Genomic DNA, 144179 nt, shown 5'->3' on the forward strand with positions numbered 1-144179 from the left:
GAAACACACTTAGACACAGACACCCAAACAGACACTCAGCACTTGTTTACATTGACTTGACAAGTAATGAGGTAAACTACAATTTTGTAAAGAAAGGAGATTTAGAAAACAAAATATGGAGTTATGATTATCTTTTTGTAAAGGAAGATGCCAACTAAATGATGACAACAGCATGCAGTGGCTGAAAGGAAGGGCCCTGAACTGCCTAAACAATAATTTAAAGGTTAAATGGTGGATTGGTGACTTCTGGAAAGGTCTTGTTAGTCTCAAAGTCTTTAGAAAGATGTGAATAATCATTAGTAAGGTCAAAATGACCTAAAAAGGAACAGACAATGGACACACACACACACACACACAAACTTGCACATACACCCAAGGAAACACCGACAGAGACAGCCTCAGAAAACACACAAAGACATACACACACACAGAGACACCCACAGAAAACACACAAAGACATACATGCACACACCCTCAATGAGACATCCACAGAAAACACACAAAGACATACACACGCCCACACAGAGACACCCACAGAAAACACACACCCTCACAGAGACATCCACAGAAAACACAGACATACATACATAGTTACATACATACACACACACACCCTCACAGAGACATCCACGGAAAACACACACAAACACACCCACCCTCACAGAGGCATCCAGAGAAAATACACAAAGACAAACATACACACACCCTCACAGAGACAGCCATAGAAAAAGCTCAAAGACATATGCACACACCCTCACAAACATCCACAGAAAATGCACAAAGACATACACAAAGCCTACCTGATGACAATTCCCTGTCACCACTCAAGGGGGCGCTAGTATACACAGAAATATATATAATGCTAAATCACCAATAAAGTATACACAATTTGCTAAATATACAGCAAAATATATATATAGTACATATACAGTGTAATACTTTATACAAAATGCTGTAACTTATCAGTCCATAGGTTGGTCAATCTCTGCTGATGTAATGTCCACTTGGACTGGCTTCCAATGATCTTTTAATCTTGAATTCACGGCAGCTCCTTCCCAAACAAAAGTGGTCAACTGGAATCTGTGATGGTATAAAACAAACACACAGAAGGGCGCCTCCTAGTGTAATAAAGTATGGATTGTACACAGATATGCAATATCAGATGGTCAGGTACTCACAAGTGTGGCAGCACTCATTCGTGCTTAGTTGCACATATAGATTCCAGTATGTGCAACTAAGCACGAGTGAGTGCTGCCACACTTGTGATTACCTGACCATCTGATATTGCATATCTGTGTACAATCCGTACTTTATTACACTAGGAGGCACCCTTCTGTGTGTTTGTTTTATACCATCACAGATTCCACAAAGACATACACACCCACCCTCACAGAGAGACCCACAGAAAAAAAATACATACACACTCATAGGGACACAAACCAAAGCACAAAGACATAAACACAGACACCCACAGAAACACTCACAGGAGGAAGCATTTATGCACCTTGCATCCCCTAAATCAACAGTGTGTGACATGCATGATAAAAAAATTGCAGAAATTAAGAGATCACTTTTTAAAGAATCATATTTGTAAATCTGCAAACAAAAATAATTCTGTGTATTCAAAATTGTACATTAATGATCTGGTTAGATGGCTAGATGAAGAAAAGTACTTTTAAAAGGTTGACATATGTTTGTTTGTTTTTTCCCTCTTTTCCCCAACCAAGAGCACCACTTCAAATATAGTGCACAAATGTCCCCATCTGTCAGCTGTACTTATGGATTTTAAAAATGCTGTACTCTATATGGTGTTGGTGGAACCATAAGCTGTGGTACTCTGGTTAAATGCAGGATTTAGGCTTGTTGGTATGTATTTCAAAATTAAGTCAGCTGTAGTGTAAACTGAACAGTTTTAAGTTAACCTGTCTCATTTCAAACACTGAGCAATCTTAGTCTGAGAGTATAACATTTTATTCAGAAAAATCTTAGATAAAATGCCTCCTTGCATCTGGAAAGTCCTTGCATAAAGGGGCAGCAAACTGGAATGTTATATATATATATATATATATATATATATATATATATATATATATATATATATATATATATATAAATGCATATCTGCCAAAAGGGCACCTACCATTTGTGTATTGAGGAGGAAACATTTCTGCATGGTTTTAAATATAGAATTTCTACAGCATTGTCAAATAATCATAAATACACTGCTGCTAAAAACATGTGTTTTTATGGACCCCTGGCCCCACCATACAATCGGATTGTAACTGAAGTTACAATCCAAAATTGCACAATAAAAAACATTTGCTAAGTAAGTCCTACCTCCTCTGCAAATGAAAGTGATCTGCCGTCTGACTCAGGAACACACTGTACAAACAAAGTGCCAAGTCTGTCTCACACTGTGCATAGTGGTTTAGTGCACACTCAGAAATCCTCTCAAATGCTAATACTTTACTCTTTGTAATAACATTTCCCATGCTCAGTTAGCACTTTGCTGTATTATCCCCTGGTGGCTGCCAAAAGGCAAGTTCTTGCCTCATGGGGCCCTCTGGCCCATTGGGCCCCTGACAGGAGTCACCCCTGTCACCCCCTGATGGCGGCCCTGGCATATGCTGTCGGTATTTATCGATGTGCAGCAGACATAATACGCTACATCGTATCATGTCCGCTCGCACTTTCATAAATATACCCCTTAAACTTGAAACAAAAAATTTAATTAACCGTAAATAGAATTTCCTTGAAATGAAGGCTTTGTAAAATGACTAATATATATACGCCTAGATTACGAGTTTTGCGCTAAACAGGGTGCAAAGCTAACGCCAAAAATGTTGCGTTATTTCACTATCCATAGCGCTGCCATTACGAGTTACTGAAAAGCCTCCTTGTGCTGTGCATTATGGTGCGTTAAAGGGACAGTACACTGTAAAATTATTTTTCCATTAATGTATTTTAAATGACTTGTTATACCAACTGCAGAGTATAAAATATTTGAGATATTGCATTTTCATGCTTATTTGTGTATATGAAGTATCTGGGTTTGTGCTTTGAAACCACAGCCTATTACAATGGGTTGAACTTAAAGGTGATATCAGATCTCATTATGTTAAGTTTGTGTAAACAGACTTGCTTCCTTATCTTTTATTTGGCTGGAACACCAAAGCTCAATACATAGAGAGAAGAATGGAAAATGATCATTTTATTACTTAACTATCCTGCATCCCACTGAGAGTGTAATCTCTTCTGCTGGCTGTGTATACTTAGGCTATTCAATAGCCTATACTCCAGTATTAATTTGTTCAGTGTAGGTGGCGATACCACAGGCTAAATCAGCTATTTCAAATGCTGAAATAGGAGTAAAGGAGCTACTTGTAACCCATTTAATACACTTAAGCAGGTTAAAAGGATAATTGGGAATAATTTAAAGGGGAGACATTTTTTGGGTGAACTGTCCCTTTAAGCTCCATATCGCACAAAATCCAAGGGCCGATTTGACGTGCCCTGCCCCCCGACATCGCAGAAACTAATACAAATTATTAACCCCTATTCCGCCGCTCCCCGACATCGCAGACACTAATACGTCTGGATTCCCGCAACACACTTAGGGAGATTTCCCTAATTGTCATAATTTGCATAAATAAAAAGAGAGAAGCGCTCAACCTGGGAATGAACAATAGCATAATAGCTTGTTCTATGGCTAGTTACCACCCAAGAAGCAGCCTCTTTTTGCTCAACATGTGCCTTTCACAGAGAAGAACTTTCCTGAAGCATATCAGTCTGATCCTGACTTAAAAGTACAGTCCAGCCCCGAAATACCAGGCAATCTGTCAGGGTTTTTTTCCCTGTTTTGTTTGCCATGTGCTGCTGGCAGCCATTTTACTCACCTCTCTTGCTAACTATGGTGCATTGTGGGGGATGCTGCTCATTTCCTGCACTTCCTTTTATGGCCAAACTGGTGTGCATCATCTGTGTGAGACAGGATGCAGTCTCAGAATTGTGATGTCATCACTTATTATTTAAAGGGCCTCTGTTCAGTATGCTTTGCCTTTGCGTTGCCTCAGACCTGTTTGTGAGAGTTCCTGTGTATTACCTGGCTGTCTGACATCCTTCCTGGTTCCTGATCCCTGGCTTGTTCCTGACTCTGCTGTTTTCCTTGTTCCTGATACCAGCTCGTCTGATTATTCGCTTTGGCTCCTGACTCGGCTCGTCTGACTACCAGCTCTGGTTTTGACTCCTGGCTTGTTATTTGACTTGTGGACTTTTTATTATTTTTTTGTTATTAATAAAGGTGTGATTATTTTTTCACTTCTCGTCTCAGTCTGATTCCTGGCACCCTGACACAATCCCTCTCTGAACGTGGGAAACAGCAAAACACCAGACGTACATTTCGGCCTATTGTGGGCCTCGTTATTGAGGTGCATCCATATCCCTCTAGGCACACTGAGCAACGGGTCCACGTCTGGATACCCGCAGATCTTCCTAAGTGTGATGCGGGAATCCAGAAGTGAACCCATTGCTCAGTGTGCCTAGATGGATATGGCTGCACCCCACTGACAAGGCCCACAATAGGCCGAAACATATGTCTGGGGTTTTTCTGTTTCTCTCGTTCAGAGAGGGATTGCCTGGTATTTCGGGGCTGGACTGTACTATTAAGTCAGGATCAGACTGATATGCTTCAGGAAAGTTCTTCTCTGTGAAAGGCACATGTTGAGCAAAAAGAGGCTGCTTCTTGGGTGGTAACTAGCCATAGAACAAGCTATTATGCTTTTGTTCGTTCCCAGGTTGAGCGCTTCTCTCTTTTTATTTATGCAAATTATGACACTTAGGGAATTCTCCCTAAGTGTGATGCGGGAATCCAGACGTTGCTCAGTGTGCCTAGAGCGATATGGCTGCACTCCACTGAAGAGACCCACAATAGGCCAAAACGTATGTCTGGGGTTTTGCTGTTTCATTCAGAGAGGGATTGCCTGGCATTTCGGGGATGGACTGTACTATTAAGTCAGGATTAGACTGATATGCTTCAGGAAAGTTCTCTGTGAAAGGCACATGTTGAGCAAAACGAGGCTGCTTCTTGGGTGGTAACTAGCCATAGAACAAGCTATTATGGTTTTGTTCGTTCCCAGGTTGAGCGCTTCTCTCTTTTTATTTACTATAATAAAGGTATTAACCCCAAAACCTCCGGCCTCCCACATTTCAGTAGCTCTCATCCTATTTGCTGTTTTGAACAGCCAATAGGATTTCAGTAGCTCTCATCCTATTGGCTGATTTGAATTTGAAGAATCAAATCAGCCAAAAGGAATGCAAGGTACCCCATTTTTAAACGGGTACCTTGCATAGAAGCTTCAGTGTACGGTGGTTACCGTATGAAGAGGACGCTTCGCGCAGGATGGCATTGGCTTCTAGGATAGCTCTGCTACACGCCACCGGGATAAAGATAGAAGACGCCCCAGGGATGGAGGAAGATATCACCGCCTGGATGAAGACTTCTCGCTGCCTGGATGGAGATGGATGTCCGGACTTCAGGAACCATGAGTAGATATTCTGGGGTTAGTGTTAGGTATATTTTTTATTTTTTGGGGGTGTTTTTTTTTCAGATTATGGTTTTGAGCAAATTGTAAAAGAGTTAAATGCCCTTTTAAGGGCAGTGAAAAAGAGCTGAATGCCCTTTTTATGACAATGCCCATACAAATGCCCCTTTAGGGGCAATGGGTAGCTTAGGTTTTTTTTAGAGTTAGGTTTTTTATTTTGGGGGTTAGTTGGGTGGTAGGTTTTACTGTTGGGGGGACATTGTATATTTTTTTTACAGGTGAAAGAGCTGTTTAACTTAGGGCAATGCCATTCAAAAGGCCCTTTTAAATGCTATTGGTAGTTTATTGTAGGCTAGGGGGTGTTTTTATTTTGTTTTATTTTTTTATTTTTATAGGCCTATTAGATTAGGTGTAATTTTTTTTAAAAAAATATTCTTTTATTGAGGTTTTGCGCAAGAAAAGATATACAAATAATGTCATAGCATAAATGACAACATTTTCATGGCATACATTACAATGATGTATACAAAAGACAAAATGAATTCTAAGTTATAAACATCTGAAACCTCAATTTTAAAGTTATAGTTGCTTTTATGGGTGACTAATGAGCCGGCCACTCATGGGCCCCTTTATATTGGGAACACTGGTCAGGAATGTTAGTCAAATTGAAGACCCCATTAGGTCTAATGACACTTATTAAATAGATAAGTAGGGATACATGGTGATAGTAATAATCTGAGATAAAGTAACAGCGGGTAAACACCGCTTGATATTTTAGAATAAGTGAAATTAATAGATACTGTAACGTATCATAGAATGACACTGATGGGGGGGGTCAAATTGAAGTGAAACCTTAGTGCATACAAGTTTCATGTGGTAATGACATAATAGTCCACTATTGGGCCAATTGTTTAGCGATTATAGACTTGCGCTGAACATATCTGCTGATTTCCTCTGCAAAATATATTGTCTAACTATAGACTAGAGACCAGCAGGTTGTGTGAAATTCTTTTAATATTATAGCAGAATGGGGCTCTCATCTGTAACTACAAGTGATCTCCATCCTCAATTATAAAAGCATCCTGCTAAAGAAAGACATTAAGTTGCATTATAACAAATAGTTTATCCATAACTTATGTACAATTCACTCCCATCAAGCCACAATTATATAATGTAGGTTGCTAAAGTGTGTAGGGTGTTAAAACAGGCTGTCTCCATTTAAGTCTTCCACATGTCACCTACCCTCTCCCCCGCAGGAGGAAGAAAATAGGAATTATGATTGTATATATAAATAGGAGGGACTAATGCACTTCAATGTATCTTAATACTAGAAATACCTCCATCTAACTATTGCAGAGTGGTCTGTTAGAGGACTATCATCTGACATTATGTGAGAGGGCAACAGCCTCATAGCCTTAATACAGTATAATAAAACAATCAATGTTGCGCTAAGTTAAATCAGTTACATACAGATAACAACCAAGCTTGGTATAAAAATTTAAAATTGCTATATGGAAACTTTAGTACAAAAGAGGGAGCTGAAATATCTAACTCTCAGCAAGTAGCAGAACATATGTAGGGAAAAAAAAAGGGAGCTGCAAACATAAAAGATCTGGCTAACGTCCCTAATCTGAAGACAAATAAACTGAGCTAGAAACAGGTCCAGCAACCACCAACCGCCTTAAAGGGCCATGATACCCAAATGTTGAAACACTTGAAAGTGATGCAGCATAGCTGTAAAAAGCTGACTAGAAAATATCACCTGAACATCTCTATGTAAAAAAGAAAGATATTTTACCTCAAATGTTCCTCAGTAGCCACGTCCCATTGTAAAGGACTTCTAAGCAACAAATCAGTCCCGGGACAGCTAAAGGAGTGAGCTTTCGTGCACACTCATCTTATTTCCCTATTCAGTTTAAGGAAGTTTACATTTAAATCTCATGAGAGTTAAGTGAAATCTCATGAGATCACAGTAAAAGAGTTCATGACCTCAGCACTGTTGATGCTGATTGGCTGCTGTTCATTTCTTCTTCTTCTTTTTTTTTTTTTTTTACCTACAGATGGGCAGCAGCTGAATTATAAGTTTTTACACAAAACTTACTCTGATGAGCTGAGGAAGTTGTGAGGTAAAATATCTTCCTTTTTTACATAGAGATGCTCAGGTGATATTTTCCTGTCAGCTTTTTACAGTTATACTGCATCAGTTTCAAGTAGATATGTGCGATTCGTTTCGGATCGATTCGGAAATTCGGAAAATTCGGCAAATTCGGCGATTCGAATCGAACCGAATTTCCGAATTAAAATACTGCTGAATTACCGAATAAATCCGAATTACTTCGGATTTATTCGGAAAATTCGGATGGCCATGGATTACACTAGTATTGTACAGTATAAGTCTAATCCCACCTAACACTTACCAAAATACCGAACCAAACCGAATCAAACCGAATCCAGCCAAATTTAGTACATAATACTAGTCTAATCCCACCTAACACTTACCGAAATTCCGAATTTCTGAACCGAACCGAATCCAGCCGAATTTATTCGAATCTGAATTAATCAGAAACAAAACCGAACCGAATTTATTCTAATCCGAATGAATCCGAAACAAATCCGAACTGAAATGATTCAAATTTTTCCAAATTCGAATCGCTCCGAACCGAAATTCAAAAAAATCCAAATCGATCCGAACCGAATTTTTTCGCCATGCACGTGTCTAGTTTCAAGTAATTTAGCATATGAGTATTATGTCCCTTTAAGAAAGCAGGAATCCAGAGGCTACTGAAAGTTATCCTATGCCTTTAAATATAGCAAGATTAGGTTAGGCTTCAGATATAGGGGCCCATTTATCAAATGTCTGTTGGACCTGATCCGACAGTGCGGATCAGGTCCAACAGACATCGCTGAATGCGAAGAGCAATACGCTCTCCGTATTCAGCATTGCACCAGCAGCTCACAAGAGCTGCTGGTGCAACGCCACCCCCTGCAGACTCACGGCCAATCACGGCCCTTCAAGATCCATTCGGAGCTTGATAAATGGGCCCCATACAGTAAACCATTTATGCTTCACTATTCCTAGCCAGTGACATACATTTGCTAAGTTATTGCAATGGTGTATTTGCAAATTTTAGTAACAAAAAAAGTGTATTCCAGCCTCGAAAATTAAAAAAAAGACCTTTATTATTTAACATAGGTTCCAGAGAGCAAAACATACAACGTTTCAGGCCAGCCTTAGGCCCTTAGTCATGACTAAGTATACATGACTAAGGGCCTCAGGCTGGCCTGAAACGTTGTATGTTTTGCTCTCTGGACCCTATGTGAAATAATAAAGGTCTTTTTTAATTTTGGAGGCTGGAATACACCTTTTTTTTTTACTGGATTACTATTGGACGTGGCAAGTCCTACATTCAGTGCCCCTCAACTAAGAGACACGTGTGCTGTTTTCCAAAACCTTTGTGAAGTTACCAGTATTTGCAAATTTTAGCAGGAAAGCTTGAGCACATATATAATTGTCATCTCATAGGGGACATGCAGGATAAACTACTAAGTGGATTATGCAGATCTAACCTCTAAAAAGACGTAGACATCATAATAGTTATGTCAAATTATGAAAATTAACAAGAGTTAACAGAAAACAACAAGGTAAAATGGCATAACGTTCCACTGGTCTTAATTCTGACAGTTCACAACGGTGAAGAGGATCTGTTAGTCTTTACTCTATTTAGCCATGTGCAAGCTAACTTCTATGGAATGATAATGTTCTTCAGCTTACCCTACACCAGAGCGGTAGCTGTTTTGTATGTTGTAGTAAAGATCTGGCTCCTTACAGCTTGATTGCGGTATGTCCAGGGTTATCAAAGGTAAAAGACCTTCTGATACATCAAGGAATACAGCTCCTGGTCGCCGTCTCACTAGCTGTGGTGATGTAAATCTTCCAACTGAAGGGCTACAGCAAAGCCCCTCTGGAGCCCAACCGCGGGAGTTGGCCGCATCTCCCCCGCCAGGGACCCTAGCCAAAAGGACATCAATGGTGATCACAATCTCAGCGAGAGTAGACCCGCAGTCACATACATATTCCTTAGCGTGATTGCCTGCAGGAACTCTGGATTGTATGGACACCTCCAACTGGGGTGCAGAGATCTGGTCTGCGCCAGGTTGGATCCCCAAGGACATAGATGTGTCTAGCCCATGGTACGCTGAATGTCCGGCCTCCTCTTTAGCACCGTCCCCTTTAACTGTAGAGATAAGGTCTCCATAGCTTCTGACTATCTGAGATTCGAGCACTGTCAGTAGAGTAAATAGTGTTGTATGGTACTCCATTTCAAAACAGTAAAAGAATAGGGGTAGCCAGGGGGTTATCGTGAATGATGTCACAAGGCCGCGGCCTAGGTTTACTAGTAGTCTGGTGTAACGTTTTGGTTTATGCGATCTACATAAAATCAGCCGAATTCGAAGCAGCATAGGACCATAGTGTAGCTGTAGTGATCGATGAGTGTCGATGTACCAAAAAAGTGCGTTTTTAAGGCTTTATTCGGCTTTTTCGGCAGGAGCGGAGAGCTAATGCATCTTCTCCCTGCGGTAGTTGGCTCTGCCCCAATTGTTTTTATTTTTGATAATTTAGTTTATTATTTTTTGTAATCTTAGTGGTTTTTATTTTTCGTAATTTAGTGTTTATTATTTTTTGTCATTTTAAAATTTTTAAAAATTTTCGTAGTGTTAGGTTTAATTAAATTTTTTAATTTAGATTTTTGAATTGGTATTTTTTTTTAAATTTTATTAGAATAGTAATGTTAGGTTAATTTATAGTTTAAACTTAGGTTTATTTTTATTTCACAGGTAAGTTTTTATTTATTTAAATATAATTATATTGTAATTTTAATTTAAAGTTAGGGGTTGTTAGGTTTAGGGGTTAATAGTTTAATTTAGTGTTTTGCGATGTGGGGGACTGGTGGTTTAGGGGTTAATAGGTTTATTTAGTGGCAGCGATGTGGGAGGCCGGAGGTTTAGGGGTTAATATGTTTATTTAGTGGCGGCGATGTGGGAGGCCGGAGGTTTAGGGGTTAATAGGTTTATTTAGTGGCGGCGATGTGGGAGGCCGGAGGTTTAGGGGTTATCAGGTTTATTTAGTGTCAGCGATGTCGGGGAGCGGCGGTTTAGGGGTTAATATATTCAAATAGTGTTGGCGATGTGTGTGGGTGGAAGATTAGGGGTTAATACATTTAATATAGTGTTTGCGAAGCGGGAGGGCGGCGGTTTAGGGGTTAATAGGTAGTTTATAGGTGTTAGTGTACTTTAGAACAGTTTAGTTATGAGTTTTGTGAAACATTTTTGTTTCGCAAAATCCATAACTATTGCTTTCAGATGGCGGTATAGATCATGTTGGTATAGGCTGTAACGCAAGCATTTTAGCCTCAACGCACAACCTGTAATACCGGCGCTATGAAAATCCCACTCAAAAAACGTAATTTTTTAAGTGCGGATTGGACGTTGCGTTACAGGATAAAATGCTTGCGGTATAGCTATACCGACACGACTCGTAATATGCGTTCCTGGCCATTACGCTGGAATTTTTTTAGTGTTAAAAGCTGTACCGCACCGTAACACAAAAGAAAAAATTATTTGATATACCAGCGCTAAGAGATATCCTAAGCTGTGAAACACAAAAAGGGGCCTAACCAATCCCCTAAGGGAACAGAATCTCAAAACAATGATAGTGATCACAGCGCCAATCGGCCTAAGGATAAGTGCACACTCACGTAAGGGAGGGTTGAATAGATTTATTTTATACAAAGTAATACTAATAAAATTAGTATTAATATGAACAAGAGTTAAAATAGCAATAGATATTTAAAAATATATTTAATTTAAACACAAGAAAAAATAAAAATAAATATAAATATAAAATGAAAAATAAAAACCGATTATTTAAAATAAGCACAAAATTGGTAATCACAAGATAAATATTAAAAGGTTAGGACAAGTTAAGTCAGTTGTTGGGGGAGACTATTACGTCTGCTCCGTTGAGAACCTAATCTAGAATTGGGTGTATCCTAGTGTATCTGACCGTGGGTGAGCACGGTCTAATACCACTAGTAAGATGAACCCTTAAATGATGGCAGCAAATAGACTTAGATGGCACCGTTTAAGGGCCTAAAACCTGGTAAGTAAAGTGCAAAAAATTTTTGTACGATAGATGCCAGTGGGATTATGGATCCATATCCAAAAAATTTTGGCCGCAGTGAAGATCCTACAATCTGAGTGCTTGACAGTGGCCGCACTCAAATTAAGGTCTAAGGAACTAGCCCCTGTTGGCAGGGGTATCTGGCTAACCAGTAAATGTTAATTTTGCAACATGAAATAAAACAGTGAGCAATAGGTACAGATAAAATATGTGAAGTAGCAGTGGTTGCAATAAAAAAAACTCTGCGATCAGTATATAAATCTAAAAACCCTTCTAGGGTAAACCAAGTGAGAGAGATACAGAAAGAGTGGTATGGACAACACAACTAGTGCTAATTCCACAAATCGTGTTCAGTGTTCTGCACAAAAAAATCGAAATAAAAAATAATAAAAAATAAAAATAAAAAGTGGTCTTTCAACAAAGGATAACAATAAGCCTTACAGTGCTAAAGTGCAGGCAAACAAATTAAATGTGGACAATATCAATACAAATCTGTGCCAAAAAATGATAAAACAGGACAATATTAAAACAAGGTAAGTGAAGTATCGTGTGGTGTCTTGAAAAAATCCAAGTGAACTTCTGTTGGGCCCAAGGAAAAAAAAGGAGAAAAACTGTCGACAAAAAATAAGGAAAAAATGAGGAAAAAATGAAAAATGCAAATGTCAATGTGCCAGTCAAAGTTATGAATAGACCGCAATATATTACAGACTACAGTCTATTAAGGAAGTTCCATTATAGATCTTTATCCATATAAGAAATAGTGGTAGCTGGAAAAAGGATTTATCCGGGAAATCCTCTGTACAATCCGGCTGTGAAAATGTCGTTGATTCCTAGAAGCAGAAGCAGAAAATGTCGTTGATTCCTAGAAGCAGAAATAAAACATAGAGTGGCAACGTTTTCTAAAAGTAGAATAATCAAAAAGATGCTTACCAATGTGTAGTCTACGCGTTTCGGTCCTCACAGGACCTTGAGTCTTGATAAAGGTCCTGTGAGGACCGAAACGCGTAGACTACACATTGGTAAGCATCTTTTTGATTATTCTACTTTTAGAAAACGTTGCCACTCTATGTTTTATTTCTGCTTCTAGGAATCAACGACATTTCCACAGCCGGATTGTACAGAGGATTTCCCGGATAAATCCTTTTTCCAGCTACCACTATTTCTTATATGGATAAAGATCTATAATGGAACTTCCTTAATAGACTGTAGTCTGTAATATATTGCGGTCTATTCATAACTTTGACTGGCACATTGACATTTGCATTTTTCATTTTTTCCTCATTTTTTCCTTATTTTTTGTCGACAGTTTTTCTCCTTTTTTTTCCTTGGGCCCAACAGAAGTTCACTTGGATTTTTTCAAGACACCACACGATACTTCACTTACCTTGTTTTAATATTGTCCTGTTTTATCATTTTTTGGCACAGATTTGTATTGATATTGTCCACATTTAATTTGTTTGCCTGCACTTTAGCACTGTAAGGCTTATTGTTATCCTTTGTTGAAAGACCACTTTTTATTTTTATTTTTTATTATTTTTTATTTCGATTTTTTTGTGCAGAACACTGAACACAATTTGTGGAATTAGCACTAGTTGTGTTGTCCATACCACTCTTTCTGTATCTCTCTCACTTGGTTTACCCTAGAAGGGTTTTTCGATTTATATACTGATCGCAGAGTTTTTTTTATTGCAACCACTGCTACTTCACATATTTTATCTGTACCTATTGCTCACTGTTTTATTTCATGTTGCAAAATTAACATTTACTGGTTAGCCAGATACCCCTGCCAACAGGGGCTAGTTCCTTAGACCTTAATTTGAGTGCGGCCACTGTCAAGCACTCAGATTGTAGGATCTTCACTGCGGCCAAATTTTTTTGGATATGGATCCATAATCCCACTGGCATCTATCATACAAAAATTTTTTGCACTTTACTTACCAGGTTTTAGGCCCTTAAACGGTGCCATCTAAGTCTATTTGCTGCCATCATTTAAGGGTTCATCTTACTAGTGGTATTAGACCGTGCTCACCCACGGTCAGATACACTAGGATACACCCAATTCTAGATTAGGTTCTCAACGGAGCAGACGTAATAGTCTCCCCCAACAACTGACTTAACTTGTCCTAACCTTTTAATATTTATCTTGTGATTACCAATTTTGTGCTTATTTTAAATAATCGGTTTTTATTTTTCATTTTATATTTATATTTATTTTTATTTTTTCTTGTGTTTAAATTAAATATATTTTTAAATATCTATTGCTATTTTAACTCTTGTTCATATTAATACTAATTTTATTAGTATTACTTTGTATAAAATAAATCTATTCAACCCTCCCTTACGTGAGTGCGCACCGTAACACAAAATTCGTAATCTAGCAGGTAGATAATAGATGAACAATAGCTTCTATATTATGTTGTTTCATTACATGCACATGTACATTAGCATGAAACCAACATTTTTATACCATAAGGTTAATCAGTAAGTGTATTGTGTGTGTTAAATTGCAGTTATTATAAATACACAGTTAGGGGCTTAATTATCAACCCCTGTTTCTGCGCGAGCCTTCAGGCTCACCGGTGAAGTGATCCTCCAAGCGGCGCGGAACATCCTTCTTCCCCGATGGACTAACGACGAATGAAGGCTCCTTTAAGGGACGTCATCCAAGATGGCGTCCCTTCAATTCCGATTGGCTGATAGGATTCTATCAGCCAATCGGAATTAAGGTAGGAAAAATCTGATTGGCTGATTGAATCAGCCAATCAGATTGAGCTCACATTCTATTGGCTGATCGGAATCAGATTTTTCCTACCTTAATTCCGATTGGCTGATAGAATCCTATCAGCCAATCGGAATTGAAGGGACGCCATCATGGATGACGTCCCGTAAAGGAGCCTTCATTCGTCGTTAGTCCGTCGGGGAAGAAGGATGTTCTGCGTCGACGGGATGAAGATGGATCCTGAAGAAAGAAGATTGAAGACCCCGCTTGGAAGATGACATCGCCTGGATGGAAGACTTCTTCAGCGCCGCTTGGAGGATCACTTCATCGGATGAAAGACTTCTTCAGCGCCCCTTGGAGGATCACTTCTGCCGCTCCGGATCTTCTCTTCGGTTCCATCGGTGGCTCGGCTGAGTGAAGACGACTCAAGGTAGGATGATCTGCAGGGGGGTAGTGTTAGGTTTATTTAAGGGGGGTTTGGGTTAGATTAGGGGTATGTGGGTGGTGGGTTTTATTTTTCTTTTACAGGCAGAAGAGCTGTTTTCTTTGGCCCGCAAAAGGCCCTTTTAAGGGCTGGTAAGGTAAAAGAGCTTTGAACTTTTTTAATTTAGAATAGGGTAGGGCATTTTTTTATTTTGGGGGGCTTTGTTATTTTATTAGGGGGCTTAGATTAGGTGTAATTAGCTTAAAATTGTTGTAATATTTTTGAAATGTTTGTAACTTTTTTTTTTTTTGTAACTTAGCTTTTTTATTTTTTGTACTTTAGTTAGTTTATGTAATTGTATTGAATTGTAGTTATTTGTAACTAATTTATTTAATTAATTTAATGATAGTGTAGTGTTAGGTTTAATTGTAACTTAGGTTAGGATTTATTTTACAGGTAATTTTTATTTCTTTTAGCTAGGTAGTTATTAAATAGTTAATAACTATTTAATAACTATTCTAACTAGCTAAAATAAATACAAAGTTACCTGTAAAATAAATATAAATCCTAAAATAGCTACAATGTAATTATTAATTACATTGTAGCTATCTTAGGGTTTATTTTACAGGTAAGTATTTAGTTTTAAATAGGAATAATTTATTAAAGTATAGTGTAGTGTTAGGTGTAATTGTAACTTAGGTTAGGATTTATTTTACAGGTAAATTTCTCTTTATTTTAGCTAGGTAGCTATTAAATAGTTAATAACTATTTAATAGCTATTGTACCTAGTTAAAATAAATTGAAAGTTGCCCGTAAAATAAAAATAAATCCTAAGATAGCTACAATATAATTATTATTTATATTGTAGCTATCTTAGGGTTTATTTTATAGGTAAGTATTTAGTTTTAAATAGGATTCATTTAGTTAATAAGATAAATATTATTTAGATGTATTTAATTAATATTTAAGTTAGGGGGGTGTTAGGTTTAGTGTTAGACTTAGGTTTAGGGGTTAATAAATTTATTACAGTGGCGGCGGTGTAGGGGGGGCAGGATAGGGGTTAATAAATTTATTATAGGTGGCGACGGTGTAGGGGGGGCAGGATAGGGGTTAATAAGTTTAATATAGGTTGCGGCGGGGTCCGGGAGCGGCGGTTTAGGGGTTAAACTATTTATTTAGTTGCGGCGGGGTCCGGGATCAGTAGGATAGGGGTTAATAACTTTAGTATAGAGGGCGGTGGTATAGGGGGGGCAGGATAGGGGTTACTTGGTATAATGTAGGTGGCGGCGGTGTCCGGGAGCGGCGGTTTAGGGGTTACTACATTTATAAGCATTGCGGCGGTGTCCGGGAGCGGCGGTTTAGGGGTTAATACATTTATAAGAGTTGCGGCGGAGTCTAGGAGCGGTGGTTTAGGGGTTAGTAACTTTATTTAGTTGCGGGGGGCTCCGGGGGCGCCGGTATAGGGGGTAGAACAGTGTAGTTAGTGTGGGTGCTTAGTGACAGGCTAGCAATAAAGCTGTAAAAAAGCTGAAGAGCAGCGAGATCGGATGAGTGATAACTATCACAGTACGCTGCTCATCGCTCCGTACTTGGTGCGCGGCTTTTTGACAGATTTATTGATAACTTAGGCGAAATTTTTCAGGTCCGCGGCGGCGATGGTAGGCGAGCTTAGGCGGGCGTATTGGTCCGGCGAAGGCAGGAAAGTTGACACGTTGATAACTACCCCCCAATATGCGCTAGAATATTACTATTAAGTGTGCATGCGTGAATGCAGGGCTATTACGTGTTAGCTTAAACCCTGGTTACCCACTGGGATTAGCTAAAGCAAATTAGCCTCACAGTGAGTTTGGAAAAACATCCACTTTTGACAGTAAATATCAGAAGGTATTGGAGCAAATTTTTAATAAATACTAACCTAAGCAATGAACTCAATGAAAGGATTTTGCCCTTCCTATTCCTTTAAGTTGCATTCTGCCTCTTTTGAGCATGGGCAGAAGGTGATTTCCTGTCCCACTAGTTTTCACTGAATAGTGAACAAACTCATGTTACGCTATAAGATTAATGTCATAATGCTAGCTATGCCTTCCTGTAGGGACCCCATCCTCCTTGTGGGGCTGTGACAGGAAATGGACAAATGAAGTAAAAAAACAAAACAATAAAAGGTAAAATCTTTTTAAAATGGCGAATAATACATATTGCAGTGAATTCTATTAATTTAATTAATTGTTTCAAAGAACCTATTTAGCCAAGGTCCTAAAAACAAATTAAACAATGACTCTGGATAAAATACTCACAGAGATGCAATTAAATATGGTAAAACTACTGAAATACCCTCATTAAAATCAGTTGTAACCTAGCTAACATCTAGTTTTTTGTAATTGTTATTCAATAGCCAAACTTTACCCACCTCTTCCCTAATTAGGAGGAGCCAGTATTGACTTGAGTCAACAAGGCTAGCTACAGTCATATTATTAGTTTTAGCTGTACTGTTTTGCAGTTGCTATCAGCTAAAGCCAGCTAGGGAAATATATGTAGCAGGGTCAACCTTGAAAAGTCAGCTGTGTGTGATTTCAGGCTGATTATTATAAAGGGCTAGATTACAAGAGATGTGCAAACGTTTGCACGCAAGCAATATTGGGTTTCCGTGATTGCTTAAGCATAGGTTAATTTGCACTCGTATTCCAAGTTAAAAGTAAACGCGATTGTTTGAGCACAATAGCAGTTTAAGCAAGAATGATTACTGCAACCTCTTGTGAAACTAAAAAGTGTCACAAAACTAATAAAAAATACAATACAAAGTACACTTACACTCATAACAACACCATCTAATAAAAATACAACACAAAGTATACTTACACTCATAACAACACCATCTAATAAAAAATACAATACAATGGCCCCTACTTATCAAGCCGTCAACTGTGCTGCATTCGCCGGCACCAATACGCTGTGACGAATTCTCCAGTTAATACAAGAAGGAATATAAGGTTATGGTGCTCTTTTGTGAACAAACCCCTTAAACACCACTATAGACAGGAGTAAGTCACTGTGAGCATTTATTACACAGTGGTAGAATTAACTGAATGACCGTGAACTTGTATGGAACACAAGATAATTCACTTCTAAGTCAGATTTTGAATGAAAGTCAGTAACTAGTGTTATAATCTAATATTGCTTGGAATTAGTCTTGTAAAAATACAGCCTCCAATGATAAAGTCAATTTCTTTGAAATAAATATCTTCACACACACACTCTAAAATATATACACTCAGTCAGTCTCCAAACACCCCCACAGGTTCTGTGGAATCCTTGTGTATAAGCCTCTTATGCTGATTGCGGTCTGTGTCTTGAAATGACGTTCACACAACTCCTGAATAACAGAGTTTGAGTTTGATACGCTTTCTGCCTGAATGCTTAGTTCTTAGGCGAGATGTTTAACTGAATGACAGTATAAAATTACGGTAATCTGCAGTAAGACTAATTACATTTAGTTGTACCTGTTCGGTTTTGAGAACAGAGATAGTCGTTGCGGCTTCAGAGACAGAGAGAGAGTGTGTGACTCACTTCCGATTTCACAGAGACGGCGTCTCTGATCAGCTGTTGGAACTGACAACGGAGGGTTTAGAGAAATTGTTACAAGTGCTAGTAAGTGATAGACAAATACTCCTCCTAGGAATACTCCAGCAATTGTGTTCTTTGTACGAATAAGATTGGTATCTGCAAAAATACTTAGAAAAGTTTAAGATGATATCCTGTGACCTGAGTTGAGACGTAGCAAGCATCAGCTGGTATACTGAGTCTTGACTTCAATAATCAGGCAAGGAAATGACGTAATTGATCCCCTTTTATAGGGTCAGAGGTAAAGCAGGGATATACCTTAAAGGTATATCACATACGCTCGCCTAAGATCGCCTAACATCGCTGCCGCGGACCTGAATACGCTTTCCAAAGTTACCAAAAAAGCTGACAAAAAGCCGCGCACCAAGTCGGGGCGATGAGCAGCGGACTGTTGTTAACTAACAGTCATCGATCTTGCTGCTCTTCGGCTTTTTCACAGCTTTATGGGTATACTGTCACTAAACACTGCCACTACAGGGAGTGCAGAATTATTAGGCAAATTAGTATTTTGACCACATCATCCTCTTTATGCATGTTGTCTTACTCCAAGCTGTATAGGCTCGAAAGCCTACTACCAATTAAGCATATTAGGTGATGTGCATCTCTGTAATGAGAAGGGGTGTGGTCTAATGACATCAACACCCTATATCAGGTGTGCATAATTATTAGGCAACTTCCTTTCCTTTGGCAAAATGGGTCAAAAGAAGGACTTGACAGGCTCAGAAAAGTCAAAAATAGTGAGATATCTTGCAGAGGGATGCAGCACTCTTAAAATTGCAAAGCTTCTGAAACGTGATCATCAAACAATCAAGCGTTTCATTCAAAATAGTCAACAGGGTTGCAAGAAGTGTGTGGAAAAACCAAGGCGCAAAATAACTGCCCATGAACTGAGAAAAGTCAAGCGTGCAGCTGCCAAGATGCCACTTGCCACCAGTTTGGCCATATTTCAGAGCTGCAACATCACTGGAGTGCCCAAAAGCACAAGGTGTGCAATACTCAGAGACATGGCCAAGGTAAGAAAGGCTGAAAGACGACCACCACTGAACAAGACACACAAGCTGAAACGTCAAGACTGGGCCAAGAAATATCTCAAGACTGATTTTTCTAAGGTTTTATGGACTGATGAAATGAGAGTGAGTCTTGATGGGCCAGATGGATGGGCCCGTGGCTGGATTGGTAAAGGGCAGAGAGCTCCAGTCCGACTCAGACGCCAGCAAGGTGGAGGTGGAGTACTGGTTTGGGCTGGTATCATCAAAGATGAGCTTGTGGGGCCTTTTCGGGTTGAGGGTGGAGTCAAGCTCAACTCCCAGTCCTACTGCCAGTTTCTGGAAGACACCTTCTTCAAGCAGTGGTACAGGAAGAAGTCTGCATCCTTCAAGAAAAACATGATTTTCATGCAGGACAATGCTCCATCACACGCGTCCAAGTACTCCACAGCGTGGCTGGCAAGAAAGGGTATAAAAGAAGAAAATCTAATGACATGTCCTCCTTGTTCACCTGATCTGAACCCCATTGAGAACCTGTGGTCCATCATCAAATGTGAGATTTACAAGGAGGGAAAACAGTACACCTCTCTGAACAGTGTCTGGGAGGCTGTGGTTGCTGCTGCACGCAATGTTGATGGTGAACAGATCAAAACACTGACAGAATCCATGGATGGCAGGCTTTTGAGTGTCCTTGCAAAGAAAGGTGGCTATATTGGTCACTGATTTGTTTTTGTTTTGTTTTTGAATGTCAGAAATGTATATTTGTGAATGTTGAGATGTTATATTGGTTTCACTGGTAAAAATAAATAATTGAAATGGGTATATATTTGTTTTTTGTTAAGTTGCCTAATAATTATGCACAGTAATAGTCACATGCACACACAGATATCCCCCTAAAATAGCTATAACTAAAAACAAACTAAAAACTACTTCCAAAACTATTCAGCTTTGATATTAATGAGTTTTATGGGTTCATTGAGAACATGGTTGTTGTTCAATAATAAAATGAATCCTCAAAAATACAACTTGCCTAATAATTCTGCACTCCCTGTATACTAAACAGTTTACCCCCTAAACCGCCGCTCCCGGAGCCCACCGCAACTAAATAAAGTTATTAACCCCTAAACCGCCGCTCCCGGAGCCCACCGCCACCAAAATTATACTTATTAACCCCTAATCTGCCCCCCCCTACACCGCCGTCACCTACATTATACTTATTAACCCCTAATCTGCCATCCCCAACGTCGCCGCCACTATATTAAATTTATTAACCCATAAAACCTAATTCTAACCCTAACCCTAACCCTAAAACCCCCTAACTTAAATATAATTTAAATAAATCTAAATAAAACCTACTATTAATAACTAAATAATTCCTATTTAAAACTAAATACTTGCCTATAAAATAAACCCTAAGCTTGCTACAATATAACTAATAGTTACATTGTAGCTAGCTTAGGTTTTATTTTTATTTCACAGGCAAGTTTGTATTTATTTTAACTAGGTAGAATAGTTACTAAATAGTTATTAACTATTTAATAACTACCTAGCTAAAATAAATACAAAAGTACCTGTAAAATAAAACCTAACCTAAGTTACACTAACACCTAACACTACACTATAATTAAATAAATTAACTAAATTAAATACAATTAAATAAATTAAATAAAATTACATTAAGTACAAAAAAAACAAACACTAAATTACAGAAAATAAAAAAACAAATTACAGATCTTTAAATTAATTACACCTAATCTAAGAGCCCTATCAAAATAAAAAAATGCCCCCCCCCCCAAATAACCCCCCCCCCTAGCCTAAACTAAACTACCAATAGCCCTTAAAAGGGCCGTTACGGGGCATTGCCCCAAAGTAATCAGCTCTTTTACCTGAAAAAAAAAATACAAACAACCCCCCCAACAGTAAAACCCACCACCCACACAACCAACCCCCCAAATAAAATACTATCTAAAAAAACCTAAGCTCCCCATTGCCCTGAAAAGGGCATTTGGATGGGCATTGCCCTTAAAAGGGCAGTTAGCTCTTTTGGGTCCCAAAGCCCTAACCTAAAAAGAAAACCCACCCAATACACCCTTAAAAAACCCTAACACTAACCCCCTGAAGATCGACTTACTGGGAGAAGTCTTCATCCAAGCCGGGCCGAAGTCCTCAACGAAGCCGAGAGAAGTCTTCATCCAAGCCGGGCGAAGTGGTCCTCCAGACGGGCAGAAGTCTTCATCCATCCGACGTGGAGCCGGTCCATCTTCAAGACATCCGACGCGGAGCATTAATTTAATTATAGTGTAGTGTTAGGTGTTAGTGTAACTTAGGTTAGGTTTTATTTTACAGGTACTTTTGTATTTATTTTAACTAGGGAGTTATTAAATAGTTAATAACTGTTTAATAACTATTCTACCTAGTTAAAATAAATACAAACTTGCCTGTAAAATAAATATAAACCCTAAGCTAGCTACAAATGTAATTATTAGTTATATTGTAGCTAGCTTAGGGTTTATTTTATAGGTAAGTATTTAGTTTTAAATAGGAATTATTTAGGTAATGATTTTATTTAGATTTATTTAAATTAGGGTTAGACTTAGGTATAGGGGTTAATACATTTAATATAGTGCTGGCGACGTTGGGGATGGCAGATTAGGGGTTAATAAGTATAATGTAGGTGGCGGTGGGCTCCGGGAGCGGCGGTTTAGGGGTTAAAGGGACATTATACACTCATTTTTTCTTTGCATAAATGTTTTGTAGATGATCTATTTATATAGCCCATAAATTTGTTTTTTAATTTTTTTTTATAGTTTTGCTTATTTTTAAATAACATTGCTCTGATTTTCAGACTCCTAACCAAGCCCCAAAGTTTTATGAGAATACCGTCAGCTACCTTCTTCAGCTTGCTCCTGCTTGTATAAAGGGTCTTTTCATATGCAAAAGAAGGGGGATGGGGGAGTGTCTTATTTGCCACTTGCAGTGGGCTTTCCAGCTACCTTTTCAGCAGAGGTAAACTGAAAGCTTCTAAGTAAGTTTTTAAACAGAAATGCAAACAGACAGCTCGGGCTGTGCAATTCAATACAAGGATCAAAAGCACAAAATAATGTTAAGTGAGCAGCACATTATATTCGTGTGTGCTAGCTGAGACAATGTATCGCTTTGTCCAATTATGAAACAATTGTAGTAAACCTGTGTTGATTGTTGCAATTGATTACCAAGACCGTTAACCCCTTACATTCGCAAGACTCATCGTTATAAATAAAACATAAGCTAGACAATTCTAGCAATAACAAACTCACTTGATTCTGAGAATGATATCCAATGTCAGATGAGATCCAGGAAAACGGAACTGTTATATTCACTATTAGTAGCGCAATTTGTAGCAACAGTCACAGATACTGCCTGTGTTCATAGCAGCATCACGGCTTGTTCCACAGGTGTTGAGAAGGGCTCCCCTGCTAAGCCCTCATTTGTAATGATAAGTAAACAGAAATTAGTTCAACACCTCTGAGTGAAACAAAAATAGAACCCAATAATCGAAAAAACAGAAAGGCTGATGAAATAAGTGTTAAAACTTCACCTTTTATTGAAATTCCGTGAGTAAAAAACAAAGGCACAGCACACAGACCTGACTACCGCTGACGCGTTTCCTGCCCTATTGGGCACTTCATCAGAGCTACCTAACAGGTGTGTAAGGACTCCTTAAAAACAGGATATAAGCCCTGCACACCTGCTGCATAATTAATTATAACAAAAAATGGAAATTTTATGTGTATTGTGAAATAAACATCCAATCCAACGTGTAAAACAATAATAAACATTATGCATAATAAATAAACTTGAAAATATCGATCATAAACAAAAAAATATATACATTATTATACACTAAGACTATGCTTTCATATAAAATTGTATCATTCAGTAGGCACATTAAAAACGATAGTACAATTCAATGTGTGGGGGATAACGATTCTTACTGTAACTAAATACATGAATATTCGTCAATTAATGAGTTCCCAGTTTACTGAAGTTAATTTAAACATGTTGAAAACATATAATATGGAAATATAAAGAGGGAACTGATATTCTAATAAACCTTGGTAAATGAACAATGTAAAATGTACATTGTATATACATGTATTAGGTGACACACAGAGAGCATAAGCAGTTAAGTGTACCAATGTGTATTACATCATATAAAAGTCAAATGCTATAAAGTATAAACACATTCAAAAGACATAAACTGCCTGCTCTCCGGGTGACCAAACTTGGATAGTTTATCACTAAGATTTTATATATAATCTGGGCGATATCAGAATTTATATCTATTATAAGATCCAGATCCTAGGTCTATGTATTGTCAATAAACAATTTGATGTCACTTATTTTATTAATACCAAAAGGAGCACCGGTTTTTAAAGTGTGAATCCAGTAAACTTCTCGTTTACTCAGTGCTGCATATCTATTACCACCTCTGGGTCCTAGTTTAACTACCTCAATCCCTTGGAATGTAAAACCAGCTGAACTATTTCCATGTAAAGCAAAATGCTTGGCCACAGGGGTTTTGGGAATTTCTGCTTCCAGGGAAAGTAAATGCTCTCTTATGCGATCTTTGAGCATTCTAGACGTTAACCCTGTATATTGATAATTACAAGACTTGCAGGTCAAAAGATATATAACAAAAGTAGAAGTGCAAGTAATATGCTCTTTAATCTTAAATGTTTGACCTGTACAAGTCGAGGTAAAGGTATCGCCACATGTGACATAGCTGCAACTCTTACAAGGTCTGACATTGCATTTATAGAAACCTGGTTTAGATGTTAACCAATTAGTTGACTGTGTGGTGTGTAAGCTCTTCTTGCTAAAATCCTTTCTAACCATATCACCAATGGTTTTAGCTTTCCGAGAGATAAAATTACATTTACTAGAGATGTGTTTTAGATCTGAATCCCTATCTAGGATTGGTAATCTATTCCTAATAATTCTACTGATGTCATCAAATTGTCTGCTGTAAGATGTAATAAAATTCACACCATCTTTTAATCCAATATCTTTAACCTTATCTTTCAGTAGACTATTTCTATCAAAATTACTCACTTGTTCCGATATCTTCAACAAACTTTGTTCATCATAGCCTCTCTCTTTCAGTCTAATAGTTAGATCTTCTGCATGTTTCTTATAACTCTCTATGTTGCTACAATTCCTCCGTAATCTGATATATTGACCTTTTGGTATCCCCTTTTTTAAGTGAAATGGATGGCAAGAATCTGCTCTAAGAATAGTATTACCCGAGATCTCTTTCCTAAAGACCTCAGTAACAATGCCCTCTGCACTGTGACTAAGTTTAACATCTAAATATGGTATGGCATCCTTAGAGTGACTAAATGTAAAACTTAAGTTAGCATCATTCTGATTTAGATATTGCACAAATTCATCTAAGATTTTATCGTCTCCACTCCATAATAAAAGCATATCATCTATAAAACGTGTATAATAGGTGATATGCTTTTTAAATGGATTTGCAACATTGAACAATTTTTTGTCCTCAAATTCAGCTAGATAGAGATTAGCATACGAGGGGGCAAATTTAGCCCCCATCGCAGTGCCTCTCTGCTGTAGAAAATACATGCCATCAAAAATGAAATAATTATGATGTAGCAAGAAGCTGGTTACTTGCAACATAAATTCAATTAGGCCTGAATCATAGTTCGAGTATTTAGACAGCATAGCTTTCATAGCCAATAAACCTTGATCATGTGGTATACAAGAATATAAGGACACAGCATCTATTGTTACAAAGTTACAATCTGTATCACATTTGCATTCATGCAAAGACCTGATCAGGTGTTTGGTGTCACGTAAGAAACCTGGTAAAGATTGGACAACTGGCTGTAATTGTGCATCCAACCATTCCCCCAACCTCTCCCCCAGAGAGCCAATAGCAGATATAATAGGTCTCCCTGGGGGATTGGTTAAGCTTTTATGTACTTTAGGCAAGAACTTGAAAATTGGGATTCTAGGGTGTTCTACATATAATGTATCACATATACTGTTAGTGAAAATGTTTTTTTCTATACCATCATCTAACAAAGAAGAAAGTTCCCTTTGAAATTTGACTGTAGGATTAAAGGTTAATTTTTTATAAGTATCGGTGTCACTCAGCTGTCTCATAGCTTCCTTAAGATATTGTTCTTTATTTAAAACAACAATTGAACCTCCCTTATCAGAATCCACTATCACCAGATCTTTATTATTAGTTATTTTTTTTAGAGCATTCCATTCCCTCTTATTTAAGTTTCTATGTTTGTTTGAACTACTTTTTAAATTCTTCTCAGCTAGTTCTGTTAAATCTTGTTCCACTATGGCATGAAAAACCTCTATGAGGTCTGTACGAGAATTTACTGGATAAAAGGTACTTTTTTTTACACCTATTAAAACAACCTATTAAAACAAAATCGAGATCTGAAGAAGAGATGGGAGCACGGCCAAAAAACGGGGAGGTGATATCACTATCAACAGAAGACAAGAGCAAAGTGCCTATTCCTTCGCAGGCACCAAGGTATCCAAGCCGTCAGAAATTCAAGAAGAACAAAAATTACAAGAACTAAAGATCATTAACCTTTCGGACCATCCATTAAATGGGTTTGAGAAAGTAGTGTTATCTAAAGGTCTGGGCTTTTCACCTACACAAGACTTTAATCTTTTTGACACCATTATGGATTTGAACAAATTTGTCCGTAAGATAACACTAAAGAAACACTTCAGCAAGGACCCAACATTGGGTAATGATGAGAGTCCACTAGATCCTCCTGTAACTATGTCTTTGAATGAAAAATGTAATTTCTCAGAGTTATGTGACATTGCTTCATTATGTGATCTTAATATGGATAATGAGAATGAGACAAATAAAACTAAACAACAGGTAGTTAAAAATTTTAAAAAAAGTACCTTTTATCCAGTAAATTCTCGTACAGACCTCATAGAGGTTTTTCATGCCATAGTGGAACAAGATTTAACAGAACTAGCTGAGAAGAATTTAAAAAGTAGTTCAAACAAACATAGAAACTTAAATAAGAGGGAATGGAATGCTCTAAAAAAAATAACTAATAATAAAGATCTGGTGATAGTGGATTCTGATAAGGGAGGTTCAATTGTTGTTTTAAATAAAGAACAATATCTTAAGGAAGCTATGAGACAGCTGAGTGACACCGATACTTATAAAAAATTAACCTTTAATCCTACAGTCAAATTTCAAAGGGAACTTTCTTCTTTGTTAGATGATGGTAAAGAAAAAAACATTTTTACTAACAGTATATGTGATACATTATATGTAGAACACCCTAGAATCCCAATTTTCAAGTTCTTGCCTAAAGTACATAAAAGCTTAACCAATCCCCCAGGGAGACCTATTATATCTGCTATTGGCTCTCTGGGGGAGAGGTTGGGGGAATGGTTGGATGCACAATTACAGCCAGTTGTCCAATCTTTACCAGGTTTCTTACGTGACACCAAACACCTGATCAGGTCTCTACATGAATGCAAATGTGACACAGATTGTAACTTTGTAACAATAGACGCTGTATCTTTGTATTCATGTATACCACATGATCAAGGTTTATTGGCTATGAAAGCTATGCTGTCTAAATACTCGAACTATGATTCAGGCCTAATTGAATTTATGTTGCAAGTAACCAGCTTCTTGCTACATCATAATTATTTCATTTTTGATGGCATGTATTTTCTACAGCAGAGAGGCACTGCGATGGGGGCTAAATTTGCCCCCTCGTATGCTAATCTCTATCTAGCTGAATTTGAGGACAAAAAATTGTTCAATGTTGCAAATCCATTTAAAAAGCATATCACCTATTATACACGTTTTATAGATGATATGCTTTTATTATGGAGTGGAGACGATAAAATCTTAGATGAATTTGTGCAATATCTAAATCAGAATGATGCTAACTTAAGTTTTACATTTAGTCACTCTAAGGATGCCATACCATATTTAGATGTTAAACTTAGTCACAGTGCAGAGGGCATTGTTACTGAGGTCTTTAGGAAAGAGATCTCGGGTAATACTATTCTTAGAGCAGATTCTTGCCATCCATTTCACTTAAAAAAGGGGATACCAAAAGGTCAATATATCAGATTACGGAGGAATTGTAGCAACATAGAGAGTTATAAGAAACATGCAGAAGATCTAACTATTAGACTGAAAGAGAGAGGCTATGATGAACAAAGTTTGTTGAAGATATCGGAACAAGTGAGTAATTTTGATAGAAATAGTCTACTGAAAGATAAGGTTAAAGATATTGGATTAAAAGATGGTGTGAATTTTATTACATCTTACAGCAGACAATTTGATGACATCAGTAGAATTATTAGGAATAGATTACCAATCCTAGATAGGGATTCAGATCTAAAACACATCTCTAGTAAATGTAATTTTATCTCTCGAAAAGCTAAAACCATTGGTGATATGGTTAGAAAGGATTTTAGCAAGAAGAGCTTACACACCACACAGTCAACGAATTGGTTAACATCTAAACCAGGTTTCTATAAATGCAATGTCAGACCTTGTAAGAGTTGCAGCTATGTCACATGTGGCGATACCTTTACCTCGACTTGTACAGGTCAAACATTTAAGATTAAAGAGCATATTACTTGCACTTCTACTTTTGTTATATATCTTTTGACCTGCAAGTCTTGTAATTATCAATATACAGGGTTAACGTCTAGAATGCTCAAAGATCGCATAAGAGAGCATTTACTTTCCCTGGAAGCAGAAATTCCCAAAACCCCTGTGGCCAAGCACTTTGCTTTACATGGAAATAGTTCAGCTGGTTTTACATTCCAAGGGATTGAGGTAGTTAAACTAGGACCCAGAGGTGGTAATAGATATGCAGCACTGAGTAAACGAGAAGTTTACTGGATTCACACTTTAAAAACTGGTGCTCCTTTTGGTATTAATAAAATAAGTGACATCAAATTGTTTATTGACAATACATAGACCTAGGATCTGGATCTTATAATAGATATAAATTCTGATATCGCCCAGATTATATAAACTCTTAGTGATAAACTATCCAAGGCCTAGATTTGGAGTTTGGCGGTAAAAGGGCTGTTAACGCTCCGCGGGTTTTTTTCTGGCCGCACCATAAATTTAACTCTGGTATCGAGAGTCCAAAAAAATGCTGCGTTAGGCTCCAAAAAAGGAGCGTAGAGCATTTTTACCGCAAATGCAACTCTCGATACCAGAGTTGCTTACGGACGCGGCCAGCCTCAAAAACGTGCTCGTGCACGATTCTCCCATAGGAAACAATGGGGCTGTTTGAGCTGAAAAAAAACCTAACACCTGCAAAAAAGCCGCGTTCAGCTCCTAACGCAGCCCCATTGTTTCCTATGGGGAAACACTTCCTACGTCTGCACCTAACACTCTAACATGTACCCCGAGTCTAAACACCCCTAACCTTACACTTATTAACCCCTAATCTGCCGCCCCCGCTATCGCTGACCCCTGCATTACACTTTTAACCCCTAATCTGCCGCTCCGTAAACCGCCGCCACCTACGTTATCCCTATGTACCCCTAATCTGCTGCCCTAACATCGCCGACCCCTATGTTATATTTATTAACCCCTAATCTGCCCCCCACAACGTCGCCGACACCTACCTACACTTATTAACCCCTAATCTGCCGAGCGGACCTGAGCGCTACTATAATAAATGTATTAACCCCTAATCCGCCTCACTAACCCTATCATAAATAGTATTAACCCCTAATCTGCCCTCCCTAACATCGCCGACACCTACCTTCAATTATTAACCCCTAATCTGCCGACCGGAGCTCACCGCTATTCTAATAAATGGATTAACCCCTAAAGCTAAGTCTAACCCTAACACTAACACCCCCCTAACTTAAATATAATTTACATCTAACGAAATAAATTAACTCTTATTAAATAACTTATTCCTATTTAAAGCTAAATACTTACCTGTAAAATAAATCCTAATATAGCTACAATATAAATTACATTTATATTATAGCTATTTTAGGATTAATATTTATTTTACAGGCAACTTTGTAATTATTTTAACCAGGTACAATAGCTATTAAATAGTTAAGAACTATTTAATAGTTACCTAGTTAAAATAATTACAAATTGACCTGTAAAATAAATCCTAACCTAAGTTATAATTAAACCTAACACTACCCTATCAATAAAATAATTAAATAAACTACCTACAATTACCTACAATTAACCTAACACTACACTATCAATAAATTAAATAAACACAATTGCTACAAATAAATACAATTAAATAAACTATCTAAAGTACAAAAAATAAAAAAGAACTAAGTTACAGAAAATAAAAAAATATTTACAAACATAAGAAAAATATTACAACAATTTTAAACTAATTACACCTACTCTAAGCCCCCTAATAAAATAACAAAGCCCCCCAAAATAAAAAATTCCCTACCCTATTCTAAAATACAAAAATTACAAGCTCTTTTACCTTACCAGCCCTGAACAGGGCCCTTTGCGGGGCATGCCCCAAGAAGTTCAGCTCTTTTGCCTGTAAAAAAAAACATACAATACCCCCCCCCCCAACATTACAACCCACCACCCACATACCCCTAATCTAACCCAAACCCCCCTTAAATAAACCTAACACTAAGCCCCTGAAGATCTTCCTACCTTGTCTTCACCTCACCAGGTATCACCGATCCGTCCTGGCTCCAAGATCTTCATCCAACCCAAGCGGGGGTTGGCGATCCATAATCCGGTGCTCCAAAGTCTTCCTCCTATCCGGCAAGAAGAGGACATCCGGACCGGCAAACATCTTCTCCAAGCGGCATCTTCTATGTTCTTCCATCCGATGACGACCGGCTCCATCTTGAAGACCTCCAGCGCGGATCCATCCTCTTCTTCCGACGACTAGACGACGAATGACGGTTCCTTTAAGGGACGTCATCCAAGATGGCGTCCCTCGAATTCCGATTGGCTGATAGGATTCTATCAGCCAATCAGAATTAAGGTAGGAATTTTCTGATTGGCTGATGGAATCAGCCAATCAGAATCAAGTTCAATCCGATTGGCTGATCCAATCAGCCAATCAGATTGAGCTCGCATTCTATTGGCTGTTCCGATCAGCCAATAGAATGCGAGCTCAATCTGATTGGCTGATGGGATCGGCCAATCGGATTGAACTTGATTCTGATTGGCTGATTCCATCAGCCAATCAGAAAATTCCTACCTTAATTCCGATTGGCTGATAGAATCCTATCAGCCAATCGGAATTCGAGGGACGCCATCTTGGATGACGTCCCTTAAAGGAACCGTCATTCGTCGTCTAGTCGTCGGAAGAAGAGGATGGATCCGCGCTGGAGGTCTTCAAGATGGAGCCGGTCGTCATCGGATGGAAGAACATAGAAGATGCCGCTTGGAGAAGATGTTTGCCGGTCCGGATGTCCTCTTCTTGCCGGATAGGAGGAAGACTTTGGAGCACCGGATTATGGATCGCCAACCCCCGCTTGGGTTGGATGAAGATCTTGGAGCCAGGACGGATCGGTGATACCTGGTGAGGTGAAGACAAGGTAGGAAGATCTTCAGGGGCTTAGTGTTAGGTTTATTTAAGGGGGGTTTGGGTTAGATTAGGGGTATGTGGGTGGTGGGTTGTAATGTTGGGGGGGGGGGGTATTGTATGTTTTTTTTTACAGGCAAAAGAGCTGAACTTCTTGGGGCATGCCCCGCAAAGGGCCCTGTTCAGGGCTGGTAAGGTAAAAGAGCTTGTAATTTTTGTATTTTAGAATAGGTTAGGGAATTTTTTATTTTGGGGGGCTTTGTTATTTTATTAGGGGGCTTAGAGTAGGTGTAATTAGTTTAAAATTGTTGTAATATTTTTCTTATGTTTGTAAATATTTTTTTATTTTCTGTAACTTAGTTCTTTTTTATTTTTTGTACTTTAGATAGTTTATTTAATTGTATTTATTTGTAGCAATTGTGTTTATTTAATTTATTGATAGTGTAGTGTTAGGTTAATTGTAGGTAATTGTAGGTAGTTTATTTAATTATTTTATTGATAGGGTAGTGTTAGGTTTAATTATAACTTAGGTTAGGATTTATTTTACAGGTCAATTTGTAATTATTTTAACTAGGTAACTATTAAATAGTTCTTAACTATTTAATAGCTATTGTACCTGGTTAAAATAATTACAAAGTTGCCTGTAAAATAAATATTAATCCTAAAATAGCTATAATATAAATGTAATTTATATTGTAGCTATATTAGGATTTATTTTACAGGTAAGTATTTAGCTTTAAATAGGAATAAGTTATTTAATAAGAGTTAATTTATTTCGTTAGATGTAAATTATATTTAATTTAGGGGGGTGTTAGTGTTAGGGTTAGACTTAGCTTTAGGGGTTAATCCATTTATTAGAATAGCGGTGAGCTCCGGTCGGCAGATTAGGGGTTAATAATTGAAGGTAGGTGTCGGCGATGTTAGGGAGGGCAGATTAGGGGTTAATACTATTTATGATAGGGTTAGTGAGGCGGATTAGGGGTTAATACATTTATTATAGTAGCGCTCAGGTCCGCTCGGCAGATTAGGGGTTAATAAGTGTAGGTAGGTGTCGGCGACGTTGTGGGGGGCAGATTAGGGGTTAATAAATATAACATAGGGGTCGGCGATGTTAGGGGCAGCAGATTAGGGGTACATAGGGATAACGTAGGTGGCGGCGATTTGCGGTCGGAAGATTAGGGGTTAATTATTTTAAGTAGCTTGCGGCGACGTTGTGGGGGGCAAGTTAGGGGTTAATAAATATAATATAGGGGTCGGCGGTGTTAGGGGCAGCAGATTAGGGGTACATAAGTATAACGTAGGTGGCGGTCGGCAGATTAGGGGTTAAAAATTTTAATCGAGTGGCGGCGATGTGGGGGGAGCTCGGTTTAGGGGTACATAGGTAGTTTATGGGTGTTAGTGTACTTTAGGGTACAGTAGTTAAGAGCTTTATAAACCGGCGTTAGCCAGAAAGCTCTTAACTCCTGCTTTTTTTCTGCGGCTGGAATCTTGTCGTTAGAGCTCTAACGCTCACTGCAGAAACGACTCTAAATACCGGCGTTAGGAAGATCCCATTGAAAAGATAGGATACGCAAATGGCGTAGGGGGATCTGCGGTATGGAAAAGTCGCGGCTGAAAAGTGAGCGTTAGACCCTTACCTACATGACTCTAAATACCGGCGGTAGCCTAAAACCAGCGTTAGGAGCCTCTAACGCTGGTTTTCACGGCTACCGCCGAACTCCAAATCTAGGTCCAAGTTTGGTCACCCGGAGAGCAGGCAGTTTATGTCTTTTGAATGTGTTTATACTTTATAGCATTTGACTTTTATATGATGTAATACACATTGGTACACTTAACTGCTTATGCTCTCTGTGTGTCACCTAATACATGTATATACAATGTACATTTTACATTGTTCATTTACCAAGGTTTATTAGAATATCAGTTCCCTCTTTATATTTCCATATTATATGTTTTCAACATGTTTAAATTAACTTCAGTAAACTGGGAACTCATTAATTGACGAATATTCATGTATTTAGTTACAGTAAGAATCGTTATCCCCCACACATTGAATTGTACTATCGTTTTTAATGTGCCTACTGAATGATACAATTTTATATGAAAGCATAGTCTTAGTGTATAATAATGTATATATTTTTTTGTTTATGATCGATATTTTCAAGTTTATTTATTATGCATAATGTTTATTATTGTTTTACACGTTGGATTGGATGTTTATTTCACAATACACATAAAATTTCCATTTTTTGTTATAATTAATTATGCAGCAGGTGTGCAGGGCTTATATCCTGTTTTTAAGGAGTCCTTACACACCTGTTAGGTAGCTCTGATGAAGTGCCCAATAGGGCAGGAAACGCGTCAGCGGTAGTCAGGTCTGTGTGCTGTGCCTTTGTTTTTTACTCACGGAATTTCAATAAAAGGTGAAGTTTTAACACTTATTTCATCAGCCTTTCTGTTTTTTCGATTATTGGGTTCTATTTTTGTTTCACTCAGAGGTGTTGAACTAATTTCTGTTTAAGTTTTTAAACAGTTTTATACTGGATTTTTAGATCAGTATTTGTGCATTTTATTCTTTATAGTAGTGTCTATTACATGCAGTTATATGAAAATGAGTGTATACTGTCCCTTTAATAACTTCATTTAGTTGCGGTGGGCTCCGGGAGCGGCGGTTTAGGGGTTAATAAGTATAATGTTGGTGGCGGCAGTGTCGGGGGGTGTTTAGACTCAGGGTACATGTTAGGGTGTTAGATGTAACCGTTACCATAGGAATCAATGCGATATCGGGCAGCAGCGAACATAAACTTCCACTGCTTTTAGACTCCCATTGGTTCCTATGGCATCTGCCGCCTCCAGGGCGGCGGATTGAAAAGCAGGTACGCTGGGCCGGAATAGTGCCGAGCGTACCTGGTAGAAATTTGATAACTAGCAAAAGTAGTCAGATAGTGCCGAACTTGCATTCGGAACATCTGTAGTGATGTAAGCATCGATCTGTGTTGGACTGAGACCGGCAGATCGTATGTTACGTCACAAAATTCTACTTTTGCCGGTCTGTAGGCTTTGATAACTAAGGAGAATCAGGCTCGCCAGAAATATGCTGCGGAATTCCAGCGTATTTGCGGTTGACGGCTTGATAAATAGAGGCCAAAGTATACTTACACTCAGTGAGTTAGGAAATGACGTCGCTACTGCCTGGGGGTGTGTGTATGCTGTTATCCAATCACAGCCCCAGAATGTCGGCACAAATGGATGCACTGATGGCGGGGTGCCAGCTAAGGTAGGAATTGAGCCAAATCCGTAGCAAAAAAGGTAAAAGGAAGCAGCACTCTTAATCCATAGTCCAGTAAAATCCAAATTGTATTCCATATAGTTAAAACCAGTACAGACAGCACAGCACAGTACAAGCATGACAAGTGGAGGGGGAGCAAATCCTTACATGTAGGAACTATGATTAAGTGCTGCATAGCACGAAACATGTAAGGATTTGCTCCCCCTCCACTTGTCATGCTTGTACTGTGCTGTGCTGTCTGTACTGGTTTTAACTATATGGAATAAAATTTGGATTTTACTGGACTATGGATTAAGAGTGCTGCTTCCTTTTACCTTTTATACTTAAACTCATAACAACACCATCTAATAAAAATACAATACAACGTACACTTACACTCATAACAACACCATCTAATAAAAAATACAATACAAAGTACACTTACACTTATAACAACACCATCTAATAAAAATACAATACAAAGTACACTTACACTTATAACAACACCATCTAATAAAAATACAATACAAAGTACACTTACACTCATAACAACACTATCTAATAAAAATACAATACAAAGTAAACTTACACTCATAACAACACCATCTAATAAAAATACAATACAAAGTACACTTACACTTATAACAACACCATCTAATAAAAATACAATACAACGTACACTTACACTCATAACAACACCATCTAATAAAAAATACAATACAAAGTACACTTACACTCATAACAACACCATCTAATAAAAATACAATACAAAGTACACTTACACTTATAACAACACCATCTAATAAAAATACAATACAAAGTACACTTACACTCATAACAGCACCATCTTAAAATAAATACAATACAAAGTAAACTTACACTCATAACAACATCATCTAATAAAAAATACAATACAAAGTATACTTACACTTATAACAACACCATCTAATAAAAATACAATACAAAGTACACTTACACTTATAACAACACCATCTAATAAAACTACAATACAAAGTACACTTACACTCATAGCAACACCATCTAATAAAAAATACAATACAAAGTATACTTACACTCATAGCAACACCATCTAATAAAAAATACAATACAAAGTATACTTACACTTATAACAACACCATCTAATAAAAATACAATACAAAGTACACTTACACTTATAACAACACCATCTAATAAAAAATACAATACAAAGTACACTTACACTCATAGCAACACCATCTAATAAAAAATACAATACAAAGTATACTTACACTTATAACAACACCATCTAATAAAAAATACAATACAAAGTACACTTACACTCATAGCAACACCATCTAATAAAAAATACAATACAAAGTATACTTACACTTATAACAACACCATCTAATAAAAAATACAATACAAAGTATACTTACACTTATAACAACACCATCTAATAAAAAATACAATACAAAGTATACTTACACTTATAACAACACCATCTAATAAAAAATACAATACAAAGTATACTTACACTTATAACAACACCATCTAATAAAAAATACAATACAAAGTATACTTACACTCATAACAACACCATCTAATAAAAAATACAATACAAAGTATACTTACACTCATAACAACACCATCTAATAAAAAATACAATACAAAGTACACTTACACTTATAACAACACCATCTAATAAAAATACAATACAAAGTATACTTACACTTATAACAACACCATCTAATAAAAAATACAATACAAAGTATACTTACACTCATAACAACACCATCTAATAAAAAATACAATACAAAGTACATTTACACTAATAACAACACCATCTAATAAAAATACAATACAAAGTACACTTACACTTATAACAACACCATCTAATAAAAATACAATACAAAGTACACTTACACTCATAACAACACCATCTAATAAAAATACAATACAAAGTACACTTACACTTATAACAACACCATCTAATAAAATACAATACAAAGTACACTTACACTAATAACAACACCATCTAATAAAAATACAATACAAAGTACACTTACACTAATAACAACACCATCTAATAAAAATACAATACAAAGTACACTTACACTTATAACAACACCATCTAATAAAAAATACAATACAAAGTACACTTACACTTATAACAACACCATCTAATAAAAATACAATACAAAGTACACTTACACTCATAACAACACCATCTAATAAAAATACAATACAAAGTACACTTACACTAATAACAACACCATCTAATAAAAAATACAATACAAAGTACATTTACACTAATAACAACACCATCTAATAAAAATACAATACAAAGTACAATTACACTTATAACAACACCATCTAATAAAAATACAATACAAAGTACACTTACACTTATAACAACACCATCTAATAAAAATACAATACAAAGTACACTTACACTTATAACAACACCATCTAATAAAAATACAATACAACGTACACTTACACTCATAACAACACCATCTAATAAAAATACAATACAAAGTACACTTACACTTATAACAACACCATCTAATAAAATACAATACAAAGTATACTTACACTTATAACAACACCATCTAATAAAAATACAATACAAAGTACACTTACACTAATAACAACACCATCTAATTAAAATACAATACAAAGTACACTTACACTTATAACAACACCATCTAATAAAAAATACAATACAAAGTACACTTACACTTATAACAACACCATCTAATAAAATACAATACAAAGTACACTTACACTAATAACAACACCATCTAATAAAAATACAATACAAAGTACACTTACACTTATAACAACACCATCTAATAAAAATACAATACAAAGTACACTTACACTCATAGCAACACCATCTAATAAAAAATACAATACAAAGTATACTTACACTCATAGCAACACCATCTAATAAAAAATACAATACAAAGTATACTTACACTTATAACAACACCATCTAATAAAAATACAATACAAAGTACACTTACACTTATAACAACACCATCTAATAAAAAATACAATACAAAGTACACTTACACTCATAGCAACACCATCTAATAAAAAATACAATACAAAGTATACTTACACTTATAACAACACCATCTAATAAAAAATACAATACAAAGTACACTTACACTCATAGCAACACCATCTAATAAAAAATACAATACAAAGTATACTTACACTTATAACAACACCATCTAATAAAAAATACAATACAAAGTATACTTACACTAATAACAACACCATCTAATAAAAAATACAATACAAAGTACACTTACACTCATAGCAACACCATCTAATAAAAAATACAATACAAAGTATACTTACACTTATAACAACACCATCTAATAAAAAATACAATACAAAGTACACTTACACTCATAGCAACACCATCTAATAAAAAATACAATACAAAGTATACTTACACTTATAACAACACCATCTAATAAAAAATACAATACAAAGTATACTTACACTTATAACAACACCATCTAATAAAATGCAATACAAAGTACACTTACACTAATAACAACACCATCTAATAAAAATACAATACAAAGTACACTTACACTTATAACAACACCATCTAATAAAAATACAATACAAAGTACACTTACACTCATAGCAACACCATCTAATAAAAATACAATACAAAGTACACTTACACTTATAACAACACCATCTAATAAAATACAATACAAAGTATACTTACACTTATAACAACACCATCTAATAAAAATACAATACAAAGTACACTTACACTAATAACAACACCATCTAATAAAAATACAATACAAAGTACACTTACACTTATAACAACACCATCTAATAAAAAATACAATACAAAGTACACTTACACTTATAACAACACCATCTAATAAAATACAATACAAAGTACACTTACACTAATAACAACACCATCTAATAAAAATACAATACAAAGTACACTTACACTTATAACAACACCATCTAATAAAAATACAATACAAAGTACACTTACACTCATAGCAACACCATCTAATAAAAAATACAATACAAAGTATACTTACACTCATAGCAACACCATCTAATAAAAAATACAATACAAAGTATACTTACACTTATAACAACACCATCTAATAAAAATACAATACAAAGTACACTTACACTTATAACAACACCATCTAATAAAAAATACAATACAAAGTACACTTACACTCATAGCAACACCATCTAATAAAAAATACAATACAAAGTATACTTACACTTATAACAACACCATCTAATAAAAAATACAATACAAAGTACACTTACACTCATAGCAACACCATCTAATAAAAAATACAATACAAAGTATACTTACACTTATAACAACACCATCTAATAAAAAATACAATACAAAGTATACTTACACTTATAACAACACCATCTAATAAAAAATACAATACAAAGTATACTTACACTTATAACAACACCATCTAATAAAAAATACAATACAAAGTATACTTACACTTATAACAACACCATCTAATAAAAAATACAATACAAAGTATACTTACACTCATAACAACACCATCTAATAAAAAATACAATACAAAGTATACTTACACTCATAACAACACCATCTAATAAAAAATACAATACAAAGTACACTTACACTTATAACAACACCATCTAATAAAAATACAATACAAAGTATACTTACACTTATAACAACACCATCTAATAAAAAATACAATACAAAGTATACTTACACTCATAACAACACCATCTAATAAAAAATACAATACAAAGTACATTTACACTAATAACAACACCATCTAATAAAAATACAATACAAAGTACACTTACACTTATAACAACACCATCTAATAAAAATACAATACAAAGTACACTTACACTCATAACAACACCATCTAATAAAAATACAATACAAAGTACACTTACACTTATAACAACACCATCTAATAAAATACAATACAAAGTACACTTACACTAATAACAACACCATCTAATAAAAATACAATACAAAGTACACTTACACTAATAACAACACCATCTAATAAAAATACAATACAAAGTACACTTACACTTATAACAACACCATCTAATAAAAAATACAATACAAAGTACACTTACACTTATAACAACACCATCTAATAAAAATACAATACAAAGTACACTTACACTCATAACAACACCATCTAATAAAAATACAATACAAAGTACACTTACACTTATAACAACACCATCTAATAAAAAATACAATACAAAGTACACTTACACTTATAACAACACCATCTAATAAAAATACAATACAAAGTACACTTACACTAATAACAACACCATCTAATAAAAAATACAATACAAAGTACATTTACACTAATAACAACACCATCTAATAAAAATACAATACAAAGTACAATTACACTTATAACAACACCATCTAATAAAAATACAATACAAAGTACACTTACACTTATAACAACACCATCTAATAAAAATACAATACAAAGTACACTTACACTTATAACAACACCATCTAATAAAAATACAATACAAAGTACACTTACACTCATAACAACACCATCTAATAAAAATACAATACAAAGTACACTTACACTTATAACAACACCATCTAATAAAATACAATACAAAGTATACTTACACTTATAACAACACCATCTAATAAAAATACAATACAAAGTACACTTACACTAATAACAACACCATCTAATAAAAATACAATACAAAGTACACTTACACTTATAACAACACCATCTAATAAAAAATACAATACAAAGTACACTTACACTTATAACAACACCATCTAATAAAATACAATACAAAGTACACTTACACTAATAACAACACCATCTAATAAAAATACAATACAAAGTACACTTACACTAATAACAACACCATCTAATAAAAATACAATACAAAGTACACTTACACTTATAACAACACCATCTAATAAAAAATACAATACAAAGTACACTTACACTTATAACAACACCATCTAATAAAAATACAATACAAAGTACACTTACACTTATAACAACACCATCTAATAAAAAATACAATACAAAGTACACTTACACTTATAACAACACCATCTAATAAAAAATACAATACAAAGTACACTTACACTTATAACAACACCATCTAATAAAAAATACAATACAAAGTACACTTACACTTATAACAACACCATCTAATAAAAATACATTACAAAGTACACTTACACTTATAACAACACCATCTAATAAAAATACAATACAAAGTACACATAGAGGGGTACTTATCAAGGCGTCTACTTTACCTGCCTTCGCCGGTCCAATACGCCCGCCTAAGCTTGCCTACCATCGCCGCCGCGGACCTGAATACGTTCGCCTAAGTTATCAAAAAAGCTGTCAAAAAGCCGTGCACCAAGTACGGGGCGATGAGCAGCGGACTGTGATAGTTATCACTCATCTGATCTCGCTGCTCTTTGGCTTTTTCACAGCTTTATTGATACCCCTGTCACTAAGCACTCACACTAACTACACTGTTCTACCCCCTATACCGGTGCCCCCCGCAACTAAAGTTACTAACCCCTAAACCGCCGCTCCTAGACCCCGCCGCAACTATAATAAATGTATTAACCTCTAAACCACCGCTCCCGGACACCGCCGCCACCTACATTATACCTACTAACCCCTATCCTGCCCCCCCCTATACCGCTGCCACCTATAATAAATTTATTAACCCCTATCCTGCGGATCCCGGACCCCGCTGCAACTAAATAAATAGTTTAACCTCTAAACCGCCGCTGCCGGACCCCGCCGCAACCTATATTAAACTTATTAACCCCTAATCTGCCCCCCCTACACCGTCGCCACCTATAATAAATTTATTAACCCCTATACTGCCCCCCCTACACCGCCTCCACTGTAATAAAATTATTAACCCCTATCCTGCCCCCCCTACACCGCCGCAACTCTAATAAAATTATTAACCCCTAAACCTAAGTCTAACACTAACCCTAACACCCCCCTAACTTAAATATTAATTAAATACATCTAAATAAATTTAACTCTTATTAACTAAATGAATCCTATTTAAAACTAAATACTTACCTTTAAAATAAACCTTAATATAGCTACAATATAAATAATAATTATATTGTAGCTATCTTAGGATTTATATTTATTTTACAGGCAACTTTCAATTTATTTTAACTAGGTACAATAGCTATTAAATAGTTATTAACTATTTAATAGCTACCTAGCTAAAATAAAGAGAAATTTACCTGTAAAATAAAAACTAACGTAAGTTACAATTACACCTAACACTACACTATACTTTAATAAATTATTCCTATTTAAAACTAAATACTTGCCTGTAAAATAAACCCTAAGATAGCTACAATATAATTAATAATTACATTGTAGCTATTTTAGGATTTATATTTATTTTACAGGTAACTTTGTATTTATTTTAGCTAGTTAGAATAGTTATTAAATAGTTAATAACTATTTAATAACTACCTAGCTAAAAGAAATACAAAATTACCTGTAAAATAAATCCTAACCTAAGTTACAATTAAACCTAAAACTACACTATCATTAAATTAATTAAATTAATTACCTACAAATAACTACAATTAAATACAATTAAATAAACTAACTAAAGTACAAAAAATAAAAAAAGCTAAGTTACAAAAAATAAAAAAAATAAGTTACAAACATTTAAAAAATATTACAACAATTTTAAGCTACTTACACCTAATCTAAGCACCCTAATAAAATAACAAAGCCCCCCAAAATAAAAAAAATTCCCTACCCTATTCTACATTAAAAAGTAAACAGCTCTTTTGCCTTACCAGCCCTTAAAAGGGCCTTTTGCGGGGCATGCCCCAAATAAAACAGCTCTTTTGCCTGTAAAATAAAAATACAACCCCCCCCCCAACATTAAAACCCACCACCCACATACCCCTAATCTAACCCAAACCCCTTTAAATAAACCTAACACTACCCCCCTGAAGATCATCCTACCTTGAGTCGTCTTCACTCAGCTGAGCACCGATGGAACTGAAGAGGAGATCCGGAGCGGCAGAAGTCATCATCCAAGGGGCGCTGAAGAAATCTTCCATCCGATGAAGTCATCATCCAGGCGGCGCTGAAGAGGTCTTCGATCCGATAGACGTCATCATCCAGGGGGCGTCTTCAATCTTCATCCATCCGGAGCGGAGCGGAGCCATCTTCAGAAGAGCCTACGCGGATCCATCCTCTTCTTCCCGACGACTAACGACGAATGACGGTACCTTTAAGTGACGTCATCCAAGATGGCGTCCCTCGAATTCCGATTGGCTGATAGGATTCTATCAGCCAATCGGAATTAAGGTAGAAAAATCTGATTGGCTGATTCAATCAGCAGTTATTATAAAAACACATTTAGGGGCCAAATTATCAAGCTCCAAATGGAGCTTGATGTCCCTGTTTCCGTGTGAGCCTTCAGGCTCGCCAGAAACAGCAGTTATGAAGCAGCAGTCTAAAGATCGCTGCTCCATAACTTGTCTGCTGCCTCTGAGGCTGTGGTCTTCAATCCGCCCGATCCTATACGATTGGGCTGATTTACACCCCCTGATAGCAGCCGATTGGCCGCGAATTTGCAGGGGGCGGCATTGTACAAGCAGTTCTGGTGAACTCTTCAGGTAACAGGAGAGGCCGCTTCCAGCTCACACGCCATACTCCGGATGCAGACTCCTATGGATGACATCACTGACGCTTCTATATCCAGCTTTCGCACAATCTAGCTTGCGGTGATCGGGTGCAATGCCCGTGAGGCAACGGATTTACTTGCCAATAGTATCCAGTGAAGAAAGAAAGTTCTGGCAGCACATAGTAGTGATAAAATAATTCACTTTATTGAGCAATATTTCAAGCACACAGGTACATCATGGACTGAACGACTGACGCGTTTCACGCCCCCTAGTGGCGCTTCATCAGAGACAACAGGTGTTCTAACCACAGCCTTCTTATACACAGGCTGTGGACAGGTACATATTTTAACCCTTCAATGTCACAATCATACACAGTAAACATTAAAAGGATACCAAGTCATAAAATATGCTACAGTTCACAATGCCAAAATCTCTCATGCTACCCTTATCAAGGAAAGAAATATATATATATATGCTTGTAGAATATTCACTCTAAATACTTATTGCATAACTTTGTAATTATGCCCATTAATGTAGGTAACCTCTTAAAGGAATGATTTAAATCATATTATTATAGACAATTGAATCATGTAATAATTGAAAAACCTACAAGAATATGTAAGAATATGTAAATATGCTAGTATTTCAAACCCTCATGTATATATATATATATATATATATATATATATTTTGTCCAAACCATTATTAACCAGTTTAAGTACACACGCATATATATATGAATATACATGTACATTTGTATGTATACATTCACAGCCAACAATTTTTCTGACTATGTTTTATGCTATTTTATTTTATTATTCGGTTCTAACTTGATGGCTGACTTATTATCAACTATGCAAAAAGCAAACAATGATGATAATTGATAGCTATACAAAATAACTAATATCCCATTCCAAATTAAGGCCATTGGGAGTTCTAGTTTTTAACTGATAGATCCAGTATAGTATTTTATCCAAAATCTTATACTTATTACCCCCTCTTAAAGGGACCTTTGTTACATCAATAATTTTCACCTTAAATTTACCTTCATGAGTGAAATGTATAAGATTGAAGTGCCGAGCTACTGTAGATTCTTTGCAATAATTTTTCACATCATTGACATGTTCCCTAACCCTCACATTGACCTCTCTGGTCGTTTTTCCAACATCAAAAATTAGGAAATTGTGGGTAAGGACAAATTCCAAAATTGCACAAATATATATCTTGATGTTATCTTCATATGCAGAAAATTTGTCAAGGAAGTATCTCACAGCCATAATCCCTGATGTATGGGGGATGACAGTATACAATGATACTATGTCTACTACTACCCATGAATGTTTATCCTTCCATTCAAAATCCTTCAAACATTCAAGCAAATGTGCAGAATCTCTCAAATAGCTAAATAGATTTTTCACTATTGGCTGCAATATTTGGTCCAACCATTCCGAGAGGGGCTCAAGCAATGACCCAATGCCCGACACAATGGGCCTGCCCGGTGGTCGCAAAGGATTCTTATGGACCTTGGGCAAATAGTGAAATAGTGGCACTATTGGGAACTCTGGAACAAATAACTCAATATCCTCCTGTCTGAATAATCCTAAATATACACCATCATCAAGCAACGACAACAATTCTCTCTTAAAGATCAATGTTGGATTTCCACTAAGTAACGTATAGGTAGTTGTATCATTTAATTGGCGAAGGGCTTCATCAAAGTAATCTTTTTTTGTTTAAAACAACAATATTACCTCCCTTATCGGAGTTCCTGATTACAATTTCTTGATTACTTTTGAGTGATTCCATCGCCAATTTCTCAGTTTTCTTAACATTACTTCTGACTGATTTTTTATTTAAAGATAAATGTAATATATCTCTTTCTACAGTTTTTTGGTACATATTAATTATCTGCAATGTTGTGGCACGGCAATGGGGGCAAAGTTTGCCCCTTGCTTTGCCAACTTGTATGTTGGCTTCTGGGAAATTAAGTACTTATATAATGATGAATTTAAAGAACATACTGAAAAAATACTGTATTACAAAAGATTAATTGACGATTTGATTATGATCGTGGATGAACATTGGATTTCAAGGTTTTTGTATCTTTTTGAATAACAATGAACTATTTTTGAAATTTGTAGGAGGATATGATCATAGGTGTATTGACTTCTTGGACATAACCTTGGAGGGGAATGTGGAAGAGAAAAGGATTCTGTCTAAAACATTTCGCAAAAGCACTGCAGGTAATACTATCCTACATGCAAGCTCTTGCCATCCCCCCCATTTGGTTCGAGCTATTCCAAGGGGTCAATACATCAGATTAAGGAGAAATACTGAAGATGATGTAATTTATCACCAACAGGCTGACAAATTAACAAAAAGGTTAACAGCAAGGGGGTATGATCCAAAAAAACTGGAGAAGACCAAGTTAGAAATCAGCAAAGTGAAAATAAGAAATAGAGCTAATAAAGCCAATCACTTACAATTCAAAGATGGTACTATTGTATTCACAACAGAGTATACCAACCAATTTTTTTACATAGTCAAAATCTTAGAGAGACATATGCCAATACTTGGTGGGGATCAAATACTGCAGAATTATACGTCTGGTTGCAGATTTGTACCCAAGAAACCGATGACACTGGCGGCTCAGCTAGCTCCCAGTTTGGTTCCAAGTATGAGAACTTACAGAGGAGATAACTGGTTGAAAAAGGCAGGGTGCTTCAAATGTGGCGCTAAAACGTGCCTAACTTGCCCTATGATTGATGCAACAAATATTTTTAAATCCTCAGTTGATAATAATGTATATCCTATAACCTTCTATGCGAACTGTAAGACTACGTTCGCGGTCTATCTATTGGAATGCAGTTTGTGCAAGATCCAATATGTTGGAAAAACGACCAGAGAGGTCAATGTGAGGGTTAGGGAACATGTCAATGATGTGAAAAATTATTGCAAAGAATCTACGGTAGGTCGGCACTTCAATCATGAAGGTAAATTTAAGGTGAAAATTATTGATGTAGCAAAGGTCCCTTTAAGAGGGGGTAATAAGTATAAGATTTTGGATAAAAAAGAGCTATACTGGATCTATCAGTTAAAAACTAGAACTCCCAATGGCCTTAATTTGGAATGGGATATTAGTTATTTTGTATAGCTATCAATTATCATCATTGTTTGCTTTTTGCATAGTTGATAATAAGTCAGCCATCAAGTTAGAACCGAATAATAAAATAAAATAACATAAAACATAGTCAGAAAAGTTGTTGGCTGTGAATGTATACATACAAATGTACATGTATATTCATATATATATATATATGCGTGTGTACTTAAACTGGTTAATAATGGTTTGGACAAAATATATATATATACATGAGGGTTTGAAATACTAGCATATTTACATATTCTTACATATTCTTGTAGGTTTTTCAATTATTTCATGATTCAATTGTCTATAATAATATGATTTAAATCATTCCTTTAAGATAGGTTACCTACATTAATGGGCATAATTACAAAGTTATGCAATAAGTATTTAGAGTGAATATTCTACAAGCAGATATATATATATATATTTCCTTGATAAGGGTAACATGAGAGATTTTGACATTGTGAACTGTAGCATATTTTATGACTTGGTATCCTTTTAATGTTTACTGTGTATGATTGTGACATTGAAGGGTTAAAATATGTACCTGTCCACAGCCTATGTATAAGAAGGCTGTGGTTAGAACACCTGTTGTCTCTGATGAAGCGCCAGTAGGGGTCGTGAAACGCGTCAGACGTTCAGTCCATGATGTACCTGTGTGCTTGAAATATTGCTCAATAAAGTGAATTATTTTATCACTACTATGTGCTGCCAGAACTTTCTTTCTTCATTAGTTCTGGTGAACTGCTTGTGCAATGATAAATGCCGATATTCATTGATGTGCGGCGGATATGATACGCTACATCGTATCATGTCTGCTCGCACTTTGTTAAATTGACCCCCATGTCTGGTTTCCCCATCACCCTTAGGGAGACTTCCCTAGGATCATAATACAAATGTATACAGAAAGAGAACTGTTTTCTCAGGAATGAACAACAGCTCAGTAGCTTGTTCTATGGCGAGTTACCACCTACAAGCTGCCTCTTATAAAGTATATCAGTCTGATCCGGCCTAACAAGGTCAGTCTAGCCCCGAAATACCAGGCAATTCTACTCTGAACAAGGAACATGGCAAACCAGATAATTGTTTCTGCCTTCTGTGGGCCTCATCCGTGAGGTGTAGCCATATCCCTGGGCAAGGAGTCCACAGGGCATATTTATCAATGTGTGAGCGGACATGATACGATGTAGCGTATCATGTCCACTGCACATCAATAAATGCCGACAGCATACGCTGTCGGCATTTATCAGTGCACCAGCAGTTCTTGTGAACTGCTGGTGCAATGCCGCCCCCTGCAGGCGGTGTCAATCAACCTGATCGTATTCGATCGGGTTGATTTCTGTCCGCGGCCTCAGAGCAGGCAGACAAGTTATGGAGCAGCGGTCTTTAAGAGGCATCAAGCTCCGTACGGAACTTGGTAAATATGCCCCCACGTCTGGTTTCCCCCATCACCCTTACCGAGACTTTTCCAGGGTCATAATACAAATTCATACAGAAAAAGAAGAAATCTGCCAAAACTAAACAACAGCTCAGTAGGTTGTTTAATGGTGAGGTACCACCTAGGAGCAGCCTCTTTTTACCCAATTGTGCTTTTCACAGAGGAGAATATTTCTGAAGTATATAAGTCTGATCCCGCCTAACAAGGTCAGTCCAGCCCCGAAATACCAGGCAATCCTCCTTTGAATAAGGAACACAGCAACCCCAGATGATTGTTTCAGCCTTATATGGGCCTCATCAGTGAGGTGCAGCCATATACCTCTAGGCACATTAGGCAAGAAGTCCATGTCTGGTTTTCCCTATCTACCTTAGGGAGACTTTCCCCAGGGTCATACACACATCACACCTGCCATTACAAACAAAATATTTCTAGTGTACACTAATTTGCATATTTACTGTCATCAACACCATGCAGAGTTGTCCTCAATGCGGCACTGTTGTGCTTTTTATTGGACTCCCACTTCCACCTCCCACACCCCTACTCTTCTCTCACCTGCTGCATTCTTGTTTTCTATGTGTGAACACAATGGGGCCTATCTATCAAGCTCTGAAAGGAGCTTGATGGCCCGTGTTTCTGGCGAGTCTTCAGACCAGTTACCAGTTATGAAGCAGCGGTCTAAAGATTCTAATGGTTGACACCCCCCTGCTGGCGGCCGATTGGCCGCGATTCTGCAGGGGGCAGCGTTGCACCAGCAGCTCTTGTGAGCTGCTGGTGCAATGCTGAATACGGAGAGCGTATTGCTTTACGTATTCAGCGAGGTCTGGCGGACCTGATCCGCACTGTCGGATCAGGTCCGCCAGACTTTGATAAATAGAGGCCAATGTATGTTTTGGATCTGCTTGTGGATGGTGGTTTGTATCACTTATTGCCCGGTTCTTCAATTTTTTTTCCCCAAAACCCAGTGCCATGATACCACATACCTTTGCAACCCTATTTTTATGCCTGGTCTGAACATTTCTGAAGTAATACACAACAAGATAGCTTAAATTTTTTACAAAGTTATTAAAATGTGTGTTTACTTTATTTCTGAATGTAGTCAAACTTTTAGAGTGTTGTAAAAGGTAATAACACACTCACAACACACAACACCCACACTCTCATACAACATATACACACCACACAATTTCATACAACACAAACATCATACAGCCTCTCATATACCACACACTCACATACAAACCACACACACTCTCCTACAACACACACACACTCTCATACAAACTACACACACTCTCCTACAACACACACATCATACAGCCTCTCATATACCACACACTCACATACACCACACACACTCTCATACAAACCACACACACTCTCCTACAACACACACATCATACAGCCTCTCATATACCACACACTCTCATACAAACCACACATCATACAGCCTCTCATATACCACACACTCGCATACACCACACACACTCTCCTACAACACTACACATCATACAGCCTCTCATATACCACACACTCACATACACCACACACACTCTCCTACAACACTACACATCATACTGCCTCTCATATACGACACACTCACATACAAACCACACACACTCTCCTACAACACACACACACTCTCATACAAACTACACACACTCTCCTACAACACACACATCATACAGCCTCTCATATACCACACACTCGCATACACCACACACACTCTCATACAAACCACACACACTCTCCTACAACACACACACCATACAGCCTCTCATATACCACACACTCGCATACACCACACACACTCTCATACAAACAACACACACATCATACAGCCTCTCATATACCACACACTCGCATACACACTCTCATACAAACCACACACACGCTCCTACAACACACACATCATACAGCCTCTCATATACCACACACTCGCATACACCACAGACACTCTCATACAAACCACACACACTCTCCTACAACACACACACACATCATACAGCCTCTCATATACCACACACTCGCATACACAGACACACTCTCATACAAACCACACACACGCTCCTACAACACACACATCATACAGCCTCTCATATACCACACACTCGCATACACCACACACACTCTCATACAAACCACACACACTCTCCTACAACACACACATCAAACAGCCTCTCATATACCACACACTCACATACACACACACTCTCATACAAACTACACACACTCTCCTACAACACACACACACATCATACAGCCTCTCATATACCACACACTCACATACACAGACACACTCTCATACAAACCACACACACTCTCCTACAACACACACACATCATACAGCCTCTCATATACCACACACACTCTCATACAAACCACACACACTCTCCTACAACACACACACACACACACAAGTCGGAAACCCAGTAAACATGGCTTGTGCATTTGATAAATGGAGTTCTTAATCTTCCTTACCTGCGTCTGTTTGTTTTTTATTCTAAAATGCAAATGCTAGTCTATATCTTAAAGAACAACTGTTACCTTTCTGATTACAGTACTGTAGTATCTCTCTAAGGGTACTATGTATACAAAAGTATTAAATGATATAAAGCTACCTTTAGGTTACATGTATAAGCTTATTATGATATATACATATTGCCCAAATGACACAAGATATTGTTGTTTACACTTAGTCCCATCCCCTCAATTAGCAGACGCAAATATACAAATATTCCATAATCCAAACCTTTCCCCATTTACAATTAAAGGAAAGTATATGAGAAAAAAATAAATAAACATGGTAATTCATTTGAAAAGGCAAAAAATCTAGATTTCTCTACATTGTAACCCGACAGTATAAAATGATAATTATAATATTGTTATTCTTTATTATTATTATCATCTTCATCACCATTTTTATTATTATTAATATTACAATAATAATAATTAAAGTGAAGGTAAAGTTATCCGGTATTGCAGCTAACCAACCATTTCTCAATAGTACCTTAATGTATTTGACAAGTTTTTTTTATTACTGGTATATTTATCCGTAAAAATATATTTCAAATTCCCTTACCGTTTGGCTGCCGACTCCTCCCAAGCCCTACTTCCCTGTTCTGCAAGCTATGACGTCTTGAGCGGTCCTACCCGCTCTCAACAGCGCGTTCATGATTCGGAAGTAAACTGCGCATGCTCTACTCTCCGATGCTGCCTACCACGTATTAAGGAATTCCTACCTGTAACTAGAACGCATGCGCAAAATGGGAGCGTGCACAGTGTGAAATCCACAGAATAATTTAATTGCGCATGCGCTCTTGAATAAGCGGGCGGATGACGTCTAGTGACGGTCGCCTAATGGTCTACATTTCAATAGGACAATAGTAAAATGTGATCAAAAGGTAAAAAAAATATATATTTTCGGGTTGACTAAAAATGTTTAATAAATTGCCTTAATACGTTTTATAACTTGATTTATACGCAGAGCTGAAAAAAATGATGAATGAAACCTATATTTACAGTATTTGACTCCATAAACGGAATACTGCATAGAGACTAAGGTAACTTTACCTTCACTTTAATAATAATGAGAATAATACGGTATACAGGGTATTTTTTTTACTTTATAGATTAAAATCTACTTTCTAGTGATTTTCTGTTACAAATATGGAAGAGCTTTGTGCTCAGATAGTGTTTACCTGAGTGTAACTGTAATTGTCAATGTATTTATGTTGTGTTCAGTGCAAATAGTTTTTTCAACTCACTACCCTTTACACAGGGTTTTCAGTCGCGCTAACCTGACGAGTGTAAAATGCCATTAAGCTCTCGTGATCTCATTTACTTTAACCTGTACTACGAGCGCTATTTCCATCACATGCAAAAACCCAATATCACTTGCACGCAAAGGTTAGTGCACCACTTGTAATCTAGCTCTTTGATTGGTTGTGGTTTCAAAGCACAAAACCAGCTGTTTCAAATACTAAAATAAACATAAACATATATTTTATACTCTGGTAGCTAGTATAGCAAGTAATTGAAATCACATTAATTTTACACTACACTATCCCTTTAAATGTGCACCTCTCTCATACCCACCTTGTCTCTACTTCCTCTATTGTGTCCGTTAGTGGGCAGTTGAGAGTCTCTGGCAGCCAAAGAATGGGAACTCCACAGAAGATGGGCAACACCCCAAAAATGATCGTAGGAAGAGATGGCATATATGCTTTGGTCACTATGACCAATGGTGTGATTACTGCTCCAAGCCTCATCATCATATTAGTGAATCCAATTCCAGTTTGTCTGTATACAAAGAACAAGTTCACAATCAATATGACATGAGGAAATACTGTTATAGTGATAACAAATCTGCTGTTAGGCACCCTCCTTTAACTTAAAGGGATTGTATAAAGGAACAGTCTAGTCAAAATTAAACTTTCATGATTCAGATAGGGCATGCAGTCTTAAGCAGCTTTCCAATTTACTGTTATCATCAATTTGCTTTGTTCTCTTGGTATTCTTTGTCGAAAGCTAAACCTAGTTAGACTGATATGCTAGTTTCTAACCCTTAAAGTCTGCCTCTTATCTCAGTGCATTTAACAGGTTTTTCACAGCTAGAGGGCGCTAGTTTATGTGTGCCATATAGATAACATTGTACTCATTCTCGTAGAGTTACTTAGGAGTCAGCACTGATTGGCTAAAATCCAAGTCTGTCAAAAGAACTGAGATAGGGGGCAGTCTGCAGAGGCTTAGATTTAAGGTAATCACAGAGGTTAAAAGTATATTAATATAACCGTGTTGGTTATGAAAAACTGAGGTAAGGGTAAGAAAGAGATTATTTATCTTTTTAAACAAAACCAACTCTGGAGAAGACTATCCCTTTAACCACACTTCTGCCTCTGTCAACTCTGCCCATGCTATGGCCCAAGCTTACCCATGCACCTCACTGGTTCAAACCCAGCAAAATGTTGAGACCCCACCCACTAGGTACCCAGGTTCAACCACCAATTTTCCAGTCACGGATATTATCTGTGAAATGTTGGGAAGTGTGTGTATCTTAAATGTGATAAACCAGGTCAAACAGGATAGAAGGCCTGGTCATATATAAGATCTAAGCTTACAATTTAGGATACTTTCATACAAAATAATGAAGTACTAACTGATTCTATCACTACAGCTATTAGAAGAAGAAATAAAAATGAGTTTATCTCGGAAGATTAAACGTGGTATTTACCGTAATAGCGTTGGGAAGAGTTCTGCTGTGTATAGATAAGCACACACAATGGAAGAACCAAGACATCCCTTAGCAAGAGCTGTAAACGATAGTTGTAGGATCATCCTGTCTAAAAAGTAAATATATACATATAGGTGTTATAATGAAAGGAACCAGTGGACTAAACAGGTAGAAATCTATATACAGATACTTAGAAAAATTGATAGATGCAAATAGATGGATTTTTTCCTTGTTGTGTACTATGGTAGCATTACACATTATTAGCTCCTCCCTAAAGGTGATTGGATAGGATCACAACCATAATGTACCTTAAAACCTTAAATAGGGCCTCCTTGTTTCTCCAACTGACAAAATCCCCCCAACATGTGTATCTACTGTAGGTATAAGGGACTAATATTGTGGGTGTGACATGCCAGGAGGGGGCGTGTGTAAATAGTGGGTGGGGTTATGGGCATGTCTGGCCTGTCAGTTGACATGTATGGATGGTCTTTGGGCGGGGCTAATGGAAATTCTGCAAATAAGGACATATAAGGGCAGTGATATTTAGACAAGCAGGACCAGCACTCACTTAATCCTTAATTTTTCCAATGATTCGGGTTGGTGCACACCAGGGGGACTTCCCTAAGTCCAGTGACAAGTATAATGAAACAACACACCGGTGGCACTCAAAAAATGGCAACAGTGCCTTTATTACAGAGCAACGTTTCGGGGCTCCTGCCCCTTTATCAAGCTAACATATATGAAGAAAAAACACACATTTATGTACATAGGAGACCAATCACAAACTCAGAGGGAGGGGTCACACACCTGTTAAGGTCTCACCTGACCTAACAAATAAGTGAGTAATTCTCACATAGTCAAAATTTTAACCCCTTCAGAACCTCATGTGAAAAAGACTCCATTTAAAAACAGATGCAGCAAGTTGCTATATAAACTATGATATATGGCTAAATATTTGGCTACATGTAAAATATCCATAGTGTATTGATCAATTAGGACAAAAAACAAAAACAAAATGAACAGGGGCCTTAAATAAAAGGAAGTAAATCAAATTCCCTATTTAATCCCTTGGGGTGCATAGTATCTAACTTCCAGATCCATCTGGCCTCCCTATATAGGAGGTCCTTAATCCTATCACCCCCTCTAATCTGTGTAGGGGCCTGGTCTATTACCATGTATCTGAGCTGGTTGATTTGGTGGCCTTTCTCAATAAAATGTACAGGTACAGGGAGGTTAGCAGTTTTCTCATTTCTAATCGTGGATTTATGTTGGCATATGCGGTCCTTGACCCATTGGGTCGTATCGCCAACATATAACAGCCCACATGGGCACCCGACTTAAAACAAAGACCAAACTAAAGAGGTAAATGTAATTAACTTGTCTTCATATGCATTGTCTACAGATGAAGTAACAGTACTGAATATGGGCTTATCTTTTTGCCCCACCACCACTCCTGACTCATTCTCCATCATGACAGATCTGACACGTTTCTTTAGGGGACTACGTCTTAAGGCATTCTTTAACAATCCAAATAGACAGTCCTTTACACAAAATATACGGGACATTCATAATGAAGGTGCTTTTTTTTTTTTTTAAATGATTTTTATTGAAGTCATAAACAAATACAGAAAATATGGTATGCCCCAAAACGGTTACAGATCAATGTATACATCGCAAAATGAGCAAGGTAATGCATTTCAATATCACAAATATTAATATAACATGTGGGCTATCTCATGGAGAGACTTCAGTTTTGTTATAGAGTATTATCAACATAATTTAAACAAGAATGGTCCTCTCCTAGCTATATAGGAAGAAGAGTAAGGTATCTATTTAAGTAAGGGTGAGGCTAGGGAGGAGGTAGCTCTATATTTTTATGGGGGAGGGGGATGCAGCGGGCGAGAGCCGCTAAAAATAGAATAAAGGGGGATGGGGGACGGAGCCGGCTAGTATGTCAGATTCAGATATATCCTGAGAACACCATTCTTTAATATGTTCTATGAAATATAACTATCCTCTAATCACCTCTTGAATAAATTGAGGCTGGAGTATATAACAATAAGGAGAATAACCTAAGGAGGATACAAACAGGGGAGGTCGACTAAGTATTTGAAAAAGTACATGAAAAACAGAGATAAATAAGGCCCTCGCATAGTCAGATATCTCCAACACCATGTATTATGTTAGTTACTACCTATATATCCGAGCTAAGGTCATTCATTTATCTGATATACTGAGCCGCGCTTTCCCAGTTAACACAGCCCAGCAGTAACCTTTATAACATGTATTGAGAGACCTCAGTAGAGTCAATACCGACTCTCGAACTGAAAAGTATTGTTTGGAGATATTTAAGTAGTGTGTTTCTCAAACAAGAGCAAGTAAACTCAACATCAAAGATAGGTTTAAATATTTAGGGTAGCAACAGGATATATACAATAAGAAAACTGATTCATGTCTATTAGCTAGGTATGTTGAAGCTAACTAGATGTATGCGTCATGGATCTAGCCGGGAGATTAAATCAGGCCCTAAAGATATAGCGAGGATAAGGGAACAAAACTAAAGATGGCTATATTGCAGACATTGAGGAGTGGGAGTAGAAACTGTTCGCTAGTCCCTTACATAGATATAAGGGAGAAGTTATAATGCTCAGTTCTCCACTGGGGGTTACAGGAGTACTCAAAAGACAAACTATGTGAGGCTAGGAGGTCTAGTATAGTGATCAAATTGTAATAGGAAGTCGTATGATGGCATTCAAGATATATTTGACAAGAATCCTAGTCTGGTGCCGAGGGAATATAATACGTTTCCTGTGCTTATGTATCAAAGGCCTCTCAGGTTAAGATTAGATTGAAAAACATAAAGTTTGCGGTGATAGGAAGAACAGACACGCAAATAAAAAAACATCATAAAGTCTAACAGAAAGCTCAAACCACTAGGGGTGAACTGTAAATTTCCTCTAAATCAGGGAGTAGCAATGAGAACAGATATAGCTGTGAGAAGATATAGCAGGAGAGAGCAATCATCATTAGCTGAGACAATATGTAAAAAGGAGCATCAAACTAAACCATGCTCCTACATTAATGAGATAATTTATATTTAAACAAGGTTGCAGGTTCAAGGTAAGAGCGCTGTGTTATAAACAGAGTTGACATATATATAAATTAAATGAAAATGAACACAGCTGCTAATCTCTGAGAGGCTCATATCGTCATAACTGCACAGGTTTAAAATAGTGCAATACTCCCAAGAAAGCTGTAACATATCAAAAGCAAAAATCAAATTATTAAGGGTTAACAAGAAAATATAATCAACAGCACATTAGGAGCGCAAACGTTCAGCTAACACAGGTTTCAACAGTGAGGATTATTAAACAGTCACTTTCAGGCATTGGTCTAAGTAGCCATATGCAGACCCGATTTCTAACCTACTCCAGCTGCGTGAGGGGGGCAGTAGTAGGGACATTCAACATGGCCCACATTATATTTTAGGAGGTACATATGTCTTACAGAAGCTTGGACTTCAGACCCCTTTTGCAGGAGAGAGGCGGATGCGGTTAATAGCGATAGTCCATTTAGCCAGAGTCTCCCCCAGAGATCTAAAGATGCGACCGTTATGACGTTTATGTCCGATGGAGGTCGAGGAAGTCTCGGCACCTGGAGGGGCAGAGGTGAGGTAGTTATAGTTTCCGTGAACGGGAGCTTCGTAAATGATACTCTTCTCTCCTCTGACTCCGCTAAGAATGGCATGCTCCCTGTAGTGCCTGTTTCCTCGCTGCCCTCCGCAACACCCTGATTCAGCGGTATGCGCAACTCATACTCCGGCTCTCTAAACCCTGCATCAGAGGTAGGATGTGGAAATATTTGCTGCGACTCATGGTCAACATGCTCCGGTAGCGTGTTAGATAGGTCTGCCGGCAGATCTTGTGTGGTGCCCCCATCAAGGGCTTTCCCATCAGGGCTGCAGGGATCATGCTTCAGGACATATAATAGATCCTCCCTCTGTCGGTCTAATTTTGCGCTGAGTGCCGCAAAGATGGAAGGAAGGTCCATTGTTTCTTGAGCGGTGAGGTTCGCGTTTGTAGTAGGACTTATCCTTGTAGGCTGGGGTAAGAGGGAGAGTGACATCGCTTCACTTCTAGCCCTTGAAATAAGTGTTAGATACCCAGAGGAAGTTAGGTTAAGGGCCCAGTAGCAGATTGATGTTGAGTGACCGCCACGTGGATTCTGTGTCAGGCTGATGTTAAATTATCCAGCTTAAAAACTCACAAGGGTCATGAGTATGTAGGTATTCCATTTAGAGTTATAGTTGTCTACTTCTGCAGTAATTAGTCACCCAAAAAGAAAGAGATAAAAGTGTTTTTAAAAGCTGAGAAGCAGGAGCTCTCTCACTATGTGTCTGCTCTTGTCGGCGGTTGGCTCCGCCCCCCATAATGAAGGTGCTTTTGATTTAACTCCCTTGGGTCTGCACTCAAAAAGTTCCTTTAACCCTTCAGGGGACAATGTGGCTGTTGAGACTTTCATTAAACTAGTGGATACTGACTTTAAGAAGTTAATCAGTAATCACAAAGATGACAATAGACACAATTTGAGCAAAAATCTATACCAAGCACTCACAACCCTACATAATAACAAAACTCTCACCATCAAGCCCGCCGATAAGGGCGGTGCGGTGGTTGTAATGGACACAGTGAAGTACAAAAAGGAAATTATGCGACAGCTTGATGATGAAACCACTTATATGAAACTGGACTGTGACCCCACTAACAGTGTCCACCAAGAGTTGAAGAGAATGTTAGATATGGGTTTAACTAATGAATTGTTAACAAAGAAATTGTATGATTTTTTGCTTCCTGATCACCCTATTGTGCCTGTGTTTTACGTGGTGCCAAAAGTCCACAAGTGTTTGGTAGATCCCCCAGGGAGACCCATTGTGGCTGGGATAAACTCCCTGCTTAGTCCCACAGCCCAGTTTTTGGATAAGGTTTTATCCCCTATGGTTACTCAAGGGAAATCATATATTAGGGACACAGGTCACTTCATTGAATGTATCTCTAAGTTTAAATCACTGGGAGATGATGTTATTCTTTCCACATGGGATGTAAATTCTTTATATACTGTCATACCGCATAGTATGGGGATTAATTGTATTAGCAATACACTAGCCCAGAATGGCCAACATAGTCGACAACAAGAAGAATGGCTTATCCAGTTGTTGGACCTGGTATTGACCAATAACTTCTTTTTGCATGACAAGCAGTTTTATATGCAAAAGAATGGGGCGGCTATGGGGTCCAATGTGGCCCCAGCCTATGCCTGTTTGGTCATGGACCACATTGAAGAAAGAGTAGTTTACAATGACCCCTTGTTCAAGGAGCATTGTCAGGGGTGGTTCCGCTACATAGATGATCTGTTCATCGTGTGGCGGGGCCCCCCTGAAAAATTAAGGGATCTCCAGACCAACATTGAGAATGCTGTTCCTTTTCTAAAATTCAGCTGCAAACATGATTGCCACAAGGTGGAGTTTCTGGACACTACTGTCCTCAAACAGAATGGGTCCTTAACTACTGATTTATTTGTGAAGCCCACAGACTGCAATACCTTATTGCATCGTACCAGTTTTCACCCCCCTAAGGTGTTTGACAGCATCCAAAAATCCCAACTAATGAGGGTGGACAGAATAGTCACAGACCCCCAGAAGAAAACAGTCAGATTTGCCGAGATGAAAAATAAATTTATCCAAAGGGGTTATGATAGTCAGCAATTAGATATAGTAGAACAATCTATTAAAAGTCCCCATAAGTCACATACTATATCTGCTAATAAAAGAATGAATTTTGTTACATCTTACAACACCATGAGCCAAAAAGTGTTCAATATTATCAAGAGGAATTGGCCTTTACTTAAGGAAGCTTGTCCAGAAATTGAAGAATTCCAGATTATCCCTAGAGCAGCTTATCGTAGGGGTAAGACCATAGGTAAAAGGCTGGTTAGAGCCATGTCTAGTTCTGATGCCACTAGAAGAGGAGATCAGAGATTCCTTGGTAAACCGAAGGAGGGTACATTCCCCTGCCTAGGTTGTGGCCAATGTGGAAATGTCATAAATGGTGGTAGCATCTCTCATCCATATACAGGGGGAAAATTCTCAATTAAAGGGTATTACACATGTAATTCTACACATGTGGTGTATGCATTAAAGTGCCCATGTGGGCTGTTATATGTTGGCGAGACGACCCAACGGGTCAAGGACCGCATATGCCAACATAAATCCACGATTAGAAATGAGAAAACTGCTAACCTCCCTGTACCTGCACATTTTATTGAGAAAGGCCACCAAATCAACCAGCTCAGATACATGGTAATAGACCAGGCCCCTACACAGATTAGAAGGGGTGATAGGATTAAGGACCTCCTATATAGAGAGGCCAGATGGATCTGGAAGTTAGATACTATGCACCCCAAGGGATTAAATAGGGAATTTGATTTACTTCCTTTTATTTAAGGCCCCTGTTCATTTTGTTTTTGTTTTTTGTCCTAATTGATCAATACACTATGGATATTTTACATGTAGCCAAATATTTAGCCATATATCATAGTTTATATAGCAACTTGCTGCATCTGTTTTTAAATGGAGTCTTTTTCACATGAGGTTCTGAAGGGGTTAAAATTTTGACTATGTGAGAATTACTCACTTATTTGTTAGGTCAGGTGAGACCTTAAAAGGTGTGTGACCCCTCCCTCTGAGTTTGTGATTGGTCTCCTATGTACATAAATGTGTGTTTTTTCTTCATATATGTTAGCTTGATAAAGGGGCAGGAGCCCCGAAACGTTGCTCTGTAATAAGTGCCACCGGTGTGTTGTTTCAATATAAGGGCAGTGAAACAGAGCTCAGTATGTCCCTCTCAAATAAGGACAGTTGGGAGGTCTAATGACAAGATAAAATACAGAGGACCTTGAGCTAAGTGATCCTGGTATGAAATATGTCCAGAACCTGAAGATAACATTCAGCATTTCTAGTAGGCCTCAGATTTTGCACATGGCCATTATATCTTTAGCTAGGGTTACCACCTTTTTTTGGAAAAAAGTACCGGCCATGCTCATTAGCATATCTAATTATACAACATAACTTATTAATTAAAGCAGCTAGAACTGATATTGAGTAATCATTAGTTTACAATTTTCCTATGATATATTTCTATATGTATTTTTCATTTTCAACTGTGACCTGAACCTTGAAAATACCGGCGGTATATGTAAAATTCTGCTTGGGTGGTAACCCTATATTTAGCCCAAGGTTTTGCTATTTCCCTGAATTAGCTTCCTGGAATACCCATCTCTCTTGTTCGAGTTAAACCTCTGTTTCTATCTTAAGAAGAGTGGTGGGGAGCAGAGTCTATTAGACAAGCTTTACTTTTTATCTTTGTTATAGTGATCTATTTGTGTACATGATAAGCTTGATTCTGATACATCATATCATTTTAAGCAACTGTCCAGTTTACTTCTCTTATCAGATTTGCTTTATTCTCTTGGTATTCTTTGTTGAAGGAACAGCAATGCATTACTGGGAGCTAGCTGAACACATCAGGTAAGCCAATGACAGATGGCATATTTGTGCAGCCACCAATCAGCAGCTAGCTCCCAGTAACGCACTGCTGCTCCTGAGCCCACATAGGTATGCTTTTTAGCACTGGATACCAAGAGAATGAAACAAATTAGATAACATAAGTAAATTGGAAAATATATGTCTGATTCATCAAAATCCCTTTAAATACAATATAAAAGTAAATATGAAACACGTAGAAGTACATTTTGAATTTACTTAAAGGGCAGTCTAGTCAAAATTAATCTTTCATGATTTATTCAGATAGGGCAATTTTAAACAACTTTCCAATTTACTTTTGTCATAAAATTTGCTTTGTTCTCTTAGTATTCTTTGCTGAAAGCTAAACCTCGGTAGGCTTATATGCTAATTTCTAAGCCCTTGAAGGCCACCTCTTATATTAGTGCATTTTGACAGTTTTTTGCAGCTAGACACTACTAGTTTATGTGTGTCATGAAGATAACATTGTGCTGTGTACAGTTCAATATCTTATTAAAAATAATAAAGATTAAAGAAAAACTTAATTTTTATTATAGCCTATTAAAATGAACTTATTGTAAAGCACTAAGGCAAGGTTAACAGGATATGGAAGTGGTAAAGGCAGTTGACATACTGAAATCTAGAAATCCATGAAAAGCTGTTAATGTTGGTTTTAAATACTTCTGTTGACGTCTCTCAAAACTATTGATGACATGAACAAGGTGTAAAGCCACTGGAAAGCAACATGATATCTAGGCTTTTTATTGGTTCAGTGCATACTTGATGATTATCCTCTATATATATATATGCAAGTTTTGGACTGATTTTCTTTTCGTAAAAAAAAAATGCTGACCTCAAAACATTATTATCTTACCGCTAGATTTAGAGTTCTGCGGCCAAAGGGGTGCGTTAGCTACGCGTGCTTTCCCCCCCCCCCCGCACCTTTTAAATACCGCTGGTATTTAGAGTACACAGAAGGGCTGCGTTAGGCTCCAAAAAACGAGCGTAGAGCATAATTTACCGCCACTGCAACTCTCAATACCAGCGGTGCTTACGGACACGGCCAGCTTCAAAAACGTGCTCGTGCATGATTTCCCCATAGGAAACAATGGGGCCGTTTGAGCTGAAAAAAAGTCTAACACCTGCAAAAAAGCAGCGTTCAGCTCCTAACGCAGCCCCATTGTTTCCTATGGGGAAACACTTCCTAAGTCTGCACCTAACACCCTAACATGTACCCCGAGTCTAAACACCCCTAACCTTACACTTATTAACCCCTAATCTGCCGCCCCCGCTATCGCTGACCCCTGCATATTATTATTAACCCCTAATCTGCCGCTCCGTACACCGCCGCAACCTACATTATCCCTATGTACCCCTAATCTGCTGCCCCTAACACCGCCGACCCCTATATTATATTTATTAACCCCTAATCTGCCGCCCCCAACGTCGCCGCCACCTACCTACACTTATTAACCCTATACTACTATAATAAAGTTATTAACCCCTAATCCGCCTCACTCCCGCCTCAATAACCCTATAATAAATAGTATTAACCCCTAATCTGCCCTCCCTAACATCACCGACACCTAACTTCAAGTATTAACCCCTAATCTGCCGACCGGACCTCGCCGCTACTCTAATAAATGTATTAACCCCTAAAGCTAAGTCTAACCCTAACACTAACACCCCCCTAAGTTAAATATAATTTTTATCTAACGAAATAAATTAACTCTTATTAAATAAATTATTCCTATTTAAAGCTAAATACTTACCTGTAAAATAAACCCTAATATAGCTACAATATAACTTATAATTATATTGTAGCTATTTTAGGAATAATATTCATTTTACAGGCAACTTTTTATTTATTTATTTTAACCAGGTACAATAGCTATTAAATAGTTAATAACTATTTAATAGCTACCTAGTTAAAATAATTAAAAAATTACCTGTAAAATAAATCCTAACCTAAGTTACAATTAAACCTAACACTACACTATCAATAAATTAATTAAATTAAATACCTACAATTATCTACAATTAAACCTAACACTACACTATCAATAAATTAATTAAATAAAATACCTACAATTATCTACAATTAAACCTAACGCTACACTATCAATAAATTAATTACATACAAATACCTACAATTATCTACAATTAAACCTAACACTACACTATCAATAAATTAATTACCTACAAATACCTACAAATAAATGCAATTAAATAAACTAACTAAAGTGCAAAAAATAAAAAAAGAACTAAGTTACAAAAAATAAAAAAATTATTTACAAACATTATAAAAATATTACAACAATTTTAAGCTAATTACACCTACTCTAAGCCCCCTAATAAAATAACAAAGCCCCCCAAAATAAAAAAATGCCCTACCCTATTCTAAAATAAAAATTGAAAAGCTCTTTTACCTTACCAGCCCTTAAAAGGACCTTTTGCGGGGCATGCCCCAAAGAATTCTGCTCTTTTGCATGTAAAAAAAAACATACAATACCCCTCCCCAACATTACAACCCACCACCCACATACCCCTAATCTAACCCAAACCCCCCTTAAATAAACCTAACACTAAGCCCCTGAAGATCTTCCTACCTTGTCTTCACCACGCCGGGTATCACTGATCCGTCCAGAGGAGGCTCCGAAGTCTTCATCCAAGCCCAAGCAGGGGCTGAAGAGATCCATCATCGGGCTGAAGAGGTCCATCATCGGGCTGAAGAGGTCCATCATCAGGCTGAAGAGGTCCATCATCCGGCTGAGGTCTTGATCCAAGCGGGGGCTGAAGAGATCCATCATCCGGCTGAAGTCTTCTATCAAGTGGCATCTTCAATCTTCTTTCTTCCGGATCCATCTTCATCCCGCCAACGCGGAACATCCATCTTGGCCGACGACTTCCCGACGAATGACGGTTCCTTTAAATGACGTCATCCAAGATGGCGTCCCTCGAATTCCGATTGGCTGATAGGATTCTATCAGCCAATCGGAATTACGGTAGGAAAATTCTGATTGGCTGATGGAATCAGCCAATCAGATTGAGCTTGCATTCTATTGGCTGTTCCGATCAGCCAATAGAATGCGAGCTCAATCTGATTTTCCTACCTTAATTCCGATTGGCTGATAGAATCCTATCAGCCAATCGGAATTCGAGGGACGCCATCTTGGATGACGTCATTTAAAGGAACCGTCATTCGTCGGGAAGTCGTTGGCCAGGATGGATTTTCCGCGTCGGCGGGATGAAGATGGATCCGGAAGAAAGAAGGTTGAAGATGCCGCTTGATAGAAGACTTCAGCCGGATGATGGATCTCTTCAGCCCCCGCTTGGATCAAGACCTCAGCCGGATGATGGACCTCTTCAGCCCGATGATGGATCTCTTCAGCCCCCGCTTGGGCTTGGATGAAGACTTCGGAGCCTCCTCTGGATGGATCGGTGATACCCGGCGTGGTGAAGACAAGGTAGGAAGATCTTCAGGGGCTTAGTCTTAGGTTTATTTAAGGGGGGTTTGGGTTAGATTAGGGGTATGTGGGTGGTGGGTTGTAATGTTGGGGGGGTATTGTATGCTTTTTTTTACAGGCAAAAGAGCAGAATTCTTTGGGGCATGCCCCGCAAAAGGCCCTTTTAAGGGCTGGTAAAGTAAAAGAGCTTTTCAATTTTTATTTTAGAATAGGGTAGGGCATTTTTTTATTTTGGGGGGCTTTCTTATTTTATTAGGGGGCTTAGAGTAGGTGTAATTAGCTTAAAATTGTTGTAATATTTTTATAATGTTTGTAAATAATTTTTTTATTTTTTGTTACTTAGTTCTTTTTTTATTTTTTGCACTTTAGTTAGTTTATTTAATTGCATTTATTTGTAGGTATTTGTAGGTAATTAATTTATTGATAGTGTAGTGTTAGGTTTAATTGTAGATAATTGTAGGTATTTGTATGTAATTAATTTATTGATAGTGTAGCGTTAGGTTTAATTGTAGATAATTGTAGGTATTTTATTTAATTAATTTATTGATAGTGTAGTGTTAGGTTTAATTGTAACTTAGGTTAGGATTTATTTTACAGGTAATTTTTTATTTATTTTAACTAGGTAGCTATTAAATAGTTATTAACTATTTAATAGCTATTGTACCTGGTAAAAATAAAAAAAAAGTTACCTGTAAAATAAATATTATTCCTAAAATAGCTACAATATAATTATAATTTATATTGTAGCTATATTAGGGTTTATTTTACAGGTAAGTATTTAGCTTTAAATAGGAATAATTTATTTAATAAGATTTATTTTATTTCGTTACATTTAAATTATATTTAACTTAGGGGGGTGTTAGTGTTAGGGTTAGACTTAGCTTTAGGGGTTAATACATTTATTAGAGTAGTGGCGAGGTCCGGTCTGCAGATTAGGGGTTAATACTTAAAGTTAGGTGTCGGTGATGTTAGGGAGGGCAGATTAGGGGTTAATACTATTTATTATAGGGTTATTGAGGCGGGAGTGAGGCGGATTAGGGGTTAATAACTTTATTATAGTAGCGGTGAGGTCCGGTCGGCAGATTAGGGGTTAATAATTGTAGGTAGGTGGCGGCGATGTTGGGGGCGGCAGATTAGGGGTTAATAAATATAATATAGGGGTCGGCGGTATTAGGGACAGCAGATTAGGGGTACATAGGGATAACGTAGGTTGCGGCAGTGTGCGGTCGGCAGATTAGGGGTTAAAATTTTTTATTAGAGTGGCGGCGATGTGGGGGGGCCTCGGTTTAGGGGTGCATAGGTAGTTTATGGGTGTTAGTGTACTTTAGAGCACAGTAGTTAAGAGCTTTATGAACCGGCGTTAGCCCAGAAAGCTCTTAACTCCTGGCTTTTTGCTGCGGCTGGAGTCTTGTCGTTAGATTTCTAACGCTCACTTCAGCCAAGACTCTAAATACCAGCGTTAGAAAGATCCCATTGAAAAGATAGGATACGCAATTGGCGTAGGGGGATCTGCGGTATGGAAAAGTCGCGGCTGCAAAGTGAGCGTTAGACCCTTTCCTGACTGACTCTAAATACCAGCGGGCGGCCAAAACCAGCGTTAGGAGCCCCTAACGCTGGTTTTGACGGCTAACGCAGAACTCTAAATCTAGCGGTTAGACTTTCATAGAATCAATGTACATATTGCGCTGTGGGAAATATTGTTGTATTATAATCGTTTGTCGATTTATTTCTCATTAATATAGATAAGTGCACTGTTTTGCATTTCATCTGATTTCATGTTTTGCAACCTGCATTGTAAAGAATGAAGAAATTAAAAATAATAAATAAGGACACAAATAAATAAATAAAGTTAGCATATTCCTGAGCTGGTAATATTTAAGCTTTGTAGTCCCCTTTTGTATCCTGAGTATTAATATTTGGCAAATGAAACATGATGAGACCATTAAATAATATATTTCCCAATATTCCACAGAGGTTTTCTGGGAAAAAGAGGTAAGGGGACACAGGGGCAGTGCCATGATAAAAATAATTGCCTAGAATATGAATATTGTTACTTTAACAAACAAAGGATGTTCAGAGGGCAAAAAGACCTCCCACCAATCTGAATTTGAGAGGGACAAACCCTAATTCTGAGCTCTGCCCCGCTGTACCTCTGAGACAGACATACTGTATATTCTGATTTGCAGGATTTCCCTTAGCCACACCCATGGATCACCCAGACACGCCCATAATCCTGTCAACTATCCACATGCGACCCCCTCCTGATGTTGGCCCACCCTCAAAAGGACAACAGGCACTTCTCAACCTCCTAGATACCCGGCCACAAATGTTGGGAGGTATGCTTTTAGGTTATCTTGGACTATGAAATGACAAAAATAATATGAAAATCAAACAATCCTTACGTATTTGTGAACAGGAAAAATGACTGTAAAGTTAAAAAAGTGAGCCTATTATTAGCATGAGAAACTTCACATATTATGTCATGCTAGTGTCAGGGAAGGAACTCTCTGCGTGTATTGTTACCATGGTGACCAGGAATTTGTCTGTAGATAGACAAATATAAATATGGGTGGATAGTTCTAGAGAGATGGATATAGGTAGAATGAGAAAAATCTTTTGAATGATGATTGGCTTGTTAGTAATTACACATTGAGAAACAGAGGTACGGATCAGTATATAAACAGATAGCTTGATAGGACTAGGTCGTGACATAGGGATAGTAAGAAGATGCAAAAAGAAATGTGTAAATAAATACAATTGTGCCTTTCCAGCTGGGCTCACCAAGCATTTGTGTGTGTATATATCTAATTAGATATTAGAAGTCAATTGGAAAGTTATTTAAAATGGTATTCTCTAGCTAAACCATGAAAGAATAAATTGGGGTTTCATGTCCCTTTAAAAGAACAGATGAAACAGTAATTTACTTAACATAAAATAATCTTAACACAACACCCTCCTGCAATAAAACTAATATTCTGAAATAGTAAAACACATATTAATAGAAATAACTAGAAGTAGCAAGTAATATTCTGTTCTTTTACCTGTTCATCTGAAATCTAAATATCTTAGCTCTTTTTTTACTATAAAGTGAAACTAGCTATTATCACTTTTTATTTTTATTTATAATTACTGTATAAGGAGAGCAGAAAATTGATTAAATACTAGGCAACCCTTTCACCTCTGCCTTACCTATACTGTAAAGAAATCTAAATCTCATGTAAATACTATATAATGATCTTCTGATACAGTAAAATGCATTTACCTGTGTATTATATGCCTTCTTCTGGTTCTATACAGTACTTAAAGGGACATTAAACACTAAATGAATGCTAGATAGAATGATGCATTCAAAGAAAATATTAGTTTGACAATAACATGTAGATGTATTTTTTAAAGTTTCATTAGCTGTTTAAATAGTGACAAAATAAGTGTAACGTTTTAGTGTCTATAAAACAATGGGAGCTGCCATGTTGTAACTTAGGTTACCTTCTCTGCTGTGGCCAATTAGTAACAGTTATAAATAGGTCACTAGAGTGTGCAGCCAATGGCTGTGTGCTATAACAGTGATCGGCACTTTCTAACAGGAACTGAAAAGCTCACAATTTCAGAATGAAATTACAGGAAAAGGGGACAAAATAAATAATGAAAATATATTGTAGACTTTATATATATATATATATATATATATATATATATATATATATATATATATATATGAAATATAATTTTATATTACCACCTCAAAGTGTTTAATGTCCCTTTAAGGAATTAAACCCCTTATCCTAACATTCCTGTAACATGTCCCTCCAAAGAGTGATAACCCTTTAAATCCCTCCCCACTCCTTTTAAATAAAAACACAACACACTGTCATTGGTGTAAGACCAGTCATGGGGGTATATTTATCATAGTGCGAGCGGAAATGATACGATGTAGCGTATCATGTCCGCTGCACATCGATAAATGCCGACAGCATACGCTGACGGCATTTATCATTGCACTAGCAGCTCTGGTGAACTGCTGGTGCAATGCCGCCCCCTGCAGATTCGCGGCCAACACTAGCAGGGGGTGTCAATCAACCCGATCGTATAGGATTGGGTTGATTTTTGTCCCCGGCCTCAGAGCAGGCGGACAACTTATGGAGCAGCGGTTTTAGACCGCTGCTTCATAACTTCTGTTTCCGACGAGCCTGATAAATCTGCCCCATGGTCTCATGTATTAACGTTGTGATAAATAAACTCTAAACTCTTTAGAGGAAAACTCTAACATGTGGGGGGACCTGAACAACAGAAATACTCCAAACCTTGTTAGGGCAGCAGCCCACCAACAAAAGTGTGCAGGACCCCTGCCGAGTCCCACCCTACAGAGGCAGACACCCTAGGATCACTTTCCTATGGGGAGGAGCACCCAGAGCTCCGATTTGAGATATCTTGCTCCTCCCATTGACCTAACCCATGATCCTTCAGGGCTCTGCCTCATCATGTGGGCTGATACCCCCGCAAAGTCAGAAGGTAAGAGAAACTCTAATCCTTAAGAGACCCCATTGGTGCAAGCCTTGCAGCATGCACTCCAGGGGGGAGCCAAAAATTAAGGCCCTGGACTTATAAAGGCTAGTGCGACTAAACATGTCCCCGCTAGGGGGTCTAAGGCAACCCTAAGGAAGATGAAAAAACACTCAATGCTGACACCTCCACCTGCAAAATCAAAATGAAAGAATTTGGAAAGGGGTGGGGAAAAATCACTGTGATTAGGAGCCAAGAGGAAGAGGGAACAGCGTTCAGAACTTTATAAAGGTAAGCTATGCCCATCCACCCACCCACCCACTATAATTCAACACAGTTACCACTAAATGCATTCTGTCCGGGAGTGAACCCTTAAGACGCTACACTCATACTAGGTTCCTTTCACTTGACAATTCTTTATTATTAGAGATGTGCACACGCAAAATATTAAAAGGTATGTGAAACCCAAAATTTTTCTTCAACACACAATATCATGGGAACAAAGCACATTTAATAATAAAAGTAAGTTGGAAACGTTTTTTAAATTATATGCTCTGTCTGAATCACAAAATAATTTTTTTTGGGTTTCGTAATCCTTTTAGTTCGTCCAAAATATTTGTTTTGGATTTTTTTTACAAAGTTTGGCAGAAGTTTGTTCAAGCAGGCATTTATTTTGTCAATGGAAAGCAAGATATACAACTAGTTTTAACAAACATCTTATATATCATATATTTTATATCAACAGAAGACACATTTAAAAAAAAAACAAAAAAAAACTTGCTATAACTTTCTCTGTAGCTTCGTCCCTATATCATTACATCAATATAGCAGGTGTTGAGTAAATTTGGGACTAAAGGCCAATGATCTAAAGCTCTCTGGGCTGGTGAGATTCTATAAGAATGCTGCTAGTACCACTATTTCCCTGGTGTAATTCTATAAGAATGCTGCCAGTACGTCTTATTCCCTGGTGAGAGTCTATAAGAATGCTGCCAGTACTACTATTTCCCTTGTGAGATTCTATAAGAATGCTGCCAGTACTACTATTTCCCTGGTAAGATTCTATAAGAATGCTGCCAGTACTACTATTTCCCTGGTGAGATTCTATAAGAATGCTGCTAGTAGTTATATTTCCCTGGTGAGAGTCTGTAAGAATGCTGCCAGTATGTCCATTCCTCTGGTGAGAGTCTACAAGAATGTTGCCAGTACTTCTATTTCCCTAGTGAGAGTCTATAAGAATGCTGCCAGTACTTCTATTTCCCTGGTGAGAGTCTATAAGAATGCTGCCAGTACTTCTATTTCCCTGGTGAGAGTCTATAAGAATGCTGCCAGTACTACTATTTCCCTGGTGAGAGTCTATAAGAATGCTGCCAGTACTACTATTTCCCTGGTGAGAGTCTATAAGAATGCTGCCAGTACTTCTATTTCCCTGGTGAGAGTCTATAGAATGCTGCCAGTACTACTAATTCCCTGGTGTAATTCTATAAGAATGCTGCCAGTACTACTATTTCCCTTGTGAGATTCTATAAGAATGCTGCCAGTACTACTATTTCCCTTGTGAGAGTCTATAAGAATGCTGCCAGTACTACTATTTCCCTGGTGAGAGTCTATAAGAATGCTGCCATTACCTCTATTTCCCTGGTGAGAGTCTATAAGAATGCTGCCAGTACTACTATTTCCCTGGTGAGAGTCTATAAGAATGCTGCCAGTACTACTATTTCCCTGGTGAGAGTCTATAAGAATGCTGCCATTACCTCTATTTCCCTGGTGAGAGTCTATAAGAATGCTGCCAGTACTTCTATTTCCCTGGTGAGATTCTATAAGAATGCTGCCAGTATTACTAATTCCCTGGTGTAATTCTATAAGAATGCTGGCAGTACTACTATTTCCCTTGTGAGATTCTATAAGAATGGTGCCAGTACTACTATTTCCCTTGTGAGAGTCTATAAGAATGCTGCCAGTACTACTATTTCCCTGGTGAGAGTCTATAAGAATGCTGCCAGTACTACTATTCCCTGGTGAGAGTCTATAAGAATGCTGCTTGTACTACTATTTCCCTGGTGAGAGTCTATAAGAATGCTGCCATTACCTCTATTTCCCTGGTGAGAGTCTATAAGAATGCCGCCAGTACTTCTATTTCCTTGGTGAGATTCTATAAGAATGCTGCTAGTACTACTATTTCTCTGGTGAGAGTCTATAAGAATGCTGCCAGTACTACTATTTCCCTGATGAGAGTCTATAAGAATGCTTGCCAGTACCTCTATTTCCCTGGTGAGAGTCTATAAGAATGCTGCCAGTACCTCTATTTCCCTGGTGAGAGTCTATAAGAATGCTGCCAGTACTACTATTTCCCTGGTGAGAGTCTATAAGAATGCTGCCAGTACTACTATTTCCCTGGTGAGAGTCTATAAGAATGCTGCCAGTACTTCTATTTCCCTGGTGAAAGTCTATAAGAATGCTGCCAGTACTTCTATTTCCCTGGTGAGAGTCTATAGAATGCTGTCAGTACTACTTATTCCCTGGTGTATTTCTATAATAATGCTGCCAGTATTACTATTTCTCTTGTGAGATTCTGTAAGGATGGTGCCAGTACTACTATTTCCCTTGTGAGAGTCTATAAGAATGCTTCCAGTACTACTATTTACCTGGTGAGAGTCTATAAGAATGCTGCCATTACCTCTATTTCCCTGGTGAGAGTCTATAAGAATGCTGCCAGTACTACTATTTCCCTGGTGAGAGTCTATAAGAATGCGGCCAGTACTACTATTTCCCTGGTGAGAGTCTATAAGAATGCTGCCAGTACTTCTATTTCCCTGGTGAGAGTCTATAGAATGCTGCCAGTACTACTAATTCCCTGGTGTAATTCTATAAGAATGCTGCCAGTACTACTATTTCCCTTGTGAGATTCTATAAGAATGCTGCCAGTACTACTATTTCCCTTGTGAGAGTCTATAAGAATGCTGCCAGTACTACTATTTCCCTGGTGAGAGTCTATAAGAATGCTGCCATTACCTCTATTTCCCTGGTGAGAGTCTATAAGAATGCTGCCAGTACTACTATTTCCCTGGTGAGAGTCTATAAGAATGCTGCCAGTACTACTATTTCCCTGGTGAGAGTCTATAAGAATGCTGCCATTACCTCTATTTCCCTGGTGAGAGTCTATAAGAATGCTGCCAGTACTTCTATTTCCCTGGTGAGATTCTATAAGAATGCTGCCAGTATTACTAATTCCCTGGTGTAATTCTATAAGAATGCTGGCAGTACTACTATTTCCCTTGTGAGATTCTATAAGAATGGTGCCAGTACTACTATTTCCCTTGTGAGAGTCTATAAGAATGCTGCCAGTACTACTATTTCCCTGGTGAGAGTCTATAAGAATGCTGCCAGTACTACTATTCCCTGGTGAGAGTCTATAAGAATGCTGCTTGTACTACTATTTCCCTGGTGAGAGTCTATAAGAATGCTGCCATTACCTCTATTTCCCTGGTGAGAGTCTATAAGAATGCCGCCAGTACTTCTATTTCCTTGGTGAGATTCTATAAGAATGCTGCTAGTACTACTATTTCTCTGGTGAGAGTCTATAAGAATGCTGCCAGTACTACTATTTCCCTGATGAGAGTCTATAAGAATGCTTGCCAGTACCTCTATTTCCCTGGTGAGAGTCTATAAGAATGCTGCCAGTACCTCTATTTCCCTGGTGAGAGTCTATAAGAATGCTGCCAGTACTACTATTTCCCTGGTGAGAGTCTATAAGAATGCTGCCAGTACTACTATTTCCCTGGTGAGAGTCTATAAGAATGCTGCCAGTACTTCTATTTCCCTGGTGAAAGTCTATAAGAATGCTGCCAGTACTTCTATTTCCCTGGTGAGAGTCTATAGAATGCTGTCAGTACTACTTATTCCCTGGTGTATTTCTATAATAATGCTGCCAGTATTACTATTTCTCTTGTGAGATTCTGTAAGGATGGTGCCAGTACTACTATTTCCCTTGTGAGAGTCTATAAGAATGCTTCCAGTACTACTATTTACCTGGTGAGAGTCTATAAGAATGCTGCCATTACCTCTATTTCCCTGGTGAGAGTCTATAAGAATGCTGCCAGTACTACTATTTCCCTGGTGAGAGTCTATAAGAATGCGGCCAGTACTACTATTTCCCTGGTGAGAGTCTATAAGAATGCTGCCATTACCTCTATTTCCCTGGTGAGAGTCTATAAGAATGCTGCCAGTACTACTATTTCCCTGGTGAGATTCTATAAGAATGCTGCCAGTACTACTAATTCCCTGGTGTAATTCTATAAGAATGCTGCCAGTACTACTATTTCCCTTGTGAGATTCTATAAGAATGGTGCCAGTACTACTATTTCCCTTATGAGAGTCTATAAGAATGCAGCCAGTACTACTATTTCCCTAGTGAGAGTCTATAAGAATGCTGCCATTACCTCTATTTCCCTGGTGAGAGTCTATAAGAATGCTACCAGTACTTCAATTTCCCTGGTGAGATTCCATAAGAATGCTGCTAGTACTACTATTTCTCTGGTGAGAGTCTATAAGAATGCTGCCAGTACTACTTTTTCCCTGATGAGAGTCTATAAGAATGCTTGCCAGTACCTCTAATTCCCTGGTGAGAGTCTATAAGAATGATGCCAGTACCTCTATTTCCCTGGTGAGATTCTATAAGAATGCTGCCAGTACCTCTATTTCCCTGGTGAGATTCTATAAGAATGCTGCCAGTACTTCTATTTCCCTGGTGAGAGTCTATAAGAATGCTGCCAGTACTTCTATTTCCCTGGTGAGAGTCTATAAGAATGCTGCCAGTACTTCTATTTCCCTGGTGAGATTCTATAAGAATGCTGCCAGTACTACTATTTCCCTGGTGAGAGTCTATAAGAATGCTGCCAGTACTACTATTTCCCTGGCTAGAGTCTATAAGAATGCTGCCAGTACTTCTATTTCCCTGGTGAGAGTCTATAAGAATGCTGCCAGTACTTCTATTTCCCTGGTGAGATTCTATAAGAATGCTGCCAGTACTTCTATTTCCCTGGGGAGAGTCTATAAGAATGCTGCCAGTACTAATATTTCCCTGGTGAGATTCTATAAGAATGCTGCCAGTACTACTATTTCCCTGGTGAGATTCTATAAGAATGCTCCTAGTACTTCTATTTCCCTGGTGAGAGTCTATAAGAATGCTGCCAGTATGTCTATTTCTCTGGTGAGAGTCTACAAGAATATTGCCAGTACTACTATTTCCCTAGTTAGAGTCTATAAGAATGCTGCCAGTACCTCTATTTCCCTGGTGAGAGTCTATAAGAATGCTGCCAGTACCTCTATTTCCATAGTGAGAGTCTATAAGAATGCTGCCAGTACTTCTATTTCACTGGTGAGAGTCTATAAGAATGCTGCCAGTACCTCTATTTCCCTAGTAAGAGTCTATAAGAATGCTGCCAATACCTCTAGTTCCCTAGTGAGAGTCTATAAGAATGCTGCCAGTACTACTATTTCCCTGGGAAGATTCTATAAGAATGCTGCCAGTACTACTATTTACCTGGGTAGATTCTATAAGAATGCTGCCAGTACTTCTATTTCCCTAGTGAAAGTCTATAAGAATGCTGCCAGTACTTCTATTTCCCTGGTGAGAGTCTATAAGAATGCTGCCAGTACTACTATTTCCCTGGTGAGAGTCTATAAGAATGCTGCTAGTACTTCTATTTCCTTGGTGAGAGTCTATAAGAATGCTGCCAATACTTCTATTTCCCTGGTAAGAGTCTATAAGAATGCTGCCAGTACTTCTATTTCCCTGGGAAGATTCTATAAGAATGCTGCCAGTACTACTGTTTCCCTGGTGAGAGTCTATAAGAATGCTGCCAGTATTTCTATTTCCCTGGTGAGATTCTATAAGAATGCTGCCAGTACTTCTATTTCCCTGGTGAGAGTCTATAAGAATGCTGCAAGCACTACTATTTCCCTGGTGAGAGTCTATAAGAATGCTGCCAGTATTTCTATCTCCCTGGTAAGAGTCTATAAGAATGCTGCTAGCACTACTATTTCCCTGGTGAGAGTCTATAAGAATGCTTCCAGTACTTCTATTTCCCTGGTGAGAGTCTATAAGAATGCTGCCAGTACTTCTATTTCCCTGGTGAGAGTCTATAAGAATGCTGCCAGTACTTCTATGTCCCTGGTAAGATTCTATAAGAATGCTGCCAGTACTACTATTTCCCTGGTTAGAGTCTATAAGAATGCTGCCAGTACTTCTATTTCCCTGGTTAGAGTCTATAAGAATGCTGCCAGTACTTCTATTTCCCTGGTGAGAGTCTATAAGAATGCTGCCAGTATGTCCATTTCTCTGGTGAGAGTCTACAAGAATTTTGCCAGTACTTCTATTTCCCTAGTGAGAGTCTATAAGAATGCTGCCAGTACCTCTATTTCCCTAGTGAGATTCTATAAGAATGCTGCTAGTACTACTATTGCCCTGCTGAGAGTCTTTAAGAATGCTGCCAGTACTACTATTTCCCTGGTGAGAGTCTATAAGAATGCTGCCAGTACTACTATTTCCCTGGTGAGAGTCTATAAGAATGCTGCCAGTACTACTATTTCCCTGGTGAGAGTCTATAAGAATGCTGCCAGTACTTCTATTTCCCTGGTGAAAGTCTATAAGAATGCTGCCAGTACTTCTATTTCCCTGGTGAGAGTCTATAGAATGCTGTCAGTACTACTTATTCCCTGGTGTATTTCTATAATAATGCTGCCAGTATTACTATTTCTCTTGTGAGATTCTGTAAGGATGGTGCCAGTACTACTATTTCCCTTGTGAGAGTCTATAAGAATGCTTCCAGTACTACTATTTACCTGGTGAGAGTCTATAAGAATGCTGCCATTACCTCTATTTCCCTGGTGAGAGTCTATAAGAATGCTGCCAGTACTACTATTTCCCTGGTGAGAGTCTATAAGAATGCGGCCAGTACTACTATTTCCCTGGTGAGAGTCTATAAGAATGCTGCCATTACCTCTATTTCCCTGGTGAGAGTCTATAAGAATGCTGCCAGTACTACTATTTCCCTGGTGAGATTCTATAAGAATGCTGCCAGTACTACTAATTCCCTGGTGTAATTCTATAAGAATGCTGCCAGTACTACTATTTCCCTTGTGAGATTCTATAAGAATGGTGCCAGTACTACTATTTCCCTTATGAGAGTCTATAAGAATGCAGCCAGTACTACTATTTCCCTAGTGAGAGTCTATAAGAATGCTGCCATTACCTCTATTTCCCTGGTGAGAGTCTATAAGAATGCTACCAGTACTTCAATTTCCCTGGTGAGATTCCATAAGAATGCTGCTAGTACTACTATTTCTCTGGTGAGAGTCTATAAGAATGCTGCCAGTACTACTTTTTCCCTGATGAGAGTCTATAAGAATGCTTGCCAGTACCTCTAATTCCCTGGTGAGAGTCTATAAGAATGATGCCAGTACCTCTATTTCCCTGGTGAGATTCTATAAGAATGCTGCCAGTACCTCTATTTCCCTGGTGAGATTCTATAAGAATGCTGCCAGTACTTCTATTTCCCTGGTGAGAGTCTATAAGAATGCTGCCAGTACTTCTATTTCCCTGGTGAGAGTCTATAAGAATGCTGCCAGTACTTCTATTTCCCTGGTGAGATTCTATAAGAATGCTGCCAGTACTACTATTTCCCTGGTGAGAGTCTATAAGAATGCTGCCAGTACTACTATTTCCCTGGCTAGAGTCTATAAGAATGCTGCCAGTACTTCTATTTCCCTGGTGAGAGTCTATAAGAATGCTGCCAGTACTTCTATTTCCCTGGTGAGATTCTATAAGAATGCTGCCAGTACTTCTATTTCCCTGGGGAGAGTCTATAAGAATGCTGCCAGTACTAATATTTCCCTGGTGAGATTCTATAAGAATGCTGCCAGTACTACTATTTCCCTGGTGAGATTCTATAAGAATGCTCCTAGTACTTCTATTTCCCTGGTGAGAGTCTATAAGAATGCTGCCAGTATGTCTATTTCTCTGGTGAGAGTCTACAAGAATATTGCCAGTACTACTATTTCCCTAGTTAGAGTCTATAAGAATGCTGCCAGTACCTCTATTTCCCTGGTGAGAGTCTATAAGAATGCTGCCAGTACCTCTATTTCCATAGTGAGAGTCTATAAGAATGCTGCCAGTACTTCTATTTCACTGGTGAGAGTCTATAAGAATGCTGCCAGTACCTCTATTTCCCTAGTAAGAGTCTATAAGAATGCTGCCAATACCTCTAGTTCCCTAGTGAGAGTCTATAAGAATGCTGCCAGTACTACTATTTCCCTGGGAAGATTCTATAAGAATGCTGCCAGTACTACTATTTACCTGGGTAGATTCTATAAGAATGCTGCCAGTACTTCTATTTCCCTAGTGAAAGTCTATAAGAATGCTGCCAGTACTTCTATTTCCCTGGTGAGAGTCTATAAGAATGCTGCCAGTACTACTATTTCCCTGGTGAGAGTCTATAAGAATGCTGCTAGTACTTCTATTTCCTTGGTGAGAGTCTATAAGAATGCTGCCAATACTTCTATTTCCCTGGTAAGAGTCTATAAGAATGCTGCCAGTACTTCTATTTCCCTGGGAAGATTCTATAAGAATGCTGCCAGTACTACTGTTTCCCTGGTGAGAGTCTATAAGAATGCTGCCAGTATTTCTATTTCCCTGGTGAGAGTCTATAAGAATGCTGCAAGCACTACTATTTCCCTGGTGAGAGTCTATAAGAATGCTGCCAGTATTTCTATCTCCCTGGTAAGAGTCTATAAGAATGCTGCTAGCACTACTATTTCCCTGGTGAGAGTCTATAAGAATGCTTCCAGTACTTCTATTTCCCTGGTGAGAGTCTATAAGAATGCTGCCAGTACTTCTATTTCCCTGGTGAGAGTCTATAAGAATGCTGCCAGTACTTCTATGTCCCTGGTAAGATTCTATAAGAATGCTGCCAGTACTACTATTTCCCTGGTTAGAGTCTATAAGAATGCTGCCAGTACTTCTATTTCCCTGGTTAGAGTCTATAAGAATGCTGCCAGTACTTCTATTTCCCTGGTGAGAGTCTATAAGAATGCTGCCAGTATGTCCATTTCTCTGGTGAGAGTCTACAAGAATTTTGCCAGTACTTCTATTTCCCTAGTGAGAGTCTATAAGAATGCTGCCAGTACCTCTATTTCCCTAGTGAGATTCTATAAGAATGCTGCCAGTACTACTATTGCCCTGCTGAGAGTCTTTAAGAATGCTGCCAGTACTACTATTTCCCTGGTGAGAGTCTATAAGAATGCTGCCAGTACTACTATTTCCCTGGTGAGAGTCTATAAGAATGCTGCTAGTTCTTCTATTTCCCTGGTTAGAGTCTATAAGAATGCTGCCAGTACTTCTATTTCCCTGGTGAGAGTCTATAAGAATGCTGCCAGTACTTCTATTTCCCTGGTGAGAGTCTATAAGAATGCTGCCAGTACTACTATTTCCCTGGTGAGATTCTATAAGAATGCTGCCAGTACTACTATTTCCCTGGTGAGATTCTATAAGAATGCTGCCAGTACTACTATTTCCCTGGTGAGATTCAATAAGAATGCTGCTAGTAGTTCTATTTCCCTGGTGAGAGTCTGTAAGAATGCTGCCAGTATGTCCATTCCTCTGGTGAGAGTCTACAAGAATGTTGCCAGTACTTCTATTTCCCTAGTGAGAGTCTATAAGAATGCTGCCATTACCTCTATTTCCCTGGTGAGAGTCTATAAGAATGCTACCAGTACTTCAATTTCCCTGGTGAGATTCCATAAGAATGCTGCTAGTACTACTATTTCTCTGGTGAGAGTCTATAAGAATGCTGCCAGTACTACTATTTCCCTGATGAGAGTCTATAAGAATGCTTGCCAGTACCTCTATTTCCCTGGTGAGAGTCTATAAGAATGCTGCCAGTACCTCTATTTCCCTGGTGAGATTCTATAAGAATGCTGCCAGTACTTCTATTTCCCTGGTGAGATTCTATAAGAATGCTGCCAGTACTACTATTTCCCTGGTGAGATTCTATAAGAATGCTGCCAGTACTTCTATTTCCCTGGTGAGAGTCTATAAGAATGCTGCCAGTACTTCTATTTCCCTGGTGAGAGTCTATAAGAATGCTGCCAGTACTTCTATTTGCCTGGTGAGAGTCTATAAGAATGCTGCCAGTACTACTATTTCCCTGGTGAGATTCTATACGAATGCTGCCAGTACTACTATTTCCCTGGTGAGATTCTATAAGAATGCTCCTAGTACTTCTATTTTCCTGGTGAGAGTCTATAAGAATGCTGCCAGTATGTCTATTTCTCTGGTGAGAGTCTACAAGAATATTGTCAGTACTACTATTTCCCTAGTTAGAGTCTATAAGAATGCTGCCAGTACCTCTATTTCCCTGGTGAGAGTCTATAAGAATGCTGCCAGTACCTCTATTTCCCTAGTGAGAGTCTATAAGAATGCTGCCAGTACTTCTATTTCACTGGTGAGAGTCTATAAGAATGCTGCCAGTACCTCTATTTCCCTAGTGAGAGTCTATAAGAATGCTGCCAGTACCTCTAGTTCCCTAGTGAGAGTCTATAAGAATGCTGCCAGTACTACTATTTCCCTGGGAAGATTCTATAAGAATGCTGCCAGTACTACTATTTTCCTGGGTAGATTCTATAAGAATGCTGCCAGTACTTCAATTTCCCTAGTGAAAGTCTATAAGAATGCTGCTAGTAGTTCTATTTCCCTGGTGAGAGTCTATAAGAATGCTGCCAGTACTACTATTTCCCTGGTGAGAGTCTATAAGAATGCTGCTAGTACTTCTATTTCCTTGGTGAGAGTCTATAAGAATGCTGCCAATACTTCTATTTCCCTGGTAAGAGTCTATAAGAATGCTGCCAGTACTTCTATTTCCCTGGGAAGATTCTATAAGAATGCTGCCAGTACTACTGTTTCCCTGGTGAGAGTCTATAAGAATGCTGCCAGTATTTCTATTTCCCTGGTGAGATTCTATAAGAATGCTGCCAGTACTTCTATTTCCATGGTGAGAGTCTATAAGAATGCTGCTAGCACTACTATTTCCCTGGTGAGAGTCTATAAGAATACTGCCAGTATTTCTATCTCCCTGGTAAGAGTCTATAAGAATGCTTCCAGTACTTCTATTTCCCTGGTGAGAGTCTATCAGAATGCTGCCAGTACTTCTATTTCCCTGGTGAGAGTCTATAAGAATGCTGCCAGTACTTCTATGTCCCTGGTAAGATTCTATAAGAATGCTGCCAGTACTACTATTTCCCTGGTTAGAGTCTATAAGAATGCTGCCAGTACTTCTATTTCCCTGGTTAGAGTCTATAAGAATGCTGCCAGTACTTCTATTTCCCTGGTGAGAGTCTATAAGAATGCTGCCAGTATGTCCATTTCTCTGGTGAGAGTCTACAAGAATTTTGCCAGTACTTCTATTTCCCTAGTGAGAGTCTATAAGAATGCTGCCAGTACTTCTATTTCCCTGGTGAGAGTCTATAAGAATGCTGCCAGTACCTCTATTTCCCTAGTGAGATTCTATAAGAATGCTGCCAGTACTACTATTGCCCTGATGAGAGTCTTTAAGAATGCTTCCAGTACTACTATTTCCCTGGTGAGATTCTATAAGAATGCTGCCAGTATTACTATTTCCCTGGTGAGAGTCTATAAGAATGCTGCTAGTTCTTCTATTTCCCTGGTTAGAGTCTATAAGAATGCTGCCAGTACTTCTATGTCCCTGGTGAGAGTCTATAAGAATGCTGCCAGTACTTCTATTTCCCTGGTGAGAGTCTATAAGAATGCTGCCAGTACTACTATTTCCCTGGTGAGATTCTATAAGAATGCTGCCAGTACTACTATTTCCCTGGTAAGATTCTATAAGAATGCTGCTAGTACTACTATTTCCCTGGTGAGATTCTATAAGAATGCTGCCAGTACTACTATTTCCCTGGTAAGATTCTATAAGAATGCTGCTAGTACTACTATTTCCCTGGTGAGATTCTATAAGAATGCTGCTAGTACTACTATTTCCCTGGTGAGATTCTATAAGAATGCTGCTAGTACTTCTATTTCCCTGGTGAGAGTCTGTAAGAATGCTGCCAGTATGTCCATTCCTCTGGTGAGAGTCTACAAGAATGTTGCCAGTACTTCTATTTCCCTAGTGAGAGTCTATAAGAATGCTGCCAGTACTTCTATTTCCCTGGTGAGAGTCTATAAGAATGCTGCCAGTACCTCTATTTCCCTGGTGAGAGTCTATAAGAATGCTGCCAGTACTTCTATTTCCCTGGTGAGAGTCTATAAGAATGCTGCTAGTACTTCTATTTCCCTGGTGAGAGTCTATAAGAATGCTGCCAGTTCTTCTATTTCCCTGGTGAGAGTCTATAAGAATGCTGCCAGTACTTCTATTTCCCTGGGAAGATTCTATAAGAATGCTGCCAGTACTACTATTTCCCTGGTGAGAGTCTATAAGAATGCTGCTAGCACTACTATTTCCCTGATGAGAGTCTATAAGAATGCTGTCAGTATTTCTATTTCCCTGGTGAGATTCTATAATGCTGCCAGTACTTCTTTTTCCCTGGTGAGAGTCTATAAGAATGCTGCTAGCACTACCATTTCCCTGGTGAGAGTCTATAAGAATGCTGCCAGTATTTCTATTTCCCTGGTGAGAGTCTATAAGAATGCTGCTAGTACTTCTACTTCCCTGGTGAGATTATATAAGAATGCTGGCAGTACTTCTATTTCCCTGGTGAGATTATATAAGAATACTGCCAGTACTACTATTTCCCTGGTGAGAATCTATAAGAATGTTGCCAGTACTTCTATTTCCCTGGTTAGATTCTATAAGAATACTGCCAGTGCTACTATTTCTCTGGTGAGAGTCTATAAGAATGTTGCCAATACTTCTATTTCCCTGGTGAGAGTCTATAAGAATACTGCCAGTACTACTATTTCCCTGGGTAGATTCTATAAGAATGCTGCCATTACCTCTATTTCCCTAGTGAGAGTCTATAAAAATGCTGCCAGTGCTTCTATTTTCCAGGTGAGAGTATATAAGAATGCTAACCAGTACTATTTCCCTGGTGAGATTCTATAAGAATGCTGCCAGTAGCTCTATTTCCCTAGTAAGAGTCTATAAGAATGCTGCTAGTACTACTATTTCCCTGGTGAGTGTCTATAAGAATGCTCAACAGTACCAGTGGCGTCACTAGGGTTGGTTTCACCCGGTGCTGTAAGTTATGGTGTCACCCTCCCCCCAGAAAGCAGACACAAACACAAAAACACAGGCACACACACATACGAACACTCAGACACACACACACACACACACACAGACACACTTAAACACACACTCAGATGCACACACAAACACTCGGAAACACACTCAGGCACACACACAAACACTCAGACACACACACACAGAAAAACACTCAGACATACACACACACACACACACACAAAAGCACTCAGACACACACACACAAAAACAGACACACAAAAACACTCAGACACACATACAAAAACTCAGACACACACACATACAAAATATGTAAACTGCACTGCATTCATTATAAAGCTCATGCCTAGAGCTGCTCCCTGGCTCAGCAGAGCATCAAATGAAAGATAAACAGAGCACTCTAAAAATAAATCACTGAAGAAAAGGTTTAGGCGATCAAACTATGAAAATTCTGCTCTCTGACTCTGTTCCAAGTCTGTCAGTGCACAGCCCCGAGCCGCGTGCCTACCGCTTCTTATGGCCAATCACCTCTGCACTCTGCCCACCCCCAGACCCCAGCCCACCCTCCCCTCCTACCTATTCAGTGTGCACTTAGTGTACCGTAACCGTACCGGTCTGGTGGGCATCATACGGGGATCCTTCACTTTACAGACAGTGTCAGACAGTCATGCGGTCAGGTGCCAGGCATCCCCCTCATGATTTCCGGTTCCCGTTTAGAGAGACAGCACAGCAGTGAGTGACTCCACTGCTCCACACGTCACTGAGCAGTGAGGACAGATAGGCAGGCAGGTTTAGGCTAGCAGCACAACTTCGCAAGCCCCACGGCACACCCACAACATTCATAGTGAAATTGGGCAGGGGAGGAGCAAAGTACAAACAAGCAAAAGCAGCCGGGAAAACTATTTGTGGAAATTGCAGCGCTGGCTCAAGGGGCCAAAAAATGAAGTGTCTACAACTTCCCCAGTCCCTCTAATGTTCACAAATGCTGGCCCCTCTAATAAAAAGATCTATGCATCTCTACATTGTATTTCTTTGAATTTTAATAAAATTTAAAAAAAAAAAAAATTCGAATGGTGTCACCCCCTGGAGGGTGTTACTCGGGTGCGGCCCGCACCCCCTAGTGACGTCACTGACCAGTACTTCTATTTCCCTGGTAAGATTCTATAAGAATGCTGCCAGTACTTCTATTTCCCTGGTGAGAGTCTATAAGAATGCTGCCAGTATGTCTATTTATCTGGTGAGATTCTATAAGAATGTTGCCAGTACATCTTATTCCCTGGTGGAATTATCTAAAGCCACTTTTTACCCTGAACATAGGTGTGTATACTGCATTTTCGTATGGGAAGGAGATGCAGACATTACAAAATTGCACAATGAAAATCATAGTTTTAAAAATGTTACAAAATGAAAAATTTAACCATTTACACAAAAAAATATTCAGGAAAATACAGTATATAAAACAGGAATAAATCATATTAAATAGACACAGCATAAATCATAATTGAAGTACATTGGATGTGCAAAAAGCACATAGAAGTGTGTACTTATAATTACAAAATACAAAGGTTCATTGTTGTTTTATTGTAAAATGGGCTGAAAATAGCAGTTCCATGGGCGTATATGAAATCTCTCTATTCTCACAGATCTCACAGTTTTTTTCACACAAGCTAAAAGGTGGCGAGGTTGTAACAAAATACGCAAAATACTTAATACACTAATAGAAAAACACATGTATTCAAAAATATAGGTGACTGTAAGATGCTATACACAGAAAGCAGAGCAATGTGTTTATTTTTGATGCAGGGTTTAATTTTTAAAGTACACCCCCTGCTCACTGATCACTTTGTCCTTAACAATGAAGTTTGCTTTTCCAGGAATCTCCATTACTTACTGCCTAAAGGAGACATTCCGCCACTTGCAGGGACTGCCCCTTTTTTAAAATAATTCCACCAGGACAGCCACTGTGAGGGTCGGCATGAAAAAAAACATCAGAACTGGCAAAGTTTAGTTAATTGTCCCCTAAGTCTTAAAATTTACATACTGACAATTTGGCAAAATATTCATTGAGGGGGGAAAAGAGTTGGTGAATGATTGGAAGACTTCAGGAGCACACAACAGCACGTTCCAATAGCTCTAGTCAAAGGGAATCAAAATGGCTGGCTTCCCCTAGTCTCCTACCTCCCTATGCGGCTGGGAAACGCTCACACCTAAGGTCCTGTCGGGGCAGACCTTGGGTGGTTTATCCTCGTCCCCGGAACCGCTTAAGTAGAAACCTTTGGTCACGGTTGTCCTTTCCTGGGTGGACTCCTCCATAGTCACTCAGGCCCTTGTTAGCTGCGGGCTATTTCATTGACAGTGCTTTTGTATCAAAGCACTCCATTCCTGTTTTGTCTCGGTCCGTTCTGCTTGCTATTGAGGCCATTGATGCCAGGCCCCTTCAGCCCGCACTCGTTACTCACGAAACTGCTCCGTTGTCCATGGCTGTTGGGGCTCTCCATTTTGAAACCCTCCAGTTCCAGGTGATAAACTCTCCGCATTTTCCAGTTTTTCTGGGTTATCCCTGGCTCCAAAAGCACAATCCCAGTCTCGACTGGCGCAGGTCCAAAAAATTTTCGTGGTCCCCGCAATGTATTTCCACTTGTCTTCGGAAACCAGTTAAAGTCTTGTGCACTTCTTTGGTATCTCAATTGCCAGAGGAGTACCGAGAGTTCCTAGATGTTTTTGACTTGGTGCGTGCCGGCACGTTGCCTCCATACCGGTCTTACGATGTGTCAGACAGGATGCAGTCTCAGAATTGTGATGTCATCACTTATTATTTAAAGGGCCTCTGTTCAGTATGCTTTGCCTTTGCATTTTCTCAGACCTGTTTGTGAGAGTTCCTGTGTATTACCTGGCTGTCTGACGTCCTTCCTGGTTCCTGATCCCTGGCTTGTTCTTAATGGTAAGACAATTAAGACCCCTATAATCAATGCATGGTCTTAACTCACCACCCTTTTTCTTCACAAAGAAGAAGCCAGCCCCTGCTCTCCTGCAGGGGCTGGCTTCTTCTTTGTGAAGAAAAAGGGTGGCGAGTTAAGACCATGCATCGATTATAGGGGTCTTAATCGTCTTACCATTAAGAATGCTTACCCTATTCCGTTCATTACGGTACTCTTTGACCATCTCAAGGGAGCTACGGTCTTTACTAAACTTGATTTGAGAGGAGCGTACAATCTCGTTAGGATCAAGGAGGGCCACGAATGGAAAACAGCGTTTAACACCAGGAGCGGGCATTATGAGTATCTTGTAATGCCCTTTGGCCTATGTAATGCTCCTGCTGTTTTCCAGGAATTTATTAATGATTTCCTATGAGATATGTTGCAACAGTGTGTTGTGGTGTACTTAGACGACATCCTCATACACTCACCCACACACATGTTTTTCATGTCTCCCTCTTGAAACCATTGGTTTGTAAGCGGTTTACCACTGTGTTGCCTCGTCCCCATCCTATCTTTGTTGACAACCATGAGGAGTATGAGGTCAGCAGCATTATTGACTCTCGTATGTCCAGGGGCCGTGTACAGTATTTGGTTCACTGGAGGGGCTACGGTCCAGAGGAGCGTTCTTGGGTTCCCTCCTCTGATGTTCATGCTCCCGCCCTCCTCCGTGCCTTCCATGCCCGTTTCCCCAATAAGCCTTTTGTCCTCCTGCGGGGGAGGGGTCATTGAGGGAGGGTACTCTCAGGGTTTTATCCCTGTTTTGTTTGCCATGTGCTGCTGGCAGACATTTTACTCACCTCTCTTGCTGACTATGGTGCATTGTGGGTGATGCTGCTCTTTTCCTGCACTTCCTTTTATGGCCAGACTGGTGTGCATCATCTGTGTCAGACAGGATGCAGTCTCAGAATTGTGATGTCATCACTTATTATTTAAAGGGCCTCTGTTCAGTATGCTTTGCCTTTGCATTTTCTCAGACCTGTTTGTGAGAGTTCCTGTGTTATACCTGGCTGTCTGACGTCCTTCCTGGTTCCTGATCCCTGGCTTGTTTCTGACTCTGCTGTTTTCCTTGTTCCTGTTTCCGCCTCGTCTGACTATTCACTTTGGCTCCTGACTCGGCTCGTCTGACTACCAGCTCTGGTTTTGACTCCTGGCTTGTTATTTGACTTGTGGACTTTTTATTATTTTTTGTTATTAATAAAGGTGTGATTATTTTTGCACTTCTCGTCTCAGTCTGATTCCTGGCACCCTAACAGCTATTCTATTTTTTTTCTGAACCCATTCCTTGGTTGACATGGATGTGTGCTTTGGGTCCTTGGTTGACTTGGATGTGTGCTTTGGGTCCTTGGTTGACTTGGATGTGTGCTTTGGGTCCTTGGTTGACTTGGATGTGTGATTTGGGTCCTTGGTTGACTTGGATGTGTGCTTTTGGTCCTTGGTTGACTTGGATGTGTGCTTTGGGTCCTTGGTTGACTTGGATGTGTGCTTTGGGTACTTGGTTGATTGGATGTGTGCTTTGGGTCCTTGGTTGACTTGGATGTGTGCTTTGTGTCCTTGGTTGACTTGGATGTGTGCTTTGTGTCCTTGGTTGACTTGGATGTGTGCTTTGGGTCACCATACCCAATAGCCAAAATGTGCAGAAAAAGAGAGATGATGGTCACATACAAGGAGTGACCGGTACCTGTCAGAAATTCTTGTAGCTCCTTCAGTGTTGCTGTTGGCCTCTTGATAGCCTCCCTAATAAGTTTTCTCTGCGTCCTCTCATTAACTTTGGAGGGTCGTCCTGATCTTTGCAATATCTCTGTGGTGCCAAATTTTCTCCGCTTATTGATAATGGTTTGATGGATTTGACATTGCTTCATGGTAAATCAAGTGCCTTTGAAATTCTTTTATATCCCTCTCCTGATCGGCACTTTTCAACAATTAACTGTCACAGTTTCTTTGTCAACTCTTTGTTGAGTAGGAGACAACCCACATCATTCAAGCAAATTCTATAGCAACAGCTGACTTTTATCTTGGGTTAATCAGAACCACTTTTATTGATGACAGGTATATACTGTTTACCTACAGACATGATTTAGAATGTGATTGGTTAACTGTCAACACAGCTAGAGACCCAATTATGAAAGGGTGTTCAGACTTATACAATCAGGGTGTTTTTTTTTTTATTTAAAATGTTCCTAATAATGAACTATTGTTTTTTTTTGTTTGGTGGAAGATCACAGATGAAAAAGGTCTGACATTTAAATTGTTGCTATTTCTGTCTTTATATTTCAAAAACCTGTAATTTAATGGTGTGTAGACCATTGTATTATTAGGAGCCAGGGAAATATTATTTGATATAGTGATGTATATGGAAGAATACAAAAGGTGATTAGCCAGAATTACAATTTTAGGAGCTATGGCCCTTGTGATTTTCTTTGTGTTGTTTGTATTGATACATAATTAGTTAATACTACATGTATGCAGATCTTCATAAGTAATTACTCTACTAAAATACATAGCTTTGGAGCTTGTAATTCTGCATCCAACAGATACTGTAATAATGATACCATGGCAAAAATACAAACTCCCAGAATCCTTTGCAAACTGTAGATAAATGGATATGAATAAAAACACCTTGCCAAACAGAATTCTATTTCTCCCAAGCTTCTGATATATTAATCTGAATAGCGTAGGACCCTGAGAGTTCCCAGGATTTTATATCAATGATGACGCAAGAGGAAAAAAGACATACATAAAATATGAACCACTATTTTCATTGGATAAACAGATAGAAGTCTATAATTAAAATTAGATAACAGATTATAAAGATATATTATTTACCTGGAGGCAGTGCCAGGCTGAGTAGAATGAGCACCCCAGAAAGTATAAGGAGAAAGGAGACCGTAAATCTTCTTCCAATGTATGAAGCGGTAATTGTACTTATTATTCGGAGAGGAAGCTCTGTGCAACCAAATATCACCTGCACCAGGTATATACTGAAGCCAAAGCGCTGGACATCCATTGCAAGGGCAAAAAAACAGAAACTACTGGAAAACCTGAAAGAGAAAAAAAAAGAGGCTTCATGCTGGACCTAAATGAAAGGATGAGAAGGGACAGAGCAACATTTGACAAACAGTGTGAGTAGAGTTGCCACCTCAGCCATGTTTTCCTGGACACTTATGAGCTATACATGCTGCAGGGTGTGCAGAGAGGAACATGAATAGTGCTGTTCAGTGTCACTATTTGTGTGCTGTCCCAGGTTGAAGTTCATGTTCCTCCCTGCACACTCTACAGCATGTATAACTCTTAAGTGTCCAGGAAAACATGGCGGAGGTGGCAACCCTAATTGTGACTGACAGAGAAATGAGGAAAAAAGAATGGCAGAGCAAAAAGGGTCAATATGGGAGAAAATACTGTTAAAGGGACATGATCATTTTTTTTATCATTCAGATAGCGCATCCGATTTTAAATAATTTTCCATTTTACTTCTATTACTAAAATTTGCTTTATTCTCTTGCTATATAAAGGTATGCTTATAAAGTAAAGTTAGTGGTGGGGATAACAATAAAGGGACAGTCTAGTAAAAATTACATTTTCATGATTCAGATAGGGCATGCAATTTTAAACAGCTTTCCAATTTACTTTTATCATCACATTTGCTTTGTTCTCTTGGTATTCTTTGTTGAAAGCTAGGTAGGCTCATATGCTAATTTCTGAGCCCTTGAAGGCTGCCTCTTATCTCGGTTTTTCACAGCTAGACAGCCCTAGTTCATGTGTGCCATATCGATAACATTGTGCTCACTTCAATGGAGTTATTTATGAGTCAGCGCTGATTGGCTAAAATGCATGTCTATAAAAAAGAACTGAAAAAAGGGGGCAGTCTGCATGGTGCTTAGAAACAAGGTAATCACAGAGGTAAAAATATATATAATTATAACCGTGTTGGTTATGCAAAACTGGGGAATGGGGAATAAAGGGATTATCTGTTTTTTTAAATAATAAAAACAAATCTGGAGCAGACTGTCCTTTTAAGTTTGGTATGGGTGATATTCAGTTTGAACTAAAAATATACTAATTCTTCTTAGCATAACTAATAAAAGTAAAAGTCAGTTTACCCAGAGAAAACTTCAGGAATAAGTTCTAGTTCAGGGTATTAACAGTGGCTAATAGTACAGTTACCAGAGGACAGGACTGATAATAGATACTTGGGATGAAGAAGTATGGGGTTACTATAGAGAGATCAGATGACACTGGCTTGCAGTGGAATGGCTGTCTCCCATCGAGCTGTCCTCTCTATTAATCAGACCAGCCTGATGAAACAACATTTATTGTGACAAATGTGCAGCTGAGCTTTATCTTTTTAATCTTTTAGAAGTCCACTACCTGCAGAAGGAAACTTGATTAACAAAGGGAACAGCTTGCTAGGAGGCTGCCAATTTACCCAGATTGTAAGATCTACACAAACAATGCTTTACACTTATGCAGCAGGTTTTCATTTATTATTGGAACAAGCTTTCTCCTTTGTATGTTTTTCCCCCCCAGATGATTGACAGTTAACCCTATCCTGATTAGAGAGCAGCTACACCTAACTCTTTGAAGAGGAATCATTTTGGAGCATTAACATTTTTGAACTATTTGCTTTTTTTATGTGTTAATATAATATTCCCTCTAGCCTTGGAGTATATGCTTGTTGTGCAGAGGGCAGCACACGGACAGGTTGATATCCCAGGCCTTGGACCTACAGAGTCCAGAGAAAAAGCTGTAAAAGACCAGGAACCCAGACAGCTTGGAATCACATGCTAAATGGAAGACAGCTATGGAAAGGAAGGCTGCGTCATAAAGGATCACTCAAACCAAATGGAACGGATGAGCTTCTACCGGAGCTTAGCTGTTGCTTAAAGGGACACTAAACCCAAATGTTTTCTGTCATTATTCAGATAGAGCAGCAATTTTAAGCAACTTTCTAATATACTTCTATTATCAATGTTTTTTCGTTCCCTTGCTATCTTTATTTGAAAAGCAATAATGTAAGCTTAGGAGCCAGTCCATTTTTGGTTCAGCACCTGGGTAGCGCTTGCTGATTGGTAGCTAAATGTAGCCACCAATCAGCAAACGCTATGCAGGGTGCTGAACCAAAAATGAGCCGGCTCCTTAGCTTAGATTCCTGCTTTTTCAAATAAAGATAGCAAGAGAAGGAAGAAAATTTGATAATAGGAGTAAATTAGAAAGTGTTTTTAAAAAAATTGGGTTTAGTATCCCTTTAATTTGTGTCCTGTACTCTGTTATAGATTATGAGGGCATTTCTCACATCTGGTAGTTCTGATCATCCTTTTTAAAGATATGGGGGCCAAATTATCATAGTGCGAGCGGGCATGATCCCCTGTAGCGGATCATGTCTGCCGCACATCAATGCTGTTGGCATTTATCATTGCACCGGCATTTCTAGTGAAATACTTGTGCAATGCCGCCCCATGCACATTCACGGCCACTAGCAGGGGGTTACAATCAACCCGATCGTATCTGATCGGGCTGATTGCTTTCCGCCGCCTCTGAGATGTGCGGACAAGTTAATGAGCAGCTTCATAAATTATGTTTCAACTGAAACTACGGGGGTAGATTGCAGCTGCTTGTTAAATCTACCCCATGGGATGAAAAATAAATAACTACATATCCAAATTATTTCTTGCAAATGTAATCTCAGAACAAATGGGAAAAAAAGTAAAATAAGTATTAGAATTAGCAGAAAAATGTTGAGCACCTCTCACCAGATCAGAGTGAGGCTCAAGGTTATTCTGCGCATTGCAGGAGTACGGAAGAGGTCCAGCGGGGTATATCTTGAGGTTTTTGTTGATGTTTCATTTTGGGATTCCAACTGCAACATCTGAGTGAAACAAGTGGGGGAAGGTCATTCTTAGGATGAAGATGTGGCTTTGGGGATGAAAATAAAAAATGGCAGAAAAAAATAAAGAAATATGGGATAAAATGGGAAATAATAAAGGCTAAAGAGGGAAGAAACAATGTAGCTTGTATGATCAGGAAGAAATGCTAAAGATTGGGAAATGTCTGCTTGCATGTAAGCCTTGTTTATTTTTTATTAACAGTATTACCTCTAGGGTGATATCGCTGCCAATTTTCTTCCCATTGATTTTGGCCACACGGTTAAGGTTAGTAAGAGCCTTCTGTGAACGATTAGTAAGTACAAGCCAGCGATAAGATTCTGGCACCCACCTCAATAAAAGAGACAAATCAAACTGACGTTAAAAAGGTTTATTAGAAAATGAAATAAATAAGATATAGGCCTTAAATAATATGTTAGTTCTGCAGTGTACTAGAGACATTTAGCATTCACTTATCTTTCAGTGTGATAGTAACTTAACTTGTATAGGTAGATAGATAGATAGATAGATAGATAGATAGATAGATAGATAGATAGATAGATAGATAGCTAAATAGATAGATAGATGATAGAGAGATAGAGAGAGACAGAGAGATAGATAAATCGAGATAGATAGATATATATAGATATATAGAGAGATATAGATAGATAGATAGATAGATAGATAGATAGATAGATAGATAGAGATAGATAGATAGATAGATAGATAGATAGATATAGAGATAGATAGATAAATAGATAGAGAGAGATATTAATATATACCGGTATATATATAGATATATATATATAGATATATATAGAGAGAGAGAGAGATAGAGATAGAGAGAGAGAGAGAGATAAATATATATAGAGAGATAGATAGATAGATAGATTGAGAGATAGACAGATAGATAGATATATAGATAGATAGAGAGAGATAAAGAGAGAGAGAGAGAGAGAGAGAGAGAGAGAGAGAGAGATTGTTAGTTAATAGATGGGTAGATGATGGATTTTTGATCTATTGATAGATAAGAGATATAGGTAGATAGATAGTTAATAGATTGATAGATAGTTGATAGATGATAGATATGATAATTTATAGATAGATTAATTGATAAATAGATAAAATAGATAGTTAATAAATGTTAGATGATAGATAAATGTGATAGTTTATAGATGATAGATTATTTGATAAATAGTTGATAGATAAATAGTTAGTTAATAAATGTTAGATAGATTATTGATAGATGATAGATAGATAAATACATAGACACATAGATAGATAATTGATTTTTAGTTCATAGATAGGTAGATGATACATAGAGCACTTTTTTCTCTCTCTCTTCCTATCTCTCTTTTTTGTGTTTTTATTTTTTTTAACGTTCATTCTCTCAAGCCTTTTGCAGACAACCTACCAAACGAGGACAAAAAAAATGAAGAAGGGCAGAGACAGTGCCATCTGCAGCCAGCGCCAGTCTCTGCAGGCATATGCCACCCCTCCTAGAATAATCTGACCGGCAGTTAGGCAGTACCCCTGCACCATTGATACTGTTGGGCGATATCTCATAGGAATCCATTCCATGGCTGTAACAAACACACAATGTTTAGATACAAATCAGGAAGGTACCAACGGATGTATTTGTATATCACTCAAGTGTTTATTAACGTTTTCGTCAACTGGTATCCTTAAATGCTGCACATCTGAGATCTTCAATAATATCGCAATATTAGTAATATATATAATAAAGGGACACTAAAGTAAAAATTAAAGGGACATAAAAGCCAAATATTTTCTTTCATGATTCAGGTAGAGCATGCACTTTTAAAAAACTTTCCAATTTACTTCTATTATCTAATTTGCTTTATTCTGTTGGTATCTTTTGTTGAAAAGAATACCTAGGTAGACTCAGGAGCTTGGAGCTTGTTGCTAATAGACAATTGCACATATAATGCTCCTGTGATAGGATCACCTGCTCTGCTCAGCTAGCTCTCAGTAGTGCAATGCTGCTCCTTCAAAAAAGGATACCAAGAGAATGAAGCACATTTGATATTAGAAGTAAATTGAAATTTTGTTTAAAATTGTAGGATAATGAAAGAAAAATTTTGGGTTTTATATCCCTTTAAACGTTCATGATTCAGATTGAGTATTCATTTTTAAGAGACATTCCAATTTATTTCCATTATCAAATTGTGCACGCTGTCTGAGACACCAGCTCCTACTGAGCATGTGCAAGAGTTTACAGTCTGTGATTGGCTGATGGCTGTCACATGATACAGGAAGCGACAAATAAGGAAAAAAATAAATTTGTCAGAAAAGATTTTATTGCATTGTCTTTTTATTATGCACTTCTAATGTATTTAATGGTCATTTAAGTTTAGCTTTTTTTAATATCTATTCCTGATTGCATATACAGTTAAAACATTTTCAAACTTTATGAAATACAAATATACAGACTATTATCCTTTTGCCTCTTCTAATAATATCATTGCATACACAATTAATCTGATTTATGTCACTATGGTGCACTTTACTTGATACACCTCCATTTGGCGCTATAAACTGGCTGATTTCCTATTATACTTTACGCTACATTTTAGTGGCACATTTCAATGTGGAATACTTTATATGTAATATTTCACTATTGCATATTATCTGCCATCTTTTACTTTGGTACTTTTGTTGTTAGACTCTGTCTGATACATTTTCCTATCTGAAATAGGGCAAGATTACAAGTGGCGCTCTATTTAGCGTTTTTGCTAGAGCGTTAACCCCCCCTCCCAGCCAGAAGTAAAGTTTTACATGCGTGGATTAGTGCTCGTATTACAAGTTGAAAGTAAACATTATGCGTGCGTGCAAACCAGTCTCGCGTTAACTAAAGGACTTTGGATATCGTGAGCGAATTATCTTCTTCCCATAGACTTCAATGGAGCGTGCTTTTAAAAAAAGAACTAACTTGTGTGCGAATCCGACACCGTATTAAACTCACAAGGCTATACCCAACAGGAGTTAATAATAGGTCATATTCCAATGTTCTTCACATACAGGATATACATTTGACATAATATTACATTATATGTATATTTTACAGTAACTATAATAAATAATATTATAACTATTAAGATAATTAATTCTTCATGTTCGTTAACTCATTACCACATTAGACCTACAGCGCATATATATATATTTTACCAAGAGAGGATGGCGCTAAAAAAGCTATTAATTCCCCAAAATAATAAAAGTTATTTGATAATACAATTGACTTAAAAATAAAAATAATTAATAATACAGTTCAGCTAATAAAAATTGGATGCATCCATATTTAAAGGGACACTGTACCCAAATTTTTTCTTTTGTGATTCAGATTGAGCATGAAATTTTAAGTAACTTTCTAATTTACTCCTATTATCAAATTTTCTTCATTCTCTTGGTATCTTTATTTGAAATGCATGAATGTAAGTTTAGATGCCGGCCCATTTTTGGTGAACAACCTGGGTTGTCCTTGCTGATTGGTGGATAAATTCATCCACCAATAAATAAGTGCTGTCCAGAGTACTGAAACCAAAAAAAGCTTAGATGCCTTCTTTTTCAAATAAAGATAGCAAGAGAATGAAGAAAAATTGATAATAGGAGCAAATTAGAAAGTTGCTTAAAATTGCATGCTCTTTCTGAATTACAAAAGAAAAAAAATTGGGTTCAGTGTCCCTTTAAGCATATAAGTGCACAATATAAAACGTAATAAAATAGTTGGATAATGTTATCGGTTACAAACGTTAAAAGTCTCTCCTTGATAAATGTAACAAGTCTCTCCTTAATAAATGTAACAAGTCTCTCCTTGAAGACTGAAACAAAATCATTGTTATTTGGCAGTCTTGTTATACACTGTATCAGTGTTTTAGATAGTGGTCCCGTCCTTACTCACTGTGACTAGAATCAGAAAGATCTGTTGGTGTTCGTCACAGGGTTGGATCACATGGTTTTGACCAATCAGTTTCTTTAGAATCGATCCGTGTTGAATTTTGTGTAATTAACACACAGTCTTAATCCTTTAGCAGCTTCTACGTTTTTATCAAGATCTGATGATTTTAATGTCAAATATTTATGTATACCTATATATCTATATGAATACATACAGGTACATACGTATATATATGTATATATATATGTATATATATATATATATATAGATAGATAGATAGATATAGATATAGATATAGCTATACAGATATAAATTGGAATATCAATTTAAAAATACAAAGACCATTGGAATGTAAAACATGTATAGTAAATACTCAGTAAAACATATTATTAAATGTTATTATTGAATAAAAATTATTATTCATGTTTCAAAGTATTTGAGTGGAAAGGGCACCAAAGTAGGTGTGTGTGTATATACAGTATATATAAAGTATACAACAGAAGTGAGTAGACCCCAGTGCAATATAACTTAAATATCAAATTATTCAAAATTGTATCAGTAACTGCATTACTTCTAAGTTTTACAGTAGGGTATTAGCTTATATGTAAAATTAAAAACTAACAGTTTAGATTTGCTATATTAAAAATACCAGCCCCACAGTAGGAACTCAATGCAACACAAGTCAGTGCACCTTTCATTACTGAGATTCAAATCTTTTATTTTTTCAATACTTTGTATGTCCACCATTATTTTTTTTGATGACTGACTCAATCTTCCTCATGGAGGATACCAGTGTTGCACAAATTATGGAGAGCTGTTCTGCCCTTCTTCAGATAAGTTTTTTCAGACGCTTTTGGCTGGAGAGGTTATGTTTCTGTACATTTCTCTTTAAAATACCCTAAAGGTGTTTTATTGGATTCAAATCAGGCGACATACTTGACAGGTCATAGTTTTCACTTGTTTCTCCTTTAGAAACTTCTTTGTGATTTTGGCAGTGTGCTTTGGATCATTATCATGCTGGAATATTCATCCTCTGCCAAACTTCTGGAGACTGGGAGTCATCTTGTCAGCCAGTATTTTCGTATATTCCAGGCATTCATGGTGCCATCTATAAATGTCATCTCCCCAACACCTTTTGCAGTCATGCAGCCCCATATCGTCACACTCCCACCTCTATGATTTACTGTTGAGACTATGCATTCACTGTAACAATCCTCAGCAGGTTCACACCAAACATGCTGCACGCCATCTGAGCCGATAAATTGTATCTTGGTCTTGGTCATCTTACCAAAGAATGTGCTCCCAGTATTCATAAGGCTTTTCATGTTGTTTAGCAAAGTTTAATCTTGTAGTTTTGTGCCAAGCAATGTTTTTCTCCTTGGATGCTGTCTATAGAAGTTGACATTATGCAATGCCCTTAGCACTGTTTGAGCTGTCACAGAAACTCCAATTTCTATCGATAATCCCTGAGCCAAATCTGAAGCACTTGCCTTGATCCAAATCTAAAGCACCTGCCTGTTTTTCAGAGCTAGATCGCGCAAGTAGTGCACTGTCCATGGCGTCATTGCTGCTGCACCTGCTATTTGACTGATTTTTAGTTGGTCACCGAACTTCCTGTATCCTTTTCCATTTTTGTGAAGTCTCACAATCAGATTTTTCAATTCCTCTGGCAATTCCTTTCCATGTGGAGCCATGATGCAGACTTGCAGACAGACACAGCCCATTGGTCCAAAAATGAGAATGTTCTGGTAACTATGCTCATGCAATTAGGCTAATTGGAAATTGCAGGTGTACTCAATTTTGTTTCAGTGATCTAACTTGTGTGTCAGTGACACCTCCTTCCTCACAAGCAGGACCCAGAAAGTCAGACTCCCGCCCTTCTCCTCCAAACCCGCACCAGTCAACTACGGTGTGCCGCAAGGCTCTTCGCTGAACCCCACCCTCTTCAACATCTACATGGCCCCTCTCGCCACCATCGTCCGACGCCATGACCTCAATATCATCTCCTACGCCGACTACACCCAGTTAATCAACTCACTCAACCGAGATCCCGCCACTGCCAAAAAGAACATCCACGAAGGCCTGACAGCAGTCGCCGCCTGGATTAATTACAACCAGCTCAAACTGAATACAGACTAAACCGAAGTCCTCCTCCTCGGACCCAATAAATCTGCATGGGATGACTCCTGGTGGCCCACAGCCCTCGGTCACCCTCCAACCCCAACCGACCATGCACAAAATCTAGGCTTCATTCTGGACTCTTCACTTTCCATGGACCGACAAATCAATGCCATCACCTCAACCTGCTTCCACATTCACCACCTGCTACGGAAAATTTTCAAGTGGATCCCTACCAAAACCAAGAAAACAGTCACCCACGCCATTGTCAGCAGCCGGTTGGACTACGGCAACACAATCTATGCCGGCGCCAGCATCAAACTCCAAAAGAGTATCCAACGTATCCCGAACGCCTCAGCCAGACTCATCCTCGAAATCCCTCGCCAATGCCACATAACCGAACACCTAAGGAACCTTCACTGGCTCCCCATCAAGAAGAGAATCACCTTCAGGCTCCTTACCCACGCGTTCAAGGTCCTACACAACATCGGACCCGAATACATAAACCACAGCGTAAATTTCTACACCCCCGCCTGACAACTCCGATCGGCCGACCAAGCACTCGCAGTCATCCCCCGCATCAGCAAATCCACAGCGGGCAGAAGATCCTTCTCCCACATGGCAGCAAAGACATGGAACACCCTCCCGCTGCACCTCAGACAATCCACCTCCCTTATAAAGTTCAGAAAGGACCTCAAAACCTGCCTTGAGACCCTCACGGGTGATTAGTTTGCACTCTATAAGTACCCAATAGATAGATAGATAGTGGCCACAGGTGTATTCACTTTTGTTGCATTAAGTTTCTACTTTGGGGCCTGTATTTTCAATATAATCTTTCTAACAAATTTGTTTTTGTTTGTTTATAATAGGAAATATTCTACTTGTCAACTTAGAAATAAAACAATTATTGGGACATCCTAAAACATTTAATGTGAAAATGGCTTAATGTAGCTTAATGAGTAAAAAAGTGACCAAATGTTAATCAATTGCTGCATAATTTTGCACAACCCAAGATTTCCACTATCCAAGCCTATCCTAGAAGTTTCATGGATTTTGGAATTCCACAAGGCAAATGAGTGACATTAAGCTTGTTTTTTGGGGAGCTTAATGTGGCTTAACGTACAAAATTGAACTTAGATGTTAACCAATTTCCACCAAACTTAGCACAATACATTAATCTATGGATTCAAACATATTCTGAAAATTTCAGTACATTTGATAAAACATACCAAAAGTTATTCACATTTAACTATTTTTTTACAATCCTAAAATATTTAATGTGAGCAGCTTAATGTAAAAAGAGCTTAATGTACCAAAATTCACCTAAACATCCATCAATTGCCTTGAAACTTGGCACAAACTCAGTTTGTCACTTTCCAAACCTATCCTAGAAGTTTCATGGTATTTGGTTTCCCCCAAGGCAAATGAGTGACATTAAGCTTGTTTTTTGGGGAGCTTAATGTGGCTTAACGTACAAAATTGAACTTAGATCTTAACCAATTTCCCCCAAACTTCTCACAATATATTAATATATCTATTCAAACATATTCTGAAAATTTCAGGAAATTTGATAAAACATACCAAAAGTTATTCGCATTTAACAATTGTTTTACAATCCTAAAACATTTAATGTGAGCAGCTTAATGTAAAAAGAGCTTAATGTACCAAAATTCACCAAAACTTCAATCAATTGCCTTGAAACTTGGCACAAACTCAGTGTTTCACTTTCCAAACCTATCCTAGAAGTTTCATGGATTTTGGTGTCCCACAATGCAAATGAGTGACATTAAGCTTGTTTTTTGGGGAGCTTAATGTGGCGTAATGAGTAAAAAAGTGGCCAAATGTTAATCAATTGCTGCATAATTTTGCACAACCCAAGATTTTCACTATCCAAGCCTATCCTAGAAGTTTCATGGATTTTGGAATTCCACAAGGCAAATGAGTGAGATTAAGCTTGTTTTTTGGGGAGCTTAATGTGGCTTAACGTACAAAATTGAACTTAGATGTTAACCAATTTCCACCAAACTTACCACAATACATTAATCTATCGATTCAAACATATTCTGAAAATTTCAGGACATTTGATAAAACATACCAAAAGTTATTCACATTTAACTATTTTTTTACAATCCTAAAACATTTAAAGGACCAGTCAACACATTAGATTTGCATAATCAACAAATACAAGATAGCAAGACAATGCAATAGCACTTAGTCTGAACTTCAAATGAGTAGTAGATTTATTTATAACAAATTTCAAAGTTATGTATATTTCCACTCCCCTTGTACCATGTGATAGCAATCAGCCAATCACAAATGCATATACGTATAGTCTGTGAATTCTTGCACATGCTCAGTAGGATCTGGTGACTCAAAAATTGTAAATATAAAAGACTGTGCACATTTTTTTTAATGGAAGTAAATTGGAAAGTTGTTTAAAATTACATGCTGTATCTAAACCATGAAAATGTAGTTTAACCTGAGTGTCCCTTTAATGTGAGCAGCTTAATGTAAAAAGAGCTTAATGTACCAAAATTCACCAAAACTTCAATCAATTGCCTTGAAACTTGGCACAAACTCAGTGTTTCACTTTCCAAACCTATCCTAGAAGTTTCATGGATTTTGGTGTCCCACAAGGCGAATGAGTGACATTAAGCTTGCTTTTTGGGGAGCTTAATGTGGCTTAACGTACAAAATTTATCTTAGATCTTAACCAATTTCCCCCAAACGTCCCACAATACATTAATCTATCTATTCAAACATATTCTAAAATTTTCAGGACATTTGATAAAACATACCAAAAGTTATTTACATTTAACAGTTTTTTTACAATCGTAAAACATATGGGAGCTTATTTATCAAAGCGTCAATCTCAGTGCGTTTGCAGGCGTCAATATGCTCGCCAGACATCGCTGCCGTGGATCCACATACAATGCTCTTATTTATAAAAAAACACGTAAAAAACACGTGCGTCAAGTATGGTGCGATGAGCATCGGACTGTTGTTAACTAACAATCATCGATGTTGCAGTTATTCAGGTTTTTCCTGAGAGAAGTGCTCAACCTGAGAACGAACAATAGCATAATAGCTTGTTCTATGGCTAGTTACCACCCAAGAAGCAGCCTCTTTTTGCCCAACATGTGCCTTTCACAGATAAGAACTTTCCTGAAGCATAACAGTCTGATCCTGACTTCACAGTACAGCCCAGCCCCAAAATACCAGGCAATCCCTCTCTGAACGAGAGATACAGCAAAACCCCAGACGTACGTTTCGGCCTATTGTGGGCCTCGTCAGTGAGGTGCAAACATATCCCTCTAGGCACACTGAGCATGTCTGGATTCCCACATCACACATAGGGAGACTTCCCTAAGTGTCATAATTTGCATATATATATATATATATATATATATATATATATATATATATATATATATATATATATATATATATATATATATATGTGTGTGAGTGTGTGTGTTATGTCAGAAATCTTTTGCAAACATATTTACATGTCCCTAAATTCCTTTTTTTGTTCTAAACAATGTTGTATTTCATGTCTCTGTGTTTATTTATACCAATATATGTATATAGTGTAAATGTATTATTATTCTGAGCAGGAATAATTGTGAATATAACATGTCATCAGGGTATCATATGTATTTATTTACAATCAATGGATATTTTAAGAGCTAGGCCAGTTTTCTCTCTGTACCTGTGTAACCCCTCTGGATTGCAATCTAGTTTTAAAAACCACCCCTACACAGGTGTTATAAAATCGTCTGGCATATAAGATGACATTTCTTAATGAAAATTAAATTCAAGAGAAGGTAGAAATACACTAAAAATAGCATGACAGTAAAGAGGTGATTTTAATTTCTGCTGTATCTGAATCATGACAGTTTAATGTTAGGTGGGCTATCCCTTTGAGCTATCAGTTTAAGATTATATTGAATCAAACATCATTCAAATTTTAAAATCATTGTCTAAAATATTACACTGTGCGTCCTAATGTCAGAATCAATGTTTATCTTTAATACTAATTACACATATACATACTTTCAAAGTATAATACACAATGTAACAGATAGGACTTACAAGTTCTGATGGGTGATCAATGACACAAGTATTGAGCAATTTTATTCGTTAGTGATGCTATACAATGTATATTTAAATTTGATTAGCTGATGTCATAAATCATGTGATTATGCATATCCCTATCAAAAGTGGTGGGAAAAAAATGTGTGGGTTGTCTAGGAGTATTGCGTCATATTTGGTGTGAAAAGTGTTGCATCAAATTTGGTGCGAAGTGGTGAGTGGGACTTGTATTACATGCCTTAAACATGGTGTATATAGATTTATCCAAAAAAAACAAAAAAAATAAAAAAGGAGGTTAGCTATATTATGTTATGTATTTATTTAATTTGTATCTCTATATCTACTAGTGCACCAAGTTTGGAGCAATAATATTGTCCTCTTGCTTTGTAATAATAGACAAAGATGTAACATAATCCATAAGTAGTAATGTATTTCATTTTTATCCCTATATCTACTAGTGAATCAAAATTGAAGCATTACTTTGCACCAAATTTGGAGCAATAATATTGTTTGATTTAGAAAGAGTATAGAATTTTAATAAAGTTTATAATTTACTTTTATTATCTAATATGCTTTATTGTCTTGCAGAAATCGAACATAACCTTCCTGTGTTTTCAGACTCCAATTGATTTATATGGCATCCGCGGCCTCAAGGGTAGCGGTTTGAACGATCGGTATGCTGCGCTGGAATAGACGCAAGTGTACCTGTTAAATGTTTGGTAAATTGGAAAAAGGGTCATATAGAGTCGAATGTGTATTTGAAACATCTGGGATGACGCAAGCATTGATCTGCGTCAGATTGAGATCGCGGGAGGGTATATTATGTCACACATTTCAACATTTGACGATCTTGACACTTTGATAATTACGGCAGATTCCATTTGCATCAGATATGACGCGAGATTCTAGCGGATTCCATCGTATTATCAGTTGAAGCTTTGATAAATTGGCCCCTAAATGTTTTAGGATTGTAAAAAAATGGTTTAATGTAAATAACTTTTGGTATGTTTTATCAAATGTCCTAAATTTTTCAGAATATATTTGAATAGATAGATTAATGTATTGTGTGAAGTTTGGGGGAAATTGGTTAACATCTAAGTTCAATTTTGTACGTTAAGCCACATTAAGCTCCCCAAAAAACAAGCTTAATGTCACTTATTTGCCTTGTGGGAAACCAAATACCATGAAACTTCTAGGATAGGTTTTGAAAGTGAAAAACTGAGTTTGTTCCAAGTTTCAAGGCAATTGATTGATGTTTAGGCAAATTTTGGTACATTAAGCTCTTTTTTGCGTTAAGCCATTCACATGAAGGGGCCTATTTATTATGTGTCTGTCTGACATGATCCGATCAGCGGATTATGTCCGACAGACATCGCTGAATGCGGAGAGCAATACGCTCTCCACATTCAGCATTGCACCAGCAGCTCTTATGTACTGCTGGTGCAATGCTGCCCCCTGCAGATTTGCGGCCAATCGGCCGCTAGCAGGTGGCTGTCAATCAACCTGATCGTATTCGATTGGGTTGAAATGCGGCGATGTCTGTCCGCTTCCTCAGAGCAGGCGGACAGGTTATGGAGCAGGGGTCTTTAGACCGCTGCTTCATAACTGGTGTTTCTGGCGAGCCTGAAGGCTCACCAGAAACAGGGCCCCTCAAGCTCCATACGGAGCTTAATAAATTGGCCCCGAAATGTTTTAGGATTGTTAAAAACAATAGTTAAATGTAAATAACTTTTGGTATGTTTTATCAAATTTCCTGAAATTTTCAGAATATGTTTGAATCCATAGATTAATGTATTGTGGTAAGTTTGGGGGAAATTGGTTAACATCTAAGTTCAATTTTGTACGTTAAGCCACATTAAGCTCCCCAAAAAACAAGCTTAATGTCACTCATTTGCCTTGTGGGAAACCAAAATCCATGAAACTTCTAGGATAGGCTTGGATAGTGGAAATCTTGGGTTGTGCATAATTATGCAGCAATTGATTAACATTTGATCACTTTGTTACTCATTAAGATACATTAAGCCATTTTCACATTAAATGTTTTAGGAAAGGTGATACAATTTTAAATAAATTGATACTAAAGTGGTATTGCCCAGGGGTGTACTCACTTCTGTTGTATACTGTATATATATATATATATATATATATATATATATATATATATAGTCGGAAATGTTTGGAACTGCACTCTCTCTAACCAAAAATGACAACAACCAAGGTGCCGGCAGGGGTAATATATAGAAAATATGAAGACCGCACTTGCTGGGTTTCAGACAAACTTCAGTGGTCTGAGGAAGGGGAGATTATCCTTGAAACATCACCAGAATAAAGAAATACTGAAGTTTTTCTGAAACCTAGCGAGTGCGGTCTGTATGTTATATATATTTATGAATGTATAAATAAATATTTATGTCTATACATGTGCATATATATATTTGAGTTATGGAGGAGATAAAACCATGAGATTAAAATCCTCTATTACATAAAAGTAAGAGATAAAGAAATATTGAATAGAATATTAGCGGAAATAGGCTTGCTTTTACCCCCAGAAGTAACCTGTATACACTGTTACCAAGGCACCAGGGAACTCTGGGTAAAATATGCAAATTAGATATTCAATATCTCATGGTCAAATAACTCGAAACAGCGGTGTAGAAGTTTTACTTTCTGCATCCTACGCCATAAAAAGGTATAGCTATGTTTAAAACAGTACTTGTAAGCAAATACCGTGAGATATTAAATATCTAATTTGCATATCTTACCCAGAGTTCCCTGTGCATTGGTAGCAATGTATACAGAATACTTCTGTGGGTAAGCAAGCATGGATACTTACCTAGATCTGCTAATTTTTTATTCAATAATTCTCTTACATATGTGTGTATATATATATATATATATATATATATATATATATATACGGTATATATATGTATGAATGTACAGCTGTACATAAATAAATACATAAATATACATGTTGATACATTTTGTGCACATTTTTTTTAAGCGAGGTTTTCAATCATGGCAACCCTACACCCGTTAAATTCGAATGCACTTGAGCGTACATGTTTACTTTCTACTTGAAATACGGCACAAGATAACGTGGGTGCGATATTACATTAGCATGCAAGCGCGCCACTTGTGTACCTAGCTCATATTTTGTACCTTCTGCGCCAGGGTTAATCTTTTTATAAATTACATGTAAATCCTTGCGTAAAGCCAAAATACTCCTAGGGGTCTGTGCATCTTCCACCTCTCTATGCTCTTTGTTAAAGGGTTACAAATTGAAGGCAGATCTGATAGGGCAACAGGGTTATGGGTGTGGCCAAAAACAGCCCACTATAAAGTTTCTGTATCTTTTCATAATCTTCCTATAGATGCCAACCTACCATTTCTTTTTGTTAGTGCAAGAGATTATTGTATATTTATCTCCTGTGCTAATCTTGGATATGATACTCCATGCATACTTAATTTAAGCTCCAAAAGTGTCTGTTATGCCATCTTAAAGGAACATTAATCAGTTTGACACTGGAATATACAATATTTAATTGTGTGTAGTAAATATAAAATATGTATTATTTATTTTGTCCTGTAATTTAACTTTAAAAATGGTTGTTTTTCTCATATCCACTGTGTTTCTATAGGTAACGGGCAGAATCGTGTTCCATCCTAGGTTTTCCCCTTGTCTATCTCTTCTGCTGTGCACCATTAGGAACAAATATATAAAACAGGTTAGAGTAAACTAACAAGGTTGTGTGGAACATACAATTGTTAAAAGCATTCTGCACAGCCTTGTTGGCACAATATCTTTTTTATTGCTTGTTTTATATCTATATACCTAATTGACCTAAGCAGAAGAGATAGAGATAAGGGGAAAACTTAGGTTCTAATATGGAGATACCCATTTCTTTATAAAAACTAAATTATAGAAACTAAAGCTTAATACTTATATTTTGAATATTTAAAAATAAATATAATTTATAAAACTGTATCTACATATTATTCTACATCTAATCTTTGCTTTGAATAAATCTTTTTATATAACAATTATTTATTGTTTTATATCCCTTTAAAGTGAAGGTCAACTTCACGCAACTGCCCCACGGCATTTGATAGACTTTGTAAAATGAGGGTGGGTTTAATTAATCAAGTTTGTTATATTTCAGTATTTTTTTTAAATTTTACCTTTTTCAGCGCCCCGACGATAAGCGCAGCATTCCCGCCTGGCATTTTTAAAAAATTGATTGACAGATGACGATTCTTAAAAGAACGAATCCTTGGATTTGTTCTTTTAAGAATCTTCATCTGTCAATCAATTTGACAAAATGCCGGGCGGGAGAGCTGCGCTTATCGTCGGAGCGCTCAAAAGGTAAAAATGCAAAGTCTATCCAATGCCGTGGGGCAGTTGTGTGAAGTTGACCTTCACTTTAAACATGTCAGTCAATGGCCTCTATTTATCAAGGTCTGGCGGACCTGATCCGACAGTGCAGATCAGGTCCGCCAGACCTCGCTGAATATGGCGAGCAATACGCTCACCGTATTAAGCATTGCACCAGCAGCTCACAAGAGCTGCTGGTGCAACGCCGCCCCCTGCAGACTCGCAGCCAATCGGCCACAAGCAGGGGGGTTTCAATCAACCCAATCGTACTCGATCGGGTTAATTTCCGGCGATGTCTGTCCGTCTGCTCAGAGCAGGCGGATAGGTTATGGAGCAGCGGTCTTTGTGACCGCTGCTTCATAACTGCTGTTTCTGGCGAGCCTGCAGGCTCGCCAGAAACACGGGGCATCAAGCTCCATTCGGAACTTAATAGATAGGCCCCAAAGTCTGCATATGGTATATGCCAGAGATATTGGTGACAGCTCAGTCTGCTAAAGTGGAAAAAATGAATTGTGTATGTTGTATACCAGGATTATAATGGTTTAGTGCATACCCACCATGAACTAAACTGTATACCCTGACCAAGACCAATAACTATCATATGTTCTTTGTTACAACTGTATAGTTATTAAAGGGCTATGAAACCCACATTTTTTCTTTCATGATTCAGATAGAGCATGTTATTTTAAGCAACTTTCTAATTTACTCCTATTATCCATTTTTCTATGTTCTCTTGGTATCTTTATTTGAAAAGCAGACATCTAAGCTAAAGAGAGCGGGCCCATTTGTGGTTCAGCACCCTGGGTAGTGTTTGCTGATTGGTGGCTAAATGTAGCCACCAATCAGCAAGCACTACCCAGGATGCTGAACCTTAGCTTACATTCCTGCCTTTTCAAATAAAGATAGCAAGAGAACAAATACATTAATAATAGGAGTAAATAAGAAAGTTGCTTAAACATTGGTGCTCTATTGGTATCATGAAAGAAAAAAATTGGGTTTTATATTCCTTTAATATAACTATGTCTCAAACATTATTTTATTTTTATTTTCACCGACTCACTGAGGCCAAGACCGTTAATGACAAAGCCGCACATCCCCATACCGGTCAGGAAACGAAAAACACAGTAAAAGGAAAAGTTGGGAGAAAGTGCAGTTCCTGTTCCCATCGTAGCCACCTGCAAGACACAGCAGAGGAGAACAATTCTTCGTCCGAACCTGTGGTGGATAACAGTATTAAGTATCTATCTATACAGTGCACTGATAATGAACAAGTTAGGTTATATTTATTAACAAGGAAAGGAAAGGGGCGCCGTATGTGTGAATTAATCACCCACTAGGTATAAGCACATAGAAGATTCAGGGTACTCACATGATGTGGAGGTACCCAGGTTATATTTATTCACTGATATTAAAGGGATAGTCTAGTCAAGATTAAACATCCATGATTCAGATAGAGCAGAAATTTTAAGCAACTTTCTAATTTACTCCTATTATCAATTTTTCTTCGTTCTCCTGGGTAGCACTTGTTGATTGGTGGCTAAATGTAACCCCCAGCAAGCGCTATCCATGGTTCTGAACCAAAAATGGGCTGGCTCCTAAGCTTAAATACCTGCTTTTCAAATAAAGATACCAAGAGAACGAAGAAAAATGTATAATAGGAGTAAATTATAAAGTTTCTTAAAATAGCATGCTCTATCTGAATCATGAAAGAAAGAAATTGGTTTTAGTGTCCCTTTAAATATAAATTTTCAAATTTAATTTGTTGCTCAAAATGCAATTTTTTTCAATTGATATTAATATATAAGTGTAATAACCTGCAATACATTAAATAGTCAAATATTAAATTGTTTACAAGTAGCTTATTTACCCTTATTTCGGCATTTGAAATACCTGATTTAGCCTGTGGTTTCCCCACCTATACTGAAAGTTTCTATTCTTAAGTCCAGCTGTCCAGGCTATGCCAGCAGAAGAAATTACACTCCCGGTGTGGGGTAGAACAGATAACTAATAAAATGATCATTTTCCATTGTCCTCTCTAAGTATTGGGCTTTGGTTTACAGACATATATAAGATAAGGAAGCAAGTGTGTGTACACAAAGTGATACCATAATGAGATCTCATTTTACCTGCAAGCTCAACCCATTGTAATAAGCTGTAATTTTAAAGCACAAAAACAGCTATTTCATATATACAAATAAACCCCAAAAATAAATACATTAAAGGGACAGCAAAGTCCAAATTAAAATTTCATGATTCAGATAGGACATGTAATTTTAAACAACGTTCTAATTTTTTTTTTTATCATCAAATTTGCTTTGTTCTCTTGGTTTTCTTAGTTGAAAGCTAAACCTATGTAGGCTCATATGCTAATTTCTAAGCCCTTGAAGGCAGCCTCTTGTCTGAATGCATTGTTATAGTTTTCACAGCTAGAGGGCGTTAGTTCATGTGTGCCATATAGATAACATTGTTCTCATGCCTGTGGAGTAATTTAAGAATCAGCACTGATTGGCTAAAATGCAAGTCTGTCAAAAGAACTGAAATAAGGGGGCAGTCTGCAGAGGCTTAAATACAAGGTAATTACAGAGCTAAAAAGTGTATTAATATAACTGTGTTGATTATGCAAAACTGGGGAATGGTAAATACAGGGATTATCTATAGTTTGAAACAATAGCATCTTTGGTTTTTACTGTCCCTTTAAGGGAAAAACTATTTTACTGTATACTGTCCATTTAAGTATTCATTTTTTTTTTAACACTAAACGTCTCCTGTCAGTTTACATTGTATATTTTGCTTTGCTTTGTGTTTCCTAAGTATCAACTGCCGTTTATTATTATCACTGCACACATTATCGTTTTACTACTGCCAAACTATGACCAGAACTTACATCTCACGAAAGGAGTCTCAAAGGACAGTCTGATATTTTTTTATATGGGCATTAAGAAAAAAAAAGTATAGTATACTAATAAAGTATACTAATAAATATTAAATTTTTTCGTTTTTTTTTTGCTTTTAAGATTATATATATATATATATATATATATATATATATATATATATATATATATATATATATATATATATATATATACATATACATATATACAGTATATATAAATCTTTCTGCTACTGACAAGTTCTAAAAGAACAAAACAGGCTGTCTAGCAGTGGTTTCTGTAATGCTGCAATAATCCTATTAATAGATCACTGTGTTAAAACAGTATTTGAAGCAAGAAATCTGAGATTTTGCATATCTAATTTGCATATCTTACCCAGAATCCTCTTGTGCATTGGTAACAATGTATGTGGAGTTTTACTGGGGAAAAGCAAGTGGGGAACTTGCCTAGATGTGCTAATTTCCTATGCAAAAATGTTGTATTGATTTACTTTTGAGACATGGAGGATTTTAATCTCAGATTTTTATCTCCACCATAATTTTAATGAATATATATATATATATATATATATATATATATATATATATATATATATATATATATATATATATATATACACAGTATATATATATATAAATATATATAAATATATATATATATACACAGTATATATATATATATATATATATATATATATAAATATATATAAATATATATATACATATACATACATATATATATATACATACATAGATATACATAAAAATATATGCACTACTTTTTAACATAATTCTATTTATGCATTTATACCAGTGATGTGCAGTCACTAGAGGCAGGTGAGGCAGTGCTTCACCTCTCATATGGGCAAAAATAAATATTTATTTTTTTTTACTTTAAAAAAATTGCTATTTTTTTTCCCCAGCAATTTTTTTTTCACAGCTACATGTTGTGAAATGGAGAGGCACAAGCAGGTCTGCCCACCATTACACAACATGCTGCGCCATCTACTGGATGAAAGTGGTTAAGATCATTGCATGGCCCATTATCTGCTTATTTGAGGCAGTCCCATTTGGGCTGACCCAATCCAGTGAGAGGCATTAGTAAGTGGAACTTAGGGTTGGGGCTGGATGTTAAATCATATAAAACAAAACAAAAACGGAAAAAAAACAACTTTCATTTAGTTTGTTGCTGTCCTGTGAAGCTGACAGCTTTGCTAAAGTGAAAAAGAGAGTTCTGTTCTTCCCCTCTAAGTGCAGTGGAATGTTCCACTGTCACTTCCTGAATCCTTACAGAGCAGGAAAGGGAGAGAGGCAGAGAGAGCAGTGTTTCAGCCACATTTTATTGTAGTAAGTGCAGCAGCCGTAGATTTGAAAATGATAATTTAATGAATGTGGTTTAGTGTTTTTGTTGAATTGTGTTCAGATACAGCTCATTAACAGGGGGGGGGCAGTAAGTGAGCATAACCCAATACTTACAGGAAGTCAAAGGGTCAATTCAAATTTAAATCCATAATTTAAAACCCAGAGTTTGAAGTTAAGTGAGCAGTGTCCACATTATTTAAATTAAGGTTTTTGACATTGAATATTGCTAAGCCTCCCTTTTTCATGGTTATTTGATTTAATTAGGTACAAACTCCATATATGTTATGTCTGTTCAGTCAGAGGATGCAGTATCTATTTTTATTTTTCTCTGTGTCTCCATTTATTTAAAGACTGCTGTTAACTTGTAATTCACAAATCAATTGAAAGCTGTTGCATTGTGTTTTTAATATGCGCTGCTTTTATACAAGTTTATATTAATAAAAAGGAGATAATGAGTCATTTAAAAAATATATGTAATTATTGCAGTTAAATGTTTTTAGAAATAATGCCACTGTAAAGTAACTGGTTAAACACATAGTCAAAGGGAGACATTTAAAATTAAACTTTCATGATTGAGGTAGAGCATGCTATTTTAATAGACTTTTCTAGTTATTTATATTTTGAGAATTAGCATCAACTGTTACTGGCCCCATGTCAGCAAATCAAATTAGTTTTTAAAAGGAACATGAAAGTCATAATTACATTTCCATCATTCAGATAGAAATTGCACAAAAAAAAAAAAAAAAACTTTCTATTTTACTTTTATTATTATGTACTTCATTCTTTTGGTATCCTTTGGTGTCCTTTGTTGAAGAGCATACCTAAGTGGGATGTGCACGTGCATATGAACACCATATTGCAGCAGCTGTGTTGGCAGTATTGATAACTTTGTGTAAAACTTGTATGGTAAATTATTTCTATTTTTACAATACAGTAGTGAGTAGAGAAGAGATTGTGTATCATTCTAATTGCTTAGTAACTGGCACTGTGCCACAGAATTGTGTGAGTGTGTATGTGAGCAGAGTGTGTGTGGGTGTCAGTGAGCAGAGTATGTGTGCTTTATTCTCCAGGTAATCAATACATTTCCAATGAGCTGGTGCTTTAGTGCAGTGTTTCTCAACAATGATCCTCAAGTACCCCCAACAGGCCAGGTTTTCATTATAGCCAAATCAGTGCACAGGTGAAGTAATCAGCTGATCAGTAACTCAGTGGTTACTAACTTGCTCTCACCCATCACCTGATTATGTCACCTGTGCACTGGTTCAGCTATCATTTAAACCTGCCCTGTTGGGGGTACTTGCGGCCCTCTGTACATGTGTTTCTCCGGCGTATCATATCTAGTGCCTCACCAGCCTCTGACCTCACTGCACATCACTGATTTATACATGCTGCACAGTATAATGATACAAATCATATGTATAAACTTTTGAACATATTGCATAGTATACCTATGATGATTATCTACTTACATGCTTATTTTTTATAAATTATCTTTATTTTATTGTATATTTATTTTTAATTATTTTTATTGGAATTTCAAATTATTTATGCAAATAAAAAAACATAAAGTAGAGAATAATACATTCCACATATCAACCGTTGTGAATTGAAAAGAAATACGAAGATATATATATATATACTGTATATAAACACACACACTATATATATATATAAATATTTTTTTCTCTCTCTCTCTGTCTCTTATTAATAACTTAGCCATTTAAAAGTAATAAACAAAATAATTTATCAGAGGGAAGAGAAAAAAATGTATTCACATGTTGAAGTAAAAAAATAATCATGTAACTCTAGTGATGCTGATAAAGTATCTAAAGTTTACAGTAGTAATAGGTATCTCACCTGTCTGCTAAAGTTCCATACATGATCGCCCCCACCAGGACCCCAGCCATGTAAATTGACTGAGCCATTTCTTTTAGAAACTCCCACTGACATACCAAGTCCCACTGTGTAAGAAGGGTAAAGACTTAGTGGTTATGCACAATATATGCCATTTTTCATCATCCAACCATGCAAATCATACCTCGCTAATGATTGTTGATGAATATACACTGTGATCATATTCCCAGCCATTCTCCCCACAAGGTTCCGTCTCATTAGAAAGTGGTGAGATGTAACGAGTGCATAGATCTGTCTGGTTGGACCTTCTCTGAGTGAAGTTGGAACGGCAGTGGTGTGGTGGCACAGCACCTGTGAAGATCTGTATGAAGTTGTGAGTGGAACAAAGAGTAAGGGGAGTAGAGATAAGGAAAACCAGGAGCAACTGAAAAGGGGAGAAGAGGCTGTCTTTGTCTAGTGCATCCTTTAAAACCATGACTAGGAGACAAATTACAAATTATTTAGGCAGAATGTTCCAAAAATGTAACAGGTTTGTCCTTAATATGGAGGAGAAAATGAAATTTCTTATAATCGGTTGACCTCTTTTCTGAGTTGTGGAATAGTTTATAAAAGGTTATTTAATGAGTCAGAGTTTCCATTTTGAAATGTGAATCTTTTTTTCTGCAGTGATTGAAAATTATTTCACAGATGTGGGAGTGTCAGTGAACGTTACAGTCTTTTAAAAATGATGATATTGCCTTTTGAGTGAAATTTCCTCTCGGCCAGGAGCAAATGTTCAAAAATGTAAGGTTAAAATTCACAACTACATTTCAAGAAATTAGACTATCTTCTATTTGTAAGACTACCATTTAAGTGAGACCTCTAATAAGTGATGATGAATCTTAGTTCGACTGAGACTGAGTTATAAAAAAAAAAGAATTACTTCCAATCGTTTGTACTACCTACTTCTCATTCAGAATCTTTTCTATAGTTTGAAACAGAACTTTAAGAGAAGAGTGTTTATTCATTCTGGTTATTCTTCCATCTTCTGGGTGACTTCCAAATCACAAGAGAACCCGGAGAGAGATTATTAATTTCAATGCGTTGTAGTTAATTGCATCAAGTCTTTTTTTTATTAAGCATTTGATAACCTCATGAGATAGTCTTCATCAAATTCTGTTGTACAACCTTTCTTGGAGTGTTAATTCCTTTTAAATTATGAGTAAACCCTTTAAAAGATTTGTCTTTCCAATTAGTAGAGCTGTGTTCCATAGAAACGTTCTCCTAAAACATAAGACAATGTTTCAAAAGATTTCTTCCTCCAGATAGTAAGAAAAAAAGCATCTAGTGGTTCAGTCTTCAAAATGATGGGCCACTAAATAAAACTTATGTTGGAAAACTAGAGTATAAGTGATTGCCTTTAAAAGAATTAAACATTTGATCTGCTGTATGCATTTAGAGACATAAGCATGACTTAGCATTTGTTAAATGTGTTAACAATTCACCTTTTCCTAACTAACATGAGCTTTTATTAAAACAAAGGTGGACTTGTAATTAAATATTTACAGCCCCGCATTATAGACACACAAAACGGTTGTATGGATGAGTAAAGAGAGGGAGGATATGGAGCAACAGGTGCAGTAAACGGAATCATTAAAGTGAAACAATAAACAGAGAGTTATAGAGAGTAGTTATGGAGCAATAGACAGCAGCAGTTATATAGGGTCATGGGGAGCAGCTGTATGGAGCAATAAGAGAAGATAGAGGGTTTCATTTTTAGTGCCATGCATGGATTTAAAGCCATTATACAGAGTAATAGGAAGAGTCAAAGGAAATCTGCTGTTTATGGGACAGGTTTATGAAGCAATGGATTTAGCTTTTGTGAGTTGTTATATAGAGCAATAGGAAGTGTTATAGGGAACTGTTATATGCTGCAATATAGGAGTTATAGGGAGCTGTTATATGGTGCAATAGGAGGAGTTATAGGGAGCTGTTATATGGTGGAATAGGAGGTGTTATAGGGAGCTGTTATATGGTGCAATAGGAGGAGTTATAGGGAGCTGTTATATGGTACAATAGGAGGAGTTATAGGGAGCTGTTATACGGTGGAATAGGAGGTGTTATAGGGAGCTGTTATATGGTGCAATAGGAGGAGTTATAGGGAGCTGTTATATGGTGCAATAGGAAGGGTTATAGGCAGCTGTTATATGGTGCAATAGGAGGAGTTATAGGGAGCTGTTATATGGTGCAATAGGAGGAGTTATAGGGAGCTTCTATATGGTGCAATAGGAGGAGTTATAGGGAGCTGTTATATGGAGGAATAGGAGGAGTTATAGGGAGCTGTTATATGGTGCAATAGGAGAAGTTATAGGGAGCTGTTATATGGTGCAATAGGAGGAGTTATAGGGAGCTGTTATATGGTGCAATAGGAGGAGTTATAGGGAGCTTCTATATGGTGCAATAGGAGGAGTTATAGGGAGCTGTTATATGGTGCAATAGGAGGAGTTATAGGGAGCTGTTATATGGTGCAATAGGAGGAATTATAGGGAGCTGTTATATGGTGCAATAGGAGGAGTTATAGGTAGCTGTTATATGGTGCAATAGGGGGAGTTATAGGGAGCTGTTATATGGTGCAATAGGAGGTGTTATAGGGAGCTGTTATATAGTGCAATATGTGTTATAGGGAGCTGTTATATGGTGCAATAGGAGGAGTTATAGGGAGCTGTTATATAGTGCAATATGAGTTATAGGGAGCTGTTATATGGTGCAATAGGAGGAGTTATAGGGAACAGTTATATGGTGCAATAGGAGGAGTTATAGATAGCTGTTATATGGTGCAATAGGAGGAGTTATAGGGAGCTGTTATATGGTGCAATAGGAGGAGATATAGGGAATTGTTATATGGTGCAATAGGAGGAGTTATAGGGAGCTAATATATGGTGCAATAGGAGGAGTTATAGGCAGCTGTTATATGGTGCAATTGGAGGAGTTATAGGGAGCTGTTATATGGTGCAATAGGAGGAGATATAGGGAATTGTTATATGGTGCAATAGGAGGAGTTATAGGCAGCTGTTATATGGTGCAATTGGAGGAGTTATAGGCAGCTGTTATATGGTGCAATTGGAGGAGTTATATTGAGCTGTTATATGGTGCAATAGGAGGAGATATAGGGAGCTGTTATATGGTGCAATAGGAGGAGTTATAGGGAACAGTTATATGGTGCAATAGGAGGAGTTATAGGGAGCTGTTATATGGTGCAATAGGAGGAGTTATAGGGAGCTGTTATATGGTGCAATAGGCGGAGTTATAGGGAACCATTATATGATGTAATAGGAGTTATAGGGAGCCATTAAATGGTGTAATAGGATGAGTTATAGGGAGCTGTTATATGGTACAATAGGGGGAGTTATAGGGAGCTGTTATATGGTGCAATAGGAGGAGTTATAGGGAGCTGTTATATGGTGCAATATGAGGAGTTATAGGGAGCTTTTTATATGGTGCAATTGGAGGAGTTATAGGGAGCTGTTATATGGTGCAATAGGAGGAGATATAGGGAATTGTTATATGGTGCAATAGGAGGAGATATAGGGAGCTGTTATATGGTGCAATAGGCGGAGTTACAGGGAGCCATTATATGATGTAATAGGAGTTATATGGAGCCATTAAATGGTGTAATAGGATGAGTTATAGGGAGCTGTTATATGGTACAATAGGGGTAGTTATAGGGAGCTGTTATATGGTGCAATAGGAGGAGTTATAGGGAGCTGTTATATGGTGCAATAGGAGGAGTTATAGGGAAGTGTTATATGGTGCAATAGGAGGAGTTATAGGGAGCTGTTATATGGTGCAATAGGAGGAGTTATAGGGAACAGTTATATGGTGCAATAGGAGGAGTTATAGGTTGCTGTTATATGGTGCAATAGGAGGAGTTATAGGGAGCTGTTATATGGTGCAATAGGAGGAGTTATAGGGAAGTGTTATATGGTGCAATAGGAGGAGTTATAGGGAGCTGTTATATGGTGCAATAGGAGGAGTTATAGGGAGCTGTTATATGGTGCAATAGGAGGAGTTATAGGGAGCTGTTATATGGTGCAATAGGAGGAGTTATAGGGAGCTGTTATATGGTGCAATAGGAGGAGTTATAGGGAGCTGTTATATGGTGCAATAGGAGTTATAGGGAGCTGTTATATGGAGCAATAGGAGGAGTTATAGGGAGCTGTTATATGGTGCAATAGGAGGAGTTATAGGGAAGTGTTATATGGTGCAATAGGAGGAGTTATAGGGAGCTGTTATATGTTGCAATAGGAGGAGTTATAGGGAACAGTTATATGGTGCAATAGGAGGAGTTATAGGTTGCTGTTATATGGTGCAATAGGAGGAGTTATAGGGAGCTGTTATATGGTGCAATAGGAGGAGTTATAGGGAAGTGTTATATGGTGCAATAGGAGGAGTTATAGGGAGCTGTTATATGGTGCAATAGGAGGAGTTATAGGGAGCTGTTATATGGTGCAATAGGAGGAGTTATAGGGAGCTGTTATATGGTGCAATAGGAGTTATAGGGAGCTGTTATATGGAGCAATAGGAGGAGTTATAGGGAGCTGTTATATGGTGCAATAGGAGATGTTATAGGGAGCTGTTATACGGTGCAATAGGAGGAGTTATAGGGAGCTGTTATATGGTGCAATAGGAGGAGTTATAGGGAGCTGTTATACGGTGCAATAGGAGGAGTTATAGGGAGCTGTTATATGGTGCAATAGGAGGAGTTATAGGGAGTTGTTATATGGTGCAATAGGAGGAGTTATAGGGAGCTGTTATATGGTGCAATAGGAGGAGTTATAGGGAGCTGTTATACGGTGGAATAGGAGGTGTTATAGGGAGAGTTATATGGTGCAATAGGAGGAGTTATAGGGAGAGTTATATGGTGCAATAGGAGGAGTTATAGGGAGCTGTTATATGGTGCAATATGAGGAGTTATAGGGAGCTGTTATATGTAGCAATTGGAGGAGTTATAGGGAGCTGTTATATGGTATAATAGGAGGAGTTATAGGGAGCTGTTATATGATGCAATAGGAGGAGTTATAGGGAGCTGTTATATGGTGCAATAGGAGGAGTTATAGGGAGCTGTTATATGGTGCAATAGGAGGAGTTATAGGGAGCTGTTATATGGTGCAATAGGAGGAGTTATAGGGAGCTGTTATATGTTGTAATAGGAGGAGTTATAGGGAGCTGTTATATGATGCAATAGGAGTAGTTATAGGGAGCTGTTATATGGTGCAATAAGAGGAGTTATAGAGAGCTGTTATATGGTACAATAGGAGGAGTTATAGGGAGCTGTTATATGGTGCAATAGGAGGAGTTATAGGGAGCTGTTATATGGTGCAATAGGAGGAGTTATAGGGAGCTGTTATATGGTGCAGTAGGAGGAGTTATAGGGAGCTGTTATATGGTGCAATAGGAGGAGTTATAGGGAGCTGTTATATGGTGCAATAGGAGGAGTTATAGGCAGCTGTTATATGGTACAATAGGAGGAGTTATAGGGAGCTGTTATATGGTGCAATAGGAGGAGTTATAGGGGACAGTTATATGGTGCAATAGGAGGAGTTACAGGGAGTTGTTATATGGTACAATAGTAGGTGTTATAGGGAGCTGTTATATGGTACAATAGTAGGTGTTATAGGGAGCTGTTATATGGTACAATAGTAGGTGTTATAGGGAGTTGTTATATGGTACAATAGTAGGTGTTATAGGGAGCTGTTATATGGTGCAATAAGAGGAGTTATAGGGAACAGTTATATGGCGCAATAGGAGGAGTTATAGATAGCTGTTATATGGTGCAATAGGAGGAGTTATAGGGAGCTGTTATATGGTGCAATAGGAGGAGTTACAGGGAGTTGTTATATGGTACAATAGTAGGTGTTAAAGGGAGCTGTTATATGGTGCAATAGGAGGAGTTATAGGGAGAGGTTATGTGGTGTATTAGAGGAGTTATAGGGAGCCGTTATATGGTACAATAGGAGGAGTTATAGGGAGCGGTTATATGGTACAATAGGAGGAGTTATAGGGAGCGGTTATATGGTGTATTAGAGGAGTTATAGGGAGCCGTTATATGGTGTAATAGGAGGAGTTATAGGGAGCTGTTATATGGTGCAATAGGAGGAGTTATAGTGAGCTGTTATATGGTGCAATAGGAGGAGTTATAGGGAGCTGTTATATGGTGCAATAGGAGGAGTTATAGGGAGCTGTTATATGGTGCAATAGGAGGAGTTATAGGGAGCTGTTATATGATGTAATAGGATGAGTTATAGGGAGCTGTTATATGGTACAATAGGGGGAGTTATAGGGAGCTGTTATATGGTGCAATAGGAGGAGTTATAGGGAGCTGTTATATGGTGCAATAGGAGGAGTTATAGGGAGCTGTTATATGGTACAATAGGAGGAGTTATAGGGAGCTGTTATACGGTGGAATAGGAGGTGTTATAGGGAGCTGTTATATGGTGCAATAGGAGGAATTATAGGGAGCTGTTATATGGTACAATAGGAGGAGTTATAGGGAGCTGTTATATGGTGCAATAGGAGGAGTTATAGGGAGCTGTTATATGGTGCAATAGGAGGAGTTATAGGGAGCTGTTATATGATACAATAGGAGGAGTTATAGGGAGCTGTTATATGGTGCAATAGGAGGAGTTATACTGAGCTGTTATATGGTACAATAGGAGGAGTTATAGGGAGCTGTTATATGGTGCAATAGGAGGAGTTATAGGGAGTTGTTATATGGCACAATAGTAGGTGTTATAGGGAGCTGTTATATGGTGCAATAGGAGGAATTATAGGGAGCGGTTATATGGTGTATTAGAGGAGTTATAGGGAGCCGTTATATGGTACTATAGGAGGAGTTATAGGGAGCGGTTATATGGTGCAATAGGAGGAGTTATAGGGAGCTGTTATATGGTGCAATAGGAGGAGTTATAGGGAGCTGTTATATGGTGCAATAGGAGGAGTTATAGGGAGCTGTTATATGATGTAATAGGATGAGTTATAGGGAGCTGTTATATGGTACAATAGGGGGAGTTATAGGGAGCTGTTATATGGTGCAATAGGAGGAGTTATAGGGAGCTGTTATATGGTGCAATAGGAGGAGTTATAGGGAGCTGTTATATGGTACAATAGGAGCAGTTATAGGGAGCTGTTATACGGTGGAATAGGAGGTGTTATAGGGAGCTGTTATATGGTGCAATAGGAGGAATTATAGGGAGCTGTTATATGGTACAATAGGAGGAGTTATAGGGAGCTGTTATATGGTGCAATAGGAGGAGTTATAGGGAGCTGTTATATGATACAATAGGAGGAGTTATAGGGAGCTGTTATATGGTGCAATAGGAGGAGTTATACTGAGCTGTTATATGGTACAATAGGAGGAGTTATAGGGAGCTGTTATATGGTGCAATGGTGCAATAGGAGGAGTTATAGGGAGTTGTTATATGATACAATAGTAGGTGTTATAGGGAGCTGTTATATGGTGCAATAGGAGGAGTTATAGGGAGCGGTTATATGGTGTATTAGAGGAGTTATAGGGAGCCGTTATATGGTACTATAGGAGGAGTTATAGGGAGCGGTTATATGGTGTATTAGAGGAGTTATAGGGAGCGGTTATATGGTGTATTAGAGGAGTTATAGGGAGCCGTTATATGGTGTAATAGGAGGAGTTATAGGGAGCCGTTATATGGTGTAATAGGAGGAGTTATGGGGAGCCGATATATGGTGTAATAGGAGGAGTTATGGGGAGCCGTTATATGGTGTAATAGGAGGAGTTATAGGGAGCTGTTATACAGTGGAATAGGAGGAGATATAGGGAGCTGTTATATGGCGCAATAGGAGGAGTTATAGGGAGCTGTTATATGGTGCAATAGGAGGAGTTATAGGGAGCTGTTATATGGTGCAATAGGAGGAGTTATAGGGAGCTGTTATATGGTGCAATAGGAGGAGTTATAGGGAGCTGTTATATGGTGCAATAGGATGAGTTATAGGGAGCTGTTATATGGTGCAATAGGAGGAGTTATAGGGTAAAGTTATATGGTGCAATAGGAGGAGTTATAGGGAGCTGTTATATGGTGCAATAGGAGGAGTTATATTGAGCTGTTATATGGTGCAATAGGAGGAGTTATAGGGAGCTGTTATATGGTGCAATAGGAGGAGTTATAGGGAGCTGTTATATGGTGCAATAGGAGGAGTTATAGGGAGCTGTTATATGGTGCAATAGGAGGAGTTATAGGGAGCTGTTATATGGTGCAATAGGAGGAGTTATAAGGAGCTGTTATATGGTGCAATAGGAGGAGTTATAAGGAGCTGTTATATGGTGCAATAGGAGGAGTTATAGGGAGCTGTTATATGGTGCAATAGGAGGAGTTATAGGGAGCTGTTATACGGTGGAATAGGAGGAGTTATAGGGAGCTGTTATATGGTGCAATAGGAGGAGTTATAGGCAGCTGTTATATGGTGCAATAAGAGGAGTTATAGAGAGCTGTTATATGGTACAATAGGAGGAGTTATAGGGAGCTGTTATATGGTTCCATAGGAGGAGTTATAGGGAGCTGTTATATGGTGCAATAGGAGGAGTTATAGGGAGCTGTTATATGGTGCAATAGGGGGAGTTATAGGGAGCTGTTATATGGTGCAATAGGAGAAGTTATAGGGAGCTGTTATATGGTGTAATAGGAGGAGTTATAAGGAGCTGTTATATGGTGCAATAGGAGGAGTTATAGGGAGCCGTTATATGATGCAATAGGAAGAGTTATAGGGAGCAGTTATATGGTGCAATAGGAGGAGTTATAGGGAGCTGTTATATGGTGCAATAGGAGGAGTTATAGGGAGTTGTTATATGGTACAATAGTAGGTGTTATAGGGAGCTGTTATATGGTGCAATAGGAGGAATTATAGGGAGCGGTTATATGGTGTATTAGAGGAGTTATAGGGAGCCGTTATATGGTACTATAGGAGGAGTTATAGGGAGCGGTTATATGGTGCAATAGGAGGAGTTATAGGGAGCTGTTATATGGTGCAATAGGAGGAGTTATAGGGAGCTGTTATACGGTGCAATAGGAGGAGTTATAGGGAGCTGTTATATGATGTAATAGGATGAGTTATAGGGAGCTGTTATACGGTGCAATAGGAGGAGTTATAGGGAGCTGTTATATGTGCAATAGGAGGAGTTATAGGGAGCTGTTATATGGTGCAATAGGAGGAGTTATAGGGAGCTGTTATATGGTGCAATAGGAGGAGTTATAGGGAGCTGTTATACGGTGCAATAGGATGAGTTATAGGGAGCTGTTATATGGTACAATAGGAGCAGTTATAGGGAGCTGTTATACGGTGGAATAGGAGGTGTTATAGGGAGCTTTTATATGGTGCAATAGGAGGAATTATAGGGAGCTGTTATATGGTACAATAGGAGGAGTTATAGGGAGCTGTTATATGGTGCAATAGGAGGAGTTATACTGAGCTGTTATATGGTACAATAGGAGCAGTTATAGGGAGCTGTTATACGGTGGAATAGGAGGTGTTATAGGGAGCTTTTATATGGTGCAATAGGAGGAATTATAGGGAGCTGTTATATGGTACAATAGGAGGAGTTATAGGGAGCTGTTATATGGTGCAATAGGAGGAGTTATAGGGAGCTGTTATATGATACAATAGGAGGAGTTATAGGGAGCTGTTATATGGTGCAATAGGAGGAGTTATACTGAGCTGTTATATGGTACAATAGGAGGAGTTATAGGGAGTTGTTATATGGTGCAATGGTGCAATAGGAGGAGTTATAGGGAGTTGTTATATGATACAATAGTAGGTGTTATAGGGAGCTGTTATATGGTGCAATAGGAGGAGTTATAGGGAGCGGTTATATCGTGTATTAGAGGAGTTATAGGGAGCCGTTATATGGTACTATAGGAGGAGTTATAGGGAGCGGTTATATGGTGTATTAGAGGAGTTATAGGGAGCCGTTATATGGTGTATTAGAGGAGTTATAGGGAGCCGTTATATGGTGTAATAGGAGGAGTTATAGGGAGCCGTTATATGGTGTAATAGGAGGAGTTATGGGGAGCCGATATATGGTGTAATAGGAGGAGTTATAGGGAGCTGTTATACAGTGGAATAGGAGGAGATATAGGGAGCTGTTATATGGCGCAATAGGAGGAGTTATAGGGAGCTGTTATATGGTGCAATAGGAGGAGTTATAGGGAGCTGTTATATGGTGCAATAGGAGGAGTTATAGGGAGCCGTTATATGATGCAATAGGAAGAGTTATAGGGAGCTGTTATATGGTGCAATAGGAGGAGTTATACTGAGCTGTTATATGGTACAATAGGAGGAGTTATAGGGAGCTGTTATATGGTGCAATAGGAGGAGTTATAGGGAGTTGTTATATGGTACAATAGTAGGTGTTATAGGGAGCTGTTATATGGTGCAATAGGAGGAATTATAGGGAGCGGTTATATGGTGTATTAGAGGAGTTATAGGGAGCCGTTATATGGTACTATAGGAGGAGTTATAGGGAGCGGTTATATGGTGCAATAGGAGGAGTTATAGGGAGCTGTTATATGGTGCAATAGGAGGAGTTATAGGGAGCTGTTATATGGTGCAATAGGAGGAGTTATAGGGAGCTGTTATATGATGTAATAGGATGAGTTATAGGGAGCTGTTATATGGTACAATAGGGGGAGTTATAGGGAGCTGTTATATGGTGCAATAGGAGGAGTTATAGGGAGCTGTTATATGGTGCAATAGGAGGAGTTATAGGGAGCTGTTATATGGTACAATAGGAGCAGTTATAGGGAGCTGTTATACGGTGGAATAGGAGGTGTTATAGGGAGCTGTTATATGGTGCAATAGGAGGAATTATAGGGAGCTGTTATATGGTACAATAGGAGGAGTTATAGGGAGCTGTTATATGGTGCAATAGGAGGAGTTATAGGGAGCTGTTATATGATACAATAGGAGGAGTTATAGGGAGCTGTTATATGGTGCAATAGGAGGAGTTATACTGAGCTGTTATATGGTACAATAGGAGGAGTTATAGGGAGCTGTTATATGGTGCAATGGTGCAATAGGAGGAGTTATAGGGAGTTGTTATATGATACAATAGTAGGTGTTATAGGGAGCTGTTATATGGTGCAATAGGAGGAGTTATAGGGAGCGGTTATATCGTGTATTAGAGGAGTTATAGGGAGCCGTTATATGGTACTATAGGAGGAGTTATAGGGAGCGGTTTTATGGTGTATTAGAGGAGTTATAGGGAGCCGTTATATGGTGTATTAGAGGAGTTATAGGGAGCCGTTATATGGTGTAATAGGAGGAGTTATAGGGAGCCGTTATATGGTGTAATAGGAGGAGTTATGGGGAGCCGATATATGGTGTAATAGGAGGAGTTATAGGGAGCTGTTATACAGTGGAATAGGAGGAGATATAGGGAGCTGTTATATGGCGCAATAGGAGGAGTTATAGGGAGCTGTTATATGGTGCAATAGGAGGAGTTATAGGGAGCTGTTATATGGTGCAATAGGAGGATTTATAGGGAGCTGTTATATGGTGCAATAGGAGGAGTTATAGGGAGCTGTTATATGGTGCAATAGGATGAGTTATAGGGAGCTGTTATATGGTACAATAGGAGGAGTTATAGGGTAAAGTTATATGGTGCAATAGGAGGAGTTATAGGGAGCTGTTATATGGTGCAATAGGAGGAGTTATATTGAGCTGTTATATGGTGCAATAGGAGGAGTTATAGGGAGCTGTTATATGGTGCAATAGGAGAAGTTATAGGGAGCTGTTATATGGTGCAATAGGAGGAGTTATAGGGAGTTGTTATATGGTGCAATAGGAGGAGTTATAGGGAGCTGTTATATGGTGCAATAGGAGGAGTTATAAGGAGCTGTTATATGGTGCAATAGGAGGAGTTATAGGGAGCTGTTATATGGTGCAATAGGAGGAGTTATAGGGAGCTGTTATATGGTACAATAGGAGGAGTTATAGGGAGCTGTTATATGGTGCAATAGGAGAAGTTATAGGGAGCTGTTATACGGTGGAATAGGAGGAGTTATAGGGAGCTGTTATATGGTGCAATAGGAGGAGTTATAGGCAGCTGTTATATGGTGCAATAAGAGGAGTTATAGAGAGCTGTTATATGGTGCAATATGAGGAGTTATACTGAGCTGTTATATGGTGCAATAGAGGAGTTATAGGGAGCTGTTATATAGTACAATAGGGGGAGTTATAGGGAGCTGTTATATGGTGTAATAGGAGGAGTTATAGGGAGCTGTTATATGGTACAATAGGAGGAGTTATAGGGAGCTGTTATATGGTGCAATAGGAGGAGGTATAGGGAGCCGTTATATGGTGCAATAGGAGGAGTTATAGGGAGCCGTTATATGGTACAATAGGAGGAGTTATAGGGAGCCGTTATATGGTGCAATAGGAGGAGGTATAGGGAGCTGTTATATGGTGCCATAGGAGGAGTTATAGGGAGCTGTTATTTGGTGCAATAGAAGGAGTTATAGGGAGCTGTTATATGGTGCAATAGGAGGAATTATAGGGAGCTGTTATATGGTGCAATAGGAGGAGTTATAGGGAGCTATTATATGGTGCAATAGGAGGAGTTATAGGGAGCTGTTATATGGTGCAATAGGAGAAGTTATAGGGAGCTGTTATATGGTGCAATAGGAGGAGTTATAGGGAGCTGTTATATGGTGCAATAGGAGGAGTTATAAGGAGCTGTTATATGGTGCAATAGGAGGAGTTATAGGGAGCCGTTATATGATGCAATAGGAAGAGTTATAGGGAGCAGTTATATGGTGCAATAGGAGGAGTTATAGGGAGCCGTTATATGATGCAATAGGAAGAGTTATAGGGAGCAGTTATATGGTGCAATAGGAGGTGCTATAGGGAGCTGTTATATGGTGCAATAGGAGGAGTTATAGGGAGCTGCTATATGGTGCAAGAGGAGGAGTTATAGGGAGCTGTTATATGGTGCAATAGGAGGAGTTATAGGCAGCTGTTATATGGTGCAATAGGAGGAGTTATAGGGAGCTGTTCTATGGCGCAATAGGAGGAGTTATAGGGAGCTGTTATATGGTGCAATAGGAGGAGTTATAGGGAGCTGTTATATGGTGCAATAGGAGGAGTTATATTGAGCTGTTATATGGTGCAATAGGAGGAGTTATAGGGAGCTGTTATATGGTGCAATAGGAGGAGTTATAGGGAGCTGTTATATGGTGCAATAGGAGGAGTTATAGGGAGTTGTTATATGGTGCAATAGGAGGAGTTATAGGGAGCTGTTATATGGTGCAATAGGAGGAGTTATAAGGAGCTGTTATATGGTGCAATAGGAGGAGTTATAGGGAGCTGTTATATGGTGCAATAGGAGGAGTTATAGGGAGCTGTTATATGGTACAATAGGAGGAGTTATAGGGAGCTGTTATATGGTGCAATAGGAGAAGTTATAGGGAGCTGTTATACGGTGGAATAGGAGGAGTTATAGGGAGCTGTTATATGGTGCAATAGGAGGAGTTATAGGCAGCTGTTATATGGTGCAATAAGAGGAGTTATAGAGAGCTGTTATATGGTGCAATATGAGGAGTTATACTGAGCTGTTATATGGTGCAATAGAGGAGTTATAGGGAGCTGTTATATGGTACAATAGGGGGAGTTATAGGGAGCTGTTATATGGTGTAATAGGAGGAGTTATAGGGAGCTGTTATATGGTACAATAGGAGGAGTTATAGGGAGCTGTTATATGGTGCCATAGGAGGAGTTATAGGGAGCTGTTATTTGGTGCAATAGGAGGAGTTATATGGAGCTGTTATATGGTGCAATAGGAGGAATTATAGGGAGCTGTTATATGGTGCAATAGGAGGAGTTATAGGGAGCTATTATATGGTGCAATAGGAGGAGTTATAGGGAGCTGTTATATGGTGCAATAGGAGAAGTTATAGGGAGCTGTTATATGGTGCAATAGGAGGAGTTATAGGGAGCTGTTATATGGTGCAATAGGAGGAGTTATAAGGAGCTGTTATATGGTGCAATAGGAGGAGTTATAGGGAGCCGTTATATGATGCAATAGGAAGAGTTATAGGGAGCAGTTATATGGTGCAATAGGAGGAGTTATAGGGAGCCGTTATATGATGCAATAGGAAGAGTTATAGGGAGCAGTTATATGGTGCAATAGGAGGTGTTATAGGGAGCTGTTATATGGTGCAATAGGAGGAGTTATAGGGAGCTGTTATATGGTGCAAGAGGAGGAGTTATAGGGAGCTGTTATATGGTGCAATAGGAGGAGTTATAGGCAGCTGTTATATGGTGCAATAGGAGGAGTTATAGGGAGCTGTTCTATGGCGCAATAGGAGGAGTTATAGGGAGCTGTTATATGGTGCAATAGGAGGAGTTATAGGGAGCTGTTATATGGTGCAATAGGAGGAGTTATAGAGAGCTGTTATATTGTGCAATAGGAGGAGTTATAGGGAGCTGTTATATGGTGCAATAGGAGGAGTTATAGGGAGCTGTTATATGGTGCAATAGGAGGAGTTATAGGGAGCTGTTATATGGTGCAATAGGAAGAGGTATAGGGAGTTGTTATATGGTGCATTAGGAGGAGTTATAGGCAGCTGTTATATGGTGCTATAGGAGGAGTTATAGGGAGCTGTTATATGGTGCAATAGGAGGAGTTATAGGGAGCTGTTATATGGTGCAATAGGAGGAGTTATAGGTAGCTGTTATATGGTGCAATAGGAGGAGTTATAGGTAGCTGTTATATGGTGCAATAGGAGGAGTTATAGGGAGCTGTTATATGGTGCAATAGGAGGAGTTATAGGGAGCTTTTATATGGTGCAATAGGAGGAGTTATAGGGAGCTGTTATATGGAGCAATAGGGGGAGTTATAGGGAGCTGTTATATGGTGCAGTAGGAGTCATAGGGAGCTGTTATATGGTGCAATAGGCGAAGTTATAGGGAGTTTTAATATGGTGCAATAGGAGGGGTTATAGGGAGTTGTTATATGGTACAATAAGAGGAGTTATAATGTATAATGAGCATTATGCAGAGAAATAAATGAACCTATAGAGAGTAGTTATATGGAGCAATTTAAGGCAATATTCTGAGCAAACAGCAGGATTATATATGGCATTTCTATGGAACACTGTTTATAGGGATCAAATACGTGCAGCTTTGCATTGTGGTATAGATAGGGTGACCATATTGCAGCTTTAAAAAAGGGACACATATGAAACATACATATGTCATGGTTCTTATACAAAACATTTCTTTAAACAGCCCTGACATATGTATTTTTCATGTGTCCCATTTTAAAGCAGCAATATGGTAACCCTAGATATAGAGCACTAGTGAACGTTATTGATGCAGTTGTACGGCTCATTAGTAATGGCTAAATGGACAACTGAGAGAAGCAACAAACTGCATTTATTTGGCGCAATACTGTGAGAATTAATGACAATAAATTAAAGGATTTTATAAGGAGCAGATCTCCAGAGCGAAAGGAGGACAATGTGAAGAGTCACAAGGAACAAAAAAATGGGATAATAGGAATACGGACTGATTTAATATATTTTAGGGAGCAGTTATGTAGAGGAATTGCAGGAGATATTAATAATAGTTATACAGAGTATTTGGAAACATATTGAGGCAGTTACAGCTCAGTAGGAATAGTTGTATAGGTAGACATATACAAATAAGTGACAAAAACATGCAGCAGTAAATAAATATTAATTTATTTCACACAAAAAACATACATAATGACTTTTCTCTCTTCAGAAAATAATGATAAATAAATTATATACAGTATATATATTTCTGTTAAATATCAACCATTACTATATGACTACACATATAGCATTTAGTAACTGCTAATACTATTTTGGTTCATTCTTAAACCAGTGACATCATGAATTCAAGATGGCTGCCCTTGTTTACAGAGCACTAGTTCTTGATAATATCTTTATTTGGCCTAAGGTGGCTCAGTTTAAGAAGACTCTTAAGCATTTTCCCTTTGGTAGGTATCTGTATTTTCATTTGTGTCCTCTTCATGTTTGGCAGTTTTTATTTTCACCCATTCTCTTCCTTTCCTATTAGGGTTGTCCAGTATTTAACCATATCATTCAGTATTTTAGCAGGGAGTCCAGTAAAATCTTCACAAAAATACTGGGCACTTAAAATAAAAGGCCTCCAATGCCTCAGCTTGTTAAATATGGAGCAGAAAGAAGTGAGAGGCAGTCAAAGGGGGGTCAAATAACTTCTGATTACCTGCTTTACTGTTGGCTAATGAACTAAAATGATTGATTTGTATATTATTGGCAGCCAAGGAGTAAAATTACTGCTCAGTTGTGAAAAATATACATTGTGCGTTTAAGAGTGTACAGCTTTTGGGGGAAACATTGTGTGACACCCCCAACTACTATCGTACAATCACCAAGAGATTAACCAGTATTTCTTGGAGGGCAACTAGGAACCATAGTTCTTACACATTCTTCAATATCAGCAACTTGTCAGGTGTCTATTTTAAATAGAGGCCACCGGAGATGACTAAAATCTGGTTGCCATAACTACACTGATCACAATTTCCCCTTCCTTTGGATTCAGTTTCTTCTTTTCAGCACGGGCCCTGCAATAGATAAATAAAAGGTTTGCTACTTTGCTTTATATTAACATTGTAAGTATCACAGGAACATGAAACCTGATTTTTTTTATTATTTAGATAAAGCATTTAATAAACAAAGATTCCAATTTCAATCTTTCTCATTGTATTTATAAATTGATGAGCATACCTAGGTAGGTAATGTACGTGTCTATAATGGCACCCCTTTAATGTGTTCCCAAATAATTCATTTTACCTGCTGGAGTGTATAACATTGCTTACATATAGCCCTACCTATTATCTTTTGAAATAGCTGATTTTGGGCTACATTACATGTAGATTGCAAAGAAGCAATCCCGTACGTTAACTCCGCTAGGCATAGGATTTTTGCGCGCATAGGGTTGTGCTCCTATTATAAGTAGAAAGTAAAAACAATGCACGCAACAAAATACCGCAACCATGTTAACTTCTCCCCTAGAAGTTAATGGATTGAAAAAACTTTTAAAAAAATGAATAAAAATGATCAAAAATGATTAAACATATTTTTAAATATTTTTTAAATATTTTATATGTAATATTTTAATAATGTGCCTTAAGATTACTACGTTGTTATGTGCGCTAACCCAAACGTGTTAAAATCTAAATTGCAAAACCTGATGCAGAAAATGCATATTTTACATTCCTATGTTCTTCACATAGTAAATAATGTACTTTTTATTATTAAATATATATTTCTATATATATCTGAAAGTGTTTATATAAAATACATATCTATACCTATATAGCTAGGATATAGATATACAGGTATAGGTATATATAGAAATAATTACAATCAAAATGACATTTTACTGTAAGTGAAAAACATTGGAATGTTAAATATGTTAAATATATATTAACTAAAACACAGAAATACATACACACATATGTACACATATACAAATATATAAATATATATATATATATATATACAGTATCTCACAAAAGTGACTACACCCCTAAGTGGAAATGTCCAAATTCGGTCCAATTAGCCATTTTTACTCTCTGGTATCATGTGACTCGTTAGTGTTACAAGGTCTCGTGTGTGAAAGGGGAGCGGGTGTGTTAAATTTGGTGTTATCGCTCTCACACTCTCTCATCCTGGTCACTGGAAGTTCAACATGGCACCACATGGCAAATAACTCTCTGAGGATCAGAAAAAAAGAATTGTTGCTCTACATAAAGATGGCCTAGGCTATAAGAAGATTGCCAAGACCCTGAAACTGAGCTGCAGCACGGTGGGCAAGACCATACTGCGGTTTCACAGGACAGGTTCCACTGAGAACAGGCCTCGTCATGGTCGACCAAAGAAGTTGAGTGCACGTATTCAGCGTCATATCCAGAGGTTGTCTTTGGGAAATAGACGTATGAGTGCTGCCAGCATTGCTGAAGAGGTTGAAGGGGTGGGGGGTCAGCCTGTCAGTGCTCAGACCATACGCCACACACTGCATCAGATTGATCTGCATGGCTGTCGTCCCAGAAGGAAGCCTCTTCTAAAGATGATGCAAAAGAAAGCCCGCAAACAGTTTGCTGAAGACAAGCAGACTAAGAACATGGATTACTGGAACCATGTCCCGTGGTTCGATGAGACCAAGATAAACTTATTTGGTTCAGATGGTGTGAAGCATGTGTGGCAGCAACCAGGTGAGGAGTACAAAGACAAGTGTGTCTTGCCTACAGTCAAGCATGGTGGTGACTGAGAGTGTCATGATCTGGGTCTGCATGTGTGCTGCCGGCACTGGGGAGCTACAGTTCCTTGAGGGAACCATTAATACAGTGACATACTGAAGCAGATCATGATCCCCTCCCTTTGGAGACTGGGCCGCAAGGCAGTATTCCAACATGATAGCGACCCCAAACACACCTCCAAGACGACCACTGCCTTGCTAAAGAAGCTGAGGATAAAGGTGATGGACTGGCCAAGCATGTCTCCAGACCTAAACCCTATTGAGCTTCTGTGGGGCATCCTCAAATGGAAGGTGGGGGAGCATAAGGTCTCTAACATCACCAGCTCTGTGATGTCGTCATGGAAGAGGACTCTAGTGGCAACCTTTGAAGCTCTGGTGAACTCCATGCCCAAGAGGGTTAAGGAAGTGCTGGAAAATAATGGTGGCTACACAAAATATTGACACTTTGGGCCCAATTTGGACATTTCCACTTAGGGGTGTACTCACTTTTGTTGCCAACGGTTTAGACATTTAATGGCTGTGTGTTGAGTTATTTTGAGGGGATTGTGGATATAAAATATTTATAAAAATGTGAGGGGTGTACTCACTTTTGTGAGATACTGTATATATATATATATATATATATATATATATATATATATTAACAAAGACTATAATAAAAGAAATAGAACATCTTATTAAATGCGTCATATATAAAGATAGGGGATCAAGCACTCTTTTTGAATAATTAACAACAGTATTTATTGATCTCTATAACATAGGCAATGGCTCAGATCAAATATATTAGGGTACTCAATGCTATAAAATCACAGCAAATGTCACCAAAATACTACCAACATTCCCAGATTGTGATATATATAAAAGAAGTCACGTGACTATACACTTGTAACCCTGTATGAGAACAAAATCATATGTATCAAAAATAGAAACATAGTATACAAAATGTTGAAATGTACACTTCACACTGTGCACCGCTCACACTACACCCCAGCTGCACAGTGCACACAGGACCCCTGCAAATGCAGGGGCTAATTCTAGGCAGGTATAATATAGGGATCTAAGTGTGGCGATACATTATCAGGTGTTTACACAATATCACGGCTTATCAAACAGCTGTCACCATATATAGCATATATAGCATGTACAACACAGCATAAAGTTGGTTAATTTCCAAGGAAACACATTTCCAATGCTGCAAAAGAGTTCCGTTTCCTGGCAAATAGGTCTAACAAAATTGACCCTCCTCTATGCGGTATTGCCAGTCAAATGCGATAATTTTGTGTATGGTAAATCACTTATCTGTACAAGTGGTAATGGGAACTGTAATCCATCTGCGTAATCTTGATGCTCATGATCCGTATGGTAAGACAGCTACAGCCGTTAGAGACACAGACAAACGCCAACTCGTATAGCGTGCAAACCAAGCAAACTTCCACATGCAGGTGTGTCACATGCTCCTCTAATCCAATGCCGACGATCATTTCACCCCTAACGTCATATGCAAGACGGGGCTTCCTCAGGGCTAAACTATTTATATATATATATATATATATATATATATATATATATATATATATATATATATACAAAATTGCAGAGGTGAACGGCACTCACGAGTATGTCAGCTACCTGGTGCTCACACTAGGGAGAGACAAACAGTAAAGCAGTTATGGATCCCACGGACGGACTCCGTGTTACAGCAAGGACCCAAGAAAAGCAGGCACACAGGTTTTTTCATAAACACTCCGGTTTATTTGCAAAGTTGATTACCAAACGTTTCGGCTCACACACGAGCCTTTGTCAATGGTGTACAAAACCAAATGTGATTTCAATTCCTCTAAGGGCTCTGTAAAGCACTGTAGTATGACGAGGTTCTATAATACAACTCTTCAGTATTACGAGGCATTTTACCTTTGGGAACTGTTTATCTCATTAAAGAAAGTTCAGTTCACTAATAAGCTTTATGCTAAGGAGAGACACTTACTTGACAATATAATGCTCAGTAAAATAAGCTGATGATTTCTCTAAATGCCGACAAAATTTTGAGAATCGGGACCTAAATATCAGCCTTTGTTTATAGACGAAAAGAGGCATATGTGTATAGAAAATAGCTAAGATAAGGATGACTTTCTGCAAGCTCAGTCTATTTAAATGGATTGTGAGGTCAATTAATAAATGAGCAATGTTCAATGCATTTTATTCTTTGCAGCTGGTATTACAAGTAACTGGGAACAAATTAAGGGGAAACCCATGTTACTACCCCTTTAAATGTGATTATTCTTGAGTGGGGTAAGGTTAGTTTGCATTATGGCTTACCTCTCTTCCACTTCCTGAATGGTGTCAGGCAGAGGTGCGTTGTGTAACTCCGGCAATAAAAAGGCAACTATCCCTGAAACAATTGGAACCACACCAAACAGAAGCAAAGGAAGGAAAGGAAATGTACCGCCAGCCATTAACACTACAGGAGATACGATGCCACCAAGTCTTGCCATCATAGTTGTGACTCCCATCCCAGTCTGTCTGTAAGATAAAACAAAATGGCGACATTATACTGAGGGTTATTTTTGTCTGGCCTCTGTATCAGAAGGGAACATATTCCTAACTGGGATGTTCCATTTCTGAAGAAGGAAGGAAGATTAACCAGCAAAACCTTCAATACATTACTAATAAAGATACAAACATTACCTATAACTAGAGGAAGATGAATTTAGTCTAGAAGCAAGGATTTACGGTGAATGCATAATGCTACTTTCTATGGCTAAATATTATTATGTGCTATAGCCAACATTCTGTGGTGAACCACTGACAGTCTTGGCTTGATCTGAAAGAACATGAAACTATATAGAGTATACATAAATAAGGGACAAGGAACCCAGAAAGAGGCAGACAGAGAGTCAGGGGCCAGAATGAGACAGACAGAGAGTCAGGGGCCAGAATGAGGTAGAAAGAGAGTCAGGGGCTAGAATGAGGTAGAAAGAGAGTCAGGGGCTAGAATGAGGTAGAAAGAGAGTCAGGGGTCAGAATGAGGCAGACAGAGAGTCAGGGGCTAGAATGAGGTAGAAAGAGAGTCAGGGGCTAGAATGAGGTAGAAAGAGAGTCAGGGGTCAGAATGAGGCAGACAGAGAGTCAAAGACCACAATGGGGCAGAAAGAGAGTCAGGGATCAGAATGAGGCATAAAGAGAGTCAGGGGCCAGATTGAGGCAGAAAGAGAGTCAGGGGCCAGAATGAGACAGACAGAGAGTCAGGGGCCAGAATGAGGTAGAAAGAGAGTCAGGGCCAGAATGAGGCAGAAAGAGAGTCAGGGGCCAGAATGAGGCAAAAAGAGAGCCAGGGGTCAGAATGAGGTAGAAAGAGAGTCAGGGACTAAAATGAGGTAGAAAGAGAGTCAGGGGCTAGAATGAGGTAGAAAGAGAGTCAGGGGCTAGAATGAGGTAGAAAGAGAGTCAGGGGCTAGAATGAGGTAGAAAGAGAGTCAGGGGCTAGAATGAGGTAGAAAGAGAGTCAGGGGCTAGAATGAGGTAGAGAGATGTCAGGGGCTAGAATGAGGTAGAAAGAGAGTCAGGGGCTAGAATGAGGTAGAAAGAGTCAGGGGCTAGAATGAGGTAGAAAGAGAGTCAGGGGCTAGAATGAGGCAGAAAGAGAGTCAGGGGTCAGAATGAGACATAAAGAGAGTCAGGGGCCAGATTGAGGCAGAAAGAGAGTCAAGGGTCAGAATGAGGCAGAAAGAGAGTCAAGGGTCAGAATGAGGCAGAAAGAGAGTCAGGGGTCAGAATGAGGCAAAATAAAATATCTGAAAATGTTAAAGGGAAACTAAACCCAATTTTGTTTATTTCATGATTCAGATAGAGCAGCAATTTTAAGCAACTTTCAAATTTACTCCCATTATCCATTTTTCTTCGTTCTCTTGCTATCTTTATTTGAAAAAGAAGGCATCTAAGCTAAGGAGCCAGCCAATTTTTGGTTCAGACCCTGGACAGCTCTTGTTTATTGGTGGGTGCATTTAGCCACTAATCATCAAGCACAACCCAGGTTGTTCACCAAAAATGGGCCGACTTCTAAACTTACATTCTTGCTTTTCAAATAAAGATTGCAAGAGAATGAAGAAAAAATGATAATAGGAGTAAATTAGAAAGTTACTTAAAAGTGCTGCTCTGTCTGAATGGTGAAAGAAAAAAACTGGGTTCTAAGTCCCTTTAAGTTTTTCCATTTTGTTCCAATTAATTTGCACACTATTGTATTTTCCAGCTTTTCTCTAACGGTGGTTTCCTGCCATCGGTCGCAAGATCTGCCCAATACGTGATTATGTTGTCACGCAACAAACCAGAGCCCCTATTAATGCAGCAAAACAATAATTACAGCTGTAAAACACTTTGGAGAACCAATTGCAAGAATTTCTTTATGTAAATTGCAATTATAAATTATTTGCGTGCCTGTTGTTTGTTTTTATGTCGGCTGCTTTACCAAGGGGCCGTGTTTGGGGTAGTTCAATATTTAAACATTTTTTTTGCAGGTGTTGTTTGGTTTAAAGGGACAGTAAAGTCATAATAAGAGATGATTTAGACAGAACATACAATTTTAAACAACTTTCCAATTTAGCTCTATTATTTAATTTGCTTCATTCTCTTGTTATCCTTTGCTGAAAGGTTTATCTAGGTAAGCTCAGGAGCAGCAAATATTCTAGCTGCCGAATGGTGGCTGCATATATTTACACTGATTGTCATTGGCTCATCCATGTGTTCAGTTAGCAACCAGTAGTGCATTGCTTCTCCTTCAACAAAGGATACCAAGAGAATGAAACAAATTTGGCAATAGAAGTAAACTGGAAAGTTGTTTAAAATTGTATGTTCTACCTAAATCATGAAAGAAAAAATTGGGGTTTCATGTCCCTTTAATGTTACATAATTCTGCACATGTTGACTGTCCCTTTAAGGAAAAGCTGTTTGAATTTAAAGGGACACTGAACCCAAATTTTTTCCTTCTGTGATTCAGATAGAGCAGCAATTTTAAGCAACTTTCTAATTTACTCCTATTATCAATTTTTCTTTGTTCTCTATCTTTATTTGAAAAAGAAGGCATCTAAGAATTTGTTTGGGGTTCAGAACTCTGGACAGCAGTTTTTTATTGGTGGATGAATTTATCCATCAATCAGCAAGGACAACCCAGGTTGTTCACCAAAAATGGGTCGGCATCTAAACTTACATTCTTGCATTTCAAATACAGATACAAAGAGAATGAAGATAATTTGATAATAGGAGTATATTAGAAAAATGCCTAAAATGTTATGCTCTATCTGAATCACGAAAGAAAAAATGTGGGTTCAGTGTCCCTTTAAACTGAAACAAATACAAAAGCAATGGTTGTGTATTTCCTGCTAATGCTCATTTTCTGATAGTGACTTCCGGTTAATGCTTATATGCTGATAGGGACTTCCTGCTATTTTTCATTGGCTGATAGGGACTTCCTGTTATTTATCATTGGCTTATAGGGACTTCCTGCTATTTTTCATTGGCTGATAGGGACTTCCTGCTATTTTTCATTGGCTGATAGGGACTTCCTGCTATTTTATATTGGCTGATAGGGACTTCCTGCTATTTTTTATTGGCGGATAGGGACTTCCTGCTATTTTACACTGGCTGATAGGGACCTCCTTCTTTAATTGGCTAATAAGGATTTTCTGCTAATGCTTATTGGCTAAAAAAAATGTAAAAAAATATTTCCGCAGTTACTTGAGGGACCTAACAAGCAATGTGGTCTATTCAGGACAAAAAAAGCATTTAAATACCGGTAATACAGTTTGAAACATCTGTTATACAAACATAAAATGCCTTTCCCTTGTGTTTATTATGCAGCTATCTACATATTCTATCATGTGACAGACTGTACCAGCTGTAGCGGCTTCTATCTCATGCCGCAGACCAATAACTATTTCATTTCTTACCTGACCACTGTAGGGAACAATTCGCCACCATAGAGATAGGAACAAAGTGAGGATGCTGAGAGGCAGCCCTTCCCCAAAACCACAAGAACAATACGTAAAACAGGCAAATCTGCAACAGAACAAGGGGAAGAATCAAATAGATTTTTTGTTTGCCTGAAATAAGACACATGGCAGGGAAACAAGAATTAAAGGGACATTAAACACTAAATAATTGCTAGATAGAATGATGCATTCAAAGAAAATATTAGTCTGAGAATAACAAGTAGATATATTTTTTAAAGTTTCATTAGCTGTTTAAATATCAACAAATAAAGTCTATAAAACAACGGGAGCTGCCATGTTGTAACTTAGGTTACCTTCTCTGCTGTGGCCAATTAGGGACAGTTATAAATAGGTCACTAGAGTGTGCAGCCAATGGCTGTGTGGTATATAACAGTGATCTGCACTTCCATTTCTAACAGGAACTGAAAAGTTCACAATTTCAGAATGGAATTACAGGAAAGGGGGACAAAACAAATAATTCAAGTATATTGTAGAGTTTTTTAATATATAAAATTTTCCATTTTATATTACCATCTCAAAGTGTTTAATGTCCCTTTAAAACTGAATGGAACATCTTAAAGGGACACTAAAGTCAAAATTAATTCTGCATAAATGTTTTATTATGAGCATAAAAAAACTTTGCAATGTGATTTTATTTTTATTTTGTCCAATTTTCCTTTAATAATATTTTGAAGATTATGTTATTACTTAAAGGGATATGAAACCCAAAAATTATTCTTTTGTAATTCAGACAGAGCAAACAATTTTCAAAATGTTTCCAATTTACTTCTATTTTTAAATTTGATTAGTTTCCATGGTATTCTGTGTTAAAGAGATACCCAGGTAGGTGTCTGGAGTGCTACATGACAGGAAATAGTGCTGCCATCTACTGCTTTTGAACAAAAGATACCAAAAGAACAAAGTATTAAACTTTCCTAATACAGATAGAGCATGCATTTCTCGATAACTTTCAAATTTACATCTGTTATCAAATTTGCTTTGTTCTCTTAGTCAAAGAGCATACTTAGGCCTAGATTTAGAGTTCGGCGGTAAAAGGGCTGTTAACGCTCCGCGGGCTTTTTTCTGGCCGCACCATAAATTTAACTCTAGTATCAAGAGTTAAAACAAATGCTGCGTTAGGCTCCAAAAAAGGAGCGTAGAGCATTTTTACCGCAAATGCAACTCTCGATACCAGAGCTGCTTACGGACGCGGCCGGCCTCAAAAACGTGCTCGTGCACGATTCTCCCATAGGAAACAATGGGGCTGTTTGAGCTGAAAAAAAACCTAACACCTGCAAAAAAGCAGCGTTCAGCTCCTAACGCAGCCCCATTGTTTCCTATGGGGAAACACTTCCTACGTCTGCACCTAACACTCTAACATGTACCCCGAGTCTAAACACCCCTAGCCTTACACTTATTAACCCCTATTCTGCCGCCCCCGCTATCGCTGACCCCTGCATTACACTTTTAACCCCTAATCTGCCGCTCCGTAAACCGCCGCAACCTACGTTATCCCTATGTACCCCTAATCTGCTGCCCTAACATCGCCGACCCCTGTTATATTTATTAACCCCTAATCTGCCCCCCACAACGTCGCCGACACCTACCTACACTTATTAACCCCTAATCTGCCGAGCGGACATGAGCGCTACTATAATAAAGTTATTAACCCCTAATCCGCCTCACTAACCCTATCATAAATAGTATTAACCCCTAATCTGCCCTCCCTAACATCGCCGACACCTAACTTCAATTATTAACCCCTAATCTTCCGATCGGAGCTCACCGCTATTCTAATAAATGTATTAACCCCTAAAGCTAAGTCTAACCCTAACACTAACACCCCCCTAACTTAAATTTAATTTACATCTAACGAAATAAATTAACTCTTATTAAATAACTTATTCCTATTTAAAGCTAAATACTTACCTGTAAAATAAACCCTAATATAGCTACAATATAAATTATAATTATATTATAGCTATTTTAGGATTAATATTTATTTTACAGGCAACTTGGTATTTATTTTAACTAGGTACAATAGCTATTAAATAGTTAAGAACTATTTAATAGTTACCTAGTTAAAATAATAACAAATTTACCTGTAAAATAAATCCTAACCTAAGATATAATTAAACCTAACACTACCCTATCAATAAAATAATTAAATAAACTACCTACAATTACCTACAATTAACCTAACACTACACTATCAATAAATTAAATAAACACAATTGCTACAAATAAATACAATTAAATAAACTAGCTAAAGTACAAAAAATAAAAAAGAACTAAGTTACAGAAAATAAAAAAATATTTACAAACATAAGAAAAATATTACAACAATTTTAAACTAATTACACCTACTCTAAGCCCCCTAATAAAATAACAAAGCCCCCCAAAATAAAAAATTCCCTACCCTATTCTAAATTAAAAAAGTTACAAGCTCTTTTACCTTACCAGCCCTGAACAGGGCCCTTTGCGGGGCATGCCCCAAGAAGTTCAGCTCTTTTGCCTGTAAAAAAAAACATACAATACCCCCCCCCCAACATTACAACCCACCACCCACATACCCCTAATCTAACCCAAACCCCCCTTAAATAAACCTAACACTAATCCCCTGAAGATCTTCCTACCTTGTCTTCACCATCCAGGTATCACCGATCGGTCCTGGCTCCGATATCTTCATCCAACCCAAGCGGGGGCTAGACATCCACTGAAGAAGTCCAGAAGAGGCTCCAAAGTCTTCCTCCTATCCGGCAAGAAGAGGACATCCGGACCGGCAAACATCTTCTCCAAGCTGCATCTTCGATCTTCTTCCATCCGGAGCGAAGCGGCAGGATCCTGAAGACCCCCAGCGCGGAACATCCATCCGGACCGACGACTGAACGACGAATGACGGTTCCTTTAAATGACGTCATCCAAGATGGCGTCCCTCGAATTCCGATTGGCTGATAGGATTCTATCAGCCAATCGGAATTAAGGTAGGAATTTTCTGATTGGCTGATGGAATCAGCCAATCAGAATCAAGTTCAATCCGATTGGCTGATCCAATCAGCCAATCAGATTGAGCTCGCATTCTATTGGCTGTTCCGATCAGCCAATAGAATGCGAGCTCAATCTGATTGGCTGATTGGATCAGCCAATCGGATTGAACTTGATTCTGATTGGCTGATTCCATCAGCCAATCAGAAAATTCCTACCTTAATTCCGATTGGCTGATAGAATCCTATCAGCCAATCGGAATTCGAGGGACGCCATCTTGGATGACGTCATTTAAAGGAACCGTCATTCGTCGTTCAGTCGTCGGTCCGGATGGATGTTCCGCGCTGGGGGTCTTCAGGATCCTGCCGCTTCGCTCCGGATGGAAGAAGATCGAAGATGCAGCTTGGAGAAGATGTTTGCCGGTCCGGATGTCCTCTTCTTGCCGGATAGGAGGAAGACTTTGGAGCCTCTTCTGGACTTCTTCAGTGGATGTCTAGCCCCCGCTTGGGTTGGATGAAGATATCGGAGCCAGGACCGATCGGTGATACCTGGATGGTGAAGACAAGGTAGGAAGATCTTCAGGGGATTAGTGTTAGGTTTATTTAAGGGGGGTTTGGGTTAGATTAGGGGTATGTGGGTGGTGGGTTGTAATGTTGGGGGGGGGTAGTGTATGTTTTTTTTTACAGGCAAAAGAGCTGAACTTCTTGGGGCATGCCCCGCAAAGGGCCCTGTTCAGGGCTGGTAAGGTAAAAGAGCTTGTAACTTTTTTAATTTAGAATAGGGTAGGGAATTTTTTATTTTGGGGGGCTTTGTTATTTTATTAGGGGGCTTAGAGTAGGTGTAATTAGTTTAAAATTGTTGTAATATTTTTCTTATGTTTGTAAATATTTTTTTATTTTCTGTAACTTAGTTCTTTTTTATTTTTTGTACTTTAGCTAGTTTATTTAATTGTATTTATTTGTAGCAATTGTGTTTATTTAATTTATTGATAGTGTAGTGTTAGGTTAATTGTAGGTAATTGTAGGTAGTTTATTTAATTATTTTATTGATAGGGTAGTGTTAGGTTTAATTATATCTTAGGTTAGGATTTATTTTACAGGTAAATTTGTTATTATTTTAACTAGGTAACTATTAAATAGTTCTTAACTATTTAATAGCTATTGTACCTAGTTAAAATAAATACCAAGTTGCCTGTAAAATAAATATTAATCCTAAAATAGCTATAATATAATTATAATTTATATTGTAGCTATATTAGGGTTTATTTTACAGGTAAGTATTTAGCTTTAAATAGGAATAAGTTATTTAATAAGAGTTAATTTATTTCGTTAGATGTAAATTAAATTTAAGTTAGGGGGGTGTTAGTGTTAGGGTTAGACTTAGCTTTAGGGGTTAATACATTTATTAGAATAGCGGTGAGCTCCGGTCGGCAGATTAGGGGTTAATAATTGAAGTTAGGTGTCGGCGATGTTAGGGAGGGCAGATTAGGGGGTTAATACTATTTATGATAGGGTTAGTGAGGCGGATTAGGGGCTAATAACTTTATTATAGTAGCGCTCAGGTCCGCTCGGCAGATTAGGAGTTAATAAGTGTAGGTAGGTGTCGGCGACGTTGAGGGGGGCAGATTAGGGGTTAATAAATATAATATAGGGGTCGGCGGTGTTAGGGGCAGCAGATTAGGGGTACATAGGGATAACGTAGGTGGCGGCGCTTTGCGGTCGGAAGATTAGGGGTTAATTATTTTAAGTAGCTGGCGGCGACGTTGTGGGGGGCAGGTTAGGGGTTAATAAATGTAATATAGGGGTCGGCGGGGTTAGGGGCAGCAGATTAGGGGTACATAAGTATAACGTAGGTGGCGGTCGGCAGATTAGGGGTTAAAATTTTTAATCGAGTGGCGGCAATGTGGGGGGACCTCGGTTTAGGGGTATATAGGTAGTTTATGGGTGTTAGTGTACTTTAGGGTACAGTAGTTAAGAGCTTTATAAACCGGCGTTAGCCAGAAAGCTCTTAACTCCTGCTATTTTCAGGCGGCTGGAATCTTGTCGTTAGAGCTCTAACGCTCACTGCAGAAACGACTCTAAATACCGGCGTTAGAAAGATCCCATTGAAAAGATAGGCTACGCAAATGGCGTAGGGGGATCTGCGGTATGGAAAAGTCGCGGTTGAAAAGTGAGCGTTAGACCCTTTAATCACTGACTCCAAATACCAGCGGGCGGCCAAAACCAGCGTTAGGAGCCTCTAACGCTGGTTTTGACGGCTACCGCCGAACTCTAAATCTAGGCCTTAGATAGGCTGATAGGAGCAGCAATGCATTACTGGGAACAAGCTGAATACATTTGGTGAGACAATGACAGGAGGCATAAATTAGCAGCATCCAATCACCAGTCAGCTCTCAGTATTGCATTTCTGCTTGAGCCTACCAAGATATGCTCTTCAACAAAGGATACAAAAAGAGCAAAGCAAATTTGATAGAAGTAAATTGTTGTTTAAAATTGCATGATCTATCTCATAATAATGAAAGTTTGATTTTTTACTTTACTGTCCCTTTAAGGCATTATAGGCATTGTACGCATATATATATATATATATATATATATATATATATATATATATATATATATATATATACACTGTGAAATCTTGCACATACTCAGTGGTAGCAGGTGCCTCAGAAAATGTGCATATAAAAATACTGTGAACAATTTAGTAATGAAACTAAACTGTATGCTCTTTCTGAATCATGAAAACTTAATTAAGACTTTAGTGTCTCTTTAAAGGGACAGTCTGGTCAAAATTAAACTTTCATGATTCAGATAGGGCATGCAATTTTAAACAACTTTCCAATTCACTTTAATCATCAAATTTGCTTTGTTCTTTTGGTATTCTTTGATGAAAGCTGAACCTAGGTAGGCTTGTGTGCTAATTTCTAAGCCCTTGGAGGCCGCCCCTTATCTCAGTGCATTTGACACATATCTCATGTGTGGCATATAGATAACATTATGCTCATGCCGTGGAGTTACTTATGAGAGGGCACTAATTGGCTAAAATGCAGTCTGAAATAAGTTGGCAGTCTGCAGAGGCTTAGATACAAGGTAATCACAGAGATAAAATATATATTTGTTGTGGTTAAAGTCCGAAAGTAGGTAAATTAGGATTATCCAAGCAGCTCTGGGTAAAGCCCAAAGTAACATCATAAACCTACACAGAGTGCATCAACTCACTTCATCAAACATATTCACATCTTCTTTATATTTGATTAAAAAAACAGAATTTGCTGCTTTTTAGCACATTTCAGAAACAAATACATTTATGAAACATATATACGATGCACTGTAATTCCCACATCTTCACTGTGTATTTTTGCCTCTGCCTGCGGGGTTCAAGGGGGGCAAAGCCCTCCTTGTAAACCTCGTTCCCCAAAGTTCACTTGCCAGAGGATCGGCGGGCCACCTTCCTTGAACCCCCCCAGCAAAAAACATAGTGTAGATGAAGAATTACACTACTTCAGGCTTTACCTAGAGCTGCGTGGGTAATCCTAGGACTTTACCCATAACATATTAATATAACTGTGTTGGTTATGCAAAACTGGGGAATGGGTAATAAAGGGATTATCTATTTTTTTAAACAATAAAAATTCTGGAGTAGACTGTCCCTTTAATATAGACTATGCACCCTAAGTGGCACCTGCCTTCCCCCTCCTCATGTGCTATTACAGTATGCTGGCCAGTGTCTTACCTTTGGGTACAGTGAATGTTAGAAGCAGAAGTGCCCCTGCACAGAGTAGTGATCCGGATTGCACCGTACGTCTGCCTAGCAAGCTGAGAGCCATGGCACAAGTAAATTTGGCCACCATATCTATGGCCCCGAATATAACTTGAACCAGGTGTGGGCCGAAATCTAAGCCTGAGAGATCCATAGAGAGGCCAAAGTATGACAGGTTGGTGGCAAAACTGGAGGGTTGAGAAACAAAGAGATAATTAGAGAGAGATAAGGAGAGAAAGGGAAAAAGGCATGGATGCTCTAAAACTCACTGGCATGGAGGGAAATATTGTGCCAACATATGTATTGGGCAGACCTCATTCACTTCTCTAAATAAGGGGGCTGTATCTGAAAGTCATGGCCAATGGTAAACTGGAATGGAGAATCCCGCAGGGGAGAATGAATTTAACAGGGAGCACCTGGAATTAGGGTTAACAAGTGTCCAGTATTGAACCGGAGAGTCCAGTATTTCAACTGGTCAGTTAAATGTCCAGTATTTTAGGTTCTCTGAGATAGGCTTCCTATGTCTTAATACTTTACAAATATAATATAGCACCAGAAAATGTGGCATTGCTCATGGGCAATGTCACTTTTTTTGCTGCCAGTTAATGACTGAGGCTTCAAGGGTTCATGTAAATAACATTTATTCATCTTACCAACAGCCACTGGAATCAAAAACACTCTTTTGGGTTTTCAAATGTCAGTCACAAGAGGATTTAATCATTGTTTTTGTGTTTGCTACTGTCAGGATAAAATCACTGTTTTGCATTTGCTACTGACAGATGATATTTGAGTGTATTACTAGTGACCAGGGGGGAACAATCACTGTTCATTTGTAAAGAATTCATATATAGCAGGGCTTAAAACATGTCTGGTGTGGGTCGTACAGTGAAGCCTGAGTGAGGGTCTCTTGTTAGAGGCCATTGTGAGACCCACACCAACCTACCTGTCTTGTTTGCCATACTGTTGTCCAGTAATTTTCTGGAGAATGTTTGGCAGTGACCATGGAACTAAAAACACATTTTTTTTCAAGCAAATAATAATCAAGCGGCAGTGTTTTCTCTCTTTCTTTTTCTCTTTTTGGGGCCAAATTTGTTTCCGGCAAGCCTTCTAAAGACCGCTGCTCCATAACTTGTCTGCCTGCTCTGATGCAGTGGACAGAAATCAACCGGATAGAATATGATCGGGTTGATTGACCACCCCCTGCTAGCGGCAGGGGGTGGTATTGCATAAGCAGTTCTGGTGAACTGCTTGTGCAATGATAAATGCAGACAGCATATGCTGTCGACATTTATCGATGTGCAGCGGACATGATACGCTACATTGTATCATGTCCGCTCGCACTTTTATAAATATGCCCCACAGTCTTTAAACATAGTAACATAGTAGACGAGGTTGAAAAAAGACAGATGTTTATTGAGTTCAACCTATACAAATCTTAAGTTCATCTTAAATTAATACCATTAAAACGGTGACCTATTTAACACAAGTAATAATATCCCTGAACGCTGTTTTTGGCATATACTACCTCCTTTGGTAATGAGTTCCACAATTTGATTACTCTTACAGTGAAAAAAAGTTTACGTAGCTTGAGATTAGATTTCCTTTTCTCCAGCCTTAAATTTTCACCTCTTGTCACAAACAATTTTCTTGGAATAAATAGAGCTTCCGCCATCGCTGTATATGGGCCTTGAATATATTTATATAAAGTAATCATGTCACCTCTCAAGCGCCTTTTTTCTAGAGAAAACAGACCCAGTTTGGCTAACCTCTCCTCACAGCTTAAATTCTACATTCCCCTTATTAGCTTTGTGGCCCTTCCCTTCTCTGAACTTTCTCTAAATCCACAATGTCTTTTTTTGAGATTGATCCCTAGAACTGTATTCCATAATAGGTATGGGCGAATGTTTTGCAACATTCAAAAATTGAAACGAATTCAACACATTTGTTCATTTGTTTCGAATTTTCAATGTTTATACAACATTCTAACATTTGTTTAACCCCTTAACGACCAACGACGTATGGGGTA

The 144179-nt window shown here is 38.1% G+C and overlaps 2 protein-coding genes across 2 annotated transcripts in view; both read right to left on the reverse strand.

Moving 5' to 3' along the window:
* Positions 1-12501: 12501 nt before the first annotated feature.
* On the reverse strand, positions 12502-111567 carry LOC128636217 (organic anion transporter 3-like). The gene is made up of 12 exons (XM_053689260.1): positions 111277-111567; positions 111096-111199; positions 106044-106198; positions 91894-92062; positions 90711-90831; positions 90369-90484; positions 87445-87659; positions 52848-52956; positions 51713-51916; positions 51415-51449; positions 18429-18581; positions 12502-12620 (listed from the first exon to the last, which is right to left on the reverse strand). Exons 1-12 carry the CDS (start codon positions 111565-111567, stop codon positions 12502-12504), a joined length of 1791 nt encoding a protein of 596 aa, XP_053545235.1.
* A 16082-nt stretch (positions 111568-127649) lies between these two features.
* The window catches only part of LOC128635750 (solute carrier family 22 member 6-B-like), a 31666-nt gene continuing 15136 nt past the window's right edge, over positions 127650-144179 (reverse strand). The window contains exons 7-10 of the mRNA XM_053688865.1: positions 142127-142341; positions 135365-135473; positions 131742-131945; positions 127650-127728 (exon numbers count right to left, since the gene is read on the reverse strand). Of these exons, the coding sequence (XP_053544840.1) occupies positions 127650-127728; positions 131742-131945; positions 135365-135473; positions 142127-142341 (607 nt within the window). The remainder of the gene's footprint in view (positions 127729-131741; positions 131946-135364; positions 135474-142126; positions 142342-144179) is intronic.

This window comes from Bombina bombina, chromosome 7 (assembly GCF_027579735.1).
Source record: "Bombina bombina isolate aBomBom1 chromosome 7, aBomBom1.pri, whole genome shotgun sequence".
In the NCBI taxonomy this organism is placed as follows: domain Eukaryota; kingdom Metazoa; phylum Chordata; class Amphibia; order Anura; family Bombinatoridae; genus Bombina; species Bombina bombina.

Coding starts and splice junctions, on each gene's coding strand:
- LOC128636217 (XM_053689260.1), bottom strand. CDS start 111,567: ATGGTTTTAAAGGATGCACTAGACAAAGACAGCCTCTTCTCCCCTTTT. Junction 111,200..111,276: donor CATCAACAATCATTAGCGAG/GTATGATTTGCA, acceptor CTTCTTACACAG/TGGGACTTGGTATGTCAGTG. Junction 18,582..51,414: donor TGGCATTTTACACTCGTCAG/GTTAGCGCGACT, acceptor GTATTTTTGCAG/ATACCAATCTTATTCGTACA.